General features: G+C 40.5%; 1 protein-coding gene and 1 long non-coding RNA gene across 2 annotated transcripts; one reads left to right on the top strand and one right to left on the bottom strand.

The window, feature by feature from the left end:
- Positions 1–8,875: 8,875 nt before the first annotated feature.
- On the bottom strand, positions 8,876–59,427 carry tmem214 (transmembrane protein 214). Its single transcript, XM_043676199.2, has 17 exons — positions 59,155–59,427; positions 39,889–40,094; positions 39,234–39,384; positions 36,918–37,052; positions 30,880–30,962; positions 29,884–29,986; positions 29,097–29,178; positions 28,215–28,316; positions 27,054–27,195; positions 25,208–25,299; positions 23,035–23,083; positions 20,436–20,549; positions 19,309–19,426; positions 18,358–18,454; positions 16,876–17,044; positions 15,937–16,088; positions 8,876–11,254 (listed from the first exon to the last, which is right to left on the bottom strand). The coding sequence occupies exons 1-17, from the start codon at positions 59,276–59,278 to the stop codon at positions 11,128–11,130; spliced, it is 2,046 nt and encodes a 681-aa protein (XP_043532134.2). The 5' UTR covers positions 59,279–59,427; the 3' UTR covers positions 8,876–11,127.
- A 188-nt stretch (positions 59,428–59,615) lies between these two features.
- On the top strand, positions 59,616–66,760 carry LOC148150511 (uncharacterized). The gene is made up of 2 exons (XR_015752263.1): positions 59,616–59,987; positions 64,111–66,760. It is a non-coding gene; the product is annotated as an uncharacterized LOC148150511 (long non-coding RNA).
- Positions 66,761–106,734: the final 39,974 nt, after the last annotated feature.

Genomic DNA, 106,734 nt, shown 5'->3' with positions numbered 1-106,734 from the left:
TTGTGTGTGGGAAATCATGTCTCACAAACTTGATTGAGTTTTTTGAAGAAGTAACAAAGAAGATTGATGAGGGCAGAGCAGTAGATGTGATCTATATGGACTTCAGTAAGGCGTTCGACAAGGTTCCCCATGGGAGACTGATTAGCAAGGTTAGATCTCATGGAATACAGGGAGAACTAGTCATTTGGATACAGAACTGGCTCAAAGGTAGAAGACAGAGAGGGGTGTGGTGATGGTTGGTTGTTTTTCAGGCTGGAGGTCTGTGACCAGTGGAGTGCCACAAGGATCGGTGCTGGGCCCTCTACTTTTTGTCATTTACATAAATGATTTGGATTCGAACATAAGAGGTACAGTTAGTAAGTTTGCAGATGATAACAAAATTGGAGGTATAGTGGACAGCGAAGAGAGTTACCTCAGATTACAACAGGATCTGGACCAGATGGGCCAATGGGCTGAGAAGTGGCAGATGGAGTTTAATTCAGATAAATGCGAGGTGTTGCATTTTGGAAAAGCAAATCTTAGCAGGACTTATACACTTAATGGTAAGGTCCTAGGGAGTGTTGCTGAACAAAGAGACCTTGGAGTGCAGGTTCATAGCTCCTTGAAAGTGGAGTCACAGGTAGATAGGATAGTGAAGAAGGCGTTTAGTATGCTTTCCTTTATTGGTCAGAGTATTGAGTACAGGAGTTAGGAGGTCAAGTTGCGCCTGTACAGGACATTGGTTAGGCCACTGTTGGAATGTTGCATGCAATTTTCGTCTCCTTCCTATCGTGAAAGGGTGAAACCTGAAAGGGTTCAGAAAGGATTTACAAGGATGTTGTCAGGGTTGGATGACTTGAGCTATAGGGAGAGTTTGAACAGGCTGGGGCTGTTTTCCCTGGAGCGTCAGAGGCTTAGCGGTGACCTTATAGAGGTTTACAAAATTATGAAGGGCATGGATAGGATATATAGACAAAATCCTGAACTAGAGGGCATAGTTTAGGGTGAGAGGGGAAAGATATAAAAGAGACCCAAGGGGCAACTTTTTCACGCAGAGTGTGGTATGTGAATGGAATGAGCTACCTGAGGAAGTGGTGGAGGCTAGTATAATTGCAACATTTAAAAGGCATTGGGATGGGTATATGAATAGCAAGGGTTTGGAAGGATATGGGCCGGATGCTGGCATTTGGGACTAGATTAGGCTGGGATATCTGGTCAGCATAGATGGGTTGGACTGAAGGGTCTGTTTCTGTGCTGTACACCTCTATGACTCTTCTGCCAAAGTGAACAATTTTTGTTTTCTGGACAATTTCATACATTCCCACATTACACTCCATTTAGCAGCTCTTTGCTCATTCACTCAAATTACCTATATCCCTTTGTCAACTCATTACATTCTTTTCACAACTCTCTTTCCTACCTATCTTTGTGTCATTATCAAATTTAGCTACCATACCTTTGGTCCTTTCAACCAAATTATTTATATACATTCTTGAACACAGGCTCCAATGGCACAGCAGTTGCAACATTCTGTTAAACTGAAAAAGATCCACTTATTCCTATATTCTGCTTCCTGCTAGTCAGTCACTGGTTCCCTTTACCTACAGCTCAAGTTACTTTTCAAAGAACTCCAATTAAATTTGTTAAACATGATTTCACTTTGACAAAGCTATGTTGGCTGTTCCTGAATACCTTGAATTTATCCAGGTGCCCTGTTATAATTTTTTAACAGTAGTTTCTAATATTTTCCTGATAATAGATCTTAAGCCAACTGACCGGTAGCTTTCCTGCTTTCTTCCTTCCTCTCTTCCTGAGTAAAGGAATTACATTAGCTGAAGGAAATAATCCCAAATCTAATGAGTTTTCAAAAATTAAAATGCAACTGACTCAGTCATTACTTATTTTAAAATCCTGTGATGAGACCCTTCAGGATCCAAGGAGGTTATACAGCATAGATCCAGGCACTTTGGCCCATGATGTCTATGCTGACCAACAAACATCAAACTATACTAATCCCTTGATCTGTAGCCTATTGTCCAAATGTTTCTTAAATGTTGCGAGAGTGCCTGCTCCCTCCACCCTCTCAAGTAGTACATGCCTTATGTGTATTACTCTCTGGGTGAAAACGTTTTCCTCAGATTCCACCTAAACCACTTACTACTCACCCAAAAGTTATGCTGTCTTGCGATGGCCAGAGGTATTATTGCTGGACTATTAATTATTAATCCAGTAGAACAGATAATGTTCTGGAATATGATTTTGGATCCAATCTAGAATTAGGTTTCTAATGATTACCACAAAATCATGAATTGTTGCAAAAAGAAACCATTTAGTTCGCTAATGTTGTTTCAATTCCTGATTTAGTTATTTCCAAGATGCTCCTTGTGTGAAGAATTCACAAAATCCTAGTAAAGGCCAGTGCAAAATATCTGTTCAATTCATCTGCCATCTCTTTATCCTCTATTATTACTCATTCCCATACTAAATTTTTGTAGGGCCAATACTTAGTTTGTTAACTTTTTTTAAATCTTTCCCTCATTAATTTTTCAGTAATTTCTTGCTGTTTGTCATATTCTGCCCGAATGTCTGACCTGTCACCTAATTATATTTTTTTCTTGAGTTTAATACGATCTTTGACATAGTTAGTTAATCACAGGTGTTTTGGCCCGTCCTTAAGAATTTTTCATATTTGTCAGAATGTACCTAATCTGTGTTTTCTGGAATATTTAGTGAAGTCTTTGACAAGGTTTCACACAGTAGTCTAATTAGTAAAATTAGATCACATGGGATCTCCAAGTAAACTGTCAAAGTCTTTACTTGATCCTAAACAAGACTCAGACAAATGACTTATTTGTCCAAACAATCTTTATTTTTCTCTTGCACGCAAGGGGAGAGTACCTATTCACATAGTCCAAGGTAACAACTTCAACAAGTGATTCAAAATAGTCTTTATAACATAAACATGGGAAAATCTCTACATGATTATTCAGCAATACAGTAAGTACAAAATTGCAATAACAAGTCTAACTGATAGGATGAGAATTCTAATGCATTTCATTGGGACTGTCTGTTCTTTCCCAGGCAATATGCCTTTCTGATGGATTTTGGCCAAAAAGATGTCTGCTTGTTTAAGCTATGGCTTTCTGTCCACTAGCTACCAGCAATACCAAATCCAACACTCAAACCATTCTATCCTTCATGCTGGCCCCCAAAACATTCATCTCTTCCACAGTGAACTTGTCAATTGGATACAAGATTGGCTTTACAGTAGGAGAGAGGTGGTGGAGGGTTGTTTTTCAGACTGGAGGCCTGTGACCAGCAGTGTTATACAAGGATCAGTTGTGGGTCCACTCATTTATATAAACAATTTGGGCGAGGTTCTCAATGAATATTTCTCCTCATGTTTACCGTGGAGACAGACATGAAGATTTGGGAACTTGGGGAAGTTAGCAGTGATACATTGGGAACAGTCCATATCACAGTAGAGGTGGTGTTGGATGTATTAGAGCATATTAAGGTGGATAAATCTCCTGGCTCTGACCAGACATATCCAAGAACACTGCAAGAGGCTAGAGAAGAAATTGCAGAAGCCCTGGCTGATACTTTTGCATCATTGTTAGCCATAGGTGTGGTCCCAGAAGACTAAAGGGTAGCGAATGTTGTGCCATTATTTAAGAAAGGCTGCAAAGAAAAGCCTGGGAACTATCGACCAGTCAGCCGAACATCTGTGGTAGGTAAGTTTCTTGAGAAGATTCTGAGGGATAAGACATGCCTGCATTTGGAAAGACAGGATTAGGAGTAGTCAGCATGGCTTTGTGAGTGGGAGATCATGCCTCACAAATTTGTTAGAGTTCTTTGATGAAGTGACCAGGAAGGTTGATGAGGGCAGGGCAGTAGATGTAGTCTATATAGATTTCAATAAGGCCTTTGATAAGGTTCCACATGGTAGCCTGCTCTGGAAGGTTAGATCGTACGGGGAGAGCTGGCAAATTGGATACACAATTGGCTTGATTGTACAAAGTAGAGGGTAATAGTGGAAGGATGCTTGTCAGACTGGAGGCCTGTGACTAGTGGAGTGCCGCAAGAGTCGTGCTGCACCCATTACTGCTTGTTATCTGTATCAATGATTTGGAGGAAAATGTACAAGGCATGATTAGTAGGTTTGCTGATGACATTAAAATAGGCAGTATTGTGGACAGTGAGGAAGGTTTTCAGAAATTGCAGCAGGACCATTATCATCTGGGGAAGTGGGCCAAGAAATGGCAAGTGGAGTTTTGTATAGGCGAGTGAGGTCTTGCATTTTGGAAAGTCAAACCGGTAGGAGTTTCATGGTGAATGGTAGGGCCTTAAGGAGTGTATTGTAAAGGGGAGACCTTGGAATTCAGGTCCATGGTTCTCTGAAAGTGGATTCACAGGTAGATAGGGCAGTGAAGGCGGCTTTTAGCACACTGGCCTTCATCAGTCAGGGTACTGAGTATAGAAGTTTTGGGAAGTTATGTTGTAGTTATACAGGACATTGGTGAGGGCACACTTGGAGTATTGTGTTCAGTTTTAATCACCTTGTTATATGAAAGATGTTATTAAATTGGAAAGAGTGCAGAAGAAATTTACAAGGATGTTGCTTGGACTCAATGGTCTGAGTTATAGAGGTTGGACAAGCTAGAACTTTTCTCTTTAGAGCATAGGAGACTGAGGGAGTACCTTTATAGAGGCGTATGAGATCATGAGAAGCATAGATAGAGTGAATCCACTCAAGTTTTTTTTCCCTAGGGTTGGGGAAATCGAGGACTAGAGGGCATCAGTTTGAGATTAGAAGGGAAAGAATAAAAGGGAACCTGAGGGTTTTACATAGAGGACAGGAGGACAGGACACATATGGAGTGAGTTACCAGTGGAAGTGATTGAGAAAGTACATTAAGAACATTGGAAAGGCGTTTGGACAAATACATGGATAGGAAAGGATTAGAAGGCCAATTGCAGGGAAATGAAGTTAGTGTGGGTGGACATTTTGGTTAGCATGGACCATTTTGGGCCAAAGGGCCTGTCTCCATGCTGTAGGACTCAGACTCTAAAATATAGGATAGACAGGCAGGAGGCTGGAAGAACGTAACAAGCCAGACAGCATCAGGAGGTGGAGATGTCAACATTTTGGGTGTAACCTTTCTTCAGGTTGGGTATATTAATAGGAAGAGTTTAGAAGGATTTGGGCCAAGTGATGGTGAATTGGACTACATTAGGTTAGGGTATCTGGTCAGCATGGATGAGTTGGACCAAACGGTCTGTTTCTGTGCTGTGCACCTCTATGACTCTATGACATAGGAGGTTATGGGGTAACCTTATAGAGGTTTATAAAATAAGGTGAATAGGAATGGTCTTTTCCCTGCAGTGAGGGATTCAAAACAAGGAGGCATTTTTTAAGATGAGAGGAGAAAGTTTTAAAAAGGACATAAAAAGCAACATTTTTGCACAGAGTGGTTAGTGTGTGGAATGATCTGCCAGAGGAAGTGGTGGATGCAGTTACAGTTACAATGTTTATTTGGATAAGTATATGAATAGGAAAGGTTTGGAGGGATATGGACCAAATACAAGCAAGACTAGTTTAGTTTGGGAAATGGTCAGCTTCAACTAGTTGGATCGAAGGGTCTGTAAGCATGCTATATGACTATGCACCTCTATTGATCTATGCAGCATCCTAAATTGCTAGTTTGCTTTTGCTAGCTCTGCTTTCATGCTCTCATAATTACCCTTGTTTAAATTCACAACAGTATAATTCTCTCCCTTAAACGGAGTAAAAATCAACCATGTTATGATTGCTACTATCTAGGGGTGCTTTCACTCTGAGATCAGTAATTATTCCTATCTCATTGGTCAAAATCAGGCTTAGTATAGTTTGCTCTCTGGTTGGTTCCAGAAGATACTGATCTTGGAAAGTGTCCCAAAAACATTCAGTGAATTCCTCATCTGGACCATGATTTCCCAGTCTATATAGGAGTTAAAATCCCTCATGATAATCACTGTACTCTTTTGATAAGCTCCCATTATTTCTTCCTTGATAGAACATAGAACAATACAGCGTAGAACAGGCTCTTCGGCCCTCGATGTTGCGCTGACCTGTGAACTAATCTAAGCCCATCCTCCTACACTATCCCATCATCATCCATGTGTTTATCCAAGGATTGTTTAAATCTCCCTAATGTGGCTGAGTTAACTACATTGGCAGGCAGGGCATTCCATACCCTTACCACTCTGAGTAAAGAACCTGCCTCTGACACGTGTCTTAAATCTACCATCCCTCAATTTGTAACTATGTCTTCTCATACAAGCGGACGTCATCATCCTAGGAAAAAGACTTTCACTATCTACCCTATCTAATTCTCTGAACATCTTGTATGTCTCTATCAAATTCTCTCTTAGCCCTCTTCTTTCCAATGAGAACAGACCCAAGTCTCTCAGCCTTTCCTCATAAGACCTTCCCTCCAGACCAGGCAACATCCTGGTAAAACTCCTCTGCACCTTTTCCACATCCTTCCTGAAGTACAGAGACCAGAACTGTACACAATATTCCAAGTGCGGTCGCACTAGCATTTTGTATAGTTGCAGCATGACATTACGGCTCCAGAACTCAATCCGTCTACCAATAAAACCTAACACACCGTATGCCTTCTTAACAGCACTATCCACCTGGGTGGCAACTTTCAGGGATCTATGTACTTGAACTCCAAGTATCTTGTCCTGCCAAATGGTTACTGTTCGGGACTCTATACACTATTCCACATATGACCTCTTGCCTTTATTATTCCTTATTTTGACCCAGACTGCTTCTATATTGTAGTTTCTTTAATTTAAATCATCCCTCTCGATTGTATTAATATCATATTTAAGACAGATTATAAAAACCATATGAAATAGGAATAGGTCATTCAGTCCCTCAAGCCTGTTCCACCATTCAATAGAATCATAGTTTATCTGACATTCACTTTCCTAATAACCCTTGATCCCCTGACTGATCAAGAATCTATTTCAACCTTAAGTATACACAAAGGACTCTACCTCCACAGCTCTCTGTGGCAGAGTTCCAAAAGTCTCTTAATCCTCTGAGAAAATAAATTACTACTCCTCTGTCTTAAATTGGCACCACTTCCATGTCTGGTCCTAGACTGTCCCCAAGACGGGAAGAATCCTCCGAGCATTTACCCTCTCAAACTTAAGAATCCTTTATATTTTAATGAGATCAACGTTCATTTTTCTAAATTCCAATGAGTCCAACCTTTAACCTTTATTTATAAAACAGTCCCTCCAAACCAGGATTATCCTAGTGAACCTTCTCTGAACTGCCTCCAAAGAAATTATATTTTCCCTTAAATTAGATCAAAATGGCTCTCAGTACTTCAGATACACCAGCATTCTTCTTCTCCAACCTCCATGAAATAAGAAGAGAAAGTGAGGACTGCAGATGCTGGAGATCAGAGCTGAAATTGTGTTGCTGGAAAAGCACAGCAGGTAAGGATGCATCCAAGGAGCAGGAGAATCGACATTTCGGGCATGAGCCCTTCTTCAGGATTCCTGAAGAAGGGCTTATGCCCGAAACGTCGATTCTCCTGCTCCTTGGATGCATCCTTGAAATAAGAGACAATATTTGAAGTCTCTGATTATCTGCTGTATCTGTATGCTAGCTTTGTGTTTCTTGCATAAGTAAATCCCATTTGTCTTTGTATTGCTTCTTTCTAGTTTTTCTCCACATAGATAATATTGTTCTGCCTTCCAAAATGAACTTCACATTTTGCCACATTATATTCCATTTGCCAAGTGTAATTTTCACACCATTCCTCCATCCTTTCGTAGCCTCCTGTTCTACCTAAATGTCAGATAGCCTCCAGTCATTGTCTATTTATCATTTCCTACTAATTCCTTCCTCTTGCCTATTCCACACCTTGGACGGTCAACTTCCCAAATTCAGTCTTTTTTAGTTTAAAGCATACTCTACCTTTCTAGTTATGCAGTTCACAGAAACATCCATTTCAATAGTTCAGGAGTAGACCATCTGAATGGTACAGATCTCACACCCTAGCAGTGATGGATGCTTTCACACCATCCTTTCAATAATGCATTCATTTCCTCAACAGAGTGTGGGAGAAAAATGACTGTGGATAAATTCACAAGAGAAAGCACCATGGACATTATCAATAAACTTTTAGAAAGCCAATTTGGCACTGCAAGACAGCATTTAGCTATCAACACAAATTGTTACATTGTCCTCATTTTTCAAATATTTTGCCCCAGGAAAACTCTTGTAATTTCTTACTTTTCCTTTCCAACTAAACCTTCTCCCAAATCTTTCCATCCTCCAAATAGAAAATAGCTCATTTGGCTCAGTGTGACCAGTTGACAATGCTATTAATTGATTAGTTCTCAAATCATACACAGTCAATTTTTATAGCACAGAAGAGGTCCTTCAGCCCATCATAGCTGCGCAGGTCAAACAGTCATTGATTCAAACCCCATTTTCCAGCTCTTAGCCTGTAGCCATGCATGATCCCAAAGCCCACTTTAAAGTTCAGTGAGAATATGTTTCAGCTGAAAACATGTTTCAAAGTATGATACTTTATAATCCAATGTGATCTGTGTTTAAAAAAAGTAGAACAATGATATAAAATCTTATCTTGAATGAAGCTGACCCCACTTCTTAGAAACTGAACAAAGTTTAGATGTACCGATCAGCATGCTGCATCAGGTCATATAGGTGGCAGTCAAATGACAATTGCACTTTTGTGCAATTGACTGAAAATTGCCAAGAGATAAACTATATCCTGTAGCCAAATCTGATTTACAAATAGCTAGGTTGCTACAAGAAACATTGTGAACACTTTTTTTGTCAGTGTCTTTTATAGACAAATAACTAAGATGTACGGTATCTTTATTTTTTTCCACCAGAAATAAGTTCATGATTTAAATTTACATTTGAGACAATACACATTAATTCTGCTTCAAAACATGTATGTTGGCCAAATACAATTTCATCCACCAGTTGGGTCACAATCAATATGTACATATATAATTGGTGTTAAAATTACCCTTGAATAAATTAGTCAATGAACAAGGAAATTATTTAATCAAATCATAAAATGTCAATTAAGTGGGCCAGGTACTGAAGCAAATGAAATTGCTATAAATATTTTTCTCTCCTTGTCCATCCAAAAGTGATGAGAGCACCAAGATGATCAATGACAGGAAACCACCTTATTTTTATATAACTGCCAACTTAAACACAAGTTACATTAAAAGTGAAACATACTACATTCAAATTCCAAATTAATTGAATACAAAATTTAGGTTATATTTAATAAATAGTCTTTACTTTCATTAACGTAGTAAAATTATGAGCATCATTTAGATGAATGTTAGTTGTAGTTCTTATTGGAAAACGACTGACCCATAAACACATCTACAATTATCCCCAGATCATTTTGGTTTCCTTGTGAAATGGATTTTAAAAACCAAGTATTATGGCCAACTGCTTCTTTGAAGAAAACATGCAAGTTAAGATTAAATATAGTACATGTAATGTTTCAATGTGCTGCACATGTGACAGAAATATTTGCTAGGTGTGTGAACAAAGACTGACCAACTGAACAACCTCAAAAAAAAAAGAAAAAAAAAAATCAGTGGCAGTAGGAGCAGTTCCTTTCAGCTATACAAACTTCCATGCAAGAAGAACTGGGTAGATTGAAGTACTGAAGCCAAATCAAGCAGACCTAAAATAATGCTTGAAATAACTTGATATGTGGTTACCAATACTAACACTAATGATATCACTGGGCAAATGATTGCCAAAAACTGAATCGCAATAACATAACTTAATGCAAAGTTAACTTAAACATAGTCTTCAGTATTTCAGCTGTAGTGCATCAGCTATAATTTTAGAAACCCTTAACATAATGAGATGTGACCTGGACATATTAACCAAAATAATTTGATCATACAAAAGAACTGTCATTACCCAAAGTTAAGACCAAATGGAGATGTTGCATATGCTAGTACAATGCCTTGCAATAGTGTACATTAATGCATTACAAAACCTACATGCTGTTCTGCAAGGACTGGGTGTGAAGGATTAGGTAAGAATAGGAATAACAGCAATGATTTCACTCTGAGGGAAATCACAATCCTCATTTCAGACAGTTATCCATTACATCATTTGCATACATTACACTGGATTAACAGACCAATAACAGGTGCAAATGAAGTACTGTAGAGAAGGGAATTTGCTTCAAAACACCTCTGACTGGGGAAATTACAGAAGCATTTAGTAGTGGTGTAAAATTAATGCCTTTAAACCATACTTTAACTGATCCTAGTTATGCTAACACAACTGAGTTTTAGGCCATTTGATAGGATGATGTATATCTGATATTAACCAAATTTATAGAAATTCGAAAATGCTGATTTTGGGCAATGTATCCATGTTTGATGTTCATGAATAGAAGCAACCCGAAATTAGATGTTACGTTACCTAGAGAACGGTTGACAAATTTAAAAAAAGTCACCGATCGATAAAGCAACCCTTTTCAAGTGTCTGCATAGCCAAAAGTTGATGAGTACCGTTTAAATGAAAAGCTAGATTTGATAACATTACCACACATTCTTCCATAAACCTCGATATCGTGCAGAACAAACGGCTTCAACAGTAATTTACTTCTATAATAAATCAAGCTACAGCGACACAAAGTTAGCCATCAACTATTGCAGTTACTTAAATTGAACATTCCTGGTTCGTATGGCATTGGTTTTTAAAATACTGTAATTTTAAACAGTTGAAATCAGAAGTCTAATTATTGCAGAGAGAATAAACAGCTGTGTTATCGCACAATACACATTTTTGAACATTGCAGCTTTAAATTGAGTTCTTATCCAAAGTTACAACGTGCAACAAGTTTGTTTTAGAAGACAGTTAACATTTGAGTTTGAAAAAAATTGGGTACAAAACACATGCACTGAATTAAGTAAAAATTGTTATAAACAGAAAATTAGTGGCATTTGTATTTTTAGTTCAATCAGTTTTCAAATCTCTCCACAACAGGAAGGTTAAGTCTTCAAGAATTATCCAATGCAACGCTGTTGCTTTCAAAAAAGCTTGGAATATGCTTGTTGTTTAATGATTGGAGATCATGGAGGAGGTCCAGTTTTTGATTGTAGTTGTTGTGTTCTGTAGATAACTCCATGTTAAATGTATTATGTTCATAAAATGAGTTTTCACACAGTCCCAACTGATTTCACCCCTGAAATTTCACAAACACGCAATACATTAAATATACAATGTTAGGAAAACAAGAACTAGAAGCAGGAACAGACATTTCAGCTCAAGCCTGCTCTGCCATTTGATATGATCGTGGCTGATCTCATCTCTGCCACAACTCCACTTTCCTGCTTACTTTCCATAACCCTCCAATCCATTATTATTTAAGTAAAATTTAAGGAAATTAGATTTTTAATGTCCAGCAAAAGATAGCCAAATATACATTCTCAGACCAGATATCAAACTGTGGCTCTGATCAAATTGTAATCATGATGAGAAAGCAAGAATTATTGTTCACAGTTCTATCAGCATTGGAAACAGACTTTCATTGGACATCTTTCTAAACACAAAATTTTTAAGACTCTGATTTTTATGTTAATAATTTTAAAACATCTTCACTGCAAAAGGCAGTTCTCAAATCAAATTGTTTCCACTCATCACCAAAGACTGCATTAGCTACCAAAGAGTAAAACCTTGTTTCGCAATGCTAGGAGAGAAGTTAAAGAGAAGGATCTCAAAAGGTAGCGATCTTGGGATTACTACCAGTGCCAAGTGCTAGCCAGCATAGAAATCAAAAAATAGGTCGGTTCTATGAACACGTGGTTTGAGAGATAGTGTAGGAGGGAGGGGTTCAGATTTATTGGACATTGGGACCGGTTCTGGGCTAGGTGGGACTATTACGATGGATGGTCTGGTTCTGGTCTGGTTCAGATGCAATGTCCTTGGGGGAGTTTTAAACTAACGTGGCAGGGGGCTGGGAACCAGAAGAGGAAACAAGTAGGCAGTGAGGTGGAGACTGTAAGAATTATGAAGATAGCATTAATAAAGGGGATAGTAGGCAGAGAGCAGACGAGCTCAAAAAAAAACTGGTGGCATGAAATGCATCTACTTTAATGCAAGGAGTATAGTGTGTAAGGCAGATGAACTTAGGGCTTGGATTGGTGCCCGGGAGTATGATGTTATTGCAATCAGAGACTTGGTTGAAAAAAGGGCATGATGATTGGTGATTAAAGTGTTCCAGGATATAGATTTTTCAGACAGTACAGGGAGGGAGGTGGGGGGGGGGGTGGAGTTTGCATTGCTGGTCAAGGATGATATCACGGCTGTACTAAAGGAGCACACTATGGAGGTCTTGGGTAGTGAGGCATTATGGGTGGAGCTGAGAAATAAGAAGGGTGCAGTCACACTGTTGGGGCTGTATTACAGGCCTCCCAACAGTGAACGTGAGGTAGAAGAACAAATAGGTAAAAAATTATGGAAAGATGTAGAGGCAATAGTAGCGATGGGAGATTTTAATTTTCCCAACATTGACTGAGATACACTTAACATCAGAGGTCTGGATGGGGTAGAATTTGTAAGAAGCGTCCAGGAAAGTTTTCTAGAGCAGTATGTCAATAGTCCGACGAGGGAAGGGGCCATATTGGACCTGGTACTGGGTAACGAGCTAGGACACATGGTAGAAGTTGCAGTGGGGGATTTCTTTGGGAACAGTGATCACAAATCTGTAAGTTTTAGAATAGTCATAGATAAAGATGAGAGTGGTCCTAAGGGAAGAGTACTAAACTGGGCCAAGGCCAATTATATCAAAATTAGGCAGGAGCTCATAGTTGTGTCCAATCCACAATTCCTTGAAGGGAAGTCCACATTTGAGATGTGGGAGGCTTTCAAAAGATAGATTAAAGATAGTGCAGGATAGGCATGTCCCGTTGAATGCAAAAGGATAGGAAGGGCAAGATTCATGAACAATAGATGACAGGAGAAACTGTACGACTAGCCAAGAGGAAAAGGGAAGCATGCAGAAGGTCAAGGCAGCCAAGAACAGAACAGACTCTGGAAGAATATCAGAAGAGTAGGACAAGTCTTAAATGAGGAATCAAGTGGGCTAAAAGGGGTCATGAAATAACTTTAGCAAGCAAAATTAAGGAGAATCCCAAAGCATTTTATTCTTATATAAGCAAGCAAACAGGTAACTAGAGAAAGGATTGGTCCACTAAAGGATAACAAAGGAAGGCTGTGTCAAACCCAAGAGAATGGGTGAGATTCTGAATGATTACTTTGCATCAGTGTTCACTGAGGAGAGGAACATAATGAATGTTGAGATTAAAGATAAAAATTTGATTAGTCTGGATCACATTGACATAAGTGGGGAAGATGTGTTGGGTAGGCTAGGAGGTTATTAAGGTGGACAAATCCCCATGACTGGATGGGATCTATCCCAGGTTGCCGAGGGAGGAGAGAGAGAGAGGAAATAGCTGGGGCCCTGGCAGATATCTTTGTGGCCACCTTAAATACAGGTGAGGTGCCGGAGGACTGGAGGGTTGCTCATGTTATCCCCCTGTACAAGGAGGCTAGTACAGATATTCCGGGTAACTACAGACCAGTGAGCCTGACGTCAGTGGTAGGAAAGTTGCTGGAGAAGGTAGTGAGGGATAGGATCTATTTAGAAAAGAATGGGCTTATCAGTGATAGGCAACATGGTTTTCTGCAGGGAAGATCATGCCATACCAACTTAAGAGTTCTTTGAGGGAGTGACACAGTTGTTAGATGAAGGAAGGGCTGTTGATGTCATATACATGGATGTTACTAACGCGTTTGATAAGGTTCCCCATGGTAGACTAATGGAGAAGTGAAGTCACATGGTGTGCAGGATGTTCTAGCTAGGTGGATAAAGAACTGGTTGAGAACAGGACACACAGTAGTAGTTGAAGGGAGTTTCTCAAAATGGAGAAAAGGTGGCCAGTGGTGTTCCACAGCAGTCAGTGTTGGGGCCACTGTTGTTTGTCATATACATAAGTCATCTAGAAGAGGGCACTAGTGGTATGATCAGCAAGTTTGCAGACGCCACGAAGATTGGTGGAATAGCAGAAAGCCATAAGGGACTGTCAAAGAATTCCAGAGAATATAGATAGACTGGAGGAGTTGGGCGAAGTGGCAGATGGTTTTCAATCCAGACAAAATGTGAGGTGATGCATTTAGGTAAGACTAATTCTACAGCAAATTATACAATGAATGGAAGAGCCTTGGGAAAAGTTGATGGGCAGAGATCTGGGAGTGCAGGTCCATTGTACACTGAAGGTTGCTGCACAGGTGGATAGAGTGGTTAAAAAGGCATATAGTATGCTTGCCTTCATTTTACGGGGTATTGATTATAAGAGCTAGCAAGTCATGTTAACATTGTACAAGACATTGGTTCGGCTGCAATTAGAATACTGTGTACAGTTCTGGTCGCCACATTACCAAAAGGATGTGGACGCTTTGGAGAGGGTGCAGAGAACGTTTATGAGGATGTTGCCTGGTATGAAAGGTGCTAGCTATGAAGAAAGGTTGAGTAGGTTAGGCTTATTTTCATTAGAAAAAAGGAGATTGAGGGGGGAACCTGATTGAGGTTTATAAAATCATGAAGGGTATAAACAGGGTGGATAGAGACAAGCTTTTTCCCAGGGTGAAGGATTCAATAACGAGAGGTCATGCTTTTGAGATGAGAGGTGGAAAGTTTAAGGGGGATACACGCGGCAAGTACTTTACAGAGGGTGGTGGGCGTTTGGAACACGTTGCCAGCAGAGGTGATAGAGGCAGGCACGGTAGATTCATTTAAGATGAGTCTGGATAAATGCATGAGTAGGTGGGGAGTAGAGGGATACAGATGCTTAGGAATTGACCGACCGGTTTAGACAGTACATTTGGATCAGCTCAGGCTTGGAGGGCTGAAGGGCCTGTTCCTGGGCTGTAAATTTTCTTTGTATATATGGCACACACTAATACCTCAAAAAGAAAATGAATGGCACAATATCACATTCAATCATTCAGCAGCATTGTAAAACCAGTAACAACTACAAAAAGGTAATACAAAACTGTTTGCACTATGGTTGTCTCATTTAGCAGCTTATTGTTTTTGAGCTTAAGGTCTTGAATTCCTTCCTTTAATGTGTGATGCTATGTCAAATATCGAGGTATTACAATCACCACAAATAGAATAGGGTAATAAAACAAGAGGAATTGAGAATCATGAAGATCTGAAACAAAAGCAAAAGTTGCTGCAGAAAAAAAAAACCTATCTAGCAGCTTCTAAGGAGAGAAAGCGAAGTTAATATTTGAGTCCAGTGGCCCTGGAACAGAACTAGAATCAATTGATGCCAAAGTCTTGCCCCTTTGAGCAAGTGTGCTGAGTCAAGCACAAGGCATGTATTTGTTGCTTGCAACCAAATTGAGTTTAACAATTCATATCTACCTTCACTAATTCTTTGTTTATCTGCCTTTGAAGAAAATCAGAGCAGCAAATTCAAAAAGATACTTAAGTTGAGGTTGAAGTGTTGCACTTCAGCTATGCAACCATAGATATTGCGTAGTAATGGCAAATGTGCTCACTTCCACTGTATGGCCATCCCCACTGCACCCAAGAGAATAGCTTAGGTACACCCTAGATGTATGCAACACTATTATTGCCAAGCACTGTGAAGAGAAATCAGAATCAACGTTTCAGGTCCAGTGACCCTTTCTTAGCACTCAACCCGAAATGTTAACTACTTCTCTCCACAGGTGCTGAGCTTTTCCAGCAATAATGTTTTTGATTTACAGAATCTGCATTTCTTTGGGTTTATCTCATTGCCAATATAGGGCATTAATTTGAATAGGTCAATAAGAGAACAAAATTTTAAAAATACTTACTCGCAAGAACTAACAAGTTGCTTCCACCATTCTTTTATTACCATTTTGATATATTCTAAAGCTGGAAATATGTAATTCTGAAGTACAAAGAGAAGCAACTCCTTGGCATATTCTACAAATTGCAACATTACATCTGGGAGACTAGAACGAATCTATTAAAAAAGAAAAGTCACAGTAAATCACAACAGTATTAGACAAATATACAAAAGATAAAATGTGCTTCAGACTGTCAGAGATCCCTTAAATTTTAAGAGGAGTGTCACCAAAAAAAGTGAAAACAAGTTCCACAGAAATCATCACTTTCAATTTATTGGAGGACCAATGCAAAACATAGCAGTGCAACATGTGGCTGCCACTAATAAAGACTTAAAAGCTTTCTTTTGTTGGCCTTAGAGTTAAATTGACAAAAATGAAATTTGAAAACACATATCACCCCAGTTTAAAAAACAGATTTAAAGAAACACTCAGCTAATAACATACAATGTTGACCTTCAGGTGCAATTTTCATTTTAGTATACTAAAGTTGGGGACAGATTTCATGATCCAACATTGTATCAGTTTCCCCAGATAAGACAGACAGGTTTCCAGAAAGTTAACTGATCTTAAAATTTACTAGATTTATTTTGTCCAAGTCACTCAAGCAAGTGAGAATGGGGATTATGAGGATTTATGGTTCTTCATATCACAGACCAAAAACAACAGCAAGTAGCATGCTACTAAAACTTTCATGCAGAACAGAGGAAAAAATAAAAAAGTGAAATGATCTCATCAATTCGGCACTGCAGAAGTTGCAGAATGGCTGACACTTTCTAATCTTCTGAGGACTTGATAACAAGAACTAATTAGGAACTGAATCACATCTTAATTGACTGTTTTAACAGAAACCAGAAACTCCATACGAGACTCCCTAAAAACCTACTACAAAAATCAAGTACATACCCATTCAGTAAATCTGGGTAGATTTTCAACAATCCATGCAACATGATTTGATAACGTATCCTTTGTATACATCATTATTTCAAACAGCCTCCTCCAAACCAGCTCAAGGCTTGGTCCAAACATTGTTACAGCCTCAGAGTAATAATAAGGAGTATTTGTTTCTATCCAGCTGTGAAAATATAGGACACAAACACAGATTGATATCAGAAATACCATTAGGAAAAAAAAAGGGAGAAACAAGAAAAGGATGGGAGATAGACATCATGAAAGAAAGTAACTTATTTGATGGGACCAAAATAACAGCAAATGCAAGGAGGTCTAAATTAGGATCATTGTCCATCCATGTAAACAGACAATGTGGTTTAAAAAAATTAGTGACCTGCAGGGCTAAACAGATTCATTGTATTCTGCAGTGTATGATACCTGGATCAAAAGAAAAGGATGATTTCTAAATCTTAGAAAGGTGAGGGAAAGGTAGATGGTGTGGTGCAGTCATCCTGATGGAAAATACTATTGCAATGGAGAGGACAGAGAGAAGTCAAGGTCAGAATGTATTTGATTTGGATCAAGAAACAATATTGAGGTGGTGTCATGCCAGTGCTGGGTTCATTCTGTAGGTCAGTATCTTGTAAGAGAGGAGCAATTTCCAGGAGTGCAAGAAATATTGAGTGGAGGTAATAGAGTTAAGTTTTGCCAAAGTAGGATAATTAGGAATGTAAAAGGCAGAGTGAAGAGTTTCAAGGGTGTTCATGGCAAAGTGCTTGCTGTTGTGGATATGTCACAAAGTGTTTAATGTTGTGCAGCTATTCCTGTTGAGGGTAATGTTTTCATAGGGTGTTAGTGGCTTGCATTAACCTGCTCACTTGTGGAGAATGGCCATGACTTAATTTTCCATTAGCTACTGGCTCTACGGTTTTGTGGCAGCTAAGTCGCAGACAGGCAGGCAAACATGAAATCTGAGCAGTTCCAGATGACCATTGAAGATGAGCTGACATCTCTCCCACTTTTCTCACCATCAATAAAAGTATAATAGTGATATGTTTACCCCCGCATTACATTTCTATTACTTCATGTTTTTACACTTATCTTACGTGCTGTGATATTGTTACATGGATTTTGAGGTATGTTGATGCCTCAAAAAGTTCTGTTTGGTCAAGGTTTGCATTCCCTCTTGATTATCCAATATGTTTGATCAAGTGGCACAATCCTGGTCCCATTTGGTGCTGGTTAACAATTTGCTGTGTTTAATATACACCAACTTACAGAAAGGTTATAAGCAAGCTCACGTTTATGAATTGTTTTCACCTCAAATTTCAGGTGAAGAAAAATGGTGAATGACATTGATGATCAGTCACTTCAGGACAAGACAGAATTTTAATATGTAATAGATAATCAGAGTATTTATTCAAATTTCTTTGTATGAAGGTACAGCTAAAAAGGACAAGGATAATTTTGATCCAAAGACACCCTCTTTGTACTAACCTGTATCCCTGCTTGGAATAATGAGATATTTTAATCCAAGCCTGCTGAGACACAGACATCATTCCAGATTGCTGCAAGACATGAGCAGACGAGGACGCTAAGGGAAGAAACGTTAATGAGTCAGTCAGTAATAAAAAAGGGGATTTGCATTTCTCTATGTACATCACAGTTTCAACCAGTTCAAGTCATCAAGTGTGCACAGAAAACCTGCCAGTCTGAACACTCAGGATTTCAAAAATTGGATACTTATAACTGCTTTTAGGAATTCTCATGCGTGACTCTGTTACAGGGACACACTAGAATTCCTAGAAACATGGTATTCCAACCGGAACTCTATCAGCAAACACATTTACTTGGATCTCATTTACCACCACCTGATTTAAAAAAAACAGGAAACGAAATCAAAAAGGAAACCTAAACATGCAAATTAAAAAGTGGGCCATACCACCAGTGCTTCATCTGGAGACTCACTGAAGATGTTACCTAGTATGGTGACTAAACATCTGAAAACAAACCTTCCAGCTCAGCGAGCAAACCTACATCCAGAACCTCAACTTGAGCTACAAATCTTCTCAAAACTCACTAACATGCTCTTGAACATGAGAAATAAATTAAAGTAGATAATATATTTACTTTGCCTTCTGTCCCACTCCAGTGATAAGGTAAAATCAGATTTAGATAATGAAATAAATAATAAAAGAAACTAAATAAGCACAGACACCACTTTAACATCAGGCTGTTTTGAAAAAGTCAGTGCAATGTCTTTTTGGGAATATTTTTATATCAGTAATATCCAAACTGCACCATGATTAATTTTCTGATGTTTCTCTTAAGTTAGAATTTAAAAAAAAAGCTATGAACCTTAATGCAATTATTGATTACAAATCAACATTTGTTTTGAAATACCTCATGGTCAAAGCAGAAATTCACCCAAAGTATAACTTTACCAACCATTGAAGGATCCATGTGTTCGGATGTCATGCACCACAAAGCCTGCTGCAAAAATTGTGAGCACGAGTAACAGGCGTAACCATGGGAAGCCACCACCTTTCAGCTTCTGCAGAAGATTCTTCAAAATTGAAAGGGGAAAAAAAAAAGTCAAATTATGCAATATTAAAAATAATATCAAATTGGTTAAATTAAGGGCAAGAGCAGAAGCCAATGAGTGACAAACTCAACTTGCATAGGTGTTCATAACATTATTGCTCAAAGATGCTTCATAGCAACATAAATCACATAACAAAAGTACCACCAAAAGCTAGAGGAGAATCTAATTTAGGTGATTAAAAGCTCGTTCAGAAGTTAGCTTTACTAAAGTATTTTAGAAGGGAAGTAGTGCAGAGCTGTAGGCCCGTGCAGCTTAAGGGACAGCAGGCAAAAGATAGGGGCCAAAAGAAATGGGGCTGATACAAGACCACATTAAGAGAAACACAAGTCCTAAGGGTTGTAGTGTTGGAAGGGATTTCAGAAATAAAAGGATAAACTGTGATCTAAATAAGTATTTTTTCCCCCCAGTGAGGCATAAAATGGCCAATGAATCAGAACACAATGGACTCAAGAACCAGACTCCATACAACTTTGGATATAAGCAGAGTTTCAGATGAGATCCAATTTAAGGTGTTGAAAAATTTGAGAATGCTTGAAGCTAGGGTTAGCAAGACCACAAATGAGGGATTCAACATCAGAAAGACTAAGGCATTAGTGAATACCAGCAATAATAAATTGTGCCAATAGGTGACCATTGAGATGCAAAAGTTAGAAGAAGAAGTTCAGCTTAAAGTCCATCAGTGCCAAGACTGCAAACAAGCAATCTGATTCAGCCGGAGATGATAGCCCAGGAAAATAATTTATGATGGGAGCCCACGATGCTGTTACCACATCTCTGGAAAAGCCACTTTTTTTTCAGCAATGAAAAGATAGGGGCAAGATGAAAAATAAGTCACAATAGTATATTCTAAGGCAGCAACTAGAAAAAGGCTTGAAAGTTAAAAACAAAAAGAGAATCAGACAAGAGCAATCGAACTCATCTGAAAAATGATTCTAACACAAAATAGCAAGCATAATATTCAAATTCTTACATTGCATGCAGTGTTGCAGACTTGTACTTCTTGTGAATTTGCAACACTTTTCCCAGTCAGCTCTTCATTTGTAACTTTAAATGAACGAATGGTTTCTTGCAGAGCTTTCTGCACCTACAATTAATGCTTAATATTAAAAGTCAGTTTAAAATTTCAAAGTTTATGAAACATAACTCTATTGGACTTTTCATGTCAGCAGATATTCATGAAGTCGGTCATTATCCATAGCTCACGTCACTTCCAGTACAAGGTAAAAACAAGGACTGCAGATGCTGGAAACCAGAGTCTAGATTAGAGTGGTGCTGGGAAAGCACAGCAGGTCAGGCAGCATCCGAGGAGCAGGAAAAATCGATGTGTTGGGCAAGAGCCCATCAGGAATAGAGTAGGTACAGTTTGCACAACTCGGGGAAAGTCAGGAAGTTTCCCAATCACCAGATCCATCTCAGTATTTGGTTTGTGCCTCATTTGCTGTGGGCAAGAGGAGGGAGGAATTAAGAGTTGGTGATAGTGGTGGGTGTGAGAGACCCAGCTTTGCATATCCCAGAAGCAAGGGGGAGTCAAGTGTTGAGGTAGGATTCACAGAAGCCTGATCTTGACAATGTCAGAAACAATTAGACCGTTTGGTCTTCACAATCCACACATAGCACCCCTTTAAAAACTGTCAGACCTATGCAAATGAAATGTTCCAGTCTCTCTTCATACTCAGCCTTTTCCTTCCCAATTCTAAGTGGCAGACAATTTTATTCTGCAGGCCACATCCAATTATCACTCATCCAGTATGAGGGCAGACCTCAGGAGAAAAACACGGATGGAAAAAAGAAGTGCTAACAATCTAAAACTGTTCTCACTCCGACACTTAATGAGAAGATTCTATTCAAGGAACCCAAATATTTTTGCATCTCAAGTGGCAATCTCTTTTAAAATTAAAGAAACTGCTAATTAAACTCCACAATCAAAATCAAAAACACAAACACACATAGTATAAACAAGCTATTAAAGAACTATCAATTGAACTATAAACTAAGCAGATGCATTATTCCCCCTACCCAGAACTTGAAGTAGATGGCCTTATTAGAGGCTAATAAAATATTTTCAAACCAATCTGATCACAGATGTCCTTACACCCCTCTGGAACAGGTGGGACTTGAATCCAGACCTCCCAATTCCGTGGTGTGGATACAACCACTGCACATCAACAGCCCTTAGGAGACCAATTACTTACACTTAAATGACGACATCTGTAACCAGTAGTTTAAGAACAGAAGATTTTAAAACTGCAGATCATGAGAATTACAGACCTAATCCACCCTTCAACATTTACATCTATTTCATCAATTCATGACTTCCCATACTGCAGGTGAAGGCTTTTGTAACATCCAGAAATGGGGTTTTTGTAATCAGCAGAGATTAGATGACCTTGCATTTGGGTTTAACTCTTCTGACAATCACCCCATTCAACTATCCTTAATGACAAAGACTGGACCTGTTGGAAACAGTGGTAGGATGTCTGTATCCAGGTCCAACCAACTAATTATGTCCACGAGTCTTCCTGTAAAAGGTTCAGCCCATCATCTTCCCCATTTTTTAACTCCACACAAACGATGGTTGCATAATGCAGACTTAGGGAGTGGGTAGCTCAGACGACAGGAAAGGAAAGGAAAAAGGAAAAGTAAAGAAGGAATTGGAGACACTGCACAGAGAATACTGGCAGGCAATTATAGTTAGCAGTAGAGTACAATCCCCAACATGTTGTCGAATGTAACTTGCTTCAGTTTTTTGCATGGTCCACACAGTCTCCACATGGAGATGCACAGAACAGTATGGCACAAAATATAGCTAGAGAAATTGCACCATTATGCAATCAAAGAGCAGTCTGGATGGAACACCACGCTTGTTAAAATAAGTATCATCCAAGGGCTTATTAACAGAGATACAAATAACAGTTTGCTATTGATCATTTCACATTCTAAAATCTGAAAAGTCACTTCCCCACAATTCACTCACTTTTGGTAACGTTTAGCTAAGTAGCTATAGTAGCAGTTGACAAAACAAAAATGCCTAACGAAAAAGCAGCTGAAAAACTAGATTTGCAGCAAAACATTATAAGTAGGTGCAATAGAAAAATCCAAATGCTAAGTCAGTGGATTAAAGTATTGGAATAATGCAGTAGATAAAAGTAAAAAAAAGCATCAAAAACCAAATATCATACAGAAGGCACTCTTTACGTTGCAAACGTTTACACAGTAGTGTCAATTCAATCCACAAGGATCACTTGTTTCAGTGCTACATTACTCTTACAAATTATACTTTCTCAGGATTGGTTTTGCAAAATTTCAAATTTGGGAAAAATTCCAATTGGATCACCCTGATCTTTGGGTGATTATGTCTGACCTGTAATCAATTCTTTTCCCAATCCAATTAATACCAAAGCTAAAAGATAAGCTGGTTTTGCAATCAAGAGGAGAACTAAGTCTACAATTACTCCTGGCAAAATAAGTACTGGAATGAAAACAAATCTATGCTAAAACAAAAAAGAAAATACATTTTGGATGTACAGTTTAAAGTATTAACTATAGTTGAAAATAAAAGAAAAAGTTACCTTGGCTGGAAGACTGTCCCAGATTTCCAAAAGATTATTTAGCAAGAGACTGAAAGAAAATTAGTTGACACTGTAGTATTCAGTTGTATTAAGTGTACCTAATATTCCAGTAAAACAAACTAAATGTTGAAACAAAAAAGACAAGTATAAATACTACATTCACAAGTGAAATGAAGTCAGGAAGTACAGCCTTGAATTTGCAAAACATGGAGAAACACAAAAAGTAATAATTCAATTAGAATGGCATAACAAAGCAAAAGGATAGTTTATTAAAAAAAAGTTATTCATTCATGGTATGTCAGCTGGGTTATTGGACGTGATAATGCTGAGCTGCCTTCTTGAACCACTGCAGTCTTTTTGATGCAAGCACAACCCACTCTGCCAAGGGAGTCCCAAGATTCTGACCTAGCAACATAGAAGAAATGGCTATATAGCACCAAGTCAAGATGGCAGGTGGCTTGGAGGGGAGCTTGCAGGTAGAGTTCTCTCATTTCTGCTACCCTTATCCTTCTAGATGATAGTTGTCAGAGGTTTAGAAAAAAAAAGGTGTTGTATAAAGCAGTTTAAATGAAATTTTGCAGTGCGTCTTTTAGATGGCACCCTGCTGGTGGTGAGCATTTGTAGATGTGATGCCAATCAGACCAGCTGCTTTGCCCTGGTGATGCAAAGCTTGTTTTGTGGGGGCTGTACTCAACCACACAAATGGGGAGGAATTTGGCCACACTGCCTTGTACATGGTCGACAGGAGCAGGTAGGCAGCCAAGTTATTCAGTGCATGAGTCCTAGCCTTTGGCCTGCTCGTCATCAACCTATATAGCCCACTCAGTTCAGTTTCAGGTCAGTTGTAACCCCTGCAATGCTGACAGTCAGTGATTTAGTAATGCTAATCCCTTTGCATGTTAGCGTGCAATGGATAGATTTCACTCTTGTTGGACATTACAAATTTCTTGGTGCTGGTGGCATGAAAAATACTTGGCATTTGTACAGCCCAAAACACTGATATTGTCCAGGTTTTACTGCATTTGGACATGGACTGCTTCAGTAATTGGGAATGCATGAATGATACTGATTGTTGTGTAATCAAGCATTTCTATTTCTGACCTATTCATGAAGGGTTAGGGAGAAAATTGGACACTAGAAAATTACAGAACGGAACATAAAAGCTGACTCCAGATAAAGCAGTTTTCTAAAGAGCATGTTTTCAGCATAAATCATGTATTCTGAAGGGAGCCTATTGCAGACTTAGAGGTGAAAGTTTTAGTGGACAGAAAGCATTAAGTCCACTGATGATGGCAGACTTGTGATGTTTCTACTGGATTGTGTTTTATTTTAGGACATTTTAACAGGTATCCAAAATTATGAAACAGCTGTTTTGACATAATGGTATGCAACAAGACATCTTTATATTGATTTTATATGAAGAATATTTACAGACATGCCATAAGAAAGCAACAGCCTTGCTTTACTCAACAGCTCAACAAAAGCAAATTAATCAAGCAAAGCAGTCTGACATTTTAACTATTGTGCAAAAAAAAAAGTCACTCCTTCACATTGCAAGCTCCTTGCATCCATGATTCAAAATTAAGATTTAACCAATAGTTCAAATCACAATACCAAATTGTTACCAAGTGGAAACCTACAAGCATAATAATATGCAAATCAAAGATACCTCAGGTTGCTGAAAATTCAGAATTACGATTTAAAATTAGAAGAATTACAACCAGGATTCTTCACTGAACTAAAAAAGTTAAGTCAACTGTTTCAGAAAAACCCCCAGTATAATTTTGGAAGGGAGACAGCACAGAAGAATTCCAAGTAATTTTGTTGCTCATTGTGCTAATTAAGTTCAACCAGAGACATCTTGAAAATTAGCTGTGATGTTTCAAAAGTATTCAAAGAAAAGAACATGCTCTGTACTTAAAATAAGCATGTGACTATTTAGCTTAACTTTTAACAAGAAGCTGCAACAGAGATTTTAAAAAAGACAATAGAACAGCTTACAAAATTAAACTCTAGTTAACAATATGATCAGATTTAAGTTTGACAATACCAGTTACATCAGTTTATAGAAACACAAAGATGAATGACATTACTTTTAAAAAAAAAAACACCAGGATCTCTATCCATTCCTACTCACGTGTCCCCGTATTCTGCTCTGAATGTTAACAATCACCTGGACTGAGAGAGATGCTTGGTGTATAGCTGTCTCCATACACTGAAACTGTTGGAATCTGTAGTTAAACATTCAACCATACATTTCAAGAGCTGAAAGCCAAGAGGAAAAAAAAGGCAACATTTGTAAATTTCATATTTAATCAATTCATAAAAGTACAAAATTCAGACTACTTCAAAGCTTATTAAATGCTTTCTGGAATTCTATATAAAAATTCCATATAAAAGGTACTTAAAACTGTGGGGTTCTACTTTAGCAGAGGGCAAATTACTGACATGGCTGGGAAATTGGTTAAGTGGCAGGCAAAGTACAAATGATGGATAGATACTTAAATTGGCAGGACGTGACCAGTGGTGTCCCAAAAGGATTTATTAGTCAACCATATTAAAAATTGCAGTAAGTTAGATAATAGCATAGAAAGTCTTATATTCAAATTTGCTAATGAAAAAATTTAGGCAACTGTAGATAGTGTGGATAACAGCATAAAAATAAAAAAGTGGAATTGATAGACTAAGTGAATGGGCAAATTGTGGCAAATGAGAGTTCAATGTAAGCAAGCAGAAGGTTTTCCACTTTGGACCAAACAAAAGGATACATCAAGCGCAGTTTCTAGATGGTAGGAGGCTTAATATACTGGATGTCCAAAGAGACTGGAGGGTTCAGGTGCACACATCTTTCAAATGTCACAAACAGGTGCAGAAAATAAATCAAGATGGCTATTGGAATGCCAACGATCATGTCTGAGAACTAGTGTACAATAGATAAATTCTGCAGCTATACAAAACCTTGATTAAATGCCATTTGGAGGACAGAGCAGATATGGGCACCACATCGTAAGGATGTATTAACCTTGGAGGGATACTGTATCGGTTGTTGATGTTTAACTTAGATTTTAAATCTAAGATTAAAAAAAAGGCATCAAGGGATATGGGCCAAAAGGATTAGAGAGTTGAGCTACAAATCAGCCATAATCTCTCCGAATGGTGGAATAGGCTCAAGGAAATGACTGGCCTACTATTGCTCCTCAACCAATCGGATCACAAAAATACATTTACAAACTGATCAGTAGTGGGTTAAGTTAAGTTTTCAGCTAGCACAAGTAGAAAACCCAGTAACAGTTGATACAAAATAAAATTAGTGGCATGCCGGCAATTTCTTCCTGCTCATTAACCGACATTTCAACCAAGAGCTGAAATCTTACAGTTGAAGCATAGACAACCATTCAACCTTGAATTTTGCCCAATTGCATTTCTAGAGCCTGAGCAGGCAACATGCACCAACTATTAGAACAAAGACTATGTATGTAAGGGGCAAAAGGTGAAAAGGAAAGAGGACTGGTGCCCAAAAGTCATTATTTCACAGTGGTTTAATAGCTAGTGAATTATATCAAAAACACTTTTTCTGACCTACAGTTCTTACTTTCAAAAAAAAACTATTTTAAATTAATTGCTACGTTTAGAGTTGTGAAACATTAAGAATTCAAATGTCCCCATTCTGAAAGCATTGATTGTTTGTTAAAGATATTCACGATAGATTGGAAGCTTGTTTCACACTGATATTAATATCAAACCAAGTTTTCCCTCAAGCACTGTATATTTTAAAAAACTATAGTCCAGGAAATGTTTAAAATTTCAAATACATTGTCCACTTGACCTTGTAAAGAAAAGCCAAAATCCTCAACAAATATGGTGCAAACCTGGACAAGGCTGGGCTCGTCTTAAATGCTAACTGTTAGGAATGCTTTATGGGAAAGACCACAGCAAAACTGGATAATTATTCTCAAAATGGTTTTGATGCTAAATTTTTACTGTAATAAAACATATTTTAGAGAGATAACATCATTCACCTCTTTCTTCATCTCTGGAGGACAGTTGGGAGTTGCTCTTGATAAGAAAGAGGGAAAGTAGGTGTGTAGTATAGAATCAGGTTTCGCACCAAAAGCCAACACTTTCAGCCGAGGATAAAGATGGCGTAACTGATCCTGTAAACTGAAAGCAAGTCAGAAAATTGACAGGCAAACTAAGGAACTAGGTTCACTCACTTCCCTAAAGTCACAAGAACTACAGAGAGATTACTGCAAGCCAATAACTTGTTCCACTGACAAAGCCAAAGCAGGTTATTTTGAATTATACAAGATCCAGTTTACAACAACATGCTTCACAATTTTCATCCATTATCTTAAAAGGATACTGATACACTTGTAAACTGTCACTAACATGATCATTTCAAGACTTGGGATTTTGCCTTTTGATAATTACTTTAAGTTCTTTGGAACCTTTAAAAGAAAATGGAGTTGTTTTTGTTTTAAATATAGAAGGCATAGAATATAAATATTTAGTTTAGATTCCAAAAATAGGATTAGCTGCAATACTGAAGCACAACTGTAAAACTTGCTTTTGCTAAAATGCTGTCTTCAAAAGTGGATAGATACAAGAATCTCAAGTAGTGTACTGTTATCCATTAACAGCTCAGTAACTGGCTGGTTGAAAATTCTGAGTATATAGTTATTATTATTAAAACAAAGTCATAGTTCTTATTCTGGTGCAAGCATTTATTCACACAATAGGACTAGAACCGGTTGAATCGCATGTAAACAGCATGGGGCAGTACAGTGGCTCAGTGGTTAGCACTGCTGCCTCACAGCACCAGGGCCCCAGGTTCGATTCCCACCTGGGAAAGATGTGCAGATCAGGTGAATTAGCCATGCTAAATTGCCCCATAGTGTCAATTTGTCAGAGGGAAATTGGTCAATGTGGGCTGAAGGGCCTGTTTCCACACTATAGGCAATCTAATCTAAAGGAACTTTTTGAAATCATTGAAGTGAGGCAGAAATCAAACTACAGCTTTCTATATAGAAAAAGGTTCACCTTATTTTGTTAACATTGGTACAAGTTACATAGTTGGAAATAAATTTAAAGTATCATCAATGGATCACAAAATATTGAAGGACAGATCTCAGAAACCTGCAGTTTGCATAAACAAGTACCAAATTAAGATTCTAACTTACTTGGGTGAAAGCGAGTTGTTGGGCATGTAAGCAAAGTCCAGCAATGGGAAAAAATCTTTTGGTCCAATTGTTCCAAATCCTTTGGACAGATTAGAATGCATCCTGAAAAGTTAAGGGAGGGAAGGGATATATTAAATTAAGTCTTTTGAGATTATATTTTGCATTATAAAATTGATGCTCCTTCCTATGATTAACATACTATTTACAAAAGGCTGGGAATGTGATTAAAGGGAGCAAAGCAAAAAAAGACATCACACCTATTAAATATCATCATACTGGAATGAAGAAACTATGCTCTCCTGCATAAAGTTTTTTTTTAAAAAAACAATTAGTATGGCATTCCTGGGTGTGAAAAGGAGATCAGTGTTGGTCTCATCTAATTCTTCCTAATCTTTCTAAGAAAGCCACCCGTTTGTTCTATATCTTTAGAAAGCTCAGAATTCTCTCTGAAGTAGTCAGCCAGTTCGGTTTCAACAACCCAGCAAATTCTGCACACAAGCTGTTGAATTTACTAACTTCAATTTCACAATTTGGCATAATAGATTTGAACCAAATCTTTAGATTGAAATTCCTATGTTAACCACTGGACTAACCATGTCAGGTACTTGCATTATTGAATACTTCAAAAGTTACAGTTAAAGTTAATTGCAATATTTTCTTTTGCCTGTGCAATATTAAATACTAGCAAACAATTTCAAAAGAAAACTACATGTTTTGAAGAGAAATCAGATTGGACTCCAAGTTAAACATCTTTCTCTTCACAGGTGCGATCAGGATTTCTCCAGCATTCCCTTTTTAAAAGTCTTTACTAAGTGGGTGATATTTAGCTGGTTCATACATTGTGAATTTGGATACAGGTTTGCACACTGAAAATATACTCACATTAGCAGTCGGTCCAAATAACTAATTGCATAACCAGACAGAGATTTGACACCCAATACAGGAAGCATGATGTTAAGCCACACTAAAATTGGAGGAAAGAACAATGTTATGAACGCTTTTGAGAGTTTGAAGGATGTTAGAGAAAAAAAAAAAGTGAGGAAAAACACGAGGTTACACCAGGGGAGGGGGTGGGTAAAAAGAAAGGAAAAAAATTGAAAAGCTGAAACTAGATTACAAGAGTGAAGGAGGGAAGAAAAACAAAAGAGCAGAAAGAGAACTAGCTTTAAAAGTACTGGGGAAAAAAAGGGGATGGTTCGGGGGGGGCTGTCTTGTGACCTGTGTCAGAACACCAGCCAAACAGGAATCCAAAAATGTTCCACAGACTTCCTGCTCCTCCTGAAACAAATCACTAACGGCCAAACTAAATTGCCACACACAAAAAAAAAGGTTCTTTTCCTCCACCGTTGAGTGTTTTGGCCTACTTTGCTACAAATTTACAAAGTTTTATACCTTCATTTTTAAAAGAACTACAGAAAATGCACACCCCACCCACTATCTCAAAGCTTTTCTAAACCAAAACATAAAACTTAAATCAAAAGTCTTTCAAATACAGAATAAAGAAAGCCTTTTACAAAAAGATGATTGTTAGAATCTAATTTCAATTAAAAATCATCTACTTTCAAGAACATTAAAATGTGCATTTATAGAAGCTTAGAAACTCAAATAATATTCTACAGAAATATAGGAAATTGGAAATGCTTATTCACCAAGTTCATTAATTCCTTACCTTTCAATCCTTCTGCTAAATCAGTCCCAGTTTGTCCCAAAGCCCACATGATGCTGAGGCATTTATTTGGTTTATTGTACTGGGACCTCAGCAATTCTAGATACTGAAATTTTAAAAAAAAAATTTAAAAAGGCACTTTTTCATTAAACCAAAAGAAAAAAACCAAACAGGACTGTAAGGAGCTTAAGCTTAACAGCAGAATTTAAAAGAAATTTATGTCTTGTAATTAAAAAAATTTAACTTAACTCTTTTACCTAGGAGTTCAAGCTGCATTACTATTTGTGACAAGTATGGTGAGAAAACAACTTCTGGTTTTACCAATGCCTAAAACCTGCACACTATTTCATTACTCCCAGGCCCACAAGATGTAGGTGGCCATTTGGCCCCCTTATGAGTGTTCCACCTTTTGAGGAGATTACCAGTTTGGATTATGGCGCAAAATCCTATTTGCTCAAACAACGAGAAACCTACTATATAGGTGTCCTCTTGTGGGTTAGGCACTTACGTTCAGACAAACTTTTGTACGAGCAAGTTATAACATACAATCAGTAGATTTACCCTATACACAAGAAGGTCAACCACCTTCCAGAACAGGAATCACATGCTTTGTAGTGTGTTCTTATGCTATTTGCAGCTCCAAAGTCATCCATATGTTAAAAACAAAATTTCAATTCAACACTCACTAATTGCCATCCTTCTGTTGGGAGGACACCCATTTATCAGAAATGTTCGTGCCTAGCCTCTAACTTTCAATGTCGACATTTTTCTTATTTCAAAAAAGTGAGCAACAGCTATAATGTTCTTTAAAAGCCTACTCACTAACTACTGCAATTGTGCTCTCTTAATTTAAAAACCGTCAACATTTCGGGGGAAAAAAATTGATAAGTGCTATTTGCTGATAAAAATCTTGTCAATTTCAAGGCTCCACTAAGCTTGCTCCTACACTTGTACATTGTTGTCTCAAAACAAAGCTGCAACTGTGGAACTGGTGCTTACCTTTCCAAGATTCGTTGTTCCAATTTTAGGTTTGTCTAGCAACATAGCCTGAATGCAAATTCTGTAGCCATGTAGGGACTCGCCTGAAAAAGGAATAAGTGTTTATTGCATTCGAAACAAAAAAAAAGTGTTTGATAAATATTGGATACATCAGCTCTGCTTTCCTTTAGCCACAGACATCAACTTTACTGATGAAAAATTTGGTAAACAATAAATTTTCCATAAATTAGTTGTTGTAGAGTATTTGTATGCAATAATTGAAAGTAGATCACTTTTAAAGAATATATACAAGTACCAACTTTAATTTGCAGTTTGCTGTTGCAAATCCAGTGAAATTTTAAAACTTCCAGAATATACATCAAGGACTGAATGCAAATTGTGAAATGCATGTCAGGATCTCAAAGTTCAAATGTCAAATACTGAAATTGCCTAGGAAGTGTAGGCTTTGATGGCCAATTTTACACAATCCAGAACTTCATGTCATCATGTCAGAGACTTGAACCAGATACACAGGACTTGCCTGGATACCTTGAAAATTACACAGACAACTCCCTGAAATCCATTTACTAAAAGGCCAGTTTCAATTAAAAAATAAACAGCAGCTCAACAGAAGGGGAGCATCCAGTCTTTTGTCATGCCTGATATCAACAGGTCAGCGCAGGCTTTTTCAGCCAGGATCAGACGTCCCGACTGAAAAAAAAATTACAGGAGTCACACGGTGGAAATCTTAGTGTACATCAACACACATGACAGCTAGTGGACCTACACCCCATTTCTATGACAACACCAGGACATACTAACACTGGATATTTTAATGTGCTGTATTGCAAGGATCCTGAAAATTGCCTGATTGAGATATTCTAACTTCAGCTGAATGAAGCGCAACAAGGTAACCTAATTGTCTACAGTTAAACCCAATCTTTGATCGTAAATTCTCTTGTGTGCAAGTGAGGGTTAAGAGATAACATTTGTAAAAAAGTTGCAACTTAACAGTTTTGAAAAAGGTTGTTAAACCTTCAGTCAACTTTGGATATTGAGTTTTCAGACATTTAGGACTGTAGATCTTGCTTGAATTCCAAAAATCAACAATGAAAGCAACTTTCAGACTGGAGACTTATGTCTTGTCTGACAGATTGGGGTTCTTTTCTCAGAACTTTCCATTACTTAAAGATAACGAGAGAGCAACCAAAACACCATCCAGCCATACTGCTTTCTGCACAAAACCCAGTCCAAATTGTAGTTTCTTTGACAAGTCGGTAGCGGCCTCCTTTTTGATTACCTCTTAACATCCAAGCAGCTGCCAGTCCTTGAATATAATGTCTCAGGTGCCTAAACATCTGCTGTTCTTTGAACAAGTCATCAACTTTTCAGGCCAGTTCCCAGAAGCAAAATCAGTTTATTTTCAAACTGGTATTTCACCACCCATGATATGGATGGCAAATAAAACTATTAGGCCAGTTAGCTTAACATGTGTTATTGGGAAAATGTTACAGCCATAATAAAATGCGGTAGTACTACTTAGAAATGTGTGTCATTCAGAGTCAGCATGGCTTCATGAAGGGAAGATCAATCTGACAAATTTACTTGAATTTTCTGGGGGGTGTTAACAAGCAGGATCAATAAGAGGCAAAAAAACAGCAGATATATCATTTGGATTTTTAGAAGAAGTTTTTTCCAGGAGATAATGTGCAACTAGCGTAGTGCCACAGAGATCAGGGATGGAGCCACAATTTACATTACTTGGATAAGGAAAGTGAATGTACTCTCACCAAAAGGGAGAAGAGGAGATGACAAAATGTGGTGGGAAGGCAATTGATTAGGATGAAAAAAAATCTATAAAAAAAAGGGGACATGGACAGCTTAGTGAGTGGGCAATAAAAATAATTGATTTGGGAAAATGTGAGGTTATGCATTTCTGCAAGAATAGAGGAGTTGCAAATGGAGAAACACTGGAAAGCTTTACCATAGAGAAATTTGGAAGTCCTCATGCATTAATCACGAAAAGCTAGCAATTCAGTGAGCAGTAGGAAAGCCAAATGGAATGTTGGCTTTTATTTCAAGAGAATGGAACATGAAAAGAGGTGGTTTGGCTAAAACTTTGCAAGGCACTAGTCAGACTGCAAATGATATATGGCACACTTTGTTTTAACCAGCACCTTATAAACCAGCATTCAACAAACTGGCAAAGATTATACATAGGTAAAAACAATGACTGCAGATGCTGGAAACCAGATTCTGGATTAGTGGTGCTGGAAGACCACAGCAGTTCAGGCAGCATCCAAGGAGCAGTAAAATCGACGTTTCGGGCAAAAGCCCTTCATCAGAAATACAGGCAGAGAGCCGGAGATGTTCCCTAAAGTGGTCTGCTAGGGAGTGTCCAGTCTCCCCAATGTAGAGGAGACTGCATCGGGAGCGACAGATACAGTAAGTGATATTGGTGGATGTGCAGGTAAAACTTTGATGGATGCGGAAGGCTCCTTTAGGGCCTTGGATGGAGGTGAGGGATGAGGTGTGGGCGCAGGTTTTGCAATTTCTGCGGTGGCAGGGGAAGGTGCCAGGATGGGAGGGTGGGCGTGGACCTGACCAGGTAGTCACGGGGGAGAGGGGGGGGGGGGGGAAACGGTCTTTGTGGAAGGCGGAAAGGGGTGGGGAGGGAAATATATCCCTGGTGTTGGGGTCTGTTTGGAGGTGGTGGAAATGTTGGCAGATGATTTGGTTTATGCGAAGGTTGGTAGGATGGAACAAATGAACTGAACATTACACAGTGAACATTGCCACTTCCAAATTTCTGATGGAAGGAAAATCAATGAAGCATCTCGGAGGTGGTTGGGCAGAGATACTGTACACATCTAGTCTTCATGTTTTTACACTGAAGAGGTGGGTGTACTGTACCGTTTTTGAGTTAAAAGCTATCAGAACTACCTAATACAGCACCAAGTGTTCTGAATAAAGTAACAATGTAACACCTGGTCAAAAGCTAGATTAGCTGGCTGCCTGGGAGATGACAAAACAGATTCAAATTAGGCCAATCAGTTTAAATTATGCCCTATCCAATCAAGTTTGAATTTAGTATATTCACAATTTTAAAAGCCAATGACACAATCCAATGCCTTGGGGATATAAGACTGGGGAAAATTAACAGTTGGGAGGGGAACTGCCAAGCCAACGACATCTGCAGACTGCCCAGAGAATAGCTCTCTTAAAAAAAAAGGTACTTTTATTGATCCGTGGCCTGTGAAGCATAAATCTAACAAGAAGATGACGCCGACACAGGAAGATCCAAATCGAATATTCGACAGCTGGCTGGTTTTGAAAACTTGAATTTTTGGTAAATCTTAAATCAGCGATTTTAAATCGGACTAGTATTATAGATAGGAAGGTAAATGATAGGTTAGAGGAAGGAGTTGTAAATAGTTGTTAGTTAATTATTCTGTTGTTATAGAAATAAAGTGGTTAATTTTTACATTAAATATTTCTTGGCCTCTCGAATTTTCAGATTACTGCACATGATAAATCATGTTGCTGGTTTAAAGTTAAGCAGGAGTGTTCACCACGTATCATAACACCATATTTAAAAACTGTACCATTCAAATTTATACTGTCTTATAGCTTGGTAGGAAAAAAAAAGTGTTAATTAACTTGCTCATTTCAATAACCTCAACAAAGCTTACAATTTGTTAAGCACGATCCAGTTCTCATTCAATTTGCAAGCTTTTTAATGACCTACAAATCATTTATCAAGGTCACTAATGTCTTCAAGAGCAACAGTACCAACACCAATCCCTGGAAGATACCATGGCACATCCTTCCAGTCTGAAAACAGATACCCAACATTAATGTTTTATCACATAACAGTAAGTGAACAGATTGTCAAGTTATCAGCCTAAGGATTTGGCAATGCTGCCATCAAGCAGTACACTCATTGCCTGCTTATTGACACTTGGGTCAGGGGAGAGGCAGAGGCACAGTTCAATCTTGGTTCAAAAGATGGACATGAAAGTAATTGCCCTTTGATTCATTACAGCATCTCATTAGGTTTTGCATCAAGAGTTCCAGTAAAGCTGAAGTCACTGGGAATCACTTTTCCAGAGGTCAGATTATCTCAGCAGGAATTGCTCAGCTTAGTAGCATTACAATTCCAACTACCTTCAGTTGCTTCATCAAGAATGACCTTCCTTTCATTATACAAGTTAAGTTAATCCGCTCACTTAACCAAAAAGCATTCAGATAATTTTGAAGTTATTGGATAACAAATTAATCCAAAGAAGCAAGACCTGGAAACAGCAGCAAGTAAACTTTTGTACTATACAGGCACTAGGCAAACTTCTTCAAATAACACTGAATAATGCTACTTAAAATTAAAAAGGTAATCATAAATTAAAATTCCAGAGTAATGTCGACTAGTGCACTGGCTACAAAACTATTTACGAGGTTGGGCATTTCACAGTAGACATTCCTTCACCCAACTGACTGAAGCTTTGGACCATCTGTATAAGCCAGGAAAGTGATAGTGCACTTTCTACCCATATGCATGAGTAGCAACTACAACTATACTAGGAGAAGCTAGGCAGCAGGCAGGCAAACCAACAAACTAATCTGATTGATCAGCATCTCAAGCAGCTTAAGCATTAAAATTTCCTCCTTTTCTGATTTTTAGTTCCCATCTGTCTGCAGTACCTAAGGGATGAACAGGAGCAAATCACCAAAATTTATTCAGCAAACCAAACAGATTAGCTTCAACTATTCCCATATCCTCCTCCAAATCACATACCATCTCAAGGAAATGGTTATTTTGGCTTCATTATTGATGCATCAAGATCCCGGGACCCTGAGTCCACAGAAACATTTTCACGCTATTTACTATCGTGTTCCAGGTGGCATCTCCAACTTCAAGCAACTAGCAATTAGTAATAATTACTAGCCTTAAATCATCCCATTATAGATTGCGAAAAGAAAAAAACAATTTTTCAATTGTACTTAAGTACTTTGAAATGGATTGTCTGAGAGATAGCATATTTTAGTTCAAATGAGCAAGGAATTAAAAAAAAAACCCAACACTTCCACTTTGACAGCTGTTCAAGCCTATAGTCAAGGACCTCTCTTGTAGCTTCATATGAAATAACTTAGTGAAACATGTCTGAAGTGGAAAGATTTTATTTTTCAAAATTTTGGTCAAAATTGATATACATAAAAAGTCACCCAAATTGTAAGAGCAACTCAAATGTTGTCTACTATATTAAGACCACAGTTCACAAGAAACTACAGGGGAACCTCGATTATCAGAATACTAATTATTCAAAAATCGGATTATCTGAAGGAGATCGAGGTCCCGATGGAAACATTACATCAAAGACATGTTTCCAACAGTGATAGTGTCTTTTGTTACAGTGATTAAACAGTCACCGCCTCCAAATGACTGACCTCCCTCCCCATACTTTCCCTGGAGTTCTACAGAGGGGTGTACCCTAACCTCACCCCGCCCTGCTCTCCAACATTGTTCTGTATAGGGCAACCGTGGGACCTGTCAAAGAGTGGCAGTAAAAAGGTATGAGTGCACGCGCTATTTGGAGACTTACCCTACAAAGACAGCAGCAGTCTTGTTGTTGGTGTGCAGTCCGACTGCCCCGGAGAGGGGGGGGGCCAGAGTGAGTTGGCAGCGGAGAGGGCGGGGTTAGACTGGGTTGGGGGCCGGGGTTAGACTGGGTTTTGGGGGGTGGGGTGGGGGTGGAAGGCGAGGGCTTGCGCACTGTGCTGCTGCTAGTCTCCTGGACAGGCAGCAGACTTTAAAACTCCGAGCCCCAGAGGAAAGGCATTTAAAAATCGATTTTCCAAATAGTCGATTATCCGAACGAAATGGTGCCCGCCCATTTCGTTCAGATAATAAAGTTTCCACTGTGTTTGGTTTATCAAAGTTGGTGTTAAGTGAGGTCTTTTATTTAAAAAAATACTTTAATTCCAACTACACAGCAAATACCAAAAGATTTTTATTGACACAGTTATAAAGACAATGATATGTTAATAAAAAAGGTTCTTATTACCTGCAGCCTTATCTTGTTCACGTAACATAGTATAGATACAATGGTCGAAAAAGTGCTCCAAATGGTCTGACGTTTTTCCCAAAAGAGATTTGATAACATTCCGAAGTTCCTTGTTAGCAAGACTGTATGGATAGTCTATAAAACAAATATTTTTAAAATTAATTCCTGCAAAACATTCAAAATTGTTCTTCCAAAAACTGACATGTTCAACAATTACAGTGAAGCAAAACTAGCAGACATCATGCAACACCACCAGGTATTACACAAAAGTTTGCGTTTTAGGATCACAATGATGTTTAATCATTTTAGCCTTTGATCATTCTGTTGGTCATAAAATCAGGACAGGATCAATATCCTTCTGCGTATCAAATATGAAAAACACTAAGAAATATCAGTTCCCAGTACGTATGGGACTATATTCAACATCAATACAACATGCTCAAAAAGTCAGCAAATTGATAGGTTTTTCCACTAGCCCCCCCGCCCCAAACCTATGGGCAAGTAGCTTATACTTGTATATTGTTAAAACTAGACACATACATCTATGCCAAGAAGAAATAAAATTTGTCAGTGTCAATATTGTGTTCCATTTATTTTTCTAGAACTAAATTTATAAGACAGAGTAGCAAATAAATACCACTTTCAAAAAGAAAAACCCACAAAAATCACCAGGAAAAATTCAACCATGGGGGCAACTAGAACAAGATGCATTTTGTGGGACAAGGTGAAGGAAATGAGGAGGAACTACTCCTTAAATCAAGGGTATTAATCACAGTTCGTTCCCATTTTGTTATTGATAGGCCCAGAGAGGGCTACCATTGGGGAAGCAGCATTCAGAAACTTCCCAACTTAGACCTCTGCATTCCTGTTCATCCAGAATTCCTGTTCTCTCTACCTAAAATAGGCACATCTGCCTTGGCTTTCAACACAATAAGAATCTTTCATAATAAACCCCACCTGCTGCAGTTGACTCAAATCACATGAAACTGCAAACTAAAAGCACAAATTCAAAAGTAACAAACTTCAAAAAGAAAGCAGTGCTCATATTGGAATGGGACAATCAAGTCTCAAACAAGTCAGTGAAGAAGACAGATGCTTACACAGTAAATAGGACTGGAAAACAGCAAATCAGTTATTTAACAAAATCACACGAGACGAAATCTCAAGCCTCAATGCCTGAAGTTCACAAACATTGCAAATAAGCAATCCAAGGGAGGGGAAAAAAAAACCACACAACAAATGGGGAATACAAAGACCAAGCTTCAAGAAATCATGCGCCATTATTCTGTTACTCCACATGTCTTTTTAAAAAATTGCTGGAGGAACTCAGCAAGTCTTCCAGCTTCTGTGTAGAGAAAGAGTTAAATAGGACTCTGATTCAGAACTTATTCTTGAATTTGTCCCTTTTGAACCTCATGTGAAAGAGTCAACTGTAGAAGGTGGAGCATTATGTGGAAAATGAATGAGTTTCATTTTTGCACGTTCTGAAGACAGATCACTGGACCTGAAACATTAACAGATTTCTCTCCAGATGCTGATAGGCCTGAGTTTTCCAGTAACTTCTGTTTTTGACTCTGCATGTCTTGCTAGGCACCTTGCATGAATAAAAAAAAACTAACAAGTCAGTCAAAAAAAAGTTACCAAGTAATGTAGAAATCCTCCATACAAAAATCAATATTATTTAAAACAAAATAAAATTGCTTTGTGATAGTTACTGCAACCATGGAACAGACTTGGCTTTTATGAACGATAAATCCCTTAGCTCTCATGCCCATTCCTATCTTATAAGCAAGCTACTGGCTGATAAAATCCCATTTCAAAACCAGAAGAGTGTCTTGCACTTCAAAATGAATCAGATTGGATACAGACTCATTTGCAACTTTTTACCAAAGCCAAAAGGACAAAATAGTTGGTTCTGATGTAACACTATAGTTATGTTCTTATGGAAAAATCACACAATAGCTGTGTCATTTAAACTAAAAGGGGCCAGAATCATGCTATAGCCAACAGGCAAGGAATGTTCACATTCTCTAAATAATGGTCTAAATTCTTCAATCTCATTAAAGCTAAGTCGCATCGACGAAACACGTGTTATAGCAGAACAGACCATCAGTCCAAGCAGGAGCTTGTTATTGATTAATAACTTGTCTTTAAACTCCTTAAACTAGAATTTTTAAAAGCCCTCACTTCCAAATAAAGAGATGAAGACCACAGTGCACTCATTATGTAACTTTTGACTGTAATATGCAAATTCTCAAATGAAGGCATTAACAAAATACTAAATACAAACAACAGTGATGTCAAAATCCAACTGACCAAATGAATATTGACTGAGAGTAGGGTCAGTGTCTGGTGCTTGTAGCTTATAATTCAAGTATCCAGCCAAATCCTTCACCCAGACAGATGGATTTCCAGGAAACAAATTCTGGCTTTTGTCCAGCTGCTCCTGAAGTTCTTTCAAGTCAAGCTGTGGAGAAAATTAAGACTACTTGGTAACAACTGCAGTTTATATAATCAAGTAACACTGGACAATTCTTACACATTAGGATTTTTTTCACTAGAGGCAGGTTTAAAAAAAAAAGGATAAACTCAGTCTTAGCAGAGTCTTAGCTCTTCAAAACCAAATTAAAATGTTGGGGGAAATCAAGGTCTCTAATTTCAAAGATTCCAAACTCACTTTTCAGCTTACCAGATAAAAAGCACAAACTATTAGTTCTTTAGCACAACATAAGCATAGCATGGTTCAGAGATTAGGGTGCAATGAGACTAAAATGACCAAAAACCAACATCTAAATATTGATTAAAAAGTTATTGGTTTGACCAAAAGTTACATTTAAGTTGGAAATAGTAAATTTCCATGAAAACAAGATTTCCTTGAACATCAATTGTGCAAAACTAACATTTCATGCAGCAAGCAAATAAAAACTATAAAATTGAACAGAGAGAAAAATGAGAGATATTTTGCACATACAGCTTTAACAGCAGTCTCCAAAGAAGGAAAACGCTTGTGCTTCAACCCTGCATCACCAGAGGATTTTTTGACCATCTTTCCTCCAGAGAAAGATCTCAGCTGTTGGTTCTCAGGAGATGATGTTGGAGGAACTTGCTCTTTGTTTTGTTTCTTCCCTATCTTTTCAAATCCAAGCTCAAAAAGAGTTTCAGATGGTTTCAAAGGAGCTAGGAGGGAAAACAAAAACATCCATCAGATGCAATGACAATGGATCTCCCCATCACCAATTAACTAAAACCAACTTTTCAGCAGTGACCATTGCTGAGAGTTTTGTTTTAGCCAATAAAGTTAGGATTATAGCACAGCACAAAACATCTTAATTTTGGTTGGAAATGTAACTAGTTCGTAAGGCTGTATATGAGATTATGCTCCTTTGAATGGTGTAGACTTCGCTTGCCTTGAGAAAACAACAAGCAGCACAACTCATTGGAGAACTCAAACACAGAAACCTCTACATGGCAAATTCATGTAGATGTGTTGATTGAACTACTCAATTTCAATAACAGAGTTCCATTGTAGAGCCCACCCACCCCCCAGTCCTGGAATGAGAGAGAGAGAGAAAAACAAAGATTTTTGTCTCTCCCTCAAAAAGTTCATTAAGATACTCTTGTTTAAGTGGGAAAGCTCAAATAAAAAAGGTGCTCTCTCTCAACTCTCATGAGAGAAGTTTTATTTTGGTGTGAAAAGGTAGATGACAAGCCAAAAGACAAGACAAAAAGGAAGCACTTATTAATCACAGTGATCGTTGATAGATGACCAGTCTCAGTGCAGGAGAACTAAGCATTTTCCCCTCTGAGCTCTACAGCGAATTGCTTATCAAGTAGTAACCTATATTTGCTGGATACTCCCGAGTATGCAATTGCTGAGTTTCTTCAGGATTAGAACATATTTAGAAAAAGTGATTACTAAAGACAACAGCTCCCAGAGCTTTAGATCTGCTCAATACAGTAGCCCAAACCTCAGCAAAATGAGATGCCCATTAACGTATAATCTTGAAAACACTCAGGAAAATAAGAGTTAAACTGAAATTGGTGGGGAGGTCACAATTTTGATCAAGGAGTCAACTACCACAGTGAGGACCGAAAGGTTCCTCCAAGTGAAGCCATATGGGTAGAAGTTTTTTTTTTATTTTTAAAAGGGATGGGCACTCACTTTACTGCCTATGTAGAAAATCCTATGTAGGCAAATCCCAAGTGAAAACATAACAGGGTAATAATAGTAAGGGATTTCAACCTCTTCAATATTAATTGGGACAAGCAGTGTGAAATGTTTATCCACTCCCTTGTATCACCATCTGTTCTCCTCTCTTTGGACTTTAACATTTACTCCTTAAATGCAGCTCACCCCTTTCTCCCCACCCCCCCCAAATCTTCCATACAAAAACAGTATCTACCATCAGTGGTGAGAAAGCGTCACTGAACCAGAAACATTTACCAATTTCGTTCCACAGATCCTGCCAGATCTGCTGAGCCTTTCCTGCAATTTCTGTTTCTGACACTCAAAATTAAGGTGGTTGTTAGTCACCTCAGCTTCAGTTATTTCAATAATTTCCCTCTAAGAAAAAAAAAAGGATCAGAAGTAGGAATGTTTAACAGTCAGTTCTGAGAAACATTTTGATTCATATACAGAATCAATCGATGCAAGTGTACAACAAAGCCAGAATAAACATGCAGGCTTGGCAGGTTAGTAACAAGCAACATCTGCACCAAGCAAGGCAATGAACATCTAAGTGAGAAACCAACCTACATTAAATGAGAAACAATTCAACATTTTAAAACAAAACTTGCAGATCAACATCAAGTATTAACTCAATCCATCTGTAAATATGCAGTTGCAGTCACATGCAACATTTACAATATGGAATATAGCAATTTTCCAAGCCTTTTCAAAACTACCTTCCAAACACAAACTTCCATCATCTGGGAAGAGAAGGGTAGCAAGTGCCTAAATACATTACCAACAGCAAGTTCTCAACACACACTGCATCTTGAATTTGGACCTCCAATTATCATTCATTCACACAAAAAAAACCCGATCAGAATAATGCTCCAAATTTTTGATTGGGACAAGAACTGCAGCAGCTCACTATCTCCTTTCCAAGTGTAATTAGTTGGCCAACACATAATGACCCTGTACTCTTTACATCCCAAAACAGCTGCAAAAGTCCTCAGCAATACACTGCAGCATATACATCTTTTCAACAGTTTATAGATGGAATGGAATCAAAATTGGATGATGTGATAGAAAACACAGCAATCATGAATGGACATTCTTTGGACTGAAGGAAAGTTTGTCAGTCAGTCAACTTCCCAGGTCAGTATTGGGACATTTGTTTTTCTTGATATGCAGGAATTATCAGGATCTTGGTGTGCAGTGAACGACTTCAAAAGTTTGCAGGTAACACTAAACTTGGAAGAATTGTAAATAAATATGGAACTCCAAAAAGGACATTGACAAGTTGGTGGAATGGCTGGACTGGTTGCATGAGATCAAATACAGACAAGTGAGGGGTCTTGCATTTTGGTTTTGGAAAGACAACATAAAGAGTACAATTCTAAAGGGGGTTAAAAGAGAGCAGAAAGAACCTGGCTGTCAGTGCACAAATCATTGAAAGTGGTAGGATAAGTGGTAGGATAAGTGGAGAGTGCAGTTAAAAGCACCTGTCAGAAAGGTTATGAATTTCTTGAGTATGTCCAGCATTTCTTACAGCAATGTGTCCCAGATGCAAAGGGACAAGCAATTTTTAGATTTAGTGAGTAATGAGTCAGATTAAATTCAACCTAATTATGCTTGAACATCTATCAAAAAAAAATAAAGTGAGTTCAATGCATAATTTAAAGTGAAAAACATGAAATCAGCAACGAATTTTAAACAGACTTCAATGAGATGAGGAAGAAATGGTCCACAAATATCTAATGGGCCAGAACAACAAGAACCATGGAGAATGTTTAAAAGGAAAAGCTTCATTCACAGAACAGCAGTCATAGACAATTAAAGAGCAATAGAAAAGGTACAATATACAATTGAAAAGATAGCTGAATAGGAAAGATACAAAGACCACAAAAGGGGCACAAAATAGCTAGTGAAAAGAGCAACTAAAAAGGGGATTATAAAAAGAAACTTGTCAAGATACCAACATCTTGGTAAGAAAATTTTATATATAGTTACGTAAAGGGAAAGCAACAGATCAGGAGAAATGTTGCCCCACTAAAAAAAAAGATACTGTCAATGACTCTGGGGAAATGGCAGACATCCTGAATAAATTGCTTTGTCACAGTACATACAGTAGAAAGGACAGCTTGCCAGAAGTTCTAAAGAAATTAAAAATGGATTGAAACAGTGCCCGAATAAAGTTAATGCAAGTAAAACAGTAAAATAAATTAATTGAATTTAAAAAAAACGTGACAAATCCCTGGTACATGTGGGTTTCTACTTAAACGTGTTAAAAAAAAGGTAGTGTGGGAGCATCTGGTGGATGCCAAAAGAAAAATCAGAAATCCCTGGATCCAGGATTGGAAAGTTTCATATCACTCCACTTAAGGGGGAAAAAAAAGGAAGGCCAGGGAGTTACAGACTAGTTAGGCTAACATCTATGGTGGGTAAACTGTTGGAGTCTAATTAAGGTGTTCAGTTGTCTTGTCCTCAATGTTTGAGTCAACCAGGGAGACATTCAGCACAGATTCACGATACACAGGTCACTGATTTTTTTCTGAGTTGACGAAGGTAGCGGACAGGGATGTCTCTATGCATATTGTTTCTATGAACTTCCAGAAGGTTTTTGATAAGGTTCCACACAACAGACTAAGATAGAAGCTCACAGAATTGAAGGAAACTATGACAGGGCTGGGAAAAGAGTTGAGTGACAGGTGACAAAAAGTAGAGTTAATGGGTAGGTACTCAAATTGGAAAAATGTGACCAATAGTGTCCCAAAAGGATCCGATCTATCTCAATCATTCATTTATTAACAACTTGGATAACGGCTTATAGGGTCTATGTCCAAATTTGCTGACAAGGTTAGAGACAAAAAATAACTGCAGTTGCTGGAACCAAAAGGTAGACAAGCAAAAGGCTGGAAGAACACAGCAAGCCAGGCAGCATCAGGAGGTGGAGAAGTCAATGTTTTGGGTGTAACCCTTCTTCAGGACAAGTTACACAGCATTGCAAACAATGTAGATGAGAGCATAAAATTACAAAGGTATATTGACAGACGAGGTGAATGGGCAAAACTGTGGCAGATGAGTTTCAATGTAATTAAGTACGAGCAAGTGAGAGATTATCCATTTTGAACCAAAGTAGCCTGATGCATCCTTTTTAGATGAAATTAAATAATGTGGATGTCTAAAAATTGGGGTCCAGGTGCATAGATAGTTAAAATGTCAAACAAATGCAGAAAGTAAAAATCAAGAAAGCAAATGGAATGCAGGCTTTTATATGTAGAAGCCAAGTACAAGGTAGTAGTTATATAAAACCTTGGTTAGACCCCACTTGGGAGTATTGAACACAGATCTGGGCACCTTACCTCAGAGATATATTGGTATTGAAAGAAGAACAATGTAGCCTTTACAAGAATGTTACTTGGACTTCAGGGATTCAATTAGAGGTAAGATTATGCAAATTAGGCTTTATTCTCTAGAACATCAGAATCAAAATCATAGAATTAACAGGAAAAGACCACATATATAAAATAAGCTATTTCCACTGGTTGGGGATTCTAGAACTCAGGGATGCAGTCTCAGAATTAGGACCAGACCATTCAGAAAAGACATTAGGAACCACTTGATCACACACGGTAGATGTTTGGAACACTTCCACAAATGGCAGTGGATGGTGGATCAATTGTGAACTTTAAGTCAGAGACGGGTAATTTTTTTTTGTTAAGCAAAACATTACAAGGGATATTGACCAAAGACAGGTATATAGAGTTAGGCCATAGTTCAGCTAATATCTCATGTAATGATGGAAAAGACTCCTGTCCCAAAATGTCTGATCCTGGAACCAGTGCAATGGGCTAATGGCCACCCTAACAATAGTCATTTCATGATTCTGTGACTGAATGAGCCAACATACATGGTTCCTGCACTCTATTGAGTGCTACAGTTTCAGCTGAAACAAATTGCTGGTTGGATCTGTCAACATGCACTTTGTGTTGTCTTTTCACTTCATCTGTGCAACTGAACCATTCCTTTTAAGAATGCAAGTGTCCTACAGACACAACTTCCCTACATTATATGGTGATATTATGCATCTGGTGATATTATGCATCACCATATTATGCATATGGTGATATATCTATCCAATTATTCACCAAAAAATATTTTTCAACTCTGCCAAGTAGAAAAGCTGGTTCACTGTTTCAGGTGCAGAACTAGAGAATTTCGGGAGTCTGTGCGCAAAATATTTAGGTTCTCTCTTTTTGGGTGTTAATGATCCAACTGTACTTCTGTTCAAAATTGATGGTTGAAACTTTCCTCAGCTGTTTAATGGCATTTTCCTCCTTTTTGGCAATGTTTCTCCACCCCTAAAAATCAAAACACTTTCCCCCTCAGGATGTAAATAATGGCAAGGCTGCTTTTATTGTCCATTTTTAACTAACGAGGCAATGGAACTCTGGAAGATAATAGGGGTCTTATGATTATGCTCCCATGACAACTTGCAGAACTCTTAAGAGTGCAAAAACACCAGTCCATTGTGGCAGCACCAGCTTGTTAAATAAACATCTCCCCCTCCCCTCCCCTCCATAGAAATGAATAGGAAGGAATTTCAAATCAATGCATTCCATGCCTTAACCACTCACTGAGTGGAAATGCTCTGATTACCCTTGCTTCTCTTCTCTTACAAAAAAAGAGCCGCAGAAAATGGGAGATGCACAATACTCGTTTAGCGTATCAGTATTTACTGTGGAAAAGGATATGGAAGATATAGAATGTAGGGAAATAGATGGTGACATCTTGAAAAATGTCCATATTACAAAGGAGAAAGTGCTGGATGTCTTGAAACGCATAAAGGTGGATAAATCCCCAGGACCTGATCAGGTGTACCCAAGAACTCTGTGGGAAGCTAGAGTTTAATTCAGATAAATGCGAGGTGCTACATTTTGGGAAAGCAAATTTTAGCAGGACTTATATACTTAATGGTAAGGCCCTAGGGAATGTTGCTGAACAAAGAGACCTTGGAGTGCAGATTCATAGCTCCTTGAAAGTAGAGTCCTAGGTAGATAGGATAGTGAAGGAGGAGTTTGGAATGCATTCCTTTATTGGTCAGAGTAGAGTACAGGAATTGGGAGGTCATGTTGCAGCTGTACAGGTCATTGGTTAGGCCACTGTTGGAATATTGCGTGCAATTCTGGTCTCCTTCCTATCGGAAAGATGTTGTGAAACTTGAAAGGAGTCAGAAAAGATTGGGTTGGAGGATTTGAGCTGTAGGGAGAGGCTGAACAGGCTGGGGCTATTTTCCCAGGAGCGTCAGAGGCTGAGGGGTGACCTTCTAGAGGTGTACAAAATTTTGAGGGGCATGGATAGGATAAATAGACAAAGTCTTTTCCCTGGGGTCGGGGAGTCCAGAATTGGAGGGCATTGGTTTAGGGGGAAAGAGGGGAAGAGATACAAAAAAAGAGACCTAAGGGGCAACTTCTTCACTCAGGAGGGTGGTACATGTATGGAATGAGCTGCCAGAGGAAGTGGTGGAGGCTGCTACAATTGCAACATTTAAAAAGCATTTGAATGGATATATGAATAGATTAGATTAGATTACATTACAGTGTGGAAACAGGCCCTTCGGCCCAACAAGTCCACACCGAACCGCCGAAGCGCAACCCACCCATACCCCTACATTTACCCCTTACCTAACACTACGGGCAATTTAGTATGGCCAATTCACCTGACCTGCACATCTTTGGACTGTGGGAGGAAACCGGAGCACCCGGAGGAAACCCACGCAGACACGGGGAGAACGTGCAAACTCCACACAGTCACAGTCAGTCGCCTGAGGCGGGAATTGAACCCGGGGTTCTGGCGCTGTGAGGCAGCAGTGCTAACCACTGGGCCACCGTGCCGCCCAAATAGGAAGGGTTTGGAGGAATATGGGCCGTGTGCTGGCAGGTGGTACTAGACTGGGTTGGGATACCTGGCTGGCATGGACCAAAGGGTCTGTTTCCTTGCTGAACATCTCTAAGACCTTTTAAAAACAAAATTACGTCCTCTCGTTCTGGGGTCCTCTTCCAAGCAGAAACAGTTACTCCCTTTCAACTGTTGCAAAATTGGGCAGGCTGGACAACCTCTAACAAATCTCCTCTTGGCTTTCTTCTATCCAAGACAGACAATCCAAGCTACTTCTACCTATCCACTGAAATTTATTATTCCTCTAGGTAAGAAGTGTTAGGATTTTCAGCTACAAACAGATAGCCAGTTGATGAATGATGGTAAAGATTTGTTCACAAAAGTAATGCCAATGCAAAAAAATCATTACAAGTATATACATCCCAACTCAACCACACCACTCTGTTTCAATGTCATTTTGTGCTCCAGTAAAACCACAATTATGCATGAAATTAAAACAAACAAAAAGCAGATTTCATCACTGAGTTGGTTTCAAATCTGCTTCCACTACTTGTGCTGAATGAATTTATTTCAAAGTCAGTAAACAATTTATTGTAGCACTCCTCTCTTAGAGGGTTCCCACTTTAGTTCAGCTAACCAGCAATTACTGGTAGAAATAGATAGTGTCATCATCAAGTCAAGTTCAGTTACAAAGATGCCTGCAGCCAAGTAACTGAACAACATTCAGAATAAAAACCCATGTGATCAGCAGTCAGCTAGACAGACTACCACAGATGCCATTGAATCATAACCCAGCAACAAGCCATTTTCACAAGACAAAACTAGCAAGAAAAATACTGGAAAACCACACAATCCACAGAGCTATCCAGTCAAAACATTTTCTTCATCCATTCAACTAAAAATAGCAAGTATATAATAGCAATGAAACTAAACAAAAGCTATATTACATGACTTTTAAATTAACAGCACCAGAAATAATTCACGTTAACAAGTTTAAATTGCACAAATTCTATGCAAGCACATCCCACTGAAATAAAAAATTAAAAAAGTTTAAAATGGAGGTAATTCAGACATTAAGTGGGGAGCAAAGGTGGGTGCATATTCAACTAATTTCATTAGACCTTTAGTCCTAACACCCAACTCCCATTCCCTCCTTCCCAAGCCTGGGTCTACTGAAAAGCCTGCTTGGACAGAGTTAAAAATTGCTCACCTTCTGCTACTCTCTGCTCCTTTCTTTATTTCAAAAATATAATTTATTCATAAAAGTACAGTTGGACATGCCATACATATGTAAACATTCCATTTGTTTGCATACCGAAACAGAGTAATCATTCCTATTTACAGGTCTGTACAATTACATTTTTAGCTGAGGCGTCAGCAGTGCCCAAATGACTGCGCGGGCCCTCTGTTCTTCTTTAGGCAGGCAGACGTTACACGGTGGTCTTTCCCCACCACGCCTTGGCGGCAGCTGTCCCAAGCTTCAGCACGTCCCTCAACACGTAGTCCTGGACCTTGGAATGTGCCAGTCTGCAACACTCAGTCGGGGTCAACTCCTTCACCTGGAAGATCAACAGGTTTCGGACCGCCCAGAGAGCGTCCTTCACCGAGTTGATGATCCTCCAGGCACACGATGTTCGTCTCGGGGAACAGGCCATAGAGCACGGAGTCCCGCGTCACAGCACTGCTCGGGACGAACCTCGACAAACATCACTGCATTCCTCTCCAGACTTCTTCTGCGTAGGCACATTCCAGACAGTCTCGCCTCCCCCCCGCCCCCCGCAGCCACTTAGAGGGCAGCGTGCGGTGCAGCTGAGAGTCCAGGCGTGCATAAAGGATCTCACAGACAGAGCCCTTCTCACCACCAGCCAAGCCATGTCTTGGTGCTTGTTGGAAAGTTCTGGCGATGAGGCATTCTGCCAAATGGCTTTGACAGTCTGCTCAGGGAACCGCTTGATAGGATCCACCCTCTCCTTTTCCCGAAGGATCTCAAGGACACTACGTGCCGACCACTTCCTGATGGACTTGTGGTCAAAGGTGTTTTTCTTCATAAACTTCTCCACGAAGGACAGGTGATACGGAATGGTCCAATTACTCGGAGCGTTCCGCGGCAGTGAGGCCAGGCCCATCCTTCGCAACACCGGGGACAGGTAGAACCTCAGTACGTGGTGACACTTGATGTTTGCATACTGGGGATCCATGCACAGCTTGATGCAGCCACACACAAAGGTGGCCATCAGGGTAAGGGTGGCATTGGGTGTATTTTTTCCCCTGTTGCCCAGATCTTCGTACAGCGAGTCCCTTCGGACGCGGTCCATCTTTGACCTCCATATAAACTGGAAGATGGCCCGGGTGACTGCAGCGGCTCAGGTTCTGGGAATAGGCCAGACCTGTGCCACGTATAATAGCAAAGACAGTGCCTCACACCTGATGACCAGGTTTTTTCCCCGCGATGGAGAGAAACCGTAGCTTCCATCTGCCCAGTTTCTGCCTCACTTTGCTGATACGCTCCTCCCAAGACTTGCCGCACGTCCCAGCCCCCCCGAACGAAATACCCAGCACCTTCAGGAGGTCGGTCATGACGGTGAAGGGGATCGAGGATTGGTCGGCCCAGTTCCCGAAGAGCATGGCCTCGCTCTTGCTTCGGTTTACCTTGGCCCCCAAGGCCCGTTCGAACTGGTCACATATGCATATGAGTCTGTGCACGGACAATGGATCTGAGCAGAAAACGGCGACGTCATCCATGTACAGGGAGGCCTTAACCTGCAGGCCCCCGCTGCCAGGAATAGTCACCCCTCTCAGACTCGCATCCTTCGATGGACTCGGCAAATGGCTCTATGCAGCACACAAACAAGGCAGGAGAGAGAGGGCAGCCCTGCCTGACTCCAGATCTGACTGGGAAGCTATCTGATTCCCACCCATTGATTGAGACTGCACTGACAATGTTGGTGTAGAGCAGTCTGATCCAATTGCAGATTCCCTCACCAAAGCCCATTTTGGAGAGAACATCTCTTATATACCTGTGTGATATCCTGTCAAAGGCTTTCTCCTGGTCCAGGCTGATCAGGCAGGTGTCCAACCCGCTGTCCTGCACGTAGGCGATCATATCCCTGAGGAGTGAGAGACTCTCAGCAATCTTCCTGCCCGGCACAGCACAGGTTTGGTCAGGGTGAATCATCGACCCCAGAGCAGACCTGACCCGGTTGGCGATTACCTTTGACAGAATTTTGTAATCCGCATTCAACAGTGAGATTGGTCTCCAATTTTGGAGTTCCTCCCTCTCCCCCTTCCGCTTGTAGATGAGGGTGATGATGCCTTTCCTCATGGATTCACTCATGGTACCTGCCCGAAGCATACTGACATACACCTCCAGCAGGTCCTGGCCAATCAAGTCTCACAGAGCGGAATAGAACTCGACCAGTAAGCCATCGCTTCCGGGAGTTTTATTCTTTTTGAAGGACTCGAGGTCCTTGGTCAACTCGTCTAGAGATAGCGGCTGGTCCAGCCTCTTGCGTGTTCTGTCGTCTAAGACCTCCGTGATAGAGGACAGGAACGACTGCTACTCTCTGCTCCTCCAATAGCAGACCATTTGCTTCCTCCTACTGGTGCTGGTAACCTATAAGAAGCTGCTTATCTAGACGTACAGCATGGAAACACACCATGCAGTCATCCATACCAATCTTTGGGTCTAAATTAATTTGCCAAGATTTGGCCCATACCCCTCTAAACCCTTCCTATTCATATACCCATCCAGATACCTTTTAAAAATGTTTTAATTCTACCAGTCTCCACCACTTCCTCTGGCAGCTCATTCCATATATGCACCACCCTCTGCATGAAAGGTTTACCCTTAGGCCCCTTAAGTCTTTTTCCTCTCACCTTAAACCTATGCCCTCTAGTTCCCACATTCCCCCCCCACCTCTGCAGAAAGAGACAGTGCCTATTTACCCTATCCATGCCCATTATTTCATAAACCACTATATTAAAAAAAAAAGTTACCCTCAGCGTCCAACACTCCAGGGAAAAAAAAAATAGCCCCAGCCTATTCTGCCTCTCCCTATAGCTCAAACTCTCCAACCCTAGCAACATCCTTGTAAATCTTTTCTGAACTCTTTCAAAATTTCTACAGCAGGGCAACCAGAATTGTACAGTACTCCAAAAGTGGCCAAACCAGTGTCCTGTACAGCTGCAAAATGACCTAATTCCTATACTTAATGCACTGACCAATGAAGGAAAACATACCAAATGCCTTCTTCACTTATGAACTTTCAAGGAACTAACGAATCTGCACTCCAAGGTTCAGCAATACTCCCCAGGACCTCACATCTATCTAAATTAGTCTGCCACTCCTCTCCCTATTAGCCCATCTGATCAAGATCCATTTGGATTCGGCAAGAACCTTCTTCATTGCTCACTAAACCTCCAATTTTAATCATAGAATCTTTACAATATGGAAAAATATCATTTGGCCAGCTCCACAGTGACTGTCCTTAGAGCATTTTACCCAGTCCTCCCCTATCATGTAACCCTGCATCTCCCAAAGCTAGATTAGAATGGTGCTGGAAAAGCACAGGTCAGGCAGGAAATCGACATTTCCTACTCCTCTGATGCTAATCTTCCTTCCCATTTATCCGTTCCACCTTCCTCTCTGACCTATCACCTTCATCCCCACCCACCTGCTGTACTTTGTTACCTTCGCCCCAGCCCCACACCCCCCTCACATTTATCTCTCCACCACGGAGGCTCCCTACCTTCATTCCTGATGAAGGGCTTTTGCCCGAAAAGTCGATTTTCCTGATCCTTGGATGCCGCCTGACCTGCTGTGCTTTTCCAGCACCACTCTGATCTAGACTCAGATCTCCAGCATCTGCAGTCTTCACTTTTACCTAGTTGATCTCCCAAAACTAATCCACCGAACTTACACATCGCCTGGACACTATGGGAATTTTAACATGGCCAAACCACCTTATCTTCACATCTTTGGACTGTGGGAGAAAACCAGACCACCCATTGGAAACCAACACAGACACAGGGAGAATGCACAAACTCCACAGTTGCCAGAGGACAGAATTGAACCCAAGTCCCCGATGCTGTGAAGCAGCAGTGCTAACCACTGAGCCCCCTTGCTGCCTTAATGTCATTTGCAAACTTACTAACCATACCTACATATCGTTTATATAGGATTACAAAAAGCAGTGGACCCAGCACCAATCTTTGTAGCACATTACTTGTCACAAGCATCCTGTCTGAAAAACAACCCACCACGACCACCTTTGAGCTGGTTCTGTATACAAATAGCTAATTCTCCCTGTGTTTTATGTGATCCAACCTTGCTAACTAATATGAAAATCTTCCAATTATACTTACTGGAATTTTGAAAGAGACCTGTTGGGCCATGCAGGATGTGGAAGCAGACCACATACAGGCTTGTGGGTCAAGACTTGAATAGAATGCACGTATGCAGGCTAGGCACCAGGTTGACTTGTCATGGAGATTAAAATAGTAACAGAGGGCTAACAAGCATACATTGATGGTCACTTCCAAAAGCATTTGATGCTATGCTACACAACAGACATGAAAACAAAGTTTAGCTCATGGAAAAAGGGGCAGCAATAACAGATTCTAAATTAGCTGGTTTTCAGGGTGGAGAAAGCGGTGTTTGGTATGCTTACCTTTACTGGTCAGTGCATTGAGAATGGAGTTAGAAGATCATATTGTGGCTGTACAGGACATCAGTTAAGCCACTTTTAGAATATTGCATGCAATTGTAGTCTCCCTGTCGGACGTTGTGAAACTTGAAAGGGCTCAGAAGAGATTTACAAGGATGTTGCCAGGGTTGGAGGATTTGAGCTATGGGGGGTGGGGGGGGGGAAAAAGGTCCATAGGCTGGGGCTATTTTCTCTGGAGCAGAATCAGAGAGGTGATCTTAGAGGTTTGAAAATCCTGAGGGGCAGGAATAGGGCCTTTACCCCAATAGGAGAATCCAAAACTAGAGATTTAATGGAGAGAGGGATTTAAAAGGGACCTAAGGGGGGGGGAAGGGAGAAGGGTGGTGCACATATGGAATGAGTTGCCAGAGGAGGTGGAAGAGGCTGGTACAACTACTATATTTAAAAAGTATTTGGATAGGTCTGTGAATAGGAAGGGATTAGAGGCATATGGGCCAAATGCCAGCAAATGGGACTAGATTAATTTAGGATGAGTTTGACTGAAGGGTCTGTTCCCATGCTGAACCCCTCAAATTCTACATACCTAGGGGTCAAATGTTGGCAAGTTTCCTTTTCCTGAATTGGAAGTTTCCAAGAACTTGAATGAAGAATTGGAAGGGTGGGTTAGTAAGTTTGCCGATGACACAAGAGGTCAGTGGTGTTATAGATGTTTTAAAGGATGTTGCAGGCTACAACAAGACATTGTCAGGATACAGAGCTGGATAGAGAAGTTGCAGATGGAATTCAACCTGGATAAGTGTGAAGGGATTCATTTTGAAAGGTCAAATTTGAATGCTAAATACAGGGTTAAAGACAGGATTCTTGGCAGTGTGGAGGAACAGTGGGATCTTAGAAACCATGTACACAGATTCCTCAAAAGTTGCTACCCAAGTTGATAGGGTTGTTAAAGTGGCATATGGTGTTTTGGCTTTCATTAACAGGGGGATTGAGTTTTAAGAGCCACGAGGTTTTGCTGCAACTCTAAAACCCTGGTTAGACCACACTTGGAATATTGTGTCCAGTTCTGGTCACATCATTATTGGGATAGATGTAGATGCTTTAGAGAGGGTGCAGAGGAGATTAACCAGGATGCTACGAGAAAAAGTGAGGACTACAGATGCTGGAGATCAGAGCTGAAAAATGTGTTGCTGGAAAAGCGCAGCAGGTCAGGCAGCATCCAAGGAGCAGGAGAATTGACATTTTGGGCATAAGCCCTGAAGAAAGGCTTATGCCCGAAATGTCGATTCTCCTGCTCCTTGGATGCTGCCTGTCCTGCTACGTTTTTCCAGCAACACATTTTTCAGTATTTACCAGGATGCTGCCTGGATTGGAGGGCTTGTCTTATGAAAAGGTTGAATGAGCTAGGGCTTTTCACACTGGAGAGAGAAGGAAGAGTGGTAGACTTGATAGAGGTGTATAAAAGGTAATGAGAGGCATAGATAGAGTAGATAGCTGGAAACTTTTCCCCAAGGCAGAGACGGCTGTCATAATTTTAAAGGTGACTGGAGGAAGGTATGGGGGGAAAGTCAGAGGTATGTTCTTTAAACAGAGAAAGGCGAGTGTGTAGAATGCACTGCCAGCGGTGGTAGTAGAGTCAGAGACATTAGGGACATTTAAACGACTGCTGGACAAGCACATGGATGGCAATAGATTGAGGGGTGTAGGTTAGGTTGATCTTAGATTAAGATAAATGCTCAGCACAATATCATGGGACAAAAGGCCTGTACTGTGCTGTATTGTTCTATGAATTACATAGAATCACAGATTTGAGAGCTCAGGGCACAACTTCAAAGCATGCAAACAATACAAAAGAGTAAGGAGTGTGCAAGATTTTAAAATCAGATATGTAGCAAGCAAAGTTCAATGCAAGAAAAAAAAACAGTAATTCATTTGGCAAGAGGAAAATTAGACAGTATAAAATAAAATGGTTCTAAACTAAAAGGGGTGCAGGAGCAGTTTGCATGCTATGTATGGACCTCTCAAGTTGAGATTTCTCTGCAGCTGTAACACTATATTCTGCATTCTGTTCTGTTGTTGTCGAATTTATAAGACGGTATGAATGCAAAATACTTTTCATTATATCTCAGTATGTGACAATAATAAATCAGATGAAAAGGAGCGTGGGACCCAGGTGTATGTACACATACATCATTGAAGGTGGCAGGACAGGTTGACAGAATATCTAATAACACACATCTAGACATTTTACCTCAGCAGGCTTACTGCCTATTGTTCCTGGCTGCATGCTTAGAAAAATGTGAAGGTATTGGTATTTGCAGAAAAGATTCTGGTAGACACATCCATTGATGATAGAATGTAGGGAAATAGATGGTGACATTGGGCTAAATGTCCATATTACAGAGGAGTAAGCGCTGGATGTCTTCAAATCCCCAGGACCTGATCAGGTGTACCCTAGAACTCTGTGGAAAGCTGGGCCTCTTGCTGAGATATTTGTATCATCGATAATCACAGGTGAGGTTCCTGAAGACTGGAGGTTGGCTAACGTGGTGCCACTGTTTAAGAAGGGTGGTAAGGACAAGCCAGGGAACGACAGACCAGTGAGCCTGACAGTGGTACGCAAGTTGTTGGAGGGAATCCTGAGGGACAGGATGTACATGTATTTGGAAAGGCAAGGACTGATTAGGGATAGTCAACATGGCTTTGTGGGTGGGAAATCATGTCTGACAAACTTGGTTGAGTTTTTTGAGGAAGTAACAAAGAGGATTGATGAGGGCAGAGCAGTAGATGTGATCTATATGAACTTCAGTAAGGTGTTCGACAAGGTTCCCCATGGGAGACTGATTAGAAAGGTTAGACCTCACGGAATACAGGGAGAATTAGCCATTTGGATACGTAACTGGCTCAAAGGTAAAAGACAGAGTGGTGGTGGACGGTCGTTTTTCAGACTGGAGGCCTGTGACCAGTGGAGTGCCACAAGGATTGGTGCTGGGTCCTCTACTTTTTGTCAAGTACATAAATGATTTGGATGCGAGCATAAGAGGCACAGTTAGTAAGTTTGCAGATGACACCAAAATTGGAGGAGTAGTGGACAGCGAAAAGAGTTATCCCAAGATTACAACAGGATCTTGATCAGATGGGCCAATGGGCTGAGAAGTGACAGATGGGGGTTTAATTCAGATAGCAAGGTGCTACATTTTGGGAAAGCAAATCTTAGCAGGACTTATACATTTAATGGTAAGGTCCTCGGGAGTGTTGCTGAACAAAGAGACCTTGGAGTGCAGGTTCATAGCTCCTTGAAAGTGGAGTCGCAGGTAGATAGGATAGTGAAGGCGGCGGTTGGTATGCTTTCCTTTATCAATCAGAGTACTGAGTACAGAAGTTGAGAGGTCATGTTGCAGCTGTACAGGACTTTGGTTAGGCCCCTACTGGAATATTGTGTGCCAATTCTGGTCTCCTTCCTATTGGAAAGATGTTGTGAAACTTGAAAGGGTTCAGAAAATATTTACAAGAATGTTGCCAGATTTGGAGGATCTGAGCTATAGGGAGAGGCTGAACAGGCTGGGGCTGTTTTCCCTGGAACAGAGGCTGAGGGGGTGACCTTATAGAGGTTTACAAAATTATGAAGGGCATGGATAGGGTGAATAGGCAAAGTCTTTTCTCTGGGGTCAGGGAGTCCATAACTAGAGGGCATAGGTTTGGGTGAGAGGGGAAAGATATAAAAGAGACCTACGGGGCAACACTTTCACACAGAGGGTGGTACATGTATGGAATGAGCTGCCAGAGGATGTGGTGGAGGCTGCTACAATTGCAACATTTAAGAGGCATTTGGATGGGTATATGAATAGGAAGGGTTTGGAGGGATATGGGCCGGGTGCTGGCAGGTGGTACTAGATTGGGTTGGGATATCTGGTCGGCATGGACAGGTTAGTCCGAAGGATCTGTTTCCATGCTGTATATCTCTAGGACTCAAGGAGAGCTTACATTTGGACAGATTGGAGAAGTTGGAATGGTTTTCTTTAAAAGTCAGGGCAGAGAGGAAATTTGCAAGAAACACATTCATTCAAAATCATGACGAATCTATAATTTGGAGGTGCCAGTGTTGGACTGGGGTGGACAAAGTTAAATATCACACAACACCAGATTATAGTCCAGCAGGTTTATTTGCAAGCACTAGCTTTCAGAGCACTGCTCCTTCATCAGGTGGTTGTGGAGTAGATGATTGTAAGACAGATTTTTTCACAAAAGTTTACAGTGTGATGCAACTGAAGTTATATATATTGAAAAAGACCTGGATTGTTTAAGTCATCTTTTAGAATGAGCATGTTGGTTTCAGTTCTTTCATATGTAAATTCCAGAACTTTATTTTTAAAAAATGCCACATCGTCTCATAATGCTTCAAAGGTGTGAGGCTGTCTGTGCTCCAGTGTTCAGACCAATTCTACTTTTCTAAAAAAAAAGGGAGTTACACAATCTTACATGGATTCATGCAGTTTGAGCAAAAAATATAATTCTGCAGGTACAAATTCACCCCACAAACATGTGTGCATATGAGAGAAGAGGGATAAGTTGGAAAGAGGGTGTGTGTGAGTGTCTGAAAGCAATCTTGTGTATGCGTGAGTGTATGGATTTGTACAAGTTTGTGTGCGCACGTGAGACAGAGAGTGTGTAGTGCAGTGTGATCACCAGGAGTGTGACAAGAACCCAAGGTCCCAGTTGAAGCCATTCCCATGGGTACTGAACTTGGCTATCAGCCACTGCTCAACGACCTTGCGTTGTTGCCTGTCCCGAAGTCCGCCTTGGAGGATAGTCACCTGAAGGTCATAGGTCAAATGTCACAGACCTCTGACTGGGAGGGAACACACCTGTCTCTGCTACGCAACTCAGCCAACATTGTCTATCGCATATGCTGCAGGCAAGGATGCCCTGAGGCATGGTACATTGGCAAGACTTCAGCAGAGGCTACAGCAACGGAGGAAGGACACCACACAACCAATCAGCAGACAGGAGCGTTCCCTCCCAGTCGGAGGGCACTTCAGCGGTCTGGGACAATCATCTGGACCTTTTCGGGACAGGCAACAAAACACAGTGGCCGACCAGTGGCTGATAGCCAAGTTCAGTACTCATGGGGATGGCCTCAACTGGGACCTTGGGTTCATGCCACACTACAGGTGAACCCACCACAAACACACCCACGCAGACGCTCTGTCACACACACCTCTTCACACTCACACAAAGTTTGTGGGGTGAATTTATACTTGCAGAATTAGATTTTATTTTGCTCAAAAACTGCATGAATCCATGTAAAATTCTGTAAATCCTTTTTTAGAAATAGAATCAATCTGAACATTGGGGCACAGACATAGCGCACCTCACACTTTCAATGCTATTGTTACATTCTCAAGTGATCATTAACTTTTAGAAAATGTTCTGTGAACATTTGAAAGAATTGAAACCAACTAAACTAAAAAGATCAGACTTAAACAATCCTGGTCTTCTTCAATATATCATTTCAGTTGCAAACACTAAACTTTTGGTATAAATTCTGTGTCTTATGATCTAATACTCCACAACCACCTGATGAAGGAGCAGCACTTAAAAGCTAGTGCTTCCAAATAAACCTGCTGGACTATAACCTGGTGTTGTGTGATTTTTAAGTGAGAAATCTAGATCAGATAAGGGTCTAGATTCTTACTTGCAAAAGGATCAAGCAACAGTGCCACAATTTTCATCGTTGGCAAATCAATGAGAGAGAGAAAAGAAATTCACCCAGAAAGTGGTTAAAGGTCTGTAATGCACTGCCCAAGACTGTGGTAAAGACACATTCAGTCAAGGAATCCAAATTCAACCATTCTTTGAAGTGAAGTGAACGGCAATTCTCAGCAGTCGCCTTACACTTGATTTCCATTTAGAAAGTTCTTAAGACTCACTGCAGCACGAGTTTAATTCCCCTCAATGTTAGTCATCTGTTTTTCTTTGGCTAATATTGGAGAACAGCTCCATTGTGAAGAAGTGTACGAAGAACTGAATTTCACGTGTTAAACACTAAACTCACTGAGAATCATATTCGTTACGCTAAAATATTCGAGTCCCAAAGAAAACTTGTTTTTATTCCAAATATTAAATAGATTAATATTTAGAATTTTTGGATGGAGGGGACGGGTTAAACTTTAAAGCAACGTCACGGTATTGATAACTGCAGAATATAAAAAAAGTTTACATATTGCCAATGGGTAAAGATCTCAGTAGAACATAGTGACCAACTGAGAAAGATTGTTAATAGACAAACAAATACTAGATGAAACACAATTATAGCCCAATAAAAAATTATACTTCCGGAATACCACTTCCCGAAAGCTGCACGGAGCATGTTTGCTAACTAGTAAGGTACGTGGCAATGCCGCGGGCAGCAGCCTTTCTCAAGCTCCGTGGGGATCGGGTTGTACGGACACACCGGCCTCCTCCCACAGGCCCCACGCTGGGAAGCTCAGAGATTTGTTTAACTCACGGACTGGATCTATCCGAGGCATGTTCTCAGACAGAGCTTTCCGGGCCGACTTCTTCTCATTTCTAGTCAAAGTGGCTTTCTTATTTTTCTTGTTGACTATTTCCCATTTGCCAGGCGACGCCATCCCGGGTAGTGTGGTAATGACGGTGATGGTGGAGATACTATCGCCGGGAGGAAAGAGCGCCCACCTCGAGGCCGCCTGTTGGAGAAATTCTCAAACGGACGTTTTTCAAACAGCGCCCGCCGCCCAATCAGAGCCGGCCGCGGGCTCTGCACGCGACGTGCACACGTGGCTAGATGTCCTGTGACGTGGGATATCACCCCTAATTCCTGGTAAAGGGCTTTTGCCCAGAACGTTTATCCTCCTGCTCCTCGGATGCTGTCTGACCGGCTGTGCTTTTCCAGCACCACATTCTCGACTCTGACTCTGACCCCCCCCCCAGCAGCATCTGCAGTCCTCACTTTCCCTTATGTGCCGAACATAAGAGTCAAGACTGGAGTGGTGCTGGCGCCACATTGATGACTGCATTGGCGCCACCTTGTGCTCCCGCCAGGAGGTTGAGCAGTTCTTCAACTTCACATTCCACCCTGATCTTATATACTGCATGGTGCCAAACACAAGGTCAGCTACACTCATATTCACTCCTGGGTCATGGGCCAGCGTTAATTGCCCATCCCCAGTTGCCGCAGGAGGAGGTGGTGTTGTGCTACCTTCTTGAACCACTGCAGTCCACATGCTACAGCTCGACCCACAAAACTCTGAGGGAGGGAATTCCAGGATTTTTGACCCAAGGACAGTCAGGATGATGAGTGGCTCAATTGGGAACTTACAGGTGATAGCATTCTTATCTAACTGCTGATCTAGTCCTTTTAGATGGAAGTAACCTCAGCGGGTGTGAGAATTAAACACGCTGTTGGTGTCATTTTGCAATGCAAACATGGACATCCAGCCAGTTGGGGTTACCATGAAGGAACTCTCCTCACCTTGCATGAGGCGTGGTAAACATCATGTTAAACCACCACTGGTAATGCTGTCATGAGGGGACAGCCCTATGGTCTGATCACTATGGTGATTTTTCCTATTAGATGGATGTGGTCATTGGTTTGAAAGGTGCAGTCCAAGAATATTTGGTGAATTTCTCCAGTGCATCTTGTAAGTGGTAGACACGACTGCTATTGAGTGTCAGTGATGGAGGAAATGGATTCTCATGAATGTTGTGGGATATAAATGAATTAATGTTATTTCTGCAAGTATAAATTCTGATACAGAATGGGAATGAGAAAATACATATTCAGCAAAAAGAAAGCATGAGACGTGAATACAGAACAATGGTGGATATATGGGCAAACAGGAAAGCATCTGTTTCCCCCTTACACGGGGACACAGGAACAAACCCTAATCAAAGAGGTCAAAGTGGCCTCTGGATGGAAATAGATGCTGATAGAAGAAAAGATATGCCTAATCAATAACCTATAATAGACTGACGTCAAACACCCTTATGGGAGTCAGAGATAAGAGTTTGTCACGGACAAAACAGGATAAACAGAAGTTGTGGGATAAGTCTTAAGGAAATGAGTGACGTAAGCGAAGCAGGGAACAAACAATGGAATAAGGAAAAATATGGGGATTCAAACTGTATAAATTTCGAGAGTTTGTTGGATTTGGTGTGCATTTTGTCATTACCTTACCTGGTAATGAGACAGGGCACCCACCTATAGGTGTATAAATAAATGGCGGATTCAGATATTTGTCTCGGACTGAAATTATTAAAGTGAGTGAGCTTTTGTTTCTCACAATTGGGGGCTCGTCCGGGATTTTCTTCCATCACCGGGGGGAGTGGCTGGCCTTGGACACTGGGAAGACGCGTCCCGTTCCCCATTGAGGAGCGGTCTCGTGTCCCGGTTTGGTCTGCTCCCTTGGGTGACTGATGTGAATCCTATAAGAGAGACATCTGAATCAGACAGTGATAGGAGCTCGATAGAAAATACGGTGACAAAAGGGGCCAGGCAACTCTGTGCACAGACCAAGGTAAGAAAATTGACTTTTAAGTATTGCCTTGGTGGCCGGGATTGAGTTTTAGTAGTTAATAAGGGACTAACGAAGGAACTCAATATGGCTTGCGCTTTGGGTAAGGAAAAAGCCTCCGGGGAAACAAAGTAAGGAAAAGACAATGGAAATGGAGGCGGGGTCCCTTACAACATTCCTCCGGAAAGTCCTTTGGGCAGGATGTTGTGGAAATTGGCAAAATAATACTTGTGCAAGGGAGAAAGATGATTAAATATTGTTGCTTTGTATGGACTAAGGACTCCATTCTTCGTCCCGCTGTCTTCTGGCCAAAGTACAGATCGGACGAAGACTGGGTTTGTGAATATCTGAATTTATATGTCAATGTGCGAGAGAGAGAGAGAGAATGAAAAGAGCTGTACAGCTGGTAGGAAGTTTAACCCTTTGTGATTTGGTTTGAGTGAACATTTGTTTGTTGGTGATTGAATGTTTGTGTTTTATTCCCTGGAGCTTGAGTTCCAGGACTGTTTTGAATCTGATTTTTGTTATGGAAATTTAACATGATTTCTTTTAAGGTTAAGGATTCTATTGTGATTATGAAGAAAAAAAAAAGGAATGATAACTCCTGTTCTTTTTACAGATCATGACTGCCTTACTATCAGTTTCTAACTAATCTCTTTTATCTTTACATAAAAGCGATTTATGGAGGACAGTTGAAGTTTCAGTTCAACATTAGATTGTAGTAAAAGCAAAATTCTATGGTTAATATCTGTGACCTTGGATTCAGCCATTGTTCATGCATTAGAAGTTTTTTTTTAAAAAACTTGAGTAGACAAATTCTTTTAAGGCAAGTTCTGATTATTTTACGACCTATAGTATTGTAATTGAGCAATGATTGGCCAGGACTATTTAGGAAAACTAATTCTGGATCTAAATTAAAGGACTAAAACTGGGTAATTACAGTGAATTGCAAAATTGGGAACTGTATGCATTTTGCATTTTGACTATTAAATACTGAAGAAATGAACGTAAATATATATAAATATATTTATAAGTTAGGAACAGGCTTTGAAGGTTAGTCAAGCATGAATTGATGAATTGGTGTTTGAAGTTATGGGGAGCTAGAAATATTGCAATATTTCTTTAAAAAAAAGAAAAAGGGGAAAAACGTAACAACTTATCCCCTTTGGGAGGTACCCATAGGGGACAAAGACATTGGTTTGTAAGTGCCCCCCTCACCAGTGGGGAGGTCAGAACATTTAAAAAGGAAATGGAGGTCCTGGTTGAGGATCCGGTGGGGTTGTCTGAACAAATTGTTCAATTTTTGGGGCCCAGTCTGTATACCTGGGCTGAATTAATGTCTATTTTGAATATATTATTTACTGGGGAGGAAAGGGGACTTGTACGAGGAACTGCCATTAAAATATGGGACAGGGAACACCCGATTGGAGATGGGGATGCTGGACAGGGAGAGATGAAGTTTCCCCTCAGAAACCCCCAGTGGGAAAACCAAAACCCAGAGCATAGAGAAGAAATGAGGGAATTGAAAGACCTGATTCTAAAAGGAATAAGAGAGGCAGTTCCGAAGTCACAGAATTTGATTAAAGCCTTTGAAATTAGACAGGAGAAAGATGAGACTCCCTCAGCTTTCTTGCAAAGATTAAGGGACTCAATGCGGAAATACTCTGGAATGAACCCTGAGGACCCAGTGGCACAGGGTCTTTTGAAAGTACATTTTGTGACAAGAGCATGGCCAGACATACAGAGAAAGATACAGAAGATAGAAGGATGGAGCGAAAAACCATGAGATGAATTGTTGAGAGAGGCACAGAAAGTGTTTGTAAAGAGGGAGAGGACAAGGGGGAACATTTGATAGAGGGTTTGAGCGACAGGGGCAGAGATGGAAGTCGCTACAGGAAGGATGCTATTATTGTGGAAAGATAGGGCATTTTAAGCGGGAGTATCCTGATCTACAAAGGGAAGAAAAAGGCAATTCCGCTTATGAATTATGATGAAGAATAGGGGTGTCAGGGGTTCCTGCCCTCGGGGGCCCACCAGGAACCCTTGATAAACTTGAAGGTGGGACCGTGTAGGGAGGAGGTAATCTCCCTAGTAGATACGGGGCAGCACGGTCATCGCCGAATTTTAAACCAAAGAAAGTAGAAATGTTAACACGGTCAATTACTGTTTCGGGGGTGAAAGGGGAAGGATTTACTGTTCCAGTATTTGAACCTATGATGATAGAAGGTCCTAAGGATAGGATCACAGGGGAACTGCTGTATATCCCTGATATAGGAAGTAATTTACTGGGGAGAGATTTAATTATCCTTTTAGGACTGGAGATTGGAATTCAGGAAGAAGAATTAGTTGTACAACTGGCGATGTTGACAGAGGATGCAGAGAGAGAGATAGACCCTATTGTATGGGCTAGAGAAGGGAATCGTGGAAAACTACAGATCCCTCCCCTTTTAATAAATTTAAAACGGAAAGGGGACGTTGTCTGTGAGCGACAATATCCTATTTCCATAGAAGGTAAACGAGGACTGCAGCCAGTAATTGAGGGACTGATTAGAGATGGTTTGTTGGAGCCATGTATGTCTCCTTATAATACCCCAATTCTACCAGTGCGGAAATCTGATGGAACTTATCGATTGGTGCAGGATTTGAGAACATTAAATCGGATAGTGCAGGTCAGGCACCCAGTAGTGCCAAACCCCTACATGTTATTAAGTAAGATCCCTCATGATCACAAATGGTTTAGTGTGATAGATTTAAAGGATGCCTTTTGGGCTTGTCCCTTGGCGGAGGAAAGATTTGGGACTATCCCCCTATGAAATCTTATTTGAATTACCTTATCTGGGAACACAGGGAGAATTGCCAATTCCCGAAACTAAAGATTTGTTTTTAAAGAAGTATATACTGGGCTTGTCCTCCTCTTTATCTTTCCTCAGAAAACAGGGTCTATTGGCACAGACTCCGCCCCTTGAATTTGCTGTTCATCCCATCCGGCCAGGAGATTGGGTCTTAATAAAATCATGGACAGAGACTAAGCTGCAGCCAGACTGGGAAGGGCCGTATCAGGCTCTTTTGACTACCGAAACGGCAATAAGGATGGCGGAAAAAGGCTGGACTCATTATACTCGGATCAAAGGGCCAGTGGACCCTCCAGTTGAGGAAGAAGTCTGGACAGCCGAATCAACGCAAGACCCGCTGAAACTCAGACTAAAGAAACTTTGAGTAATGGACTATACAGTGGCGATGCGGGCGCGGGATTATTTCTGTAAGATTGTATATTAAGCCTTTTTGTGTTTTAGCATAATGATCAGAATACTGGGAATGCTTAGAGTTATGATGCTAGCCCTCTTGGTATTAGGATTTTGTCACATATCATTTTCATATGTATTATTAATGGTTCCTGAGTCTGACAATCCACAAGTAATAGACACTGATATATGTAGCTTAGTAAATTGTGGGAATGTAGCTAATCAGAGACAATACCACAACTCAGAGATACATCTTAAGTCCTATGGGGATGGCCTCGGGGATGGTACCTGGTATAATGGTCTTGTCACAATACACCGGACCCCCTTCCGACCAGCACGCGATTGTCCCGATAAAAAGTGTAACCCCATATATTTAACGATAAGAAAAACCACATGGCACGGAGCGGTTTTGGGAGGTGGCACTTATGAGGTACAATTAAATGAAACATTTGGGATTGAAATGAAAGCAAATAGGAAGGAGTTTGTGGGCTGTTGTTTTCGAATTAGCATAGGACAGGGAAAAATGGGTAGAATTACTGGGTAATGAGATACAACCTTTCACCCCTCCCAATGATCCTACAGTAGTAAAAATTATAGAGGTAAAGGATTTGAAACAGACCATCGAGATAGAGACTGGGTACGGGGATGCAAATGCCTGGGTTGAATGGGTAAAGTATACTGTAAAAAGTCTGAACAAAAGCAATTGCTATGCATATGCCTCCGGTAGGCCAGTGGCCCAAGTGGTTCCCTTTCCGCTCGGGTGGAAGCGAGACAGGAAGGGCATGAAATGTATGATAGCCCTGTATCAGGATGAGACTGCATGGAATGATAGGAATTGTACCTCCCTATCTCTGATGTTCCCTCCCTTGGAGGAGAAAGATGCAAAAGTTCCCCCCACATTTTCCGCCGCAGTTGGAAATCACACGTCATGTGTGCACAAGCGAGGTACGAGTCGGTCGAGAGATTTGGGGGAGCTGAAATTATGTACAGAGATTAAGAATGTTACCGAAACGGAGAAGGGAGGGAACTACTCAGCATTAAAGGTTCCCCGAGCGGATCTGTGGTGGTACTGTGGAGGAAAAATATTGAGACCCACCCTACCTCCGGATTGGAGAGGGATATGCGCAATTGTACAATTGGCAATTCCATTTACCCTGGCATTTGAGAAGGAAAAGATAGTAGGGAAAAAGGGAAGGGGTAAGAGATTACTGTTAGATAATTCTTTTGATGACAGGATTTATCTTGATTCAGTAGGAGTCCCTAGGGGAGTACCTGAATTCAAAGCTCGTAACCAGATTGCAGCAGGCTTTGAGTCAGCTCTCTTTTGGTGGGTAACAATTAATAAAAATGTAGACTGGATAAATTACATTTTTTATAATCAACAGCGATTTATAAAATTATACAAGAGAGGCAGTTAAAGGAATATCAGAACAGCTTGATGCGACAAGTAGGATAGCATGGGAAAATAGAATAGCCCTTGATATGATTTTAGCAGAGAAAGGGGGTGGTGGTTTTTATCCTTACTTCCCTGATAGTAGTAGTCGGGGTATTGGTGGCCATTGGCTGTTGTGTCATACCCTGTATACGAGGGCTCACCCAGAGGCTGATTGAAACAGCCTTGATGAAACGAATGCCCCTGAGGGGAATCAGACAGAGGAACTTTATCAACTAAATAATAAGGAAATGAGTGAGACTAAGATGGATGAAATCTCTGAAATGATGCTTGCGAATTTTGGGAACAATGTTTAAAAAAAAAAGAGACAAAAATGCAGAAGATAACAGATAGTAATGAAAAGAAAAAGGGGAAATTGTGGGATATAAATGAATTAATGTTATTTCTGCAAGTATAAATTCTGATACAGAATGGGAATGAGAAAATACATATTCAGCAAAAAGAAAGCATGAGACGTGAATACAGAACAATGGTGGATATATGGGCAAACAGGAAAGCATCTGTTTCCCCCTTACACGGGGACACAGGAACAAACCCTAATCAAAGAGGTCAAAGTGGCCTCTGGATGGAAATAGATGCTGATAGAAGAAAAGATATGCCTAATCAATAACCTATAATAGACTGACGTCAAACACCCTTATGGGAGTCAGAGATAAGAGTTTGTCACGGACAAAACAGGATAAACAGAAGTTGTGGGATAAGTCTTAAGGAAATGAGTGACGTAAGCGAAGCAGGGAACAAACAATGGAATAAGGAAAAATATGGGGATTCAAACTGTATAAATTTCGAGAGTTTGTTGGATTTGGTGTGCATTTTGTCATTACCTTACCTGGTAATGAGACAGGGCACCCACCTATAGGTGTATAAATAAATGGCGGATTCAGATATTTGTCTCGGACTGAAATTATTAAAGTGAGTGAGCTTTTGTTTCTCACAATGTGATGCCAATCATGCATTGCTTAATGAGAGTCACAGAGTCATAAAGATGTACAGCATGGAAACAGACCCTTCAATCCAACCTGTCCATGCTGACCAGATATCCCAACCCAATCTAGTACCACTTGCCAGCACCCGGCCTTATCCCTCCAAACCCTTCCTATTCATATAACCATCCAAATGCCTCTTAAATGTTGCAATGGTACCAGCCTCCACCACTTCCTCTGGCAGCTCGTTCCATACACGTACCACCCTCTGAGTGAAAATGTTGCCCCTTAGGTCTCTTTTATATCTTTCCCCTCTCAGCCTAAACCTATTCCCTCAAGTTCTGGACTCCCTGACCCCAGGGAAAAGACTTTGCCTATTTATCCTATCCATGCCCCTCATAATTTTGTAAACCTCTATAAGGTCACCCCTCAGCCTCTGACGCTCCAGGGAAAACAGCCCCAGCCTGTTCAACCTCTCCCTATAGCTAAAATCCTCCAACCCTGGCAACATCCTTGTAAATATTTTCTGAACCCTTTCAAGTTTCACAACATCTTTCCTATCGGAAGGAGACCAGAATTGCACGCAATATTCCAACAGCGGCCTAACCAATGTCCTGTACAGCCTCAACATGACCTCCCAACTCCTGTAATCAATACTCTGACCAATAAAGGAAAGCATACCAAATGCCTTCTTCACTATCCCATCTACCTAGGACACACTTTCAAGGAGCTATGAACCTGCAATCCAAGGTCCCTTTGTTCAGCAACATTCCCTAGGGCCTTACAATTAAGTGTATAAGTCCTGCTAAGATTTGCTTTCCCAAAATGTAGCACCTTGCATTTATCTGAATTAAACTCCATCTGCCACTTCTCAGCCCATTGGCCCATTTGGTCCAGATCCTGTTGTAATCTGAGGTAACCCTCTTCGCTGTCCACTACACCTCCAATTTTGGTGTCATCTGCAAACTTACTAACTGTACGTCTTATGCTCGCATCCAAATCATTTATGTACTTGACAAAAAGTAGAGGACCCAGCACCAATCCTTGTGGCACTCCAGTCACAGGCCTCTAGTCTGAAAAACGACCATCCACCACCACCCTCTGTCTTCTACCTTTGAGTCAGTTCTGTATCCAAATGGCTAATTCTCCCTTTATTCCATGAGATCTAACCTTGCTAATCAGTCTCCCATGGGGAAACTTGTCAAACACCTTACTGAAGTTCATATAGATCACATCTACTGCTCTGCCCTCATCAATCTTCTTTGTTACTTCTTCAAAAAACTCAATCAAGTTTGTGAGACATGATTTCCCACGCACAAAGCCATGTTGACTATCCCTAATCAGTCCTTGCCTTTCCAAATACATGTACATCCTGTCCCTCAGGATTCCCTCCAACAACTTGCCCACCACTGAGGTCAGGCTCACCGGTCTATAGTTCTCTGGCTTGTCCTTACCACCCTTCTTAAACAGTGACACCACGTTTGCCAACCACCAGTCTTCCGGCACCTCACTTGTGACTATAAATGATACAAATATCTCAGCAAGAGGCCCAGCAATCACTTCTCTAGCTTCCCACAGAGTTCTCGGGTACACCTGATCAGGTCCTGGGGATTTATCCATCTTTAACCTTTTCAAGACATCCAGCACTTACACCTCTGTAATCTGGACATTTTTCAAGATATCACCATCTATTTCCCTACAGACTATACCTTCCATATCCTTTTCCACAGTAAATACTGTGGAAAAAATAATCACAATTCCATATATTTAAATGTGCCAGACCATTTTGTTTCCCTGTGCTGTCTCTTCAGCTAAAACAAAAAGCATCTATAGAGAGAAAACAGAATTAATGTTTAGTATTTAGAACTTTGTTTCTGATTTATAGCATCCACAGTTCTTGGTTTTATTTTACCGTTTCTTAAGCTCCTTTGACAACTCTGCCATTTTAATTTTTAATAATTCATTTTGTGGGATATAGGCATTACTGGCTGGCCAGCATTTATTGCCCATCCCTAATTGCCATTGAGAAAGTGGTTGTGAGAGCTGCCTTCTTGAACTGCTGCAGTACACTTGCTGAAGGTTGACTCACAATGCCATTAGAAAGAGAATTCCAGGATTTTGACCCAGAGACAGTGAAAGAACACCAATGTACTCCCAAATCAGGATGGTGAATGGCTTGGAGGGGAGTTGGAAGATGGTGGTTTTCACATACATGTGCTGCTCTTGTCCTTCTAGATGGAAGTGGTTGTGGGTTTGGACGGTATTGTGTGAGGATCTTCGGTGAATTTCTGCAGTGCATCTTGTAGATTGTACACATTGCTGCTACTGAACATCAGTGGCAAAGGAAGTGGGTGCTTGTGGATGTAGTACCAATCAAGCAGGCTGCTTTGTCCCCAGTGCTGTCAAAGTTCTTGAGCGTTGTTGTGGCAGCACTGATCCAGGCAAGTAGGGAGTATTCCATCACACTGCTGAATTATGCCTTGTAAATGGTGGACAGGCTTTGAAGAGTCAGGTGGTGAGTTACTTACCACAGTATTTCTAACTTCTGACCTGTTCTTGTAGCCACTGTGTTTATGTGATGAGTCCAGTTGAGTTTCTGGTCAATGATAACCCCCAGGATGTTGATAATGATCCCTTTTTAATGATTCACATAGCCAAGCAGTTATTATAAACTAGGGCTATTAATTTATTTGTGATTGAAACTGCATGAATTCTGCCCACTCCTGGTGTCTTCAGTTTACAAGAGGCCATTTGGATAAACTGCTTTAATGTAAATTGTGTTCTTTTGTTGAAAGTATGTAAACTATGCTGTTGTTTGGAAATTAAACTGTGATTCTTAAAAAGCTCACTAGGAGGAGTGCTTCCAGCTCCAGTTGTTACATGTTGTGCATAACATTTAGGAGTAAAGGGCAGGATTGCATGCCATTATTAAATAACCTTCTAAAACAGGACTAACTTAAGCATTCTACTCATGTTAAGGAAGATGAAATTTCTCAATGCAACTGAGAAATATGTAAAATAAATTAAGAACTGCAATTCCTTTATGTTAAGTACCATCAAAATATTTGTTAACCCTAAAAAGGAAAAGAAAATATACTGTACTTAAATTAATGTTGCATTTTTCACAATCTCAGGAGATCGCAAAGTTCAAAGTTTGTGCGAAGATTTGTAGCTCGGGTGCTCGTTGTTGTGGTTCTGTTCGCCGAGCTGGAAGTTTTTGTTGCAAACATTTCGTCCCCTGGCTAGGCAACATCATCAGTGCTTGGCAGCCTCCTGCGAAGCGCTTCTTTGATGTTTCCTCCGGTGTTTATAGTGGTCTGTCCCTGCCGCTTCCGGTTGTCAGTTTCAGCTGTCCGCTGTAGTGGTTGGTATATTGGGTCCAAGTCGATGTGTTTGTTGATGGAGTTTGTGGATGAATGCCATGCCTCTAGGAATTCCCTGGCTGTTCTCTGTCTGGCTTGCCCTATGATAGTAGTGTTGTCCCAGTCGAATTCATGTTGCTTGTTGTCTGCGTGTGTGGCTACTAAGGATAGCTGGTTGTGTCGTTTCGTGGCTAGGTGATGTTCATGTATGCGGATTGTTAGCTGTCTTCCTGTTTGTCCTATATAGTGTTTAGTGCAGTCCTTGCATGGTATTTTGTACACTACCGTAGTGTACAAAATACCATGCAAGGACTGCACAAAACACTATATAGGACAAACAGGAAGACAGCTAACAATCCGCATACATGAACATCACCTAGTCACGAAACGACACGACCAGCTATCCTTAGTAGCCACACACGCAGACAACAAGCAACATGAATTCGACTGGGACAACACTACTATCATAGGGCAAGCCAGACAGAGAACAGCCAGGGAATTCCTAGAGGCATGGCATTCATCCACAAACTCCATCAACAAACACATCGACTTGGACCCAATATACCAACCACTACAGCGGACAGCTGAAACTGACAACCGGAAGCGGCAGGGACAGACCACTATAAACACCGGAGGAAACATCAAAGAAGCGCTTCGCAGGAGGCTGCCAAGCACTGATGATGTTGCCTAGCCAGGGGATGAAACGTTTGCAACAAAAACTTTCAGCTCGGCGAACAGAACCACAACAACAGATCGCAAAGTACTTTAGAAAAACTGAAGCACTTTTGACACTTGATCTTCACAGAGTGATTTGTAGCCACTGTTTTAATTTAATGAGGAAAATGCAAACTTATAAAGTTCTGCAATGTTTTATGGGGAAATTAAGTATTCCTGAACTTGTTATGGCACTATATATAGCATAAAACAGAAAACAAACTGGGATCTATGAAAAATTGGAGGAATTTGTTGTGTCATTTCATATATTATGTCTTCGTGTCTGCCTATGTTTAGAATGGTTTTTCAGTGAAACATTTTGGTTTATTTTCTTTTGTCTTTTCTCAGGTGGCATTCTGCAAGGATGAACAGAAAAGGAGAGAATAACCCAGGTGGAAATAAACAAATTGAACTGTAAGGCTGGAGAGCAGTAGTAGAATCCAGATGTTCTTAATTGTCTTAATGTCACTCAGAAGGGATTGGGCCTCCTCTGATGTATGCCACGAATAGAGCAAGAGTGCCATGGGATTAACAATTATTCCTTAAATATATTGCTTTGCTAAATACGTGAAACATTCACTATATTCTTCTGCCTGTTCAAAAAGTTAGTATATACTGTCTAAACTACTGACCAGACAATTGTTTTCCAGCTGAAAGTCATAGACAAATTTTCTTTTGTAACTAAGGTAACAATAACTTTGCAAGATATTAGTCCTTTCCACTAAACCATAATGATAACATCAGTTTCTGCAGCTCTTCTGACATTGTGATAATGTCCCTGCCACTGACCCATAAGATCTGGGTTCAAATCCGATTGATGCTGGAGATGTGAGACCATACAGATTGATTAAAACACACACTTATTGTTTTTGATATAGTAATGCAGAAAGGAATTGTATATTATTTGCTGATGTAGAATATTAAAATTAATTATAAAAATTGATTTTAAAAAGTCTACCTAGAATGTGTTTACTACATAGTTCATCATGCAATAAGATTTTTCATACACTTTTGACAATGTAATGATTCCTTTCTTAGTCCATGCCAAATGGTGGACTGAATTCAAGATGCCCAAAATCTAAAATCACAGAAAAAGATGCAAGTACTCAGCATGTCAGGCAGCAACTCTAGGAAGAGAAAAGCGTTGACATTTTAGATAGTGACAATTGACCAGAACTGGTAAAAGATATTACTTACAAACGTGAAAGTTATAAGCAGATACAGAGGCAGAGGAAGTGGCTGGGGAGAACAAAAGGGAAAATCTGTTTTGGATGAAACGTAGGAGAAATTAAATGACAAAAAAATGTGCAAAACAAATGGGGATGATGGGCTAAGAAAAAAAAAACAAAATAAAATCTTGAGGAGTTGTAAATGGGAAAAGTAGAATCATCATCAACATCAGCGATGCAAATCAATGAGGGCAATAGTTAGGATCCAAAACTGTGGGGCACGATGTTGAGTGTGCAATTTTGTAGGACCCTAATTACAAGATAATGTGCTATTTCTTCTGCTTATATTGAGCGTTGAAATAGTTGAGGATACTGAGGACACAGACTTTAGAATGGGAATTGAGTAGAGAATTGAAACAACGGGTGCTTGCTGACTGAGCTGACCATTTCTATAAAATGCTCACCCAATCTGCACTTGATCTTCACAGAGTGATTTGGAGGTGTCAGTGTTGGACTGGGGTAGACAAAGTTAAAAATCACAGAATCCCAGGTTATAGTCCAACAGATTTATTTGGAAGCACTAGCTTTCAAAGTGCTGCTTCTTCACCAGGTGGTTGTGGAGCAGAATCATAAGACACAGAATTTATACCAACAGGATTGCAGTGTCATGGAATGTTCCATCATGCTGCAATCTGTTGCTATAATGTCTGTGCTTTATGATTCTGCTCCCCAACCACCTGATGAAGAAGCAGCACTCCGAAAGCTAGTACTTCCAAATAAGTCTGTTGGACTATAACCTGGTGTTGCCTGATTTTTAAGTTTGTCCACAGAATGAAAGAGAATACAATGTATTGTTTTCATAGGTTCTGTTCTTTCCTCCTCACCCACCTTGTCTTGACTCTTGTTCAAAATCTCTATCTCAAATTCTTTTCATTTCTGACAGATGTTCATCACCTTGAAACATATTAAGTTTGTTTCTCTCACTATGTTAATAGTCTGACCTGCTAAGTACTTAGTGTTTTTATTTCAAATTTATAATTTCTGAATCTATATAGACAAACTCAATCGAAGTTACGAGGATTATTACATAATATTTAAGCAAGTAATTTGATAAAGGTCCTCTGGATATTAAGACTATTATACTTTGTAAAAAAAAAACAACCTTTTTAATTTATCCATGAACTATGTCCTCTTTATCTGCTCAATTATTTGTATGATAAAATATGTTTTCCATAAACAACCTAAATCTGATTTTTGTGCTTTCTTTTGAAGATTAAGCAGGGAAGAAGCAATATGATATTACCTTTTGCCTTATTTAACAGGATGCAACTTCTGTTTTCATTCCGTAGAGATAATCAGGTGACATGAGGGAAAAAATAGAGGAAACTCTGAGGGATGACTGATATGGTCACTGAAAGAATTAGAGTAAACAAGTCTTCAAGTATTCATTCTGAGAAGGTACTATGGTTTGTAATTTCTTGCACACTTGTTTTCCTGTCCGAGTGATACACATGGACCATGACTGTTATGAACTCAACTCCATGTCCTCTATTCTCCAATCAGTTAGCATAGCTCAAATCTTACAGTTACTCCCAGTCATCATAAAATGCATACCATTTAAATTACTGATTCTACTAAACCTCTTGTTAATCTAGAAAACATGATTGCATGTGATTATTTTATATTGCATACAACATTGCTTAAAAATGTATTTATAACTGAAGTAGAATGGACATTAACTACCACGTTACTTGACTTGGAGAGATAGAAGCAGTCCATAACAAGTTAATTTCACTTTTCCAGAAATTTCCTTCCAGTTTCCTTTTGCTTCTTTGCATGCTCCAGATGAGATTGGTCTTATTTAGTGGTAAAGGAAGTTAACAAGAAGATTGATGCTGGCAGAGCAATTGATGTTATTTATTTAGATTTTAGTAAAGCCTTTAATAAGGTTCCACATAGTAGACTAATTAGTAAAGTTAGGTGACATGAGATTCAGGGTGAGCTTGCCAAATGGACACATAATTGGCTTAATTGCAGGAGATGGACAGTAATGGTGGAATGTTACTTTTCGGACTGGAGGCCTTTGATCAGCGCTGTTCCACAGGGATCAGATCTGGATCCTCTTTTATTTGTCATTTATATAAATGATTTGGGTGAGAATACGGAAGGCACGCTAGCAAGTTTGCAGATGACACCAAAATTGGTGGCATTACAAACAGTAAAGAACGTTTTCTAAGAATTAAAGGGATCATGATCAAATGGGTCAATGGGCTGAGAAATGGCAGATGAAGTTCTATCTGGATAAATGCAAGGTATTGCATTTTGGTAAATAGACAAGGGTAGGGCTTACAGAAGTAATGGTAGGGCCTTGGGTGCAGGTATATAATTCTTTGAAGTTTACATCACATATCGACGGGGTGGTTAAAAAGGCATTGGCACGCTTGCCTTCATTGCTCAATACGTTGAGTATAGCAGTTGGGAAGTCATATTGAGGTTGTATAGGACATAGGTGAGGCCTCTTCTGGAATAGTGTGTCCTATTCTGGTTGCCCGGTTATAGGAAGAATATTACAAAGCTGGAGAGGGTTCATGAGAGATTCACCACATAGCGAATTTTGAGGTATAAAGATATGCTGGGACTTTTCTCAATGGAGCATAGGAGGTTGAGAGGCGATCTAATAGAAGTTTATAAAATAATGAGAGGTATAGGTAGAGTTAATGGTATTTGTCTTTTCCCAAGGGTGGGGTATTTCGAGACTAGGGAGCACATTTTTAAGGTGGGAGGGGAGAGATCTAAAAAAGACATGAGGCAATTTTTTTTGCCACAGGGTAGTTTGCATGTGGAATGAACTTTCTGAGAAAGTGGTGGATATGGGTATGATTACAATGTTTAAAAGACATTTGGATAAATACATGAATAGGAAAGGTTTGGAGGGATATTGGACAGGAGCAAGCAGGTGGGACTAATTTAGTTTGGGATTATGTTTGGCATGGACTGGTTGAACCAAAGGATCTGTTTCTGTGCTGTATGATTCAATACCAAATAAAATGTGGCAATCAGAACTTACAGAAGTCTCACAAATGCTGCATGTACAGTCATAAAGATGTACAGCATGGAAACAGACCCTTCGGTCCAACTTGTCCATGCCGACCAGATATCCTAACCGAATCTAGTCCCATCGGCCAGCAACCGGCCCATATCCCTCCAAACCCTTCCTATTCATATACCCATACAGATGCCTTTTAAATGTTGCAATTGTACTAGCCTCCACCACATACTCTGACAGCTCATTCCATTCACGTACCACCCTCTGTGTAAAAAGGTTGCCCCTTAGGTGTCCTTTATATCTTTCCCCACTCATCGTAAACCTATGCCCTCCAGTTGTGGACTCCTCCACCCAGGGAAAAGACTTTGTCTATTTATCCTAACCATGCCCCTCTTGATTTTATAAGCCTCTAAGGTCACCCCTCAGCCTCCGACGCTCCAGAGAAAATAGCCCCAGCCTATTCAGCCTCTCCCTATAGCTCCAATCCTCCAACCCTAGCAACATCTTTGTAAATCTTTTCTGAACCCTTTCAAGTTTCACAACATCTTTCTGATAGGATAGAGACCAGAATTGCATATAATATTCCAAAAGTGGCCTAATTAATGTCTTGTACAGTCACAACATGACCTCCCAACTCCTATACTCAATACTCTGACCAATAAAGGAAAGCATACCAAACCCCTTCTTCACTATCCTATCTACCTGTGACTCCACTTTCAAGGAGCTATGAACCTGCACTCCAAGGTTTCTTTGTTCAGCAACACTCCCTAGGACCTTACCATTAAGTGTATAAGTCAGGCTAAGATTAACTTTCCAAAAATGCAGCACCTTGGATTTATCAAAATTAAACTTCATCTGCATGTCTCAGCCCATTGGCTCATCTGATCAAGATCCCATTGTAATCTGAGGTAACCTTCTTTACTGTTCACTACACCTTCTTTACAGTTTAATCATATGGTCATCCAAATAGTAATTTTTTGATTTTGATCATTTCTGATCAATAACCCTTCTGGTCTTCACAGACTTAGTTCCAAATTTCTTCTGACCTTGTGCTCCATCTCCACTGTGGATCTGATATATGTCAGAAGACCTGGACATGAGGCTGGATGATGATTTGATCCTTATCCATCTTTCCTATTAATAATTTTCAAAACTTAAATCTTATCACCCCTATGAAGGTAAAACTTCATTTTTTGTCTCAATATTCTTCTGACATTGAGACTAGTTACCAAAAAGTGTTGTTAACATTTCATGCAGGGAATTGAAATGTTCTTAGGTAGCTGGAAAGCTGGGCAAGACCCCTGGTTTGGAATTCTTAGTATTGATTAACCATTATATACTCTGCAATGTGATAATCCATTGCAAAAAATGTTACATCTTTGTTTTAACAAAACTGAGAAACTGTTGTTGGATAAACTGGATGCTGTAAGTCTGGACCCAAAAATCTGTTGCAGTTCCGAACCAAGTTCATGTTCAACTGTTAAAACTGTCATTTTTCAAAGTCTGTCTAATAGCTCAGGGGGATAACAATAAATTCTCCGATACAATCAGGACTAGCTTATACTCATTCAACCCGCAGACTCTGTTTGAGCCTCTCAAGCAGTCATAGATCATTTGATTCAGCTTTACGTTTCTGGCTACACTTGTAATATACACTTATAATATTGCCTCGCCTGAATAAGAATTCATTCTCTAATGATAATGTGCCATCTTAAGCCAGATCTGTACCTATAACTTGAAAAGATCAGACCTTGTATTTTTTGATTATTTTGATTGATTTGGATTAAAATGGAAAAAGACTGTTTTACAGCAAAGGACTGAAGAAGGAATTGCTGTCATTTTAAAAAGAAAGTTATTTAAATTCATTGTAAGTCATGTTCACACATCTACTCTATTCAACAGGTCTGGGGAGAAATGTGTTTATAGATGGGCTCACACTAGGGAGGGTATTCAAAGTGTGATTCAACTACAGGTTGCAGATTGGTGTGTAGTTCAACCAGTTGTGGATGACCAAGACCATTAGCCTGACAACAATTATTTAATTGGTTCCTGGGAAGCTCAACAACATGTAGGCATGCACAATGCTAGCAGAGAGAAGGTTTCTCCTTCTCTCTCGTATCATACCTAAAGCCGAAAGAAAGCTAGTTTCTTTGCCTTCACCTGTTACTGTAAGCTGTGACCAAGTCAGAGACCTTTCTGTTAATGTACCAATTGCCTGTGCTTCTTGCAGTATAAAAAGAACCTGGGAAAAGAATTTGGAGAACTGAAAGTCCTGGTTAGCAAAAGAGTCATAGAGTCAAAGAGATGTACAGCATGGAAACAAACCCTTCGGTCCAACTCGTCCATGTTGACCAGATATCCCAACCCATCTAGTCCCATCTACCAGCATCCGGCACATATCTCTCCAAACCCTTCCTATTCATATACCCATCCAAGTGCCTTTTAAATGTTGCAAATGTGTACTATCTTCCACCACTTCCTCTACAGCTCGTTCCATACATGCACCACCCTCTACATAAAAAAGCAACACCACTGACTCTTCATTGTGCTTTTAATATGATCCATGATTTTGGAGCCTTCTGGGAACATTGAAGATTTTTAACCCCCAATGACCAGCATTATAGCAATGCTATTTTGTCGAATTGGTCTGGCAATTATCAAATGTTTGTCTCATGCTAAGGAAACTGATACTGTTTCTAAAGTACTGGGCAAGTAGATGCAGCTGCCAAGCAGGCAGCCTTACTCCCCAAACATCTGGTTCCTCAGCAAAACCCGGTTAGATACAGTATAAGGATGGGTATGCCAGACCTGGGTAAGGTACAGAATTCATGGCTCCTAAAGCGTTTACTAGACATGATACTGATGGGGATGCACTTATGTAAATGACTAAAACTATCCCCTGTGCAATGATTAAATGTACCAGTCGCCACTGCTCCCCTGAAGGACCTCGCGTCTCATGAATATGCCTCAAGGAGGAGTGTGTCTCTGTTGTCACTGGTGTTTAGGCCCTTTGTTGAATGGGTAATAGCACCCACCTTCATTATGAGATCCCGAATGGTATCCACATCTTCCCAATTTTGGGATGGAAGGAACCATTCTTGGACAATAATCACACCCCTTACCACTTTCTATTGAACAGCTTTCACCCAAGCGCTGAGGATAGCCATACTTTATATCCATGGACATCCCATGTGTTCAGGGAAGTCATAAAGACAGGCCCGCTTCTTATTGGGAAGCTTCCTCCATTATCTATATGAAACCTGGTTACTATTTTTTCTAGGAGAAAGTGAGGTCTGCAGATGCTGGAGATCAAAGTTGAAACTTTATTGCTGGAACAGCACAGCAGGTCAGGCAGCATCCAGGGAACAGGAGATTCGACGTTTCGGGCACAGGCCCTTCCTCAGGAATGAGCAGAGAGTGTTCAGCAGGAGAAGATAAAAGGTAGGGAGGAGGGACTTGGAGGAGGGGCGTTGGAAATGTGATAGGTGGAAAGAGGTCAAGGTGAGGGTGATAGGTCGGAGTAGGATGGAGGCGGAGAGGTCAAGAAGAAGACTGCAGGTCAGGAAGGCGGTGCCGGGCTGGAGGGATCCGGCTGAGACAAGGTGGGGGGAGGGGGGATGAAGAAACTGGTGAAGTCCAAGTTCATCCCCTGCGGTTGGAGGGTTCCCAGTCGGAAGATAAGACGCTCCTCCTCCGACCGTCGGGTTGTTGTGGTTTGGCGGTGGATGAGTCCAATGACCTGCATATCCTCGGTGGAGTGGGAGGGGGAGTTGAAATGCTGTGCTACAGGTTGGTTGGGTTGGTTCGTCCGGGTGGCCCAGAGGTGCTCTCTGAATCGCTCCGCAAGTAGGCGGCCTGTCTCCCCAATTTAGAGGAGGCCACACCGGCTGCAGCGGATGCAGTAGATGATGTGGGTGGAGGTGCAGGTGAATCTGTGGCGGATATGGAAGTTTCCTTTGGGGCCTTGGAGAGAAGTGAGGGGGGAGGTGTGGGCGCAAGTGTTGCACCTCCTGCGGTTGCAAGGGAAGGTGCCGGGAGTGGAGGTTGGGTCGGTGGGGGGTGTGGATCTGACAAGGGAGTCGCGGAGGGAGTGGTCTCTACGGAAAGCTGCTAGGGGAGGGGAGGGAAATATATCCTTGGTGCTGGGGTCTGTTTGGAGGTGGCGGAAGTGACGGCGGATGATGCGATGTACATGGAGATTGGTGGGGTGGTAGGTGAGGACCAGTGGGGTTCTGTCCTGGTGGCGGTTGGAGGGGCGGGGCTCAAGGGCGGAGGAGCGGGAAGTGGAGGAGATGCGGTGGAGGGCACCGTCGACCACGTCGGGGGGGAAATTGCGGTCCTTGAAGAAGGAGGCCATCTGTGTTGTACATATTTTGAACTGGTCCTCCTGGGAGCAGATGCGGCGGAGACGAAGGAATTGGGAGAATGGGATGGCGTTTTTACAGGGGGCAGGATGGGAGGAGGTGTAGTCCAGGTAGCTGTGGGAGTCGGTTGGTTTGTAGTAGATGTCCGTGTTGATTCGGTCGCCTGAGATAGAAACAGAAAGGTCTAGGAAGGGGAGGGAGGAGTCCGAGACTCTCCAGGTGAATTTGAGGTTGGGGTGGAAGGTGTTAGTGTAGTGGATGAACTGTTCAACCTCCTCGTGGGAGCACGAGGTAGCGCCGATACAGTCATCAATGTAGCGAAGGAAAAGATGGGGGGTGGGGCCAGTGTAGTTGCGGAAGATGGACTGTTCCACATACCCTACGAAGAGGCAGGCATAGCTGGGGCCCATGCGGGTGCCCATGGCTACTCCTTTTGTTTGGAGAAAGTGGGAGGATTGGAAAGAAAAGTTGCTCAGGGTGAGGACCAGTTCGCTCAGTCGAAGGAGGGTGTCGGTGGAAGGGTACTGGGTGGTACGGCGGGAAAGGAAGAAGCGGAGTGCTTTGAGTCCTTCGTGATGGGGGATGGAGGTGTACAGGGACTGGATGTCCATGGTGAAGATGAGGTATTGGGGACCGGGGAAGCGGAAATCCTGGAGGAGGTGGAGGGCGTGGGTGGTGTCACGAACGTAGGTGGGGAGTTCTTGGACTAATGGGGACAGGATCGTGTCGAGGTATGCCGAGATGAGTTCGGTTGGGCAGGAGCAGGCTGAGACGATGGGTCGTCCGGGGCAGTCAGGTTTGTGGATTTTGGGCAGGAGGTAGAAACGGGCGGTGCGGGGTTGTGGGACTATGAGGTTGGAGGCGGTGGATGGGAGGTCCCCTGAGGTGATGAGGTTATGGATGGTCTGGGAGATGATGGTTTGGTGGTGGGGGGTGGGGTCATGGTCAAGGGGACGGTAGGAGGAGGTATCTGCGAGCTGGCGTTTGGCCTCAGCGGTGTAAAGGTCAGTGCGCCAAACTACTACTGCGCCTCCCTTGTCAGCTGGTTTGATGGTGAGGTTGGGGTTGGAACGGAGGGAGTGGAGGGCTGCGCGTTCCGAGGGTGAGAGGTTGGAGTGGGTGGGAGGGGTGGGGGAGTTCAGGTAGCGGTTAATATCGCGGCGGCAGTTTGCTATGAAGAGGTCGAGGGCAGGTAGGAGGCCAGCACGGGGTGTCCAGGTGGACGGGGTGTGTTGGAGGTGGGAGAAGGGGTCGTCAGAGGGTGGGCGAGAGTCTTGATTGAAGAAGAAGGCACGGAGGTGAAGGCGGCGGAAGAATTGTTCGGTGTCACTCCGTGTATTGAATTCATTGACCCGAGAACGTGTGGGAACGAAGGTGAGACCTCTGCTGAGGACTGATCTTTCATCCTCAGAGAGGGGCAAGTCTGGAGGGATGGTGAACACACGGCAGGGCTGGGAGCTAGGACCTGGTGTGGGGCTGGAGCTGGATGTGGGGGCGGGGTTAGGCCTGGGGGCGGGGACAGAGGTCGGCGTGGGGGCGGAGTTGGACATGGTGATGGACACCGGCGGGGGGGCGGGGTTAGGCGCAGTGACGGAACTCGGCCGGGGGGCGGGGTTAGGCGCGGTGACGGATCGTAGCGGGGGGGCGGGGTTAGGCGCGGTGACAGATCGTAGCGGGGGGGCGGGGTTAGGCGTGGTGACGGAACGCGGCGGGGGGGCGGGGTTAGGCGCGGTGACAGATCGTAGCGGGGGGGCGGGGTTAGGCGTGGTGACGGAACGCGGCGGGGGGGCAGAGACACATGCGGCGATGTGGTCCAAATGTAGTTTGCTGACGTCACTGGGGGCGGAAGTAGCTGCGGCGACCACGGAGACAGAGTTCTTCCCCATAGCCGCGGAGGTCGCCAATCTGTTGGCGATTGTCTTCATGACGATCGCAGAGCAGGTTGTCTGTGCGGCGATCCCGGAGGCGGTTGTTTGGGCCGCGATCATGAAGGTTGCGAGGTCGGTGGGGGCGGAAGTGACGTCATCGTCTAGCCAAGGCAAAGCAACCAATTTCCTTGTCCTTAATAAAATTGGCACTCCCCATGTTGTAATTGCAGGAACAATTTTTCCGATCACGGTTCCCTGTTCGATTACTTGGGAATGGGATCGGGATTTCCCTGTTAAACGTTCAGTCTCACCTGAGTTTTGCGCACATTGGAGGAATGCTAAGACTTTGAGCTCCACTAAAACTGACTCTCTAGGGTATGCATTCCTTAGTACCTTTACCTTGCGAGGTTCTGCAAGAATCATCAGCCATCAGAATCGAAATTATCTCATTTGCAATCTTACCCTCTTGGTTAATGAGACGGCTGCTGCCCTGGCAAGAGTTAAGGACATGCTTTCAGAATTGCGCCTACTTTCCCAACAAAACCAGTGCGCCCACCATTACACATTTGCAAAGGAAGGTGGAGTTTGCGCCATAGTCAAAGGCAAATGCATTATGAGGGTCATCGAAAATATCACCAGCCAGATAGATAACATCTGCACCTTTGTCAGCCAAATGACTGAAGGCACAGGATGGGGAGATTGAGGTTTTGGCTCATGGTACAACTGGCTTATCAATATGGCTATGTATGCTGCCATTGTTTTAGTTGATCTTTTTGTGGGTATTGCTATTGTTAAGTATTATTACTAAGATATTAGCTTCTATTGATAGCATTGATTCCACCCAGAAGATGCTTATTCTCCACTTAGATGAAGATGAGGAAACACCATTGTCTGCCCCTGGTCCTCCCCGGGGGAGGAGGAGGTATGACAGTCTTTGGCTGCCAGCAAATTGGATTAATATGATCAGTGCCCTCGCATTTATAGTGTGGTCAAAAGGGGGAAGTGAGGATCTAAAATCTGGATTTAGACTGTTGTCAGGAGCAACAAATCTATGCAAGCCTTTATTAACCACAAAATGGCTTTTCAATACAAAGTAACATAACAAAATGACTTCAGGTTAACACTTTGCTAAAATGGTTGGAAGCTGCATTCCTGCTTTGCTGAGCTAGCTGAATTAAAATATAAAGCAGACAATGAAGTCTTCATAAAATAAATAATAAAACTTTAACTGACCACTCTGACTAACCTTGAACCACAAGCATGAGACGATAATGTGCAAGTGATAGTACTGTTTCTCAGGAAATATCATTGGATTAACCTGCTGTCCATTATGTCACTTTATTACATTTCATTGGTTTTCCTTTGTAATTAAGATTGCACTGTCTCTTAAGAAACCTATAAAAATGACTTATTGTTCAAATTCAATTGCACAGTTTCTCCAAGGAACACAGAAGCTTTTAACCTCTGTGTTGCTGGACAAAATTGTGCCCGGCGTCGAGAATAAACTGTGAAATTTTGCTGAAGCAGACCGCATTCCTGTTGATTATTTGACTGGATGCAGAACCAAGGGACCCCTCTTGGGGGGTCGAGATCTACAAGGTCCCTTTTAAATCATTCCCCTCTCATCCTAAACCTATGCCCTCTCGTTCTGGACTACCCCAGCCCAGGGAAGAGACTTTGTCTATTTATCCTATCCATGCCCACATGATTTTATAAACCTCTAAGGACACCTCTCAGCCTCCGACACTCCAGGGAAAACAGCCCCAGCCTATTCAACCTCTCCCTATAGCTCAAATCCTCCAACTCTGGCAACATCCTTGTAGATCTTTCCTGAACACTTCCAAATTTCACAACATCCTTCCAATAGGAAGGAGACCAGAATTGCATGCAATATTCCAAAAGTGGCCTAACCAGTGTCCTGTACAGCTGAAACATGACCTCCCAACTCCTGTACTCAATACTCTGACCAATATAGGAAAGCATTCCAAATGCCGCTTTCACTATCCTATCTACCTGCGACTACACTTTCAAGGTGCTATGAACCTGCACTTCAAGGTTTCTTTGTTCAGCAACACTCTTTAGGACCTTACCATTAAGTGCATAAGACCTCCTCTGATTTGCCTTTCCAAAATGCATCACCTCGCATTTGTCTAATTTAAACTCCATCTGCCACTCCTCAGCCCAATCTGATCAAGATCCCGTTATAATCCAAGGTAACCTTCTTTGCTGTCCACCACACCTCCAATTTTGGTGTCATCTGCAAACTTACTAGCTATACCTCTTATGCTCACATCCAATTCATTTATATAAATGATGAAAAGTAGTGGAGTCAGCACCGATCCTTTTGGCATTCCACTGGTCACAGGCCTCCAGTCTGAAAAACAATCCTCTACCACCACCCACTGTCTTCTACCTTTGAGCGAGTTCTGGAGCCCAAATGGCTAGTTCTCCCTGTATTCCATGAGATCTAACCTTGCTAACCAGTTTCCCATGGGGAACATTGTTGAACGCCTTACTGAAGTCCATATAGATCACATCCACCGAGAATAATCTCAGCAAATTCTATGGATTGGGGTCATTGAACTACTTCCCCCAGGTCATTTATCCTCCACCCAACACTAATATTTTTTGTCTCTGTCCGTGTGTGTGTGTGAGAATGAGGAGGTTTAAAAGGGGGTTAGAGTTTAACTACGAACATTGTACAACAACAGTTCACAGTTTATCTGTATTAGAATATCTATATTTGTAGTAAACTGTAGGTCTTGTTAACAACATAAACCTGGCCCATGTTTTTTGTGAGCCTTGGTCTTTCAGATACGTAAATTGGGAACTTTGTGTACATAATATTTTTATCTTTTATGACCACTTGCAGAATAGCAGGGCTTGATTTCCAGACCACCACTACAGTGAGGCTTGATAACTTCATTACTAAGTGTAGTTTAAAATCATACAACACCAGGTTATAGTCCAACAGGTTTATTTGAAAGCTTTAGCTTTCAAAGCGCTGCTTAGAAAGCTAGTGGTTCCAAATAAACCTGTTGGACTATAACCTAATGTCGTGTGATTTTTAACTTTGTCCACCCCAGTCCAACACCAGCTCCTCCACGTCATGAGTGTAGTTTGGCAGCATTTGAACAGATATTAGTCAAGTCCTTCCTCAAATCCTCTGTGACTTAAGTACAATGACCAGGTTGCAATATTTACTGCAACTCTTAACCCAGACCTTATTGAACTAGTTAAACTACTTCTGTGATTCAGGCTGCAACAAAGACCTGTTTATGTTGAATATTTATTTTTTAATCCATTGGCTGGATTAGGCATTGGATTTTCTAAAAACCAGTTTTAAGTAAAACAAGGACATGGACAAACTAATGATGACTATAATAAATTGTATTACTCTGAAGTCCACGTTAAACAACATCAAAATTCATGGTTATTTACTTAAGTGCACATTCCATGCAGAACAAAATAAATGAATTAATGGCACAAATAGAGGTTAATGGATAAGAATCTTATACCTGTAATCATTATGGAGACATAATTACGAGAGGATTACAACTGGGAAATATGATAACAAGAAACGATCCAGGATCAGATGATGCATAATCCATGTAAATGGATGTAAAGAATAACAAGGGAAGATGATACCGGTGGGAGTAATCTATAGGCTTCCTAAAAAGTATCTGTTCTGTAAGACAGAGAATAATTCAGGAGATAATGAGAGTAATAAAAAGACAGTACATTAGTCATAGCAGACTTTAATTTTCATGTAGATTGGGAAAGTCAAATTGGCAAAAGTAGCCATGAGGAAGAATTATGTGTGTATTCAGGGTAGTTTCTTAGAAGATCAGGGGATCAGACCATTTTGGATCTGATAACGTGTACAGTAATGAAGCAGGTTTAATAAATTATCTCAGATGAAAAGATCACCAAGAAACAGTAACTATAACATGTTACTGTTCCTTGATGGAATGGTAGAATTTAGTTTTACTTTGAGAGGGAGTAATATGGGTCAAAAACAACTGTGCTAAACTTAAGGATAATTACAGAGGGATGAGGGCAGAGTTGGCTGGAGTGGACTAAGAAAGGGATTTAGCAGAAAAAAGATGGTTGAGAGACAATGGTAAACATCTAAGAAACTAGTTCATGACTCATTTCAAGGAAGGGGATGAACTGACCATGGTTAGTCAAAGAAATTAGGGATAGCATCAAATTTAAGTAACATAGTGTGGCAAAGATTAATGACTGTCCAATCCTGTGGCCTAGTTTTAAAAGCCAACAAAAGATGAACAAAAACAAAAAGAGGAAGAAAATAAATTGAGGATAAACTTACGAGTATTTTAAAAGTAGACAGTAAGAGGCAAATAAAGTTAAGAAGAATCCAAAGGGTTTTTACAAATACATTAAAGACAAAAGGGTAATTAGGGAGAGAATAGGGCCCCTCAAAGATCAGCAAGATGACCTTTGTGTGAAACCGCAGGAGATGGGGAGATACTAAATGAATATTTTGCATCAGTATTTACTGTGGAAAAGGACATGGAAGATATAGAATGTAGAGAAATATATGGTGACATTTTGAAAAATGTCGATATTACAGAGGAGGAAGTGCTGGATGTCTTGAAACGCATAAAAGTGGATAAATCCCCAGGACCTGATCAGGTGTACCCTAGAACTCTGTGGGAGGCTAGGGAAGTGATTGCTGGGCCTCTTGCTGAGATATTTGTATCACTGATAGTCACAGGTGAGGTGCCGGAAGACTGGAGGTTGGCTAACATGGTGCCACTGTTTAAGAAGGATGGGAAGGACAAGCTAGGGAACTATAGACCAGTGAGCCTGACGTCGGTGATGGGCAAGTTGTTGGAGGGAATCCTGAGGGACAGGATCTACATGTATTTGGAAAGGCAAGAACTGATTAGGGATAATCAACATGGCTTTGTGCGTGGGAAATAATGTCTCACAAACTTGATTGAGTTTTTTGAAGAAGTAACAAAGAAGATTGACGATGGCAGAGCGGTAGATGTGATCTGTATGCACGTCAGTAAGGCATTCGACAAGTTTCCCCATGGGAGACTGGTTAGCAAGGTTAGATCTCATGGAATACAGGGAGAACTAACTATTTGGATACAGAACTGGCTCAAAGGTAGAAGACAGAGGGTGGTGGTGGAGGGTTGTTTTTCAGACTGGAGGCCTGTGACCAGTGGAGTGCCACAAGAATCGGTGCTGGGCCCACTACTTTTCATCATTTATATAAATGATTTGGATGTGAGCATAAGAGATATAGTTAGTAAGTTTGCAGATGACACCAAAATTGGAGGTGTAGTGAACAGTAAAGAAGGTTACCTCAGATTACAACGGGATCTTGATCAGATGGGCCAATGGGCTGAGAAGTGGCAGATGGAGTTTCATTCAGATAAATGTGAGGTGCTGCGTTTTGGGAAAGCAAACCTTAGCAGGACTTATACACTTAATGCTAAGGTCTTAGGGAGTGTTAATGAACAAAAAGACCTTGGAGTGCAGGTTCATAACTCCTTGAAAGTGGAGTCACAGGCAGATAGGATAGTGAAGAAGGTATTTGGTATGCTTTCCTTTATTGGTCAGAGTATTGAGTATAGGAGTTGGAAGGTCTTGTTGCGGCTGTACAGGACACTGGTTAGGCCACTGTTGGAATATTGCATGCAATTCTGGTCTCCTTACATCTGGAAGGATGATGTGAAACTTGGAAAGATTCAGAAAAGATTTACAAGGTTGTTGCCAGGGTTGGAGGATTTGAGGAGAAAGTGAGGAGATCAGAGCTGAAAATGTGTTGCTGGAAAAGCGCAGCAGGTAGGGCTTATGCCCGAAACGTCGATTCTCCTATTCCTTGGAGGATTTGAGCTAAAGGGAGAGGCTGAATAGGCTACAGCTGTTTTCCCTGGAGCGTCGGAGGCTGAGATTTATAAAATCATGAGGGGCATGGATAGGATAAATAGACAAAGTCTTTTCCCTGCGGTGGGGGAGTCCAGAACTAGAGGGCATAGGTTTAGGATGAGAGGGGAAAGATATAAAAAAGAGACCTAAGGAGCAACTTTTTCACGCAAAGGATGGTACGTGTACGGAATGAGCTGCCCGAGGAAGTGGTAGAGGCTGGTACAATTGCAACATTTAAAAGGCATTTGGATTGGTATATGAATAGGAAGGGTTTGGAGGGATATGGGCTGGATGCTGGCAAATGGGACTAGATTGGGTTGGGATATCTGGTCAGCATGGACAAGTTGGACCGAAGGGTCTGTTTCTGTGCTGTACACCTCTATGATGCTAAGAGCTTCTTTAAATTAAAAAAAAGAGGGAGCCCAAAGTGAATGTAGGCTCCTTAGAAAACTAGACTTGGGAAATAATGATGGCGAATCAGGAAATGGCATAAATGTTGGAGAAATACTTTGTGTCAGTCTTCACAGTAGAGGACGCTAATTGCATTATAAAAGTATTAAATAATCAAGAAGCTAAAAGAAGGGAAGAACAACTCACTAGAGGAAAGGTACTAGGTAAACTAATGGGATTAAAAGTATATACAAGGCTGAATTAGGCAGAGTTTAAATCAGTACGGGAATCAAGGGTTGTGGGAAAAGGCAGAAGTGAGCTTATCGGACTGTCTAAATCTCATTAAATGACAACAGACTCGATGGACTGAATGGCCTAATTTTGCACCTGTTAATGGTCTTATGGAAGTTATGACATAGTTTGATAAATTTAATATTTATACATCGGTGGGCTTTGAGCACAATAAAGTGCTTTGAGCAACTAGACAGAAGCAGATGAATACATATTGAATTGACAAATGAGGAGGAGGAAAATACAGCAGCCATTCCACCCCTCCTCATCTGATTGTATCATTGCCATAACCTTGGTCTTGAATTAAAAACAGGTGTTTGCCGCATATATTCATCTGGGTACAGAGGCACTGATCATTCCAATAATCTGTCCAAGTGCCCTTTCGTTAAAGATATCAAATAGATCAATATTTAATTCAACAACACACACATAACTCTCTCATATATAAATAGAACATTCAAAAAACCACTTATATTTGTGTTTTCCTTGATATTTTATTCTTATTTGAGATTCAGTTCACCTGTATCCAACAAAACAGGCCATAACCTCAAGGCCACATAAGATTCTATTAATTGTGCTGGATCAGAAACACATTTCAAATTTGTGCTTATTTTCTATGGTGCACAGACACATTTTAAATGACCGATTTTTCATATCAAATATGTTTATTCACAAACTAATTAGTAGACATCAATTAAAACTACTAAATGGTTCAGTACAATTCTTTTTAAAGTCATTCTCAGTTATTTTTAAATTGGCATACCCACAGGTAGAAAACTAGACAGCATTCTGAAAGATACTTGGTTATGGTGATCCTTTCTTCAGCTAAATACATAGAAATGCACAAGGTTACTTTTATATACTTCAAAAATACTTTGGAATGGAAGAAGAAATAAAAGAATCAATTACATTCTTTCATTCTTCCTGATTCATGGAAAAGCTGACCTTTTGGATTATGCAAACCAATTTTAGTGGAATCTTGAAACATAATCTAACCAATGCAATTTCAAGGGCATTTTGGACATGAATTCCAGATTGCTCCCAAAGTAGAAACTCTACCCCATATCATGATCTAATTTTGCACATTGTGGTGCAGACACCCACCTGTCACTGCCATTGCTGTGTGCCTTAACAGAAAGGGTACATACCTATTTTCCTAACATATGGAGCTATTTTACAATTCAGTCTGTAGGCGAGGAGCCAAACTTTCTCTGAACTCAGGCATGGATAAACTGCTTACTTGCCGCACTCTACCTTAACTTGCATTATTCAATGCTCCTTGTAGAGCCAGATACAGAATTCTTGGGGGCTCTAATAGTAGGATATTTCAGGGCTCTGAAGCACCCTTACGTCTCAGCCCATTTCTCTCTGCAGTACCAGGAAATCAGGAGTTCAGCCACAATGGGAAGAAATAGCAGACTGAACAGTTTTTAAATTCATTAGCTTAATAATTCTCCCTTGTGTTAAGGCAGGTGAACTTACAGTGTTATCCTCGCCGCTTCTTGGTGCTTTTCTTCAATTTCTTGAGGATTTCCTTCCAGGTCCACAAAAAGTCAATTTAGATCTGACTCTTATTCTTATCAACTGACGAAAGACAGGTCCTTAAAATGCCATCTTGACATTTAGTTCAGAACTGCAGCAGAATGTTTAGATTGCAACCATGAAACCAGGTTTTCCAAACATTGGAGGGAATAATTTAAACAATATTCCAGCCTTTGCTTACAGTACACCTGTATTTATTCCATTTGTGTCTTGTATCATCATTACCTGGCTCAGACTTCTTACTAGTACAAAATGAACATTATTTGTAATTCTTGTTGTTTAAGTTGTACCATATGTACCTGTGAATTGGGAGCACTTGCCACTTTGATTGGTTGTGGTTAAACATGATTAAGTACAGGGTTAGGTCTTTATAAATAATAAAATATGAAAAATATTCCCTTAAGAGATCAAATTCTGCAAGGCTGGTTTCTGTTTTTTATCAGCTGCAGCCGGTATCAAGCGTGTAGCCAATATTCTATATTAAAGCAAAGGAGCTTGAATATGGAGAACAACAGTGCACCTTTTGGGACTCAGGGCGACAAGATTTCCATAATTATCTGTTATTGAACTCTTGGGAGAAAAGAAAAAATATTGCTTAACACATGTACTTTGAGTCTTCAAATTCAAATGGAGAAAATGTAACTGAGATGATGTTCAATTTTGAACCTTCTTTAAGAAAGTTTACCACATAACAGTGCAGCCTGATTTCCAATTATTTTATGTTGATGGAATTAAATTGATGCAATAAACTGAAGTAGTGTCTGAGCTGCAATCCTTCATCAGAACTGTCCAGAAACAACAAAGGTATTCTTGCTATCAGTCATTTTAGTAAGGAGAGGAATTGGAGTTTCATATGACTGAGTGCGCAGTTGAACAGCAGTAAAGACCTTTAGGGTGTAGTTTTGCTCGCTGAGCTGTAGATTTGATATCCAGACGTTTCATTACCTGGCTAGGTAACATCATCAGTGGCGACCTCCAAGTGAAGCGAAGCTGTTGTCCCCTGCTTTCTATTTATATCTTTCTCCTGGATGGGGTTCCTGGGGTTTGTGGTGATGTCATTTCCTGTTTGTTTTCTGAGGGGTTGATAGATGGCATCTAGATCTATGTGTTTGTTTATGGCGTTGTGGTTGGAGTGCCAGGCCTCTAGGAATTCTCTGGCATGTCTTTGCTTAGGCTGTCCCAGGATAGATGTGTTGTCCCAGTCGAAATGGTGTTTTTTTTCATCCGTGTGTAGGGCTACGAGGGAGAGAGGGTCATGTCTTTTTGTGGCTAGCTGATGTTCGTGTATCCTGGTGGCTAACTTTCTTCCTGTTTGTCCTACGTAGTGTTTGTGACAGTCCTTGCATGGAATTTTGTAGATGACGTTGGTTTTGCCCACGGGTTGTACTGGGTCTTTTAAGTTTGTTAGTTTTTGTTTGAGAGTGCTACTAAGATTCCGATGGGTCTTAGTAGTCTGGCTGTCATTTCTGAAACTTCTTTGATGTATGCTAAGGTGGTTAGGGTTTCTGGCTGTGTTTGGTCTGCTTGTCATGGTTTGTTCTTGAGGAATCTGCGGACTGTATTTTTTGAGTATCCGTTCTTCTTGAATACGTTGTATAGGTGGTTCTCCTCTATTTTCTGAAGTTCGTCTGTGCTGCAGTGTGTGGTGGCTTGTTGGAATAGTGTTCTGATACAGCTTTGTTTGTGTGTGTTGGGATGGTTGCTGGTGTAGTTAAGTATTTGGTCAGTGTTTGTCGGTTTTCTGTATACGCAGGTTTGTAGTTCTCCGTTGTCCTTTCTTTCGATTGTGACGTCCAGGAATGCGAGTTTGTTGTCGGTTTCTTCCTCCTTGGTGAACTTTATGCCTGCGAGGGTGTTGTTGATGATGTTAAATGTCTCTTCTATCTTGTTTCGTTTTGTGATGACAAAGGTGTCATCTACATAGCGGACCCAGATTTTTGGTTTGATGGTTGGTAGGGCTGTTTGTTCTAGTCTTTGCATTACTGCTTCTGCTATGAATCCTATGAAACAAACTTAAAAGACCCAGTACAACCCATGGACAAAACCAACGTCATCTACAAAATTCCATGCAAGGACTGCCACAAACACTACGTAGGACAAACAGGAAGAAAGTTAGCCACCAGGAAACACGAACACCAGCTAGCCACAAAAAGACATGACCCTCTCTCCCTCGTAGCCCTACACACGGATGAATAAAAACACCATTTCGACTGGGACAACACATCTATCCTGAGAGAGGCTAAGCAAAGACATGCCAGAGAATTCCTAGAGGCCTGGCATTCCAACCACAACGCCATTAACAAACGCCTAGATCTAGATGCCATCTATCAACCCCTCAGAAAACAAACAGGAAATGACATCACCACAAGCCCCAGGAACCCCATCCAGGAGAAAGATATAAATAGAAAGCAGGAGACAACAGCTTCGCTTCACTTGGAGGTCACCACTGATGATGTTACCTAGCCAGGTAATGAAATATCTGGATATCAAACCTACAGCTCAGCAAGTAAACCTACACCCTAAACCTCAACCTGAGCTACAAACCTTCACAAACCTTGCAGTAAAGAACTTCCCTGCTTTCTCCTCAGAGTTCAGAAGGGAAGTAACATTTTAAGTACAGTGGAGGAAGATCAACAGTTAACACATCAATCGCAACTTCAGTTAATTTTAGCCAAGCTGCAATACTCAAATTCTGATGTCCCAGAAGATGTTTGAAGATTTTTGAAAATTGCCTTTCAGATCACAGAATGGTTACAGCACAGGAGGCCATTCAGTATATTGCCTCTGGACTGACTCTCTGAATAAATGTCTCACTTAATGCCATTTTCGAGCATACTCCACATAATCCTGCACATTGCTTTTTTTAAGTCTGAGCATCTTTTAAATTTATCAATTGAGTCTGCCTCCAACTCATTCTCAGGTGCAGATTCTAACGACTTACTGCATGAGAAAACTTTTTCTCGTGTCATTTCAGAGATTGGAGAGGTAATGGCCCAGTGGTAGACTAGTAATTCAGAAACTCAGCAAATGTTCTGGGGATCTGGGTTCAAATCCTGCCATAGGATTGTGGAATTGGAATTCAGTAAAAGAATCTGGCATTAAGGATCTAATGATGACCATGATTTATAATTGGATTTATAATCATCTATAAAGGAATAATTTGATTAGGGATCGTCAACATGATTTTGTGAAGGGTATGTCTTGTACAGCTTACCAGAGTCTTGTACAGCTGAAGCATGACCTTGTGGCTCCAAAACTCAATCTCCCTACCAATAAACACCAACACAGGCCTTCTAAACATACCCTTCACAAAACCGCGTTGACTATCCCTAATCAAATTATTCCTTTATAGATGATTATAAATCCAATTATAACCTTATTGAGTTCTTCAAGAAGGTGGCAAAACAGGTGGATGAAGGTAAAGCAGTTGATGTGGTGTATATGAGTTCAGTATGGCATTTGATAAGGTTCCACACGGTAGGCTATTGCACAAAATAGAGTTTGGGGATTGAAGGTGATTTAATGGCTCGGTGAAAGAAGACGGTGGGGGTTGATGGAAATGTTCATCCTAGAGCTCATTTACCAGTAGTGTGCCACAAGGATCTGTTTGGGGCCACTGCTGTTTGTCATTTTTATAAATGATCTGGATGTGGGCGTAGAAGGATAGGTTAGTAAATTTGTAGATGGCACTAAGCAGAGTTGTGGACAGTGCCAAAGGATGTTGTGGGTTACAGAGGGATGGAGATAAGATGCAGAGCTGGGCTGAGAGATGGCAAATGGAGTTTAAAGTGGAAAAGTGCGAGGTAGTTCACTTCAGAAGAAGTAACAGGAATGCAGAGTATGGGGCTAATGGTAAAATTCTTGGCAGTATAGATGAACAGAAAGATCTCGCTGTCCAGGTGCATAAATCCCTGAAAGTTGCCACCCAGGTTGATAGGGTTATTTAGAAGGCCTGTGATGTGTTGGTGTTTATTGGTAGGGGGATTGAGGTTTGGAGCCACAAGGTCATGCTTCAGCTGTACAAGACACTGGTGAGGCTGCACCTGGAGTATTGTGTACAGTTCTGGTCACTGCATTATAGGAAGGATGTGGAAGCTTTGGAAAGGGTTCAGAGGAGATTTACGAGGATGTTGCCTGGTCTGGAGGGAAGGTCTTACAAGGAAAGGCTGGGGGATCTGAGGTTGTTTTCATTAGAGAGAAGAAGGTTGAGAGGTGACTTAATTGAGATGTATAAGATTATCAGAGGGTTACATAGGCTGGACAGTGAGAGCCTTTTTCCTCAGATGGTGAAGGCTAACACGAGGGGACATAGCTTTAAATTGAGGGGTGATAGACTTAGGACAGATATCAGGGGTAGTTTCTTCACTCGGAGAGTAGTAGGCGCATGGAACGGCCTGCCTGCAACAGTAGTAGATTCGCCGACATTAAGGGCATTTAAATGGACATTGGGCTTACATATGTATAATAATAGAATATTGTAGGTTGGATGGACATCAGATTAATTTCACAGGTCGGTGCACCATTGAGGGCCAAAGGCCCTGTACTGCGCTATAATGTTCCATGTTCTATCTATGTTCTATGAATCCATTGTCAATTGATGGAAAAACCCATCTGGTTCACTAATGACTTTCAGGGAAGGAAATCTGCTGGTAGGAAAGTGAGGACTGCAGATGCTGGAGATCAGAATCGAGAGTATGGTACTGGAAAAGCACAGCAGGTCAGGCATACATCCAAGGAGTAGCAGAATCAATGTTTCAGGTATAAGCCCAGATGACAGCTTATGCCCGCAGCATTGATTCTCCTGCTCCTCAGATGCTGCCTGATCTTCTGTGTTTTCCCAGCACCACACTCTTGACAAGGAAATCTGCTGGCCTACAGGTGACTCCAGACCCGCAGCAATGTGGTTGACTCTTAACTGCCCTGTGGGCAATAAATGCTGGTCTGGCCAGAGATGCCCACATCCTGTGAGTAAATAAAATAAAATTTGCTTCTTTTGCCAATTACTTAAAATCTGTGCCGTCTCATTCTCAATCCTTTCACAAATGGGTACTTTTTTTTCTAATTTACTCCGGCCCGATCTCTCATGATTTTAAATGCCTTTACTGAATATCTTTTCAGCTTTGTCTTCTCCAATGTATATTGTAGCATTCTAGATATGTACTGTTGATCACCTCCACACCAAGTATTACGGTAATTGTGAATAGTGTGAAGGACCAAACACAAGCTGGCTCTTTAAATAAAGAAAATAGTCAAACTGGAAGCTTGCAACAAAAACAGAAACAGCTGGGAATACCCAACAGGTTGCTCAGCCAACCTTAAAGAAGAAGTTTGGTTAATGTGTCAGAAAAAAAACGACATGAAAATGCAGCACTGGTGATGAAAACATGGATACCGATATGGAGGTTTGATAAACCTTTAATCAAATACTGTTTAATGTACTACATACTTCTGAATTGATGTTCTGGCAACGTACACGAAGGATACACCAACAACTGCTCTTTCACAACAAGTGCCAGGCAGTGCTTCTATCTCTAAATAAAAGTCAAGATCTCAGGGGAACAAAATGCCACTAGAACAGATTATTCTGGAAATACTCTGTAGTTCTCACTGCATCTGTCAAGATTAGATTAGATTACTTACAGCGTGGAAACGGGCCCTTCGGCCCAACAAGTCCACACCGACCCGCCGAAGCGTAACCCACCAATTCCCCTACATTTACCCCTTTACCTAACACTACGGGCAATTTTAGCATGGCCAATTCACCTGGCCTGCACATCTATGGACTGTGGGAGGAAACCGGAGCACCCGGAGGAAACCCACGCAGGCACGGGGAGAATGTGCAAACTCCACACAGTCAGTCGCCTGAGTCAGGAATTGAACCCGGGTCTCTGGCGCTGTGAGGCAGCAGTGCTAACCACTGTGCCACCCACAAAGGCAGAAACAGAGCTATTGTTTGAAACTGCTAGCCTTTTATCTTAAAGTGCCCTGAGACTGAATATCACAAGCACAGTTAGAGGTCCACAAGGAACTTGACCAGCTGGAGGTTTCACATTCACATCAACAAAAACAACAAACGAAAGCTATCAGTTTCAAAAGCAAGCATGGATATAGATTTATACTAAGTTATACTGAAAATATGAGTCTTTTGGAACTTAAATGGACATTTTGTGATTTGTCTAGTAGAAGCCCTCTTCCCTGAGTTCATGCTAGCATTTTCAGCCTTATTCCCATTCACATCAACACTTCCCACAAATTACTTCCTTTTCACACCTATCTAATCTATCACTCTTCTCCTGAATATAGGATTATATTCACTGGGATCTTGATGAATCAGAGTCATACAGCACAAAAACAGACCCTTTGGTCCAACTAGTCCACACTAACCATGTTCCTAAACTAGTTCCACCTGCCTGCATTTGGCCCATATCCCTCCAAACCTTTCCTCTTCGTATATTTATCCAAATGCCCTTTAAATGTTGTAACTGTACCTGCGTCTACCACTTCCTCTGGCAGTTTGTTCCACACATGAAGAACTCTAAGAAATTGCCCCCCAGGTCCTTTTTAAATCTTTCTCTTGTCACCTTAAACCTATGTCCCTAGTTTTCAACTCCCCCACCCTCAGGAAAAGATCCTTGTTATTTACCATTTCTGCCCCTCATGGTTTTATAAACCTCTACAAGGTTACCTCTCCTTCACTCCAGTGAAAAAGAGTCCCAGTCTAACCTTTATAACTCAAACTCTCTATTCCCAGCAACATCCTGGTAAATCCTTCCTCAACCTTCTCCAATTTAACAATATCGTATCGGAATCTACAAAATTTTCACCGAGAGATACCCAATGACCGGGGGTTCATCAAGAGTGATGAGTCTATGGAATTCTCTGCCATAATATTGTATGTTTTCAAGGAGAGAGGTATAGTTCTTCAGGCTAAAGGGATCAAAGAGCAGAGGGAGAAACAGGAACAGGGTATTGAGTTAATAATCAGCCATGATCATATTGAATGGATCAATGGGCCAAATGGTCTATTTGTGCTATTTCCTACGTTTTATTCTTCACCGCTTCAGTCCAAGTTGCTGACCTCTTCAATGACTTCCTTAGAAATACAAAAACATTTATTCTAAAGTTTGTTTTAAATTGTATATATTTTGTTACATTTTAGTTTTTGTGCATGTAAAATCATGATGTACGAATGGAGTTATAAAACATGAAACTTTCTAAACCGACTAAGCAACAAATCAGAATGTTATATTTGCTTTCATTATACAAATAATAACATGAAACAGTTATGCAATTGGGCAGCCAATTGCTGTCCGAAGCTCCACTGACATCCCAATCCTTAATGATCGAGTAACCTAGGATAACCATGTAAAGGACAATGGTAAAACAGTTGCAAAAATCTTCAACCACAGGTACAGAGTGTATAAACTATCTTTGCCACCGTCTGAGGCCCTCAGTATCAGAGGAGCTAGTCTTCAGCCGGTTTGATCCAATCCACATAATATCAGAAATGGCTGAAGGCACTGTACACTGCAAGCACTACAGATTGTGACAGCATCCTAGCTTGACAGTTTATCTTCAGTATTAGTCAGACTCTAAGACAAGCTGCTCTAGTCCATCTGCAACAATAGCATCTAGTTATTTTGAAATCACTCTTCTTGGACATGTTATGACATGTTTTGGGAGCAGCTGGGACTTGAACCTCAACCTCCCAGATCAGAGGTAGGGTCTCTACCACTGTGCCACAAAACCTCCATCAGTGGTATCTCCTTGACAATATGGAATGTTGTCCACCTGTCCAAAAAATTAGAACAAATCCAATCTAACCCAACGCTTACCATGTTCTCAACAACAATCCTATCAGTCTCCTCTCAATCATCATGAAACGGTGTTGTTACCAGTGTTATCAAGTGCCCTCATTCAGTAACAGCCTACTTACCAATGCTCTGCTTGCATAACAAGGGGCATCGAATTCCAGACTTCACTACCATCTTTATCTAAACATGACCAAAGAGCTGACTTCAAGAGGTGAAGTGAAAGTTAACAACCCTTGACATGAATAAAATATTTGACTGTATATGGGGTCAAAGAATCCTCAAAATTAAAGTCAATGGGGATAAGTGGTAGAAATTTACCAATTGGAGCCAGACTTATTAGAAACAAAGATGGCTGTAGTTATTGTAGGAGAAAGTGAGGACTGCAGATGCTGGAAATCAGAGTCAAGAGTGTGGTGCTGAGAAAGCACAGCAGGTCAGGCAGCGTCCGAGAAGCAGGAGAATCAACATTGAGCATGAACTCTTCATCAGGAATCAAATGTCTTCGTAATGAAGAGCTGATGCTCAAAACGTCAATTCTCCTGCTCCTTGGATGCTGCCTGACCAGCTCTGCTTTTCCAGCACCACACTCTGTAGTTATTGTAGGCCAATCAACCAGCCCCAGGACATCAATGCAAGTGGTCCTCTGGACAGTAACCTAGGCCTAGTTAACTCAGTTCAGTTGCTTCATCAATGACCTTCCTATCATAAGTTCAGAAATGGGAATATTTGCTGATGATTGAAGAGTGTGGAGCAAGATTCACAATGCTTCAAATAATGCAGTAATTTATGTCTGTATGCAAGTCCCCATCTCCAAGTTTCAAGACCTGGACAACATTCAGACTCAGATATCTAAGTGACATTTGTGCTCTCCAGGTGCCAGGCATTGACCACCTCTCTTTGAGATCTTGGACACTAACATTAACTGGTAATGTTAGTGGGACAGCCATACAAAATACAGTGAAGGTCAGAGGTCAGGAGCTCTATGGCAGGTAATTCTCTTCTGGACCACCCACCATAACCATCCCCTCTCCCCCCAAAGTCTGACTGTCACCTAGAAGACATATGAGGAGTGTGCCTTCCGGATGAGTGTAGCTCCAACAAAAATCAAGAAGCTCAACACCACCCCTGAAAAAAACAACCCACTTGACTTGTTCTCTATTCACTTTCTTATACATTAATTTCATCCACCTCTGTGGCTGCACATGTACCATTTGCGACATCCACTCAAGCAACTCACCATCTTCTTCGGCAGCATCTTCCAAACCTGTGATCACTACTACCTAAAAGGACAAGGGTATCTGGGAAATGGGAATGACATCACCTTTAAGTTTCCTTCCTAGTTGTAGACCATTTTAACTTGGAAATATATCACTGCTGCTTTACAGTTATTGGATCAAACTTCAGGAACTTGCCATCCCTGAACAGGAGAGTGGATTCACCCCCAACTACATGGACTAAAGCAATTCAAGAAGTCATCTCATTACCATTTTGTCATAGGCAATTTATAATGGTTAACCAAAGCTATCCTTGTTAGCACATGCACATCCCAAAAATGAATAATAAAGAAAAAGCTGAACTTTCCCACACTGACCAGTTGAAAATAAGACCTACCAACTCTCAACAGCTTCATTATCTGCCATACTAGACGACCTACCAAACAAACTATGGTACAAGGTGTGTGATTTATATATTGTTTAATACTGTTTATTTTGAATATTTAACTAGTGGCATTGAGGTTTCTGTGTGTCTGAAGTGTTTTTGTAGCTATGGTGACTTCTTTTAAAACACATTATTAACAAGATATTTTCTGGAGAGTGGTGGAGTTTTATATATTGTAAAGAAAGAAGTTTCATATCTGATGATATGCAGTTACAACAGCTCGAGAAGATCATCATCAGCCACAGACTGAATATATACAACAGGTATCTGGTCATTCAGAGACAACAAAACCATTTTCAAAGGCAAGAAAGTGGTTATTCCACAATCTCTATGTCAAGTTATGCTTGACCATTTACACATAGGAAAAACCAAGAGATAGACATATGGCCCAGCCTCAGTCAGAATATTGATCAAATTGTGTGAAACATATGAACTCCATCAACTTCAACAATTAAGAGAGTCGCTCCTTTCACATTAAACTCATTCTGAGCCATGATATAAGATTGCCACTGATATTTTCCATGTCCAAGGACATGCCTATATTCTGGTGACATTTAATTAAATTTCCTTTTGACAGACAAATGAAAAATACCACTACTGCAACAGTTGTTGACACTTTATACATTATATTCTATGCACTTGGTATCACTCTATAAATTGTGACTGACTATGGTCCACAGCACTGGTGCAGCCTTCAAGATAGCGAGTTTTGAGAAAATTTGTAGCTCAGGTTTAGGTTCTGGATGTAGGTTTGCTTGCTGAGCTGGAAGGTTCATTTTCAGACATTCTATCACCATACTAGGTAACATCTTCAGTGAGTCTCCGGATGAAACACTGGTGGAGTGGCCCGTTTTCTATTTGTGTTTAGGTTTCCTTGGGTTGGTGATGTCATTTCCTGTTTTTTTCTCAGGGGGTGGTAAATGGGATCCAAGATAATGTGTTTGTTGATAGAGTTGATAAGATAGCAATCCTACATGCAGCCTTCAAAATGGTAAGTGCTTTCTTTTCTTACGATTGTCGGTCTAATAACCATACTGCAACAGCCATTGGGGTTAAATATAAAGCAACTTGTCAAGATTTATGGATAGGGATATTAAATCTATAAGCTACTCCTTGAGGCAAGATTTACACTCACCAGCAATTTTCATGTTTGCAAAACATATCTACAAAGTTCCTCTGTCAGACATTCTTACCGCCCAACTATATATACTCACAAAGTATTGGTGGAATAACGAGACAAAACTGTACAGGAACTCAATTAATGAGCATGCAGTTATCCCAAATTGACCCAGGACAAAGCATGAGTTCAAGATCTTTCTACAGGTACATGGGTTCATAGAAATATCCAACATTTGTGTGTCCAGCCCAGGTGATACAGCATCATCAAAAACAATGGTCCAATCCTCTGACGAGTCAGATGACGTAGCTGAGGTGTGTATGATCAACCATTTATCATTGACAATGATGACTTAGACACAAACTATTGTCGAGACCTTTGTTTTTCTTCCCATTTTTGTTTAAATTTTGACCTTTGAGCTGCAACTTGTTTTGGAAAGGAAGAGAGAACAAACTGATGTTTATGGGAACTGACCTGGAGAAAGAATTTCAGGTTTATTGGGCTTCTCGAGCAGATGTTTAGGCACTGAGATGAATTTCTCAGGGACTGGCAGCTGGTTGGATGTTGAATGTATCAATCATGGGTTGAATGGTGCTGGCCAACCAAACAGAATATTGAAAAAGAATCACAGTTTGATGTGACTTTTGGGCAGAAGGCGGTATGTGTGAAAGCTGCTCGACTGGAAACTATTTTGAGTTCTATTCTCTCTAGTTTCACACACCGTTATAGAATTATTACAGGTTTTAAGGAAAGGTCCCTAATCTGTAAGACACAAGTAGTCTGCAGAAGTTGTTGGCATGAATCAGTGACTTCAAAATTCAAGTAATTTACAATCCTAAATATCAGGAATATAACATATCATTGAAGAATTTGTGAAGGCCTAATATCTATTGTGAAACTGTTGAACAGGCAAATTACAAACATTTATTTTTACTTTAATTCAGCCCTTAACTACGTCAGTCTGTCTGTCCATCTGTCTGAGAATGGGGCTGGTGTTTAAAAAAGATTAGGCTTAATATTAAGGAACTGGCTTTTTGTTTATTTATGTTCTGCTAAAGTTGCATTAATAATAAAGTATTCAGCTTTGTGTTTAAGTACAAATTTGCTATCTGATATTTGTTATGCGTAAAGTAGGGTTAGAAGCAATTGCACAATTTTAGAGTAATTCAATGCTTTAATATTACTGTGTTGCAAATCCAGGGTCAGGGAGGCTGTTCCTGTGACATCTACACATCTACAATGCCTGATATAAATCTATCCACAAAGACATAGCAAACCACAGACATAAACGACAGTAATGACTATATGGGGATGAGATATGGTTAATTATATTTCTGCCAAAATGCTGAAATAATACATTCTTGTATGTTTAACAGAAGTGTTTAATTTTCTAAAAGGAAAAAGGGAATGTATTACTTGGCAAATCTTGGAAAGACTATCTTTAAGACAATAAAATAAAAACTGCAGATACTGGAGATCTGAAACAAAAACAGAAATCACTGGCAAAAAACTCAGGTCTTGCAACATCTGTGGGAAGAAAGCAGAATTAATTATTTGAGTCCAATGACTCTTTAGAATGTAAAGACAGCGAGATGATAACACATAACACACTTGTATAAAAGCTATCCATTTTACTCTTGGTTAGTTAAGGACACAATCCAGTGCAATACAGATTTTTTTAAAAAATCATACATGGAATACTGATGCCAGCAGCTATTGTTCATCCTATTTGACTGTAAAGGTCTTAATTTGTCTTCATTAATCTTATTCTCTTTACATACCTATAGAAGCTTTCACAATTAGGTTGTACATTCCCACAAGTTTTCTCAAGTTTAGTGTATTCTCCCCCACCCCAATCAATTCCTTTGCTGAAATCTAAACTGCTCCCAATCCTCAGGTCTGATTTTGTTTTTGGCGAATTTGTATACCCCTTCCTTGGATCTAACACTGTCTAATTGCCCTGGTTAGTTATGGTCAGGCCACCATCTCTATTTTGTTTTGTGCCAGATAGGAATGAAGGATTGCTGCAGTCTCTCCACATGCTCTTTAAAATATTTGTCATTGCTAGTCCTTCATCATCCCTTTAATTTACATCCCCCAAGTTATCATAGCCATCTCGTGCCTCATACAATCATAGTTTATTTAGATTCAGGACCTTAATCTCAGAATCAAATACATCACTCTTCATCTGAAAGAAAAGTTCTACCATATAGTGGTCACTCCTCCCAAGGGGTCTTGCCCAGCTTAATTGCTAATTATAACATTATTATAAAAAGGTATTACAATTTCCTGAGCATCACACTTTGTGGAACTGGAAGAATGGCAGCCTAATTCAGCTACCATAGCTCTGAATCCTGTTGAAAGTATTATTAGACTTGAGCAGAATTAGTACAGAAAACAATAATCCACCTGTAACCATCACTGTTATGGGCTTGCATTATTTCAATCTTTAAACTGATTAACAACTGTTGAAGTGCTGAAAAATGTAAACAGGTGAATTTAATTTTGCCAATTACTTTAAACTTGTCTCCTTTTGGGATGGGGATAGATGGAAGATGATGCATTATAATGAGGAAGTAAGTTAAACTCCAAGGTGGTAAACAGTGGACAGGTCAGCTGGTCAGAAAAGGGACAAATGGAATTCAAGTTGGAGAAGAGTAAGATAATAGATTTGAGAAGAGTCAAAGGCAGAAGCCATGAAAACAATGGCAGGATTCTGAAAGTATACAGGAACTTGAAATACATGTTTACAGCTCTCTGAAGAAAGATAAATGAATTAGATGAAGTGTATGAGTAGGAATACAGGATATTTTCCTTTCTTGTCCATGACTTAAGAATATTAGAGATGGGAGGTTATATCAGTATATTATAAAACACTAGTTATGTTACAATGGGAATACAGCTCTGGTCACTTCATTACAGGAATGATATGATCATACAAGAGAAGATATAAAAGATTTACAAGGACAGTGCCAGAAATAGAAAATATTACAACCAGAAGAATTGGATTGGCTGAGGGAGATTTCTTCGGATCAGTGGAGAATTGAGATGTATAAAATTATGAGGGGCTTATTTGGTAAGGCATGACTCAATGCCATTTGCAGAGAGAAGAAATAACCAGGGGAAACAGATTTAGACCAAGTGGCAGAATTAAAGGGGAGTTGAGGAGTACTACTTTTTACTCGAGGGTGGCAGGGATTCGTAGCTCACTGCCTGAAATGGTGATTAAAGTAGAAATCCTTAATGCATCAAAAAACCTTGAATTTGCATGTTATGTGCCATGACCAACAGAGGACCAAGTGCTGGTTGCTTGGACTAAATTGAATAGCTCTTTTTTAGCTGACACAGACAGGGTGAAGTGAATAGTTTCTTTCTATCATAAATCTATGTAATCAACCCTAACTTTCCAAACATCTTTTTTGAAAACTCATGTTAATAGAATTATTTATTCCATGAACATTACCTGCAAGATTTTCTACACACTTCCTCTGAACCATAAACATTTCTTTATTTTCACTGTGATTGTACTTTACTGAAGTGACTGTGGAGTTGACACCAAGGCTCTACAGCTCCACCTGCTGTACAGCCAGGAACTACTGACATGACTGGATCCACGATCATCAAAAGTTGCACATAAAAATAAATCGGGAAATTATACTGAAAAGGAGACTTGAGGAGCATATTACTTTTTGAGGGGAAAAACCCTGCAGTAACACTGTTTGCTCAGTTGTAAAACTGGACTTGGGAGAGTTCCAAATCAAGGAAGAGAGATCAGTTTTACACCAGGAGGAGCAAATTACTGGAGATACTGAAATCTGTACTGAAAAAAAAATGCTGAATATCACAGCGGGTCAGGAAACATCCATGAACAGAAAGCAAGCTAACATGGAGTCTAGGTGACTCTTCATCAGAGCTTCACTTCAGCTCCAGCAGTTTTTGTTTTCAGCTTTACACCAGTAGTGGGTAAACTTCTAGAGACCCATAATCTAGGACAAAATTGCCATTTGAAAGGAAGAAGAACGTCTGCATAAGTTGGAAGAACAAAGAAACATCCACATTTGGGTGAACAAATGATCTGGCAGCAGAATGAGAACAGTTTCCCAAATAACTTTGTGTCTGTGAACAAATTTATTCAGGCAATCAAGGATAACACACCTGGTCAAACTTTAAACTGCATTCAGTTCGAGCGTCACACTGCCTGAAGGAAATGTTGGGGTTTTGAAGGAAGTGCACTAAAGAATCATCACAATGACACTCACCAAAAGTATTAAACAACAAGGAGAGGCTGTGTGGACTGGAATTACATTCTCTTAATATTTAATAAAACTTGAAATATTTAAGGTATTGGAGCTGATACAGTAGACACACGGAAACTACTTTCTCTGGTGTGTGTGTGTGTGGTGGTAAGCATGCCATTAACTTCAAATTAGAACCAGGATAATCAGGATAATCACAAAGCTGTACCAATCTGCCCCAGATAGAGCTGCTGAGGCTACTTCAATTGAAAATTTCAAATCTGAGTGCAACATTTTTTAGTCAAGGATATTAATGTTATGGAACTAAGGCAGGACACGTTCGTGTCTAGGTACAGATCAGCCATGAGTTAACTGAATAGTGCAACAGGCTCAAGTAGTCACATGGCATTTAATTGTTCCTTACCAACTGACATGATTGAGCTCTGGGAATAAAAGTAGCAGGATGCAGTTGACCTGCAGACAAACAAAATCCCAAAAACGAGAGATAGGGCAGCATGCCAAAATCAGTGTTCTGAGTCTGTGCATCCCACCAAACAGCCAAAGTATGTTGCTGAAACAGGAAAAGTTAAATTATTGAGTAAATCGTATGCAACACTGCTGCTCAGTACTTAACACTGCTCCTTCACAGCACCAAAGACCTGGGTTCGATTCCCGCCTCAGGCAGCAGTCTATGTGGAGTTTTCACATTCTCCCCGTGTCTATGGGGGGTTCCTCCCACAGTCCAGAGATGTGCAGGTTAGGTGAAATGGCCATACTAAATTGCCCAGTGTTCAGGGATAGTATAATAGGGTCAGGGAAGGAATCTGGGTGGATTATTCTTCGGAGTGTCAGTATGGATTTGTTGGGCCGTAGGACATGTGATTCTGTGAATTTATAATTGATTTTTAAAAAAATGGACGAAAGTGAAAAGGGAAGAGAACAGGAAGTTTCAACCAATTTACCTTAAAAAAATTTAAAATAAAATTTAGGTCAAACCATTCAAATAAGACTTTTTGGGTGTACAAGTTGGAGTGCAAGAATAATTTTGTAAATATCCTTCTTTTCCATACTCAATTGTGAGATCAGTATTACATTCATAAAGCTAAATTCTATTAGAAACAGACATTAATGGGAAAATTAACACCAAAGTTCAACAAAAATGTAACTCAAAGGAGTCAAATTCCTTTGAAAATAAATACATCCATGTGTGAACAGTTTATGATACAATTGATAGAGATTATTAACTTAGGCAGGAGAGTATGAGATGAACAAATCTTTCTTGACAAGATCAAATTTCAAAGATTCTCAGTGCAAGTGTACCATGAACAATGAGAATTACATCTTGTGCCAGTCAGTATTGATGCTTTCAAGAAAAAGCTACAATGCCTCAGATACAGGGGAAATCTGTTCTTCAACTTGTTTGTGTCCTTCTATCAAATAACATTCAACACAATTAGTAGATGGGAAAATGCACTCGTGATAGGGTTTACTGAATGTTAATGCACTGGAATAATTTTGGCACTTATTCTGGTCAGTTTCAATCTGACCAAAAGGGAAGAGAACAGGACGTTTCAACCAATTTACCTTAAAAAAAATTTAAAATAAAATCTGACCAAGTCAAGTCAAGTCAATCTCCAAATATTCAGCAGCAGCAACATCAAGCAGAATAAGTACATTCGCATATCCTAACAGACAGTACATGAAGTGGTGAATAATTTAATGCATTTAACTATTGGGAGTGCCGAAAATATATCTCTGGGTCATACACAAGATTCACGTAGAAGCTGATATGTCAAACCTTTAAAAAATGCAAAATGTTACGTCATAAGAGACTTCTGACATTCAACAATGAAACAGCTTTCATGGAAAATGAGGTAGTTTGGCTCTAATTGTGTACTTCAAACCAAGTTACAGCTCAGGTAAAGGACAATCTTGGATGCGTATTCCAGAATGGAGAATTTCACAGTGCAGCTTGTGGGAGTGGATTTTTGCTTTTAACTGCTTTAGTGCAAATTTGAGGTTGGTGTCAGTGTCAAGGAGACTAGAGTGATGAACTCTGATAATTTGCTCATTAATACCATCAACTCTGGGGCATTACGTTTAGGCCTGTGTCAGTACACATACGATTGTACATTTTCTCCTTTCAGAATTCAAGACCATTTGTGCCCATGTTTGTACATGTATACAGCGTCTTCATATTTATATTGCCAAATTGTCTGCATTCTTTGCAGCGCACACACACACAAAATGTTAGCTTGATGTGCTTTTGCATTTTGTGTGGAGTATATCCAACACAAATGATAACATTTCATACCTTGACTCATTCAATAACTAATCAGTAATAATTTGACATTAATTGTGGGAGATGCTTTCAGGGAAAAGTTGACATCAATTGGGGAGGTAATCAGTAATAATTTGACATTAATTGTGGGAGATGCTTTCAGGGAAAAGTTGACAT

This window comes from Chiloscyllium plagiosum, unplaced genomic scaffold (genome assembly GCF_037043375.1).
Source record: "Chiloscyllium plagiosum isolate Xiang-an unplaced genomic scaffold, Cpla_swu_hap1 HiC_scaffold_3, whole genome shotgun sequence".
Taxonomy (NCBI): domain Eukaryota; kingdom Metazoa; phylum Chordata; class Chondrichthyes; order Orectolobiformes; family Hemiscylliidae; genus Chiloscyllium; species Chiloscyllium plagiosum.
Note: the sequence above shows the minus strand (reverse complement) of the source record. Positions and strands in the feature narration are given on the sequence as shown.

What these genes read in the sequence shown, in the direction of transcription:
- tmem214 (XM_043676199.2), bottom strand. Translation starts at nt 59,278, where the DNA reads ATGGCGTCGCCTGGCAAATGGGAAATAGTCAACAAGAAAAATAAGAAA. An exon ending in TGGAGACTGCTGTTAAAGCT is followed by an intron (nt 39,385 to 39,888) that starts GTATGTGCAAAA and finishes TTTTCTCCACAG; the next exon opens with CTTGACTTGAAAGAACTTCA. An exon ending in GAACAACGAATCTTGGAAAG is followed by an intron (nt 29,987 to 30,879) that starts GTAAGCACCAGT and finishes TTAAAATTTCAG; the next exon opens with TATCTAGAATTGCTGAGGTC.